This window comes from Acinonyx jubatus, chromosome B1 (assembly GCF_027475565.1).
Source record: "Acinonyx jubatus isolate Ajub_Pintada_27869175 chromosome B1, VMU_Ajub_asm_v1.0, whole genome shotgun sequence".
NCBI classification, from domain to species: domain Eukaryota; kingdom Metazoa; phylum Chordata; class Mammalia; order Carnivora; family Felidae; genus Acinonyx; species Acinonyx jubatus.
In genome coordinates this window covers 103,576,202-103,720,380 of record NC_069382.1, presented here as the reverse complement: position 1 = coordinate 103,720,380, position 144,179 = coordinate 103,576,202, and the positions used below count along the sequence as shown (strand labels likewise).

At 35.0% G+C, this 144,179-nt stretch overlaps 1 pseudogene; it reads left to right on the top strand.

Moving 5' to 3' along the window:
- Window positions 1-2,745: 2,745 nt before the first annotated feature.
- On the top strand, window positions 2,746-3,087 carry LOC106978084 (60S ribosomal protein L34-like; annotated as a pseudogene).
- Window positions 3,088-144,179: the final 141,092 nt, after the last annotated feature.

Genomic DNA, 144,179 nt, shown 5'->3' with positions numbered 1-144,179 from the left:
TTCTCTTCCATTTAGATTGAAAGTGGAGAGGAGAGAATGGCAGAATCAGAATATCTGGGAAAGGAATTCCTGAGATAAGGATATCTTCCCCATTTTACTTTCCAGCTTTCTTTTTTTGTTTTTATTGTTTGTGTGTGTGTGTGTTTATTTTTTTTGGGGGGGGGGGTGGTGAGAGTGAGCTGGGGAGGGGCAGAGAGAAAGGGAGACAGAGGATCCAAAGCAGGCTCTGATCTGAGAGCAGAGAGCCCAGTGGGAGGTTTGAGGCTCAAAGCATGAGATCATGACCTGAGCCAAAGTTGGATGCTAATGACTGAGCCACTCAGGCACCCCTACTCTTCCCCTTTTCTTGAGAGAAGCTGCCAAAAGAGCACCATATCTAGGTCTACTTGCTTGGAGGAGAAGGTCTGTGGGAGGAAGCCCTGTCCAGTCTACAGGTGGGAAATAATGAGTTTCATTTTGGGCTTCAGCATAAAGACACAGACTCCCTGCAATTATATTCATACATACTTCAATATCAACATTTCCAGTAGTATTTGCTGGAGCTGTTGGTCTTGTTTATCAGATGGTTCAGGAAAAATTCACACTCAATGTAAACAATTTCCTCTCAAAAGCAAGTAGATTCTAAGATTGGCAGATAGTTCTAAAATTAAAAGCATATTCTCAATGTAATCTACAATACTGTGGCCATTGTTTTTTGGTCCTAAATTCTCACTCTTGCTTATTTCATACACATTACAATGAAACTTCCTATAAGAATTATTTCACCTGTGCAATTTTAATATACTCTTTTAGCCAATGAAACATATCTCTTGAGGATGTAAAAATTTTTATATACTTTGTCTTCAATTTTTAAGGTACTTTTTCCTTTCAATTTGTCAAAACAGATTATTAGTGTTAACCATGTTATATCATATTTAAATTAATTCAGACAGCTTAATACATGAATATATTCATATGCAAAGCACACAATAGTCAAATCAAATAATGAAGTTAATACACGAAGTTTTGTAGAAAGGAAATCACATCAAGTGCAACTTAACCTAATTGAGACCGATTTTAAATCACTTTTATTTTAAAGATATATTTAATCTTCCAATAATAGCTTTTTTTCTATATGAAATTCAGAGCCCTTTGAATATTTTCCCTTTTTCCTTTTTTTTTCATTTTCATCTTGTTATTTTAATCTACTAAGTGGATGAATTTCCATCTGGCAAGATTTCATTATCTTCTGCTTTGATTAGAAATCATTACAATTTGTACTGTTTTCTTTACCTCCTTTGAAAGGACTTCAATCTCTGTTGGTTTAATAAATATGCTAATGTATGTTACAGGAGTAAAACTCTAAGGAGATTAGAACATGTTCTATTATGGAGAAAGTATGTTATTTTACTTTTTTAAAGCATGTATTAGAAATTTCTAAAGAGAAAGGATGCCTAGCATTTTTTAAATAATTCTTAAGAGTCAATAGAAGACATTTTATTCCATTTAACAATATTTAACAATTTTTATCAAGTGACTACTCTGAAAAATTCTAAGAACACTACTGAGGGTATGCCAAACAAGGCACATATTCTCATGGTGCTAACACCTAAAAACTAAACAATTACAACTAAGGACTGTAACTATTCTGATAGTCGGTAGTATGGGGAAGCTTGAAGGGCATATGAGCTATGTATTTAAAGAATCAGTGAATGAACTTTGAGCAAATGATATATAGGGAAGTTCTTTAAGATAAATGTAATTAATTTAGGTAATTTTTGAATATTGGGCCCAAAGAATATAAATAATTATATCATAGTTTTCTCTACAGTGCTAATAATCCAATTTTATTAACCATTACTTTATCTTCTGTGATTTTCCTATTCATATATTCTACTCATTTTTCTTTTGCCTATTCCCTATTGATTTGCTGACATTGTTTATATGTGAAAGATCATGTGTATATTGATTAAGAGTAAGAATTTGGACTCCTGAAACACTACCTGCATTTAAATCTCATTATATGCAATCACTGTGACCTTGGGCATGATTTTAACATCTCAGTGCTTCAGTTTCCTCATCCATAAAATAGGATAAATAATAGTATCAATCACACAGGGGAGATATAATGATAAAATGAATTAATATGCAGAATGCAGGGCACCTGGTGGCTCAGTCAGTTGAGTGTTTGACTCTTGATTTTGTCTCAGGGTCATGATCTCACAGTCTCATGAGTTCCTCCCTGGGGTTCTGCACTGACAATGCAGTCTTCTTGAGATTTTCCCTCTCTCTCTGCCCCTTCCCCGCTCGCACTCTACGTCTCTCTCAAAGTAAATAAATGAACTTTAAGAAAAAAAAATGCAGGACTCAGGAAAAAAATGTACAAAGTAAGCTCTTTATAATTTTTTGCTGTTGTATCATTATGAATTAGATATTAATCTTAGTGCAAATCTCTCACTAACAACTATTTAAAAGCTATCAAGCATTCAATATGTGTTTCCATTGCCCCTTCATTGTATATCTCGTTTTCCCAAATTGAAACTCTATATTTCTAATCACCTCTTCCGCTAGCTTGTGGACATGTGACAGGCTCTGCCAGTTTGATACAGCTGCATGAGACTCTGATTCATAAGGAAGTCACATCAGGAAACAAGCCAGGAATAACGGGACACCAAAATTGTCGAAGCATACAGGAGCGAAGGCAGTGAGTTTATGGTAATAATGGTGGCCTTTGCTTTTCCAGGGATATGTCTAGAGACATTCTGAATGGTCCAGTGTTTCACATACTGTCATAAGCTATCCTACAATACAGCCTCTAGCAAAACTAGGCTATTGCAAACCCCTGCTAATAGAATTGTTTACTTTTATACCCAGAGGTTTGCGAAAGTACCAAAATCTGCATGTGACGTGTTTTCAGGCTGACTTCAAAGGGTCCATGCTATAAGAACTAAAGTTCTTATGAGGCTGTCTAAAATGAAAAAAACATGTCAGAGGGCCTATGGTGGTTCCATATGTGCTACATGTGTCCCTGACTGGATCAAGTGTGCTTTCTGTATTGAGGAGCAGAAAATCCTGAAACTGTTAAAGGCACAGAACACAGAAAACTAAGTAATAAAATGAAGCTTATTTTGAGTAATAAAATGATTTAAAAGCTAAAAATAAAATAATAAATAATTATGATAGCCCTTTCAAAATGACACTGAAGCATTAGGATCAGCAGTATTAGTTAACCACCAAGTTCTATGGTATGGTCTTAGAGTTGTTACTGCGAGCTTATTAATATTTCTTTATAAACACTTCCTACTTAAACCTGTGGAAATGTAGTCTATTTACTTAGAGTAAGGAGAAAGATCAATATAGTAATTTACTTCAGAGGTAATTAGTCATCTCACCTGATTGAGTTGAAATCAGCAAATAATAATAATTAATAGTAATAATAATTAACATGAGAGAAGGGATGTATTCTATAGCATATAATGATAGACATTAGCTTAGTTTATCATTGTGGTAACTTAGAATAACATGTGTTTTAAAGTAAGCTCTTCCTTGCACTGTGAAGAAAACCATAAACAAATCAAAAAGGCAACCTACTGAATGGGAGAAGATATTTTCAAATAACCTATCTGATAATAGGTTAATATCCAAAATATGTAAAGAACTTACATAGACCAATACCAAAAAAAAGCAAAACACAAAAAACAAACAAAAACATATAATCCAATAAAAAATGGGCAGAGGACCTGACTAAAGATCTTGCCAAAGAAGACTAAAGATGACAGACACATGAAAAGATGTTCAACATCACTAATCATCAGGGAAATATACATCAAAACCACAACAAGATATCACCCCACACCTGTTAGAATGGCTAAAATCAAAAAGACAAGGAATGAGTCTTGGCGAGGAATGGAGAAAAAAGAACCCTCATGTACTGTTGGTTGGAATGCAAAGTGAAAGTGGTGCAGCCAATGTGGAAAAAGTATGGAGGTTCCTCAAAAAATTGAAAATAGAACTACCATATGATCCAGTAATTCCACTGCTAGATATTTACCCACAAAAAAATGAAATTAGTAATTTGAAAAGATGTATGCTGCTAGTGTTAATTGCAGCACTATTTATAATAGCTAGGCTATGAAAGCAACCTAGGTGTCCATTGATAGATGAATGTATTAAGAAGTTTATATAGATATATGTCTTATATATTATTATACATTATATACAATGAAATATGTTATATTACTATATATATAATGAAATATTACTCAGCCATTAAAAGTAATGAAATCTTGGGGCGCCTGGGTGGCTCAGTCGGTTGAGTGTCTGACTTCGGCTCAGGTCATGATCTCGCAGTCCGTGGGTTCGAGCCATGCGTCGGGCTCTGTGCTGACAGCTCAGAGCCTGGAGCCTGCTTCAGGTTCTGTGTCTCCCTCTCTCTCTCTGACCCTCCCCTCTTCATGCTCTCTCTCTCTCTCTGTCTCAAAAATAAATAAATGTTAAAAAAAATTTAAAAAAAAGTAATGAAATCTTGCCATTTGCAACAACATGGATGGACCTGGAGGGTATGATGCTAAATTAAATCAGTCAGTCAAAAAAAGACAAATACCATATGATTTCATTCATATGTGGAATGTAAGACACAAAACAAAGAAAGACAAAAAAGGGGAACAAAAAAATACACAAATACAGGGAACAAACTGATGACAGAGAGGAGATGGGTGGAGGGATGGATGAAACAGATAAAGTGGATTAAGTGTACACTCATTGTGATGAGCACCAAGAAATGTATAGAATTGTTGAATCGTATCATACACCTGAAACTAACACCATATGTTAATTACAATTCAACTTAAAAAACTAAAGAAGTAATTTCTGGGTGATATTTAAAAAAAAAGGAAAGGCTGAAGGGGTTCAGTGATTACTATTTATACCATTTTAATGGGGACCAAAACTGCGAGGGCTCTTTTGTGTATAGGCTGCTTCTAGCAATGCTGAAGAGTTTAAAAAGTAATTTAATAACTAAAAGTTTGAAACTCTTCAATCATTATCAGATAGATAACCAAAAGATTCTTACAACATGCTTAAAATGTTCTCAGTTATTTACCGACAGGGGTGTTTAGCAACACAGAAACTAATGCTGTTATTACTAAATTTCACTATAGGCAGAATCCACACCTGTGTTAGGCTCTTTCTTCCTGCATTTATTCATTCAACAGATATTTGGATCCAACCACACAAAAGGCACTAGTACAGATGCTGCATTATAGGAACTAAAGAAATAAATTCTCCACCTTCAAGGATCTTACATTCTATTGAGGGAGAGAGAAAATAAACAGATACAAGATAATAGGTGTTAATTTAAAAAAAGAAGCTGACCATTTGCAGCAACGTGGATGGAACTGGAAGGTATTATGCTGAGTGTCCTTCAGTCAGAGAAGGACAGATATCATATGTATTCACTCATATGTGGATCTTGAGAAACTTAACAGAAGTCCATGGGGGAAGGGAGGGGAAAAAATAGTTCCAAACAGAGAGGGAGGGAGGCAACCACAAGAGACTCTTAAATACAGAGAACAAACTGAGAGTGGGTGGGAGAGGTGGGGGAGAGGGGAAAATGGGTGATGGGAATTGAGGAGGACACTTACTGGGATGAGTACTGGGTGCTGTATGTAAGCCAATTTGACAATAAATTATATTTTAAAAAGAAGAAGAAGAAGCTGGGCTAAATAAACTGGAAAATGATGGGGTAATATTTTACAGAAAATGACCAGGGGATGCTCTGTGATAGTTTGGGTTCTTCAAAAGCAGACACCAAGATGGGTCAGATGAGCAAAAGCTTTATTGAGGAAAATGTCCATGAAGGATGAAGGAGCAGAGCCAGAGATGGTAGCGTGAGATCTCAGACCACCTTATAACAGAGAGGAAGAAAACAGAGTATGTGGAATCTCAGACTTCACTGCAGTTTTAAACAAATTTCGACAAGACAGTTTTCAAGCTAGAGTCGCCTGTTTAGAGAGTTTCTCATATTCAAGGAATGGGCTATCATTAGTTACTCCCATTACAGTCAGTTATTGGCTCAGAGCAGCCCTTAGGAATCATAGCTTTGGTTCAACATGATAGTGGAACTGGTTGGGGGCATCAGTTATGCTTCAAGGTCACAAAAGCTCAGCAGCATATGTTCATGTCTACCACATCCCTCTAAGAAGATAGCATTAGAGCAGAGAGCCTGAAGAAAGTTAGTCATCAACTAACAGAAAGTGATCCCTGTGATAGTTTGGGTATTATTTTGGGTTTTATTTTATGCATTTATTAATTTAATTATCATTCATTTATTAATATACTATTTATAGAGCTAATTTGACAAGCAAATCAATAAAGGATTAGCCCAGTAAAATTAACACTCAAGATTATTGTTGCTATGTTTCTACTGTAATAAAATACAAAAGGACATTTTTTTTTCCCTACTGTTGTCCCACTTTCGCCTTCAACATACATATTGATTGCCCCTGAGTTCGAAATACTCCTACAAAACATTGAAAACGGAGGAAATTAAAACCCTTTTTCTCAAAAAGTATTTGTTTTAAATGAAAGTTAATACTTCCAATAATACAAATGCCATAGTTGCTTGTTTGTGACTATGTTTTTAGAGAAGTTAAATTTACAAAAAAGCAGTATGGATTTTCTTTACCCAATGACAAATGAAATACATGACCATATTTTTCAATGTAGAATAAAGTCTTTTGAATATTGTGGACCAATTGTTACTTTATTCATTATCTAATTAACATTACAAAATATCAGTTATATTCTATCAATATGATAGAAACACAAAGTTGCAATCTTGCTGTGTAAATACTGTGGTTTCTTTATACTCCTAAGAGAGATCACTAAAATGAGTGAACTCTGACTTTGCTCAGTGTTTTTGGAACCTAGCTAAAGATCCCCATCCTTTCTGTTAATTCTTACTTCTTAGTTCTTTGAAACTGAAATTCTAGCTGCATATGAAACACGTCATTAATGGAGTTATTCAATAAAACAGACCAAAAATTATTCTTTTCTCTTTTAGTACCCAATGTCCTTTAGGGACTTTATTCCTTTGTTTATAGATAAAATAAAATGGGACTATTAGGTTTCTCACCTCCTCCTAACTAGAGAACTGGCATGTGGTCAAAATAGGTCAATTACTGCATTAAAGGAAATGTTTTTCTCAAAAAATAAAATAAAATTTTAATTAATAATAAGAATAATATACAAAATAAAACTATTTAGTTATCAAAGCAAGCTTTCTAAAACCCATACATGAATATCCCTTAGGCATATTAATGGTTCTACACACATTTTTTTTCTCTGATAACCTCAGAACTGCCACTGATAACAGAATATCTGTGCTCTAAGAAAATTATAGTTGATACTTAGTGTTCTCCATCAACAATAAATGAACTAGAAAGATGAATCCAAACAGGCATAAAACACTTTGCTTTCAACACAAAGAAAATCAATACAAATCTAATCAGACCAAGAAATAAAAGCACATGCTATATTTATCATTCAACCCTCTTTTCAAACATACCCTTCCCAAACCTAAGGTTTTTAACATTGTCATTTGAGGATTATGTTCAGTTAGAAAAAAGAAGAATGACACATTGGATAAGTTCATTCCTAAACTAGCAATTTTTAAAACTGGCTATATTTTAAAGAAAATTCAATTTAATAAAAAGTCTCCTAGAATATCCACCATGTGCATTGTCAGTAATGGTTCTCCCATCGAGATTTTTGATTCATTGATATAAATATTGATTAAACAACTACCGATACTAGCATGATTATAGGCGACAGTGAATTAAACAGACAATTCCTTGTACCCACAGAACTCATATCTTAATGCTCTTTAGTCCTGAGCATTTAAGTGACAAGATTGCCCCCATCCCTGAATCCCTCTTTCCTTCCGCTAATAATGCCACATTAGTGTTCTGAGCTTCTTATTCTGGAATTGTGAACACTCTTGGAACACACCAATCAGTTGCAGCACAAAGCTCTAGATTTCAAATTACGTTTATTTCTCAATATATTTATTTCTCACTGAAGCTTTTTTCTTATTTTTAGTTGACTTTGTGTTGCGTTCCAACAAATTGTTTTTGTAAACATTTTCAGGCTTCTCTAATTGCCATCTTTACACAATCACATCTTTATCAACAGATGATATATCCTGCTCAGAATAAAGACTGATGGATTGGGAAGACAGATGGATTCTGATAATAGAAATTTGAGATGCTTAAGGAAGAATATAGAGGCTGCAAAGAGGAGAATAAAACCCTATTAAACATGGAGTTTCAGAGCATAAAAGGATAAAACATCAAAAGCAATTTAAAAGAAGGATTAGAAAAAGATTGATTTGAATCCAGAATCCAGAAGGCTAACGGAATGCAGTTTCAAAAAGTAGGGAGTTATAATGTCAAATATTGCAGAATTTGATATTCATGATCACATTTTAATCCAGTTTGGTTAGGTCATTCTTTATTCTTTTTAAAAATTTAATTTGACACGTTATATTTTGTAAATTTAAGGTGCACAGCATGTTACTTTGATGCATATATGTATTGTAATATCACCACTGAAGCAATATTTATCATATTACATAATTATAGTACAATATTATTGTCTCTATTCATTATATTGTGCATTAGGATCTCTATGGCCTGTTTACTACTCACCTTAAATACCATCAATCTTATCCCCCCATTCTCCATATCCTGGTAACCAGCATTTTACTCTGTTTTGTTATGTTTTTACAGGTTTGACTGTTTTAGATTCTACAAATAAATGATATTACATAGCACTTGTATTTCTCTTTTTGACTTATTTCACTTAACATAATGTTCTAAAAGTCCATCAATTTGTCACAAATGGCAGGATATCATCCTTTCTCATGGCAGAATAATATTCCAGTGTGTGTGTGTGTGTGTGTGTGTGTGTGTGTGTGTGTGTGTGTATCACATCTTTTCATATTTTCATTTATTAATTGGAATTTTGACTATTTCCTTTTCTTGGCTATTGTGAAGAATGCTGCAATAGACATAAGTGTGTTTCTTGTAGAAATCCTATTTTATTTCCTTTGGATATATGCCCAGAAGTAGAATTGTTGGATCATATGATAGATCTACTTTTAAACTTTTGAGGAACTTCCATATTGTTTTCCATGAGGGTTGGATTAATTTACATTTCCACCAATAATGTGTAAGCATTCCCTTTTTACCATATCTTGACCAACACTTGTCTCTTGCCTTCTTGGACATTCTAACAGGTATGAGGAGATATTTCATTCTGCTTTTTTCTTGCAACTCCCTAATGATTAGTGATGTTGAACATCTTTTCATGAGTCTGTTGGCCATTTTGATGTCCTCTGGGAAAATGTCTATTTAGTTCTTCTGTTCATTTTTTAAGAGAATTTGGGGTTTTTTGTTGTTGTGTTCTTTATATATTTTGAATATTAACCTCTTATCCGATAAATGACTTGCAAATATTTGCTACCAATCTGTATGCTGCTGTTTCATTTAGTTGTTTTGTTTTGCTGTGCAGAAGCTTCTGCATTTTATGTAGTCATATTTGTTGATATTTATTTTTGCTTTTGTGCTTCTAGCACCATGTCCAAAATATCATTGTCAAGACCAATATTGATGGGATTCTTCCTTATGTTTTCTTCTAGGGGCTTTACGGTATCAGGTCTTATGTTTAAATCTTTGATTTACTCCAAGTTAATTTTGTGAGTGGTGTGAGATAGGAGTCCAATTTCATTGCCTATATATGTTTCTCTAGCTTTTTCAGCTCCATTTTTTAAAGAGATTATCTTCCCCCCATTGGGTCTTCTTGGCTCCCCATCAGGTATTAGTTGACCATATATACTGGCATTTAATTCTGGGATATTTTGTACCATTGGTCTGTGTATCTATTTTTGTGCCAGTACTATATTATTTTTATTACTATGGTTTTGTAATATAATTTGAAATCAGGAAGTATGTCATCTCTGGCTTTGTTCTTTTTTTCTCAGAAATGTTTTAGCTATTTGGGGTCTTTAGTGATTCCATACAAATTTGAGGACTATTTATTCTATTTCTATGAAGAATGCCTTTGGTATTTAGATGGAAATTGCACTGAATCTATAAATGGCTTTAAGTAGTATGAACATTTTAGCAATACTTATTCTTCCAATCCATGAACACAAGATGTCTTTTCATTTGTTTGTGTCTTGATTTCTTTCAGTAAAATCTTAGTTTTCATTTGCACAGATCTTTTACTTCCTTAAATTTATTCCTAAATATTTTATTGTTTTTGATGCTATTGTGATTGGGACAGTTTCTTTATTACTCCTTCTGATGCTTCATCATTAATGTAAAGGAATGCCACTGATTTCTGTAGGTTGATTTTGTAGTCTGCCACATTGATTCCAATAGTTTTTTGATTGACTCTGGGATTTTTCTATATATAAGATTACGTTGTCAGCAAATATCAATAATTTTACATTTTCCTTCCCATTTGGGATGCCTTTTATTTATTTGCCTTGCCTAATTCCTCTAGCTAGGACTTCCAATAGTATATTGAATAGAAGTGGCAAGACTGACCAACATTGTCTTGTTCATGATCTCAGAGGAAACCTTTTCAATTTTTTTCCATTTAAGTATGATGTTAGCTGTGGGTTTGTCATATATCCTCTTTATTATTTTGAGATATGTTCATTTTATACCCACTCTGTTAAGAGGGTTTATCATGCAAAGATGTTGCATGCTGTTGTCGTGTTTTTTCTGCATCTATTGAGATGACTGTGATTTTTACTTTTTGTTTGATTGATGTGATGAATTACATTTATTGATTTGTGTGTGTTGAATCATCCTTGCATCTCAGAGATAAATCCCACTTCGTCATGGTGTTTAATCCTTTCAATGTGTTCTTAAATCTGGTTTACTACTATTTTGTTGAGAATTTTGTTGTATTAATTAGGCATATTGGTGTATAATTTTCTTTTATTGTGGTATCCCTATCTGTTTTAATATCAAGGTAATGCTGGCTTTGTAGGATAAGTTTGGAAGTTGTCCCTCGTCCTTAATGCTATTTTAAAGACTTTGAGGGGGATTGAAATTAATTCTCCTTCAAATGTTTCATAGAATTCACTAGTAAAACCATTTGGCCGTATAGTTTTCTGTGTTGAGAGCTTTTTGATTACTGACTGAATCTCTTGACTCATTACTGGTTTGTTTATATTTTTTATTTCTTCCTGATTCAGTCTTGGTAAGTTGTGTGTTACTAGAAATGTATCAATTTCTTCTAGATTACATAATTTGTTGGCATATAACCGTTCATAGTAGTCTCATAATTCTCTGTATTTCTGTATTATCTGTTGTAATGTCTCCTCTTTTATCTCTAATTTTAAGCATATGAGTCTTTTTTTAGTCTAATTAAAGATTGATCAATTTTGTCTATCTTTTCAAAGAACCAGCTTTTAGTTTTATTTATCCTGTTTACTGTTTTTCTGACTTATATTTATTTTTGCTCTATTTTTTATTATTTCTTTCCTTCTGCTAACTTTCAGCTTAATTTGTTCTTTTTCTAGTTCTTTGAGGTGTAAAGTTAGGTTGTTTATTTGAGTCCTTTTTCATTTCCTAATATATATGTTTATTTCTATAAACTTTCTTCTCAGCACTGCTCTTGCTCCATCCCACAAAATTTGGTATGTTGTATTTTCATTTTCATTTGTTTCAAGATACTTTATGATTTACCTTTTGACTTCTTTGATCCATTTGATTTCTTCTTTGATCCATTAAGCAAGTGTGTTGTTCACGTTCCACATATTTGCTGATCTACTCACCTTCCTCTTGCTGATTTTTAATTCCATGCCATTGTGGTCAGAGAAGATAGTTGGTATGATTTCAGTCTTCTTAAATTTGCTAAGATTAGTTTTGTGGCTTGTTATACGATCTATCCTGGAGAATGTTGCATGTGCATTTGAGAAGAATATGTACTCATTCAGTTGCTGGTAGTTGGAATATATATATGGAGTCCACTTTTCTAAAGCATGGTTCAATTCCAACATTTCTTTGTTTCCTTGTTGATATTCTGTCTGGACAATCCATCCATTGTTTATAGTGAAGTGCTGAAATCCCCTAATATTATGGTATTATTGCCTAGTTATTGTCTATTTCTCCCTTAAAATCTATTAGTACTTGCTCAATATATTTTGATTCTCAGATGTTGGGAACATATATGTTTATGACTGTCGTATCTTCTTGATGTATGGACCCTTTTTATCATTATATAATGATCTTCTTTGTTTCTTGCTGCCATTTTTGACTTGAAGTCTAGTTTTTCCAAGTATGGCTATACCTGCTTTCCTTTGATTACCAATTGGCTGGAGTATCATAGTCCATTCCCATACTTTGAGTCTGTTTTTCTTTGGAGTTGAGATGAGTCTACTGAAGACAGCATGTAATTAGACTTTTTAATCTATACAGCCACTGAATACCTTTGGATTAATGAGTTCAAATCGTTTATGTTTAGGATGATAATTGATATACGAGGACTTACTACTGACATTCTATATTTTGTTTTCTGGCTGTCTTGTACTTCTCCATTGTTTCTTTTTCCTTTTGTCTCTGACTTTTTAGATTGGTGGTTTTGTATAATGATTTGTTCAGTTTCCCCTTTCTTGTGTTTTGTGTCTTTGTTCTAGATGTTTGTTTTGTTGTTATGATGAGGTTAGCATAAAATATTTCATAGATAAAATAACCCTTTTTCTGCTGATAGCAGCTATCTTTATTTGCCTATATAGGTCCCATCATTTTCCTCCTCCCGTTTTATATTTTTTTTTGTCACAAATTATCCTTTTTTATGCTTAAGTTATCAAATCATAGTAGCTATAGTTATTTTTAATGCTTTTTTTCCTTTAAACTTTATTATATAATTGTTTAACACCCTGTTCTAAAAGAGTTACAATTATCTGGTTCAGTTTGTCTACAACATTACTAGAAGTTTTGTGTCATTTTGGGGTTGTTTCAGATAGAAGAGCTCCTTTAAACATTTTTTTTTTGTAAGACAGGTCTAGTGATGGTGAACTCCCTCAGCTTTTGTTTTTCCAAGAAAGCTTCAATTTCTCATTCATATCTGAAGAATAACTTTGCTAGATAGAGTACTCTTTGCCAGCATTTCTTATCTTTCAATATTTTGAATATATCATTCTACTCTCTTCTTCTGGCCTATGGAGCTTCAGCTTAGAAATCTGCCAATAGTCTAATGGGAATTTCTTGGTAGGTTACTTTCTTTTATTTTACCCTGGCTGCTTTAAGGATTCTTTCTTTATCATTGACTTTTGACAGCTTTATTATACTGTGTCTTGGAAAGAGTCTTTTTGCATTGAGATAGTAAATGATCTATTAGCTTCACAGACTTATATGTCTAGTTCTTTCCCCAGGTTTTGGAAATTCTCAGCTATTATTTCCAAATAACCTCTCTAACCCCTTCTCCTTCTGGCATACCTATTATTTTTATATAGGCTCTCATAATGGAGTCTGATAGCTCTTATAGGATTTCTTCACTGTTTAAAATATTAGTTCTTTCTTCTTTTCCACCCGATCATTTCTAGATTCCTTTCCTCCAGTTCAATTATTTTTGTCTCTTCCATCAATCTGCTCTATTTCCTATGTTTTCTAATGTGTTATTCACCTCACTGAGTTCTTCACCTCCAGAATTTCTGTTTGGTTCTTTTTTTTATAATTTCAATATCTTTGATAAATTACTCCTTCTTTACATTTATTAAATTCCTGAATTTTCTTGCAGCACTTTCTTTATAAATGCTATTTTGGATTCTCAGTTAGATCCCAATTTTCCCTGACTTTGAGTTTGGTTGCTGGAGACTTGTTACTTTCTTTTTGTGATAGATATTACATGATCTTTCAAGGTGTTTGATGATGTACCTTTGCCAGTGCATTTGAAGTAGTAAACACCTTTCTTATTGAGGTAAAGTTTTGTTTACTTTGTTTTTAACAGTTCAACAGGGTGGGAATTAGAGGACTTTCTTTTGTTTTCCAGCAGGTGATGCTATAGCACAAGTTTTTGGTTTCTTTTACTTGAGTTGACTTGTGGCTATATTTGGGAGTGGGCACTTTCTAACCTCTACCCTCTCTGCCAGAGGGGTTACTGGTTGCTATTGCTTGTGCTTTTGGGGTTACAGATACCACTGCCACTTCTCCTCTGGCTCCTCTCCTGTTCCTTCAGTTTCAGCACCTCCACAAAATGTAATCCACTCACCTTCAGATATCAGATGTATGGATGTCCCTGGTGTCCTAGTATGTCATACAGAGGAAATTTTGTTGGGTTATGAATGTTTTATTGGTTATGAGTTGACAAGGAAAGACAAGGGGAAGGACTCATGCTGTCACGAGGCTGATTCCTCATTCTTTCTTCTTAATCAGTTTATTTGGTTTTCCAATAAAACATTGCTAGGAAAGTGATCAATTAAAAGTGGAAACTATCTTGAACTGGATGAAGACCGTGGTTCAAGTTCTTTGTAAAGTTGTTGAACATCTATGATTTGTTTTTCAATATACACAATACCTATTCTAACAAAATCTTTTTGTGAAGATCAAATTGGTACACATACACACACATGCGCGCGCGCGAGAACACATTCTGTAAAAGATCATAGGACATCAGAGAGGTACTTATGTTTTAGGAAATGAGATTTTTTAACTACAGGCTTGCTTTTGTTTTACATTCACATCTGCTAAAATCTAAATTATTTTGGGGTGCCTGGGTGGCTCAGTCAGTTGAGCTCAGGTCATGATCTCACAGCTTGTGAGTTTGAGCCCCGCACCAGGCTTTGTGCTGACAGCTCAAAGCTTGGAGCCTGCTTCAGATTCTGTGTCTCCCTCTCTCTCTGTCCCTCCCCTACTCATACTCTCTTTCTCTCAAAAATAAATAAACAAAAAAAATTAAAAAAATAAAATCTAAATTATTTTGTCTTTTATTTAATCAAATTGAATGCATTATTCACACTTGAGAAGGAATCTGATAAAATCTTTAAGGCTCTCCTCAGGAAATTATAATTAAGAAAAGGGTAATTTTCAACTACAGAAGTATGATTAAAATTCACATAAGGAAATTATCCTGAAATAATCTTCTGGGAGCAAAGGCGGCAAGACAATATTAACAAAGGAGTTAATTTAGCAAGTCTATGATAAGCATGTCAACCAAAAACTCGAGAAAATATTTGCAGATAAACTTCAATAATCTGCCTTTGAATAGTCAACTGTTTAGTGTATTTTTCTATGTAAAATAGGAAGACTAAAAATAAATAAACTTGAATCAATAATTTTGCCTAAATGGATGTAGAAGAATTTTAGTCATTACAACTTTTAGCTAAATAAACTAGTATTGTTTATTTTCAAAGGTACAGTCTAGAAGAACAATCTAAAGGATTAATTGCCCTCACTAAACCACCAAATGGGAAAGCAACCCTGATTAGTTTGAAGGGACATCATTGTTGAAATGCTTCATATCAGCTTTTTTCCACTTTGAGTGTGTACCCATAACCTAAGACTCTAGATTGGTGGTTGGTGAAATAATTTTGTAAAGCACATGTATAATTGAATATATCTGTGTGTATGTACACACACATCATTTGTAACATAATATTTGTGTATGGAATACTATTTTTCCAGCCCCTCTTCCTTTCTGCCTCAGCCTGTGCAGCTGCTGTTTACTCAAATGATACTTATTCCCCCCAGATCTTTATTCTGCTCAATCCATCACCTCCTTTCCATCTCTGATAAAATGTCACTCACTCCGATTTCCTTTCTTGGCAGCCTTATCTAAATAGAAACCAGGACCTAAAGAACAAGTCTAATCTAGTTTTTATGGATAATTTTTCACATAGTTAAAGACAACTGAGCTTTCTCTTTTATAGGATAAATATCTTCTGGTTTGTGCACTGTCATCATTCCTACAACTGCCTTCTAAAAGTTTTCCAGTTTATCATTATACCTTTTATTTGCCTGTATAAAACTAAAACAAAACAAAACAAACAAACAAAAAAAACCACTACTTCTTTCATTCTAAAGGTTATGCTTTTATTACAGGACTTTGAAATTTTATCAGTGTGTTTGGCAGCTGTCGCTTATTGTTGACTCACCCTAAGCTTACTAGAAATTAAATTTCTAAATTGTATGAGGTGCTATTTGAACCACTGTCTCCTCTTACATTTTGTGGTTATTTCTTGAACCCAAGTATTAGACTCTACATGAATACATATTAAACATATATATTTGGCTCATCATTTCCAAATTATTGATACAGTTCTGGTGTTGAATTCTTTTAACTGATGTACTTATTTGTTGATCTTTTCTCAGAAATTTGTTCCAAAATCTCCCCAGTTAATAATAATGATTTCATTAATGTTTGATTTTTTTGTGTCCTAGAGACATGGTTAAACTGTTGTTGGAACACTCAGTCCTCTGAGAACAATGACACTTTAAAAATCTACAGAGCAACAAAAGCATAATTCATAGTTCATCTAAATAGGTTAAGAATCGAGTATTTGCCAAGGAAACTCTGAAACTACTTTAACCAGTCAAATCAAACTATGTTTCTGGCTGATGTGCCTCAGTTTTGTTTCCCTGATGAAAAATTTTAAAAATTGTTCTGGCCCCTCTCCTCATTCACATTTACTCCATACTTTGTCACTAGGGCTCTCATCCATTCTTATGTCTTCAAATATAAATCATGTGGCAAAAAAGTTCGAATGTAAGACCCTAGGTATCACTGTTCTGGTATCCTCTTAAATTTTAATTTTCATAATAGAGGACATCTTCATAAACACAGAATTCTCTTTGGGAAACTACCTTCTTTGATATTTATATGTGTACCTAGTGGAAACTAACTTTTTCATGCATAGCAGTGATTCATCCCCTACCAATTAGAATGTCCAATTAGAATTAGCTACATATTTACTAACACAAACTTGGGCTAATCATCTGTTTAACAAGGGTATATATCAGTAGACTGTAGGGACTGCAATGTTAGAAATTATGTCTGTTGCTCACCATTGAAGCACTAAGCTTAACGCAGTGTCTACCCCAAAGTAGGTCTACTTTTTCTTTTACAGTGTCTCCATTTTTTTCAGGATGCTATAATCAAATACCAGAGACTAAGTGGCTTATAAACAACAGGACTATATTTCCCACAGTTCTGGAGGCTGGGGAGCCCAAGATAAGGGTCTGCTTTCTGGCTCATCAATGGCAATCTTCCTGCTATAACCTCAAATGGAGAAAGGTAGTGAGTGAACTCTTTGTGGCCTCTTTTATAAGGGTACTACTTCTGCCCTCATAACTTAATCACTTACTAAAGCCTCATCTCCAAATACCATCACATTGGAAATTATATTTCAACATATGAACTTGGGAAGAGCATAAATATTCAGTGTATATCTAGGAAGAACATAGTGTGAGACCCTAAAATTTTTGAACTCCAACAAAATGGAAATCTTATGAGAGTCAATGATTTGACTCTCGCTACCATCATGACACCCAGGAAAAAGGGACTGCTGGTTTAGATCCATCACTTTTAAGGGACTTAGAAATCATCGGCATACACAGGGGTGTCTGGGCAGCTCAGTGCATTCAGTGTCCGACTCTTGGTTTTGGCTCAGGTCACGATTTGCGGTTTGTGAGTTTGAGCCCCACATCGGGCTCTGCACTGAGAATGTGGAGCCCACTTGGGATTCTATCTCTCCCTGTCTCTCTACCGCTTCCCTGCTCATGCTCTCTCTTGTGGTAGAGTCCCCTCCCTAAGGAAAGAAAAAAAAAAACACCTCAAGGAAACCTGGCTATATGTGTATGTGACAACATCCCTCAGGACCTTGTAACATGAGACCACTTAATCAAACTGCATGTTTGTGTGTTACCATATATGGGAGACAAAGAAGCAAAAAATATATTAAGAACTATGCCACGTGGCGTTCGGGGCTTAGTTCTTTGGGTACGAACCCAACTGAGCGGTGCCAGCAGGAATAAAGTTGCTTCCTGGAAAGAAAAGCCTCGGTGTCATGACTCTGTGAGAATCCAGCTACACTCTCTCTCAAAATAAACAATAAACATTAATTTTAAAAAAAGGAAATTGTGGGCATACACATAAAAACACACATATATACATACCCACAATTATGTCCACTTAGGATTCATCAGCCAGCATTCACAGGTACTCTACACATTTGCTGTTGTGACTTATGCTTTTCCAGTCCTAAGGACTACTTCATATTTCTTGTTCTAGGTCCTCATAACAAAACACAACTACATCTGAGTGCCCTGGAGATTGGCAGATGGTGTCACTGTTATTGTTGAAGACAAGCACTATTTTGCATTGCAGAGAGGAATTGTGTGATAGAAGTGCTTAGATAAGATAAAAGACTAATTAACTTGTCACATCCTTCCTCTCAGACATTAAGAATGTAATAAATTCTTGCATAATGAAGTACAGTGTCAAGCATCTGTTTTCTTGCTTTCCTTGGTGCCTCAAATTGTGATACCAGGGTATGAACAAGTTAGCACAGTAGCCGTAACAATGGCTTACAATGACCAAAGAGATTTTTCCAATATTAAATAATCTGTTTATGTTTAAATGTATGTGTATATGTGAGTGTGTGTGCATTATAATTTAGACATACAGAGTGTGTTAGGGTTCTATAGAAAAACAGAACCAATCAAAATAGATATAGATAATAGAGATGGGTGTGGAAATAAGAGAGAAAGCACAGGGATTTATTGGAATTGTCTTGGGGCACCTGGGTGGCTCAGTCAGTTAAGCGTCCAACTTCGGCTCAGGTCATGAATTGTGGGTTTGAGCCCCATATTGGGCTCTGTGCTGACAGGTCTGTGTCTCCATCTCTATCTGCTCCTCCCCCACTTACACTCTGTCTCTCAAAAATAAATGTTAAAAATTTTTTTTTAAAAAAGAAGGAATTGTCTCATGTTATTACAGAGACTGACTAGTTCCAATATTTACGAGATGAATGGCAAGCTGGAGACTCAGGAGAGCTGATGTTATACAATTAGTCCTAACGCTGGCTCAGGTCCCAGGAAGAGCCAATGTTTCAGTTAAAGTCTCAGCTAGAAGACAATTAGGCAGAAGGAAGGAATTCTCACTTATTTGGGAGAAGATCAGCCTTTTTCTTTTATTCAGGCCTTCAACTAATTGGATGAGTCCTACGCACAATAAAGAGTGCAATCTGTTCTATACAGCCAACCATTATTAAGTGTTTATCTCATCCAGAAACGCCCTTACAGAAACACCCAGAATAATGGACCAAATGTCTAAGGACCCTGTGGCCCAGTCAAGTACACCCATAAAATGAACAATCACAAAGTGCAATTAATACCATTTTCACTTTGGTAACATGTTCACTGAACTGTAAAGGGTTTTATTGATCTGAAAATATTCAGATTTAATAAAAATGCCAAAGATTAAATAAAATGTTTGTTTTCTTTTTAAATTTTTTATTTCATTTAATTATTTAATTATAACTTATATAATTCATTTTAACTTTAATATAGGATTTTGAATATTTTAGTAAAATATTCTTTGAAACTATAAATAAAACAATTTCAATTTTATTAACTTTTATATTTAGTTTAATTTTTAGTTAGATTACAATCACAATTTGGACATATTAAAATACAATTACATTTATTTTTCAATTCTTTAGAGAACTGAGAATAAGGAAAATTAAGATTTGGGGAAAATAGAAACTATGAAAATAAATGCCAGAAAAGAAAAATTCTAAAAGCAAAAGAGAAATTTAAAAATCTTTAAATAAGCCATCCTATAAAAAAAAAAAAAAAAACCTAAAAGTAATTAAAGTAAGCACACATAAAGTTTGACCCATATGAAATTTGTGAGGAGAATACAAGGTCTTTATTATGAATATTAAAAATTGCTGTCAAAAAACCATAAGAATATAAGTGTACCTTTATACGCACTCAACTCCCAAGCCCTGTGGAAGAAATTTTTCACAAGCGCTGTCTGCAGATCTAATTAAGTTGTCAGACATGCCACTGCAGAGATTTTAACATCAAACTCAGAATGCCTAAGAGGAATGGAGTGGAAGATAAGGTGAATGAAAGCGTTTGGGGGCCCTAACAAAGAGACTTCTAGGCCTAAGTGCTATAATTATAACTCAAAATACCAGGTAGAGGAAATTGTACAAGAAGACTCTCATGCCTAACCCTAAAATTTATGAAGTTTTGTTTAAGTCACTCAACAGGGAAAATAGCCAAAAATGTGTTGCTATGCCAAATTAACTGACTGAATTTGAGAGCAGAACTTAGGATATTCTTGCTTGAAATACTGTGGTAGGCACATTCTTTTAAAGGCATAGGACCTGGAAGGATAGCAGTAATAAGAACACGTTCATACTTTCTTACAAAGAAGTAAATGGTCAGTGAGCACCTGGGTGGCTCAGTTTGTTGAGCAACAAACTTAATTTCTGTTCAGGTCATGGTATCATGGTTTATGGGATTGAGACCTTCATCAAGGTCTGTGCTGAAAGCCTGCTTTGGTTCCTCTCTCTTTCTCTCTCTCTTTCTCTGTCTCTCTGCCCCTTCCCCACCTGCACATGCTCTCTCTCTCTCTCTCTCTCTCTCTCTCTCTCTCTCTCTCTCAAAATAAGTAAACTTTAAAAAAAAAAAAGAGAAGTAAATGATCAGATTTGTATTCTAGGAACTTAATTCTAGCAACACACTTGAGGACACATTACCATAGGGAGTTTCTGGATAAAGCTAAATATTAAAACTATTATAAAAACACCACAAAAACCTGCATGAGTGCTGTGACAACCAGGAAAAAGCATTTTGCAGATCTCCAAATAGGGGAAAATAATTGACTCAGGTCACCATTGAGGCATTTATGCCATCCTGTGCTTCTCAAAGACTGCCCTCAGGAATACTGTAGATGTCAGCAGAATAATTAAGGTAGGCCCATTCTTAGACACTCTCACCCAAACTTTATTCCTTTACTCCAGGGAAATCTTGTATCATGATCTACTGGCTCTCCCAGACTTTCCAGAATTCTCACCATTTTCTCTCACATATTTCCTCTAACATGTTGACATCTGCTTCTCACCATTTTCTCTCACATATTTCCTCTAACATGTTGACATCTGCTTCTCACCATTTTCTCTCACATATTTCCTCTAACATGTTGACATCTGCTTCTCAAAGGACCTAGACCAGTATACGGGCAGAGACAGGTATATGGACAAGAGTATATGCAAGCAATTTTGGAAATAACAGGAAGGATTAGCAGATTTTATGAAGCAGAAGAAAAAAGAGTCAAACACTTCTTAGTGTAAGATGGTGACCATATTAACTGAGGTTTTGATTCAAAGAGGGGAAAAAGTACTTGAAAAAAATTATGAACTCAATTTCAGAGCATGTTCAGTATGGGATGTTATGGGCCTTTTCAGGCATAATGCCCAGGAGACTGTTATAAGTGTTAGTCATGAACTCGTAACCTAGATAAAGGCCAAACAGAGATGCATGTTTGACAGTCATATATATTAAGAAGATTCTGAAAAATAGATTTTGTACCACTTACAAGCTAACAAATTAGCCTGACACAGTTTTATGGATGCTGCTAGAAGATAAGAGACACCTGGGTCAGAGACAGACAGTTTATTACTCATGGTAAATGCAGTAGTCAGGGTATCTCCAGTGCACTGTGCTACAAGTCCCAGTTATCACAGAACCACATAAAGAGGATCAGATGACACCTGTACACATAGAGGGTAGTGCTATTGAAGAGAAACCTGAGCTTAAGAATCCCAATCTTTGATAATAAGTAGTAACATGCCTGTCCATTCCTACAAGGGGGAATAAATCATTTTCCAAGGTTGTTTTCTATGAAAAGATAGTCATAAAAAAAAGAACAGTCTATGGCTTACTCAGAAAATATGAGGAAAATTAGAAACCCAAGGGAAATTGTCTCCAAAAATGAACACTAGCAAACATATCATAAAGTAACCAAACACTCTTGAAAAACTGGAATGCCGATTAAAACTATTAGGTGCCATTTTATACCTCAAATTAGAAAAAGCAGACAGGTGAGGCACCTGGGTGGTTCAGTCATTTGAGTGACCGACTCCTGATTTCGGCTCAGGTCATGATCTCATGATGGTTTGTGAGTCCTAGCCCTATGCTGGGTTCCACACTGACAGTACGGAGCCTGCTTGGGATTCTCCCTCTTTCCCTCCCTCTGCCTCTCTAAATAAATAAGCCTAATGGACCCACAAACATTTGACCAACTAATCTCTGACAAAGCAGGAAAGAATATCCAATGGGAAAAAGACAGTCTCTTTAGCAAATGGTTTGAGAAAACTGGACAGTGACATGCAGAAGAATGAACTTGGACCACTTTCTTACAGCATACACAAAAATAAATTCAAAATGGATGAAAGACCTAATTGTAAGGCAGGAAGCCATTAAAGTCCTACAGGAGAAAACAGGCAACAATTTCTTTGACCTCGGCCACAGCAACTTCTTACTAGACATGTCTCTGGAGCCAAGGGAAACAAAAGCAAAAATGAATTATTGGGACCTCATCAAGAAAAAACCTTCTGCACAATGAAGAAAACAATCAACAAAAATAAAAGGAAATTGACATAATGGGAGAAGATATTTGCAAACTACATATCAGATAAAAGGTTAGTATTCAAAATCTGTAAATAACTTATCAAACTCAACACCCAAAAAACAAAAAATCCAGTGAAGAAATGGGCAAAAGACATGAATAGACACTTTTCCAAAAAAGACATCCGATGGCTAACAGACACATGAAAACATCATGTGTTTCAACATCATTCATCATCAGGGAAATACAAATCTATACCACAATGAGATACCACCTCACACCTGTCAGAATAGTTATAATTAACAACTCAGGAAATAATCGTTGTTGGAGAGCATGTCGAGAAAGGGGAACACTTTTGCACTGTTGGTGGGAATGCAAACTGGTGCAGCCACTCTGGAAAATAGCCTCAAGAAATTAAAAATAGAATTATCCTATGACCCAGCAATTGCACACTAGGTGTTTATCCAAAGGAGACAAAAATGCTGATTTGAAGGGGCACATGCATCCCAATGTTTATAGCAGCACTATCAACAATAGCCAAATTATGGAAAGAGCCCAAATGTCCATTGACTGATGAATGGATAAAGATAATGTGGTATATACAATGAAATATTACTCAGAAATCAAAAAGAAATCTTGCCATTAGCAACAACATGGATGGAACTAGAGTATGTTACGCTAAGTGAAATAAGTCAGTCAAAGACAAATATATGATTTAACCATATGTGGGGTTTAAGAAACAAAACAGATAAACATAGAAGGGAAGCAAAAATAAGATAAAAACAGAGAAGGAAACAAATCATAAGAGACTTAAGTACAGAGAATAAACTGAAGGTTGCTGGAGGGGTGTTGAGTGGGGAAATGGGGTAAAGAGGTGATGGGCATGAAGGAGGGCACCTGTTGGGATGAACACTGGGTGTTTTCTGTAAGTGATGAATCACTAAATTCTACTCCTGAAATCTTTATTACACTATATGTTAACTATCTTGGATTTAAACTAAAAAATAATTTTAAAAGTGGACACATATATTTGTATGTATGTATGTATGTATGTATGTATGTATGTATAGTATGTGTCTGTGTGTATGCTTATGTATATGCTTTGTTTTGTTTTCTGAGTTCTTCTGGCCTAGGAAGGCTTATTAGTCTCCTATGGTTGCTGTAACAAATTAACAGATATTAGGTGACATAAAAATAACAGAAGTTTATTCCTTTTTAGTTCTGGAGGTCAGAAGTATAAAACCAAGATGTCAGTAGGACTATACTCCCTCTGAGGGCTCTAGAGGAGAATCCTTCCTTGCCGTTCACAGCTTTTGGTGACTCCATGATTCCCTTGGCTTTTGGTTTGTGTAACTTAAATCTCTACCTCCATTCTCACATTACTTTCTCCTTTGTGTGTCCTTCCCCCCTTCTCTCCTCTTAATAGTATTTGTCACTGGATTTAGAGCCCACTCCAATGCAGAATGATTTCATTTCAAAACCCTTACCGTCATTATATCTGCAAGGACATTTTTCCAAATAAGGACACATTTACAGATTTAAGGTGGGCATATTGCTGCATGAGGTGGGGGAGAATTATTCAATATATTACAGAAAGGGACAGCAAAATAGGCTTTCAATAATGTCGCAGATATGTTTTCCACGAACCATGTCAAAAGTGAGCACTCAGGAAACATCCTGCTTCTAGTCATTGTAAGTATTTTTTTCTGATTTTCTATTTATCTTCTATACTTACTTATGTTCTGGTTTTCAATATCTTCCTTTAAACTACTAAAGTTTCATTCACTTATTTGTTGTAAACATTCAGTTTTTTAAAGTTTTGGTTATATTCTTTATATATATGCAGAAGTAATCACATCAACAAATATTTTCCTGCATTACAGTTTCTGTTGTCTTAAAATGTCTTAAATGTTTTTTTTATTTGCTACTACTACAATCTGTGAATTTTAAATTTATTTTTATGAGCGATCAACAACAACAAATTTTGATTACACTGAACTAAATCTGAAATATCTTTCTATTCTCTCTATAGAAAATTATATTGCAATATGGTTATCATAAAAAGAAGCAATTATAGAACTGAAACTAAAAGTTTTGAATAAAAAACATTTAAGGGTGAGTCAAAGAGTTAATATCATGTTATTGTTTTTCTGTATTTTTGTTATTTTTGAAACTGTCTATAAGTTGCAATTAGTTGATAATTTTTCCAATTTTTACTAAAATATTTACCTATATTTAGAATATTTATCCAAGATTTATTTTTATCTCTAATTTTATATTTGTATTCCTTATTCTTTATCGTAAAAAAAAAGCCTCTAAAATGTGTAAGTTTCAGGTACAAAGTCTGGATCTGCTCTAGGAAGGAGTTTAAGAGGAGTTCTGGATGAGAAAGTAGATAGGGTTCAATGGACCACTCTGTGTGATAGAAGATTGTTGGAATCAGGACACTACGGAGAGAGTAATAATCAGTCAAAATTTAATATCATTGTTGATAATTTTAGTCACTGATTTTCAAGTCAATACAAACCAAAATGTGCTTTTGTTTTTTGCATTAACGAACAGATACTTTTTCAAGCTTTAAATTGGTACCTTAATAGTAGCAAAGTGAAGTAGGAGGGCATATAACCATGAAATGATCATTTTTTCCAATTCCACATGAACACCAATGGAAATGAACATTATTCTTTATAGTAACATGGGCACAACATTTTCTTCTTGTGTGCTTTTTCTTTAAATCCAGATAAGACATAGCATCATAATAAAGGCACAAATAATTTTTTAGGAGAAATTTTTTTTGATTGGGAGCTAAAAGGCAGAATGAAAAGAAAAAATCCAGTTCTTGTGCATTTCCCCCAGGTATAATGAAGGCATTCAGTTGTCTTAACTATTTCATATAAAATGAACCTCAAATTCTCATAATAGTTCAATTCAAGGAAAAAAAAAAAGAGCTTGTGGGACCACAGCGAGATGCCTGACTTTTAATAGGATGCCCAAATACAATGTTTTCCCTGATGTGCTATTACAGAAGTGTTCATATAGGAAAAAAGGTATAAAATATGTAAACAAACTAATAGAGAAGATTGCAAAGTAAGGGGATCCTGGGTTCACCTTGTCCCCACAGACACCAAAGTAACAACTACATCTATGTAACTAATTCTAAAAATGATATCAAGACTAGCAGAAGAGATTTTCCATAGCTAATTATAGAGAGAAGGCCACATCAAAAAAGGTAAAAGGGGTAGAGACATGGTCAGGAACCAAACCCCCTGTGTGACCAACCAGAAACAGGAGGGACATTACAAGCACAGAGGAGTGATGGGATCAAACCCTACACTGGGCACACCTAGCCCTGGGGAACTGCACTGGAAAGATAAGTCCCCATGATGTCTGGCTTTGAAAATAAGTGAGGCTTAATTCTAGGAGATCCAGAGGTGATAGGAAACTGAGTCCCCACCCTTAAAGAGACAGCACACTAAATAACTCAGGGGAAGGGCGCCTGGATGGCTCAGTCAGTTACACATCTGACTCTTGATTTCAGCTCAGGTCACAAACTCATGATTCGTGGGATTGAGCACCATGTTGGGCTCTGCACTGATGGTGTAGAGCCTGCTTGGGATTCTCTCTCTCCAGCTCTCTGCCCCTCCCCTGCTTGCTCGCTCTCTCTCTCACTCTCAAAATAAATAAACTTAAAATAATAATAATAATAATAATAATAATAATAATAATAATAATAGTAACTGAGGTGAGACACAGCACAGAGCAGCAGTTTGAAAAGTGCTTGGGGTATATGTGAAGGAGATTTATTGACCAATCTTATAATGTGTGCTAGAGATCTGCAGGAGACTTTTCTAGAAACAAAAATGCTGGACAGTACCATTTTCTTGGTCCTCTGCTGTCCTAGATGACTGGATTCTCTCCATTACCTTGTTACCACAGTGTGCCCTGCCCCAGTGTGCCCTGCAGACCCACCTCAACCAAACTGCCTGCCTCGGCAAGCATTCCTCCAAAGTAGCTCCTGCCTCACCACACTTTGCCGGTAGCTTCAGCCAGGACTGACACCACTCCAAAGTGACTTCTGCCCTGTAAAGGTGAGGAGACAAGTCCACACACCAGTGCGTCTGTAGTTTCTGCAGCTGGGCCTTTTAGCTGGCAACACAGAGAACAAGCTCTGCCCTCCCACATCACGCAGAGTGGGTCATTGCAGCCAAGTGAGACGAGAGCCAGCCCCAACAACCAGTATGCCCACAGTAACTGTGGTTCAGCCACAACAGGAGAGCACATGCAGTACACATAGGAGACTCTCCTGAAGCACTGGTTCTGGTGACCAGAGGGGACTGCACTTTGGTGCACCACAGATGTCTTCTAATCAGTGCCACTACTTTCAAGACCAGGAGACATAGCTGTCACACCTAAACATAGTAACAAACAGAGAGTACAACAAAATGACACAGAAGGATGTGATCCAAATTAAAGAACAAAATGAAGCCATAGAAAAAGAGACAAAAGGAAACAAATAGAAGCAAACTACCTGATAAAGACTTCAAAGTAATAGCCACAAAGATGCTCACCAGACTTGAGAACAGAGTAGATGAACGCAGTAAGAACTTCAAAAAGAAATTGTATGTGTATATATATATATATATATATATATATATATATATATATATATGTAATAGAAGCATTCAGAGCTAAAGAATACAATAAGGATAATGAAAACTACACTAGAGGATATCAACAGTAGGTTAAAGGATAAAAAAGAGAGAAACAATCTGGAACATAGGTTACTGGAAATCAGTTGAGCCAAACAGCAAAAAGAAAAATGAATAAAAAATGAGAATAGGTTCAGGGAACTCTGACATCAAGTGTAATGACATTTGAAGTAGAAAAATAAGAGAGAAAGAAAGAGGCATAAATTTTATTTGAAAAAGTAACAGCCAAAAACTTCTGTAATCTAGGGAGGGAAATAGACATTTAAGTCCAGGAAACACAGAGTTCCTAACAAGATGAACCCAAGAAGGTCTACACCAAGACCCCTAATTAAAATGGAAAAATTGGTGACAAAGAGAAAATCTTAAAAGCATTACGAGAAAAGAAGTGCACATACAAGGGTAACTTCACAAGGCCTTCAGCTGATGTCTCATCAGAAATTATGCAGGCCACCAGGGAGTGGCATCAGATATTCAAAGTGCTGAAAGGAAAAACGCAACCGATAATACTATGCCTGGCAAGATTATCAATGAAAATTGAAGGAAAGATAAATACCTTCCAAGAAAAAAAAAGTTAAAGGCGTTTAACACCCCTAAACAATCTTACAATAGATGTTAAAAATAATTATTTAAGTGGAAACAAAAAGCCATAATTAAAAATAAGAAAATATTGAAAGGAAAAAAATTCACAGATAAAAGTAAACATATCGTAATAGATTGATCTTATAAATCCAGTAAGGTGGTTAAAACAAAAGTAGTAAAATCAATTTTATCAATAAAAAATAGTCAAGGGACACACAAAATAAAAGGATGTAAAGCATGACGTGAAATATAAAAAATGTGGAGGAAGAATAAAAACTTCGTGCTTCTAGAATATGTTTGAATTTAAGTAATCATCAACATAATATAGACTGCTTTACATATAGAATGTTATATATAAACCCAATGGTAACCACAAATCAAAACCTATAATAGATACACACACACAAAAAAGAGAAAGGAATCCAAGCATAACACTAAAAAAGCAGTCAAACAGCAAGAGAAAAGAGCAAGAGAAGAAGGAAGAGATGAAAAACTACAAAAAAGAATCAGAAAACAATTAAAATGACAATAAGTACATGCCTATAAATAACTAGTTCAAATGTAAATAGAGTAACATCTGGGTAGCTCAGTGGGTTAAGCTTCCAACTTCAGCTCAGGTCATGATTTCATGGCTTCTGGGTTCGAGCCAGGCATTGGACTCTATGCTGACAACTCAGAACCCGGAGCCTGCTTCGGATTCTGTGTCTCTGTCTCTTTCTGCCCCTCTCCTTCTCGCACTCTGTCTCTCTAGCTCTCAAAAATGAATAAATGTTTAAAAAAAATTTTTTAAATGTAAGTAGACTAAATGCTTCAATCAAATAGTATAGACTGACAGAATGTATTTTAAAAATTCAATCTAGGGGTGCCTGAGTGGCTCAGTCAGTTAAGCGTCTGACTTCAGCTCAGGACGTGATCTCACGCTGAGTTCAAGCCCATGTCGGGCTCTGTGCTGACAGCTCAGAGCCTGGAGCTGCTTCAGATTCTGTGTCTCCTTCTCTCTGTGCCCCTCCCCAACTCATGCTCTGTCTCTGTCTCTGTCTCTGAAAACTGAATAAACCTTAACAACAACAAAACAAAATTAAAAATTCCATCTATGTGTTGCTTACAAGAGACTGACAATAAATTATATTTAAAAAAAAGACACAGACTGAAAGTGAAGGTATTTGTAAAAGATATTCTATGCAAGTAGAAGTGAAAAAAAAAAACACAGGGTAGTAATACTAATATCAGATAAAATAGACTTTAAAACAAAGACTGTAGCAAGAAACAAAGAAGGGCATTACATAATGATAAAGGCATCAATTCAACAAGAGAATATGACAATTGTAAATATTATGCACCTAACATAAAACACCTAAATACAAAAATCAAATATTAGCCGACATAAAGGAAGAAATTGACAGTAATACAAAAATAGCAGAGGACTTTAACATCCCACATCAATGGATAGATCATTCAGACAGAAAATGAATAGGGAGCCAGTGGCTCTGAATGACACATTAGACAAGATGGACTTAAACACCAGAATAAACATTCTCTTCAAGTGCATATGGAATATTCCCCAGAAAAGATCACATGTTAGGCCAGAAAACAAGTCTCAAAAAATTTAATAACACTGAAATCACATCATATATATATTTCTTATCACAATAATATGAAGCTAGAAATCAATCATAAGAAAGAACAACCAATGGGCCAACTAAACAACCAATGGGCTACTAAACAACCAATGGGCCAACTGAGAAATCAAACAGAAAATCAGAAAAATACACAGAGACAAATGAAAATGAAAACACAATGATCCAAAATCTTTGGGATACTTCCTTGTAAGAGGGAAGTTTATAACAATACAGACCTACCTCAAGAGACAAGAAAAATCTCAAATAAACAATCTAACTATACACCTAAAGGAACTAGAAAAAGAAGAACAAACAAAGTATAAAGGTAGTAAAAGGAAGGAAATAATACAGACTAGGGTGAATATTAATGAGAGACCAGAAAAATAAAATGCTAGAAAAGATCAATAAAACCAAGAGCTGGTTCTTAGAAAGGACAAACAATATTGATAAATCTCTAGCCAGATTCATCAGGAATAAAACAAGGGAAAACTCAAATAAATAAAATTAGAAATTAAAGAGAAGTAACAACAGATACCACAGAAACACAGAGAATTATAAGAGAATATTACGAAAAATTGTATGCCAATAGTATGGACAAATTAGAAGAAATGGATACATTCCTAGAAACACTCTTCCAAAACTGAATCAAGAAGAAAAAGAAAATTTGGACAATTATTGAAATTGAATTGGAAGAAAGAAAAGAAAAGAAAAGAAAAGAAAAGAAAAGAAAAGAAAAGAAAAGAAAAGAAAAGAAAGCAAGCAGGAACAAAAGGAACAGAAGGAAGGAAAGGAAAGGAAAGGAAAGGAAAGGAAAGGAAAGGAAAGGAAAGGAAAGGAAAGGAAAGGAAAGGAAAGGAAAGGAAAAGAAAGGAAAGGAAAAAAGGGAGGAAGGGAGGGAGAGAAAAGAAAGAAAGGAAGAAAGAAAGAAAGAAAGAAAGAAAGAAAGAAAGAAAGAAAGAAAGAAAGAAAGAAAGAAAGAAAAGGAAAGAAAGAAGGATGGAGGATTGAATGGAGAGATGGAGGGAGGGAGGGAGAGAGGGAGGGAGGAAAGGAAGGAAGGAAGGAAGAAGAGTAAATACCTATTCTCTTCAAACTATTCCATAAATTAGAAGAGGAAGGGAAACTTCCAAATTTTTCTATAGGTCAGCATTACCCTGATAACAATCAGACAAAGACACTACAGAAAAAGGAAAAAAAAAGGGCACTATAGGGAAATAATGCTCATGAACATAGATGCAAAATCCTCAACAAAATATTAGCAAACAGGAGTGCCTGGGTGGCTCAGTTGGTTAAGCGTCTGACTTCAGATCAGGTCATGACCTCATGGTTTGTGAGTTTGAGCCTCGTGTCAGGCTCTGTGTTGACAGCTCAAGACCTGAAGCCTGCTTCGGATTCTGTGTCTCCCCCTCTCTCTACCCCTCCCATGCTCATGCTCTGTCTGTCTCTCAATAATAAATAAACATTAAAAAATTAAAAAAAATATATTAGCAAACAGAATTCAACAATACATTAAAAGGCTCATTCACCACATTCAAGTGAGATTTACTCCAGTGATACAGGGATGGTTTGATATTTGCAAATGAATCTACATGATACATCACATTTAACAAGAGAAAAATGAAAGCGATTTTGGAAAGAGATGAAGAGAAAGCATTTGACAAAATTCAATATCCATTCATAATAAAAACTCTCAATAAAGCAGGTAGAGAGAGAACATTCCTCAACATAACACAGGCCATATATGAACATCCCACAGCTTATATCATACTCAATGAAATAAACTGAAATTTTTCCTCTAAGATCAGGAACAAGAATGTCTACTCTCACCACTTTTATTCAACATAGTACTGGACGTTCTAGCCCCAGTAATCGGACAAGAAAAATAAAGTCATAAAAAGTAAGTCAAAATGATAATGGAGAAGTAAAACTGTTCTATTTGCAGATAACATGATATTACATATAGAAAATCCTAAAAATGTCACCAGAAGCCTATTCTAATAAATGGATTTAGTAAAGTTACAAGATACAAAAATCAATATACAAAAATCTGATGTGCTTCTATACATTAATAATGAACTATCAGAAAGAGAAGTTAAGAAAACAATTCCATTTATAAGTGCATCAAAAAGAATAAAATGCCTAGAAATAAATTTAATGAAGAAGGTGAAAAACTTGTATGCTTAAAACTATAAAATACTGATGAAAGAAATTGAAGATGACATAAATAAATGGAAAGATATTCTGTGCTCATTGATTGGAAGAATTAATATTGATAAAATGTCCATACTACCCAAAGCAATCTACAGATTCAATGCAATTCCTATCAAAGTACCAATAACATTTTTCACAGAACTGGAATAACTCTAAAGTTTGTAAGGAACCACAAAAGACCTCGAATAGCCAAGGCAATTTTGAGAAAGAAAAATAAAACCAGAGGTATCACAATTTCAGATTTTAAAATATCCTACAAAACTGTATTAATCAAAAAAAATACACCGGCACAAAAATAGACACATAGATCAATAGAACAGAATAGAGAGCCCCAAAATAAACCTATGTTTAAATGGTTGGGGTGCCTGGGTGGCACAGTCGGTTAAGCGTCTGACTTCAGCTCAGGTCACGATCTCGCGGTCCGTGAGTTCGAGCCCCGCGTCAGGCTCTGGGCTGATGGCTCAGAGCCTGCAGCCTGTTTCCGATTCTGTGTCTCCCTCTCTCTCTGCCCCTCCCCGTTCATGCACTGTCTCTCTCTGTCCCAAAAATAAATAAATGTTGAAAAAAAATTTTTAAATGGTCAATTAATCTATGGCAAAGGAGGCAAGACTATACAAGGGGGAAAGGAGAGTCTTTTCAATATATGGTGCTGGGAAGACTAGACAGCTACATGCAAAAGAATGAAACTGGACCACTTTTTTACACAATACCAAAAATAAACTCAAAATGTATTAAGGACCTGAAGATGAGACCTGAAACCATAAATCTTCTAAAAGAAAACATGGAGAGTAATCTCTTAGACATCAGTCTTAGCACCATTTTTCTAAATATGACTCCTCAGGCATATATATATCTGATTTAAAAATGGGCAGAGGACCTGGATAGAAATTTTTCTGAAGAAAACATACAGATGGCCAACAGACAGATAAGAAAGGCTGAACATCACTAATAATCTGGAAAATAAAAACCAAAACCACAATGAGTAAGATATCATCTCACACCAGTGAGAAAGGCTAAAATCAAAAAGACAAGAAATAACAAGTGTTGGTGAGCATGTGGAGAAAAGGAAACCATCATGCACTATTGGTAGGAATGTAAATTAGTGGAACTACTATGGAAAACAGTATGGTGTTTCCACAAAAAAATTAAAATGGATATACCACATGATTCAGTAATTCCACTACTAAATATTTACCCAAAGAAAATGTAAAGACTAATTTGAAAAGATATATGCACCAGTATGTTTATTGAAGCATTATTTGCAATAGCCAAGATATGGAACCAACCCAGGTGTGCATTGAGAGATGCATAAAGAAAAAGTGGTATATACGTACAATGGCATATTACTCAGCCCTAGAAAGAATGAGATCTTTCCATTTGTAACTACAGAAATGATTCCTAAAAGTCTAGCCTTTGAGATCCTCCCAATTGTGACAACACAGATGGACCTAGAAGGTATTATGCTAATTAAAATAATTCAGACAGAATAGCATGTAATCTCACTCATATGTGAAATCTAAAAATCAAAACAAATGAACAAACACAAAAACTGAAACAGATTCATAAATAAAAGAATAAACTGGTGGTTGCCAGAGGAGAGGTGGTGGGGGATGGTCGAAATAGGTAAAGCAGACTCAGAGGTACAAACTTTCCGTTATAAAATAAATGATGGAGATTAAAGTACAGCACAGGGAATATAGTCAAGAATATTATATGAACAATAGGTGGTAACTATATAACAGCACCCCAATGGGTCTTAAAGATTAACTTGTTTCAAGTTAACACACTCCTTACTTGCTGACCTAAATCCTTTGATGTGTAACAGAACTCATTTACTCTTCCAGATTTACAGACCACTAGCCTTAAAGAGTGAAGTAGCAGAACTTTCCCAGTTCAAGAGGCCAGAAAGTCTGTTTGAAGCCTCCTTGGCTTTCTGATTAGCCCAGCAATATTTTAGCAAAATGTTTTTCTTTTGGGGGTCAAGTAAATGATTTTACCAACTTCCTTTGTGTAGCTGTAGACCTCGCCCTCCTTTGCAGAAAGAACAGTTTCCTGCATATCATGAAATAAGAACAGGGCCCCCTCACACAACCAATGAGCATGAGATAACTTCCAGCTGGCACCACTGAGTCTGCATGTAATCAAGAAATGTTGCATACCACTGCGTTCCCTGTACTGATTAACTACCCTAAACCCCTTTTAAAAACCTTAGGACAGGCAGAAACCTCAGAGTTGGCTTTTGGACCAGAGTCTGACTTCTCTCAAATTCTTTCCAGGCAAAACTCCCAATCAACTTGGCCTTTCGAGCAATGAACAGCTAAACTTGGTTTCAGGAACAACTACATTTGTGGTGATCATTGAGTATTGCAGAAAATTCTCTAATCACTATGTTGCATAAATGAAACAAATGTAGCATTCTATGTCAATTGTACTTCAATGACCATTTCTTTTAAATATTAAAGAAATTTCTCTCAACCCAGAAAACCTCTCGTCAAAGGTAGTGAAGACTGAAAACAATCATATCATTGAATAAACATAAACCAGAATGGGATGCATACCACAGGTAATGTGCTAAAATATTGAAAAGATGGAAAGAAATTTCACAGTTTAACGCAAACAGACACAATCCATTACATACTTTTCTTAAGGTCAACAATAATTAGTCCTCAAATAAGAGATTCTGACTGCAACTTTTGTTACAAATAGTTCATGCTAACTTTGTTTGGGAATTAAGGGTGCCATCTATGTTAGATTATTGGCTTTATCCTGAGGGATAATAAACTCATATCTTTAAGACAGGAGGATGTTTTGCAGCTTGAAGCAAGGTGCCCACCAATATTGGGCTCCTACTCTCCCACAGAAACTGGAGATGGGGACACTATCTTTCTTGATAATTGCATTTTTAATGGGGTGGTTCCCAAGTCCTTGAGAAAAAACATTCCTGAGAGACAAAGCTGGCAAAAGATCTATCCAGTTTTCAAAGAAAGAAGAAATTATTTATAATGACAGGTTGTCTAAAGTAAATGCTTGTTAAGAAAAAAGAGAGAATGAAAATCCCTCCCCTTTTTTCCAATGGGGAGAAGACTTCTATGTTTAATTTAATTTTATATTTGTCCTTACAAAAGCAGCAGTTAGGGAAGAGTAGCCTAGACAAATTGTAGTTTAAGAAAACCCTGAAATAATTTGTTTGTTTTTAACCTTTTGCTCCCTATTAATGAATAATTATCCAGCTACTCAATGTATCTTGTTGCTACTGAATACCTTACAGGAACATATTATTTGTTCCTCAACGTTATTTGTCACTGCAGCCAGAAACACCTAGTTTAGATCAAAAAGGGTAGATGATAAAAGACATTTGTTTATAATTTGCCAAGAAAAGAGGAAAATATTTAGGGTTTCACCAAGAATAATAATTATACTTAGGGAAAGAGGAAAGGAAGAATGAAAACACCATTAGATTTTTTACATTTAAGATTGGCACAGTGTATCATTGTTTGACCATGGATGTTTGCATTATTATCTCTTAGAAATATTAACCTACTTCCAAACAATGTAGTGTATTATTGTGTTTCTGGACAAAAAAAAAAGTGCATATTAAAAGTGGGTGTGACATGTGTTTCATCCTGATTGCCTACTCTTGAAAGCCATTAATGCTTAACTTAGTCCATTTAGAATTAATTACCTCAGGAATCAATGTTCCAATGACAATATTCTTAACCTCCAGTGAGCACCACAGATGGCTAAACACAAATCTCTCTTTTCTTTCTTTTTTTTAAACATAATGAGTCTTTTTTTCTCTTTGGAGAAGAAATATGCATCATATGTTATAGTTGTATCAGTCAACAATAAAATATGCATAGATCCTGTAACAATATTTGAGAGATTGTGTGGAAAGATAATATTTTTTTAAATGCCACTTTCACCACATACTTTGTTCTGTTAAAAGATATTCTGCAGAACAAAGCTCAGAACCCCATGGAAATCAATTCCCAAATGGGTCTGTACACCCTCAAGGCTACTTCCCTACTCTTTTGTCACTAGTTGTATTGACAGCTGGTAGTTCCGACTTTGAGACAATTTCTCTCCACACTGAATATTTATTGAAATATACCTTGTTGTAGTATTGACCTTACACCATAAAGAAGCAGTGAATAATAGCAAACTCTCCTGGGGCCTGACAGATGGTTTTGGTATTCAGCTTTGCTGTCAGCATAGGACCTCACAACATATGCAAAACAAAAGAATATTATTAGCCTCTGAAGGAAAAATGAAATGTTATCTGAATTAAAGGGGCAATGTGTAATTCACATACAATGTTTGTGCTTATGCCTGAATATCAAGGATAAAGTATATTCAGCTGCAAAAGAATATCTCGAATCTAAAGACAGAGAACACAAATGGGCCAAATACATGTACAACTAACTTATGGACCAAAGTGAATCATGCATGACCAAAAGATTCCCATAATTCAAATCTGTTTTTATTAAGTAAAATATTGTTAAAATGTCCATAATATTTTACTTTGATATAAAATAAAAATAGCAAAGTAAAATACTGAATATATAAGTTTTATGGTATTTAGGCAATACATCATTAATATGCCATGTTGAAAATTCTATAAAATCAAGTACTTTTTAATGGACTCTCAATGTCAAGTGACTAGACATTGTACACATTTTTAAATGATATTTTAAAATTTAATTCATAAGAGAAGAACATATTTAAAATAAGTATTTATCTTATTGATATCTTACTCCAGGCACAGATTTGAATTACATTTACATTCAAAATCCTGAATCTTCTGTGACTAATCTCCCACTCCCATTCCCACTCCTGGTTCCTCATATCCTGCATGGACTCCTGCCTTTTACTTTATTTTCCTGCCCCCCTTTCACTCTCTACTCCCATACATTCTTTTTTTTCTCACCAATGTTGTCTTTCTCAAAGAAAGATCTGATTATGCCACTTACCAACTTAAAATTTCTTAATGATACTATAATTTCCTAGAAAATAATATTCAAATATCTTAACAAAAAATTAAAAACATTTCATAATGTGGCTCCTATTTATTTTTTTCTACTCTCATAACTAATTCTTATCTTAATATATATTAAATTGCCTTGTGGTAAACATATCTTATTAAGATCCCCAGTGATCCATGTCTTTATAATTGCCTCTCATTGAGTATGACTTGCTTCTCACCAATATAATATGGTATATATAATGGGGTATTATTATGCCCCACAGTCTTAGATGTGTTACATGGCAAAAGTGATGAGAAGTTACTTCCATCATTATATTACATTATAGAAGACTCCACCTTAGCTGACTACAGACAGAGGGAGAGAGAAAAAGAGAGAGGGAGAGAGGCTTTATTATATTAACTCTGAAGAAGGAAGCTGTCATGTTGTGACATTTACATGAAAATGAATATTAATAGTCACTTTTTAAATATAATGAATATAATAATATTTCTGTTATTAATAAGCACTGTGTCCCAGGCACTATGCTAAATATTTTATATACATTTACACTAATCTTCATGAGGTAAGCATGATTAATAGCATTTTAAATTTGAAAAAGCTAGAACTGGGAACATGTAGCTGGACTCGTGCTTTTTTTAAATTCCCATTATCTCTTCCATGCCTTGCCCTTTTTTCAATCATTTTTCCTTTGGTGATCTCCCCTCTCTCATTCCAGAGTCTTGACAAGGCAGTCTGTCATGAATGTCAGTCCTCTCTTGCCCAATGGAAAGTCTTGTCAACCAAGCTAGTCTAACCAAACTATTCCCTCAGGTTTGAAATGAGGCTAATAGGAGACAGCACAACATTCTTTATCTTGCATACATATGCAGTATATGTGTGGAACTGTCTCTGCCATTTTTCTGGGCATTAAGGATGAAGCTGCATGCTGAAAGCTGGCTTGAGGAAGCCAGAACCAAAATATGTAGAAAGAAACAGATCTTTGCCTAACTTGTGTGAGCTCCTGGATTGAGAAGTTACAAAAATGAATCTTATCCCTTACAGGTACATGAATTAATAATTCCCTTTATGCTTGAGCTCATTTGCATTGGATTTCTCCTGAAAAGTATAAAGCACAGTGTCTCACTGATAGCAAATGATAAAACCAGGATCTTCTGAACTCAGCTGTGCCTAAGTCCAAAGTGGATGATTTTATAACAATTTTTTGCTTTCTCCCCAAAGAGAATGCAAACTCTAATAAGAATCCTGAATTAAATGCCCTGATATACAATTATACTATCAATAAAATGTCATAGCTATAATAATGATAATGTTAATTTATCATGTACATATAATAAATTGCTTACAGTACTAATTTCTTTATATGTTACCATATATATGAACTTTTAGGTATATTATTATATATTGATGATACATATGTGTGAAACAGGAGTAGCAACCTATACATCACATGTTTACCCCTTCATAAAAAATCAAAAAAAAAAAAAAACTTTGGAGTTTCATGCAGTTTTGTTTATAGAGGAATAGAGGACATAGATAAATGCAAGAATCTACTTAATCCAGGAATTCATATTTGATGTTTTCTTTAGAGAAGAGGAGAACAAAGAGTGACATGTGACATAACAGTCATAGGATACACAGGAACCATGTTATACTCTGCGTTTTTCCCCACGTGTATGTATTTTCACAGTATTTTAAAAATTAAAACAAAGGGATAATTCTGATTTTGAAAGGGCTAATCATCATATTTATTTATTTTGATTCCATCTGTTAGTGCATTTTGTCTTTAAGAATACTATAGGGCCTAAAGAATAAAACGAATAATTTCTATACCATGGAAAATGCTGATATCACTGGAATGTATGGACAGAAAAGGTATTCACTACTGTATTTTTAACTTCCTGCTACCTTTCAATAAACAACATTTCTATAATAATTTAGAACATGTTATATACAATGTAGCCAACCAAATAGCATCATTGTCCTTCGAATAATAGATTCATCAAAAAAAGATATATGCATTTTTTCCTGAGATGAAAGGCAATATGTTAATCCAAAAGCTTTTTTTAAAAAACCTGCAGAATGAAGATATTCAGCAAGCCAGATAATTTAAAATTAAAAACAGAACTAGAAGCAAGATACAGTCTTTGAAAAATAAGTATCACCGCAGTAGCTGATGAGCTTTCTGAACTGCAATATGTTTTCTTTTCTGTTTAATCTTGAACTCAAAAAATTTACAATAAATTATTTTTGTATATGATACTTGAGTAACTTTCCTAATAAACCACAATTTACATTTATCAATGAACTGCAAGATGTTTACTGTATCATATACAGATAAATGTAATAGTCTCAGTCTTATGGTAAGTTTAAGGGCCAACAGTCAACATGCAAATCCAAATTCAACCACTAGCTCTCTTTCTGCTCAGGTTTTCTTTAGTCAATGTGGCATATCAGTTTTCTGATTAATAGCAGCAAACATAAGTAAGCAAACTAAATATTTCAGAATCTTATGATCCCGGTGTTAACTTTCTTTGAGATCTCCCTAAAATAGTCAAAGTCTACATGTCCACTTTACCTTTGTACTGTAGAAATAGATCAAGAGTAAATTTAAAAGGTTTCATATTACCTGAAAGTGATAGGAAAGATGTACCCCCTTAGACTAAAATAAAGTTTGAATTAAGAATATATATGAATACACCATAGAATGTTAAGATCATCAAGATTATCAAGACCAACTCTCTCATCTTATAAGTAGGAAATGCAGTTCTAAAAACATACCTGACTTTCCTGGAATTACAAGAAATCAGTTAACATTATATCTAGCCCTGAGTCATACTTCCCTGGCAAAAACATCAATCCAGATGTTATGGGTTGAATTATGTTTCCCTGGTGAAAAAAACATGATGAGGTCCTAAAACCCAGGACCTCAGAATATGGCCTTATTTGGAAATAGGTTCATTGCAGATATAATTAGTTAAATTAGAGATCATACTAGGATAAAATATGTCCCCAATTCCAATATAAGTGGTGCCTTTATAAGAAGACAGCCATGAAAAGATAGAGAAATGCAGAGAAAATGCCAAGGAACTACAAAGACAGAGACTGGAGTTATGTAGACACAAGGCAAGGAATGCCAAAGATTGTCAATAAGCCACCAGAAGCTAGGAAAAAGCAAGAAAGTGTTCCCCTATAGGTCTCAGAGGTATTAGCCCTGCTAACCCCTTGATCACCAGCCTCCAGAACCAAGAGACAATACATCAATATTGTTATAAGCCACCAAGTGTGTGATACTTTGTTATAGCAGCCCTAGAAAACTACTACACCAGGTAAACCCACCTATCTGCCTTTTTCTGTGTGCAAAGGAGCACCTAAAATGATGGAGAAAACCACACCACTGTGTGGACATGTCTTATTTTAATTCATGACCACAAAACTCAAAAGAACACTTTGTAGCCATCTTCTTACACTTTCCTAGTGAGTGCCCTTCCCCATACACTATAAGGGTGATTTCACAGTCTGCTCTTTAACCACCCCAACATCCTCATCCTTTTGTCAGCTGATGACTTTGTCTTTGTACCTCACTGCGATAATAGAAGCAATTTAAACAGACTCCCTCATCCTCTACCACCAAATCTACAAATACAGCTAAAGCTGTATACATATTCTTTGTCTTCCCTTCTCTTGCAGAGCAGAAATGCCTCTACAGTTTCCAAAATCACCTCTTGCCTATATGCTCCTTATGCATTCACTCTCACTCTAAGAATATTGATCCCTGTTTTACTATGTGGTATTTTTAATGTTCTAATATTATTCTGTAAAAAAAAAAAAAAAGAAGGATAATTCCAGCATTTTTCTAAAAAATAAAAGACAAACAAAACTTCCTTTTTACCATAGATATCCTTCAAGGTATTCCCCATTCTCTACTCTTCAGAATTAAACGTTTTAAAGACATGCAAATACACATCCATATGCTCATTTCCTTCCCACTTTGCAATCCACACTGTTCAGAATTATGTTCTCTGAATTTACTGTAACTTATTTTATCAAGGTTACCAAAGACCTCCATATTGCCAAATTCATTGGTTCCTATTTGTTGTCACTATGGAAGATTTCTTGGAACCCTCCCTGAAGTTGGCCCCTCCCTCCTCTTGAAATCTCTTCTTCTCTAGGACTTTTTTTGACTCTGCATTTTATTGGTTTTCTACCTATCCCTTGGCTATTTCTTCCCAGTATCCTTTGCAAAATATACCTCTATATTTTCTCTCAAACCTGGCATTCTCAGTCCATGATGTCAACTGTATCTCTGCGAAAGATCTCATCTGGTCTCATGGCTTGAAAATTATTTCCAGGGGCGCCTGGGTGGCTCAGTCGGTTGACCGGCCGACTTCCACTCAGGTCATGATCTTGCGGTCCGTGAGCTTGAGCCCCGCGTCGGGCCCTGTGCTAACAGCTCAGAGCCTGGAGCCTGTTTCAGATTCTGTGTCTCCCTCTCTCTGACCCTCCCCCGTTCATGCTCTGTCTCTCTCTGTCTCAAAAATAAATAAACGTTAAAAAAAATAAAAAAAGAAAATTATTTCCAGACTGATGATTCTCAAAATTATACTCTAGCACTATAATCTCTAATCATTTCTATACTTTTTATACCTATGTATCCAACTGCCTGAAGCTTCCTTTCTGGGATTTGATAGGTATCTCATATGCAGCACATCCAAAATGAAATGATCCCCAAAGCTTGTGTTTTGTCTGTTATTTCCAACACCAGAATATGGCATCAAAAATGATATGCACAGTCCAAAAGCCTAAGAATTACACATAATTTCTACATTTTCCTCTCCTTCTACATTCAGTTTAAGTTTTTTGGGGGGTTCTATCTTCAAAATATATTTAAAACACACCTACTTCTCACTATTTTTATTGCCACCAATCCTCCAAGATTGCATCATCTTTTACCTCTATTATTGAAGTAGCTTCCCACACAAAACCACTGCATCTCTAATTCACCTTCCCCACACTTCACTTAATTCATTTTCCAAACATCATCTGGACAAGTGTCACAACCTAGATGCTTGAAGGCATATCTGGGCTAGAAATATTTCATTTTAATTAAGTTTGAGTGCCTTCAGAAAGAAAATGTGCCCTCCACTTTATCACGGCCTCTTCTTTTTTGTGTACATCAAGCCTACATCACCTGTAGTGCTAACTGCCTACCTCCTATAGTCAGGTGATTTGGGATTCTAATCATATATCATCTTTTAAAAAAAATGTATGTACATAGACTAGTAAAACAGATTGCTTTCCCCAATGTAGGTTTGCTCCATCCAATCTGTTGAAGGCCTGAATGGAACAAATGGCTGAATAAGAAAGAATTTCTTCTCTATCTTCATAATAAATCTCTCTCATTCTCTAGCTCTCTCTGTCTTATATATATGTATATGTCTCCAATATAAAGCCAATATATATAAATATATATATCCAATATAAAACCAATATAAACCAAGAGTTTATGCAATATAAATATACATATATGTGTGTGTATATATATATGTATATATATATAAAACCAATATATTTATATTAGTTTATACTAGGTTTATACTATATATAAATATATATAGATATATTACAGATATATATTACAGATATATACAATAAAAATATAATTGTAAATATACAGTTAATAATATAAATATATATAGTGTATATATACACTATAAAACAAATATAAACTCTTGGTTCTATTTATCCCATACACATATGCATATTATACACATACATATTATATATGTTATATATAATACATATCTATATTATACATATATAATATACATATTATACACATACACATATTATTAGATATGTTTTGTCCAAGGTCAAATAGATACTCACAGGAAGTTGAAAGTGGCTTATCATTTATCCTAAGGATTTAGGGTGCCCAATATAGTTAATGTATATGGGATGGTTAATAAATATGGAGTGGCCAGAGCAGTTGGAAAAGCTATGCTAAAAAAACTACCACTTTGTCCAGAGTCATCAACCTGTCCCAGGGATCTGGGTAAAAGTGGCTGGGGAACATTGGCCTCCATCCTATTTTGCGTTCAGCCCAACTGCCTACACCACATCATTGAGGTGATTGGAGAAATAGTACAAATAATCATATGAATAAGCAATTTTTATTTCTATTCTACCATCTTCTTAAGGTAAGGGTTATATGCCCAAATCTGCCATTTTGTTTGAAAACCATTGCTGACGAGAAAGCTTACCATCTAATAACTAACAGTCTATTTAAACCCTATGATAGATAAGCATGATAGAAATAAATGCTTCTAAAATTATGATAAATAATGAGAGATTTTCCTATCAAAGTGAAACAATTTTAAAATAAAACAACCTACTTTAAGACAAAAACAAACAACAACAACAAAACCCCACTATTCACCAGGTTCTGTAGTCTCAGATCTTAATGTTCTATTATTTAATAGAATCCTCACAATGCCACAAAAGTGAGGTTATTTCCATAGAATAGGAAACGTGATTTCTAAGGCTGATGAGCTTGCCCAAGGTTATAAAGTCACTATTGTGATTCACATTTAGATATGGGACACTCCAGTTCCCCCATTCCATGCTACTTTACTAGTCACTACAATGAATATGCACAAAACAAAGTTACCAATATTGATTTTGATTTTGCCAATTTTTATTTATTCATATGTGAATTGACACTAATAACCTCTTTTAAGAGCTAATCCTTAGGCATAGCTTCACATTAAAAATGTATGATCAGACATCCTAGAACTTTGAAATAGTACATTCAGTTTTCCTTATTTATCTAAACATATTAAGTATGCTTATTTAAGAAACTTGCCTATTTTTCAAAAGCTTATGTGTTAACATAGCTTACCAGTTACAAAGAATTGACTTATAAAGTTAATAATTGAATAAATGAATTATCCAAGACTATTTAAAGCAGTCAAATCCTAAGTGACTTTGTAATTTAGTGTACTAGCTCAACTGAATTCTGGTTTTCTTAATGACAACTATTTAGTAGCCACAATCAATTATCATGACTGCTAAATATTAACATAAATATAAATAAACTTTAATAAGATGTATTTTGGTCAAGTCAAAGCAACTTGGGTATGATTTTTATTAATTGGTTTTCTTTTAATATATCTTTCCTTTTTAAATGTTATTGAACTCTAAACTTCTTTTTAAATTTCTAAAAAAATAAAAAATAACCCTTTGAATTCTTCAATGCATAGACATATGATTCTCTTATTGTGATAGATTTATTAAAAGATAAGCTAAATCCAGAGAATTGTCCTAACTTTAATTATTTAACAAAGTCAAAACTAGAGCTTCTTTAAAGTAATTATACTTTAAAAATAATATATGTAAAAGATCACTTTTTAGTGTTTATAACCTACTTATATAAATAATAATGTAAATTTAAAAATTATTGACTTCAAACTGTCACATCAAATAGCTAATGGAAAGCAATATACACTAGTATTGATTTGAGAGATAGTATCTAAATTATTTGGGCCATCTATCGATTCCTTTTCAGAATATCAAATGTTTCTTATAACAAAATCAATATGGCACTTTACAAGACATTTAGTGAAAAGCAAGCCATTCTCTGGGCAACACTTTCAGAAATACATCCATTCCTTCCCATTTGGGTACCACTATAAATTTGTTAATGGAAATATTAATATGGACCGTACAAGGGACAACATATATTTGCTACATTTGTATAGGCCATCCAGATACAATGTACAACTAGTTGGCAATAAAAAGATGACAAAAAGATGAATAAAATATAAAAGGAGAGCTTCATACCCTTTATGGTAGATGTTATTATATGAATAGTTTACAATAAAATGATTGTTTTCAGAAATTTCTCCCTTAAAATATATTAATAATATAAGTAAATGAACTCATGATATTGTAATCCAAGTTTCTGAACGGAAACTAAATTCTGCCATTTCCATGTACAGCATAAAGTTTTCTAGCATGAATAGAGGACTGTGATAAAAAACGGAATCCATCTATCTCATCCATACTGTGGATACTAATTTTTTAAAAAATAAAATCCAATTAAGTGTTATATAGTAAATATGATTTAGTTGTAAAATATGAATAAATGTTATACACTAAATAAGGCCAAAAGATGAGGATTATACATTCTGGCTTAAACCTGGAAGGTATATTTGGTTTGGAAAAAAAGGTAAATATTTTGACCAAAAAATAATTTTAAAACAAGTTTACTAATTTTAAAACTAATTTAAACCTTTTATGACATGTTTTCCAATAATATTTTTTCATATTTTATATATGCATGTTTATATTTATAACATTATTATTCATAATATCAAAACATTTTTTTCTTTGGGGCTGATATTGGTTTTCTTTGTATTAAGTGAAATTAAAGGCATACCTTATTTTATTGCACTTTGATTTATTGTGCTTCTGAGATACTGATTTTACAAATGGAAGGTTTGTGGAAACCCTGCATTCAGCAACTCTGTCAGTGCCATTTTTCCAACAACATTTGTTAACTCTGTTGGTAATTCTTGTAACATTTCAAATGTTTTTCATTCTTATATTTGTTATGGTGATGTGTCATATTTGATGTTACTATTTTAATTTTTTTGGTGTGCCACAAACTGCACTCATGTAAGACAGCAAACCCAGTCAGTGTGTGTGTTCTGACTGCTCCACCAACCAGCCATTCACCCATCTCTCTCCCTCTCCTTGAGTTTCCTTATTCCCTGAGATACAACCATATTGAAATTAGACCAGTCAATAACCCTACAATGGTCTCTAATTGCCCAAGCAAAAGAAAGTCACCTATCTCTTACTTTAAATCAAAAGCTAGAAATTATTAAGCTTAGTGAGGAAGGCATATTAAAAGCTGAGATAGACTGAAAGCTAGACTTTTTGTGCCAGTCAACCAAATTATAAATGCAAAAGAGAAGTTCTTGAAGGAAATTAAAAGTGCTACTCCAGTGAATATATGAATGAGATAGCCAGACAGCCTTATTGATAATATGGAGGAAGTTTTAGTGGTCTGGATAGAAGATGAAATGAGCATAACATTCCCTTAAACCAAAACTAATCCAGAGCAAGGCCCTAATTCTCTTTAATTCTTTGAAGGCTGAGAGAGGTGAGGAAGCTGTTGAACCAAAGTATGAAGCTAGCAGAGGTCAGTTCAGGAGGTTTAAGGAAAGAAGCCATCGCCATAACATAAAAATGCAAGGTGAAGTAGTAAGGACTGATGTAGAAGCTGCAGTAAGTTCTCCAGAAGATCTAGTTAAGATAATTCATGAAGGTGTCTACACCACACAACAGATTTTTAATGTAGACAAAACAGCCTTCTAATGGAAGAAGATGTCACCTAGGAACGTCACAGCAAGAGAGGAGAAGTCAGTGCCTACCTTCAAACCACAGCTGATTCACCTGCTAGGAGCTAATGCAGCTGGTGACTTTAAGTTAAGGGTAATATTCATGTACCTTTCCCAAAATCCTAGGGCCATTAAGAATTATGTTAAATCTCCTCTGCCTGTGCTGTATAAATGAAACAACAAAGCCTAGGTGACAGCATATTTGTTAACAACATGGTTTACTGAATATTTTAATCTTACTATTGAGATCTTCTCAGAAAAAAAAAGATTCCTTTCAAAAGATTAATGCTCATTGACAATGCACATGGTCACCCAACAGCTGATGGAGACGTACAATGAGATGACTATTATTTGCATGACTACTAATTCAACATACATTCTTAAGCCCATGGATTTAGGAGTCATTTTGATTTTCAGGTTTCATTATTTAAGAAATATGTTTCATAGACCTACCATTGCCATACATAGTGATCTTTCTGATGGATCTGGGAAAAATAAGTGGAAAACATTCTGGAAGGGATGCATTAAGATGCCAGTAAGAACATTTGTGATTAAAGAGCACCTGGATGCCTTAGTCAGTTAAACATCCAACTCTTGATTTCGGCTCAGGTCATGATCTCATGGTGTTGAGATCAAGTCCCATGTTCAGCTCTATGCTAGGCACTGAGCCACCTTAAGATTCTCTCTCTCCTTCTCCCTCTGCCCCTCCCCCATATTCTCTCTCTGCCTCTCAAAAAAAAATTTAAAAAGAACATTTGTAATTCATAGGGAGAAGTCAAAATATCAATACTAACAGGAGTTTGGAAGATGTTAATTCCAACCCTCATGGATGACTTTGAGGGGCCCAAAGCATCTGTGGAGGAAGTAACTACAGGTGTGGTAGAAATAGCAAGAGAACTAGAATGAAAAGTGAGGTCTAAACATGTGACTGAATTGCTGGAATCTCATGGTAAAACTTGAACAGATGAGGAGTGGCTTCTTATGTAAAAGCAAAGAAAGCAATTTCTTGAGCAGAATCTACTTTTGGTGAAGATGCTGTGAAGATTGTTAAAGTGACAATGAAAAATTTAGATTATTATGTAAACTTTGTTTATAAAGCAGTAACATGTCTTGAGAAGAAGTTCTACTCTGGTAAAATGCTATCAAACAGTTTATCATGCTACAGAGAAATCATTCATGAAAGGAGTTAATAGATGTAGTAAACTCCATTGTCATCTTATTTTAAGAAATTGCCAGTCACCCAATCTTCAGCAACTACCATCCTGATGAGTCAGAGTCATCAACACTAAGTAGCTACTCCATCCACAAAAAGATTATGACTTGCCAAAAGCTTAGATAATAGTTAGCACTTTTTAGTAATAAAATATTTTTTAATTAAGGCATGTACATTTTTTGACATGGTGCACTGCACACTAAAAAGACTATAGAAAAAAAGACTACAGAGCACTATAAACATAATTTTTGTATGTGTTCGGAAATCAAAAATTCATTTGACTTGCTTTATTGCAATATTTACCTTATTTCCATGGTCTGGAATTGAACCCATGATATTTCCAAGGTATGTCCATATTTATCACATAAATACATAGGTAATAATAATAGAGTCTATGAGTACATTATAATCTAGTAAAAATTATTTCCAACAGGAGAAAACATAGACAACTCACCATTTACATAGGACATATAGTCTGACTCCACTATTGAGTTCTACATAGAAGGAATGTTGGGATTTTAAAGATTCAGGGATCTACATAGTGAGAAACTCAATCTTCAGATGGCAATTTTAAAGGAAGACAGCTTAGGACCCTGGGTATAGTTAATTTCATTAAACTTGCTTGAGGTTCTTGACTTCAGCAATAGAGTTTAGGTTCTTTTTTACGTAATGGAGTCAACTTAAAAAGTGAGATAAGTGCAAAGGTAAGAATGTACATTTGGCAGGATACAAAATCAATGTACAGAAATCTGTTACCTTTCTATACACTAATAATTAAGAAGAAAGAGAAATTAAGAAAACAATCCCATTTACAATTGCACCCAAAATAATAATGTACATAGGAGTAAATGTAACCAAAGAGGTTAAAGACCTATACTCTGTAAACTATAAAATACTAATGAGACAAATTGAAGATGACACAAAGAATTGGAAAGACATTCCATGTTCATAGATAGGGAGAAAAAATATTGTTAAAGGATCCATATTACCCAAAGCAACCTACAGATTTAATGCAATCCCTATCAAAACACCAACAGCACTTTTCACAGAACTAGAACAAACACTCCTAAAATTGGTATGAAACAACAAAAGACTCTGAATAGCCAAAGCAATCTTGAAAAGAAATAGCAAAACTGGAGGTATCACAATTCCAGACTTCAAATTGTATTACAATGCTGTAATAATCAAAGCAGTTTGGGACTGGTATAAAAATAGACATGTAGATCGATGGAACACAATAGGAAGCCCAGATATAAACCCACAATATACAGTCAATTAATCTTCAACAAAGGAAGCAAGAATGTGCAATGGAAAAAAGACAGTCTCTTGAAAAAATGATGTTGAAACAACTGGACAGCTATATGCAAAAGAATAAAACTGGACCACTTTCTTATACCATACACAAAAATAAACTCAAAATGGATTAAGGACCTACATGTGAGACCTGAAACCATAAAAATCCTAGGAGAAAGCACAGTCAGTAATTTCTCTGACATTGGTTGTAGCAACATCCTTCTATATATGTCTCCTGAGGCAAGGGAAACAAAAGCATAAATAAACTATTGGGACTACATAAAAATAAAAGCATCTGCACAGTGAAGGAAATAACCCACAAAACTAAAAGAAAGCCTACTGAATGGGAGAAGATACTTGCAAATGACATATCCAATAAAGGGTTAGTATCCAAAATGTATACAGAACTGATATAACTCAACACCAAAAAACAAAAACAAACAAACAAAAACAAAACAAAATAAAAACAAAAAACAAAAAATAATCCAATTTAAAACATAGCCAGAAGACATGAACAGACATTTCTCCAGAGAAGACATCCAGATGGCCAAGAGACTTATGAAAATATGCTCAACATCATTAATCATCAGGGAAATGCAAATCTAAACCTCAATGAGATATATCACCTCACACCTGTCAGAATGTCAAAAATCAAAAACTCAAGAAACAACAAGTGTTGGCAAAAATGTGGAGAATAAGGAACCCTCATGTACTATTGGTGGGAATGCAAATTGGTGTAGTCACTGTAGAGGACAGTATATAGGTTCCTCAAAAATTAAAAATAGAACTACCCTAAGTACCAGGAGTGACACTACTGGATATTTACCCACAATGATTTGGGTACTTATCAGTTTGACACAGGAGAATTTCACAGCATAGAGAGTACCACTGTTCTAAATAAGTCCTTAAACAGAACTCATGATTAAAAGATACTAAAGAACTCTGAAGATTACTATATGTTCATATATAGATTTTATATATAGAAAAAATATTTCAACCCTATAAAATTGGGCTAAAATACCAATTTCTCAAACATCCTATTTACTATTAAAACATCCTATTTCCCAAATATCCTATTTACTACTAAATCAAAATTATCCTACTTTTATATTCACATATAAATAAAACATTTTGTGTTATTTTGGTTCTAATATGACATATTAGAAACTTGATTGGTTTTAGTTACAGGAATATCACAAATGTAATTAGTAATGGATAGTTTTAAATTACCTACATATTTACTTTGTGTTAAGAACTATGCTAAGGTTTATGAAGGATTCACTACAGTGCATGGTAGTTTTTATCCTCATTTGATTTTAAACTCTAAATGAAAAGGCAACACATAAACCTTTGGAAAGATAACTAATAATAAAAGACAAGAAGCAATAAATGCTAAGTGTGAAAGATGCTCAATAATTTCCATGGACCATGTGAGTAAGGAAACATAACTCTGGGCTGAAGTTTTTCACAGAAGGTGAAAAAAAGAATGGTATTTTCATAAAAGAGCCATCATTTTTAAAGGCTATGGGCTGCAGAAATGAAATGCACTTTAAGCCAGAGCTCTGTTTAAACAAATATCAATTGGTTTGTTAGATTGAACAGTCTCAGATATGGTGAGGAGTGCACATTTGGAGAATTAATATGGATGGTACTTGGCTTCAAGTAATAGGATTGTAGGAGTGAAATAAACAATTTATGGCCAGACAGCAGAAGGCCTTAAATGCTAGCTTAAGACATAATAGCTTCATTCTTCGTATCTGGCAAGTCATTGAAATGATTTTCTCTTGAGGTATTTTTCTATGGTTTGGTTTTTTCTTTCAATGCTAGGAGACATTTGTTCAAATTATTTCCACCCATAATTTACTTAGGGCTCAGAAGAATCAGGTCCCAGCAGAATATTTTGTGCAAGTAGAAAAATCTAATGTTGAGATAGAAACCTCCAAATGCTATTTTCAGTGTCCTCATGAACCATCTTCTGAATGGCTGAAATCCTGACAAAAGTACCTAACTCACAGCCTTTGATTTGAAAACACCCTTCACAAAAAGGAAAATTCCCTGATGCCACTGCTTTTGGAGAACACTGTGGGTATATTTGTTACTTCATCGACCCTGTACTGCAAAAGTTGACTAAAATGCTGTAAAAAGAAGAAAGGAAGTGATCTGAGACCAGATCTCCAGGCAGTAGAGGCCCACCGACCATCCAGTGCAGCCATATTTAAAATGGCTGCATTACTTCCTGCAGTTTGGTACACTACATATCAATTATAGAACCTTTCCCAGATTTCTTGCAGGTGAGTGAAATTGGTATTTTATGAAGGCTGATGTCTCTACATTGTGCAGGATGAAACGTAGGAGGTAGGGGATGGAAATTAAAACAAATTATGTTAGAGGAAGAATGAAGTGATCTGGATGAACTTAATGACCATAGCAATGGGGAAGTTTGAACAAGCAGTACTGTATGAAATAGAGAAAAATAAATTTAACTTTATAGTTTTTAAATGAGTAATATGGGTCATTTTCAATTTTAATCATAAAAGTGAACTACTGGCTAGAAATGAGATGACAATGCTAACCATCAACTTGGATGGATTGATAAGATGTGACTTATAAAAGGCTATAACTATATGGCTCCTGTCATGTTTCTAAGACTTTTTTTTCTATTTTGATAATACCAAAGGAATATGTGGAAATTGACAAGGTTCAAAAGTAAAATTAATGTCAAGCTTGGTAAAGCCAGTCATTTCTAAGTTACTGTGATTGAATGAAAGGTGGCTTGGAAATGTTCAACCTTCTGTTTCAATTATTTCATGAGGATGTTTTTAAAAATTCAGGGTCTGGATCTCATCCCTAAACATGACATATTTCTCTTCAATCTTTCAATCCTTCCAAATTTTCTGTCAGTTCTTTGTGTAAACATTTACCTATGCAAATGTCAATGAGCATATTAAATCTAGGTTTAGAAAAACTTCCAAATTGCACATAAATATACTTTATACTATTATTCTCTTTCAAGTTCAAATGTATCTGCTAACACAGGCTAAATATTTAGTACTCTCTGAGCTAACTCTATAGAAATATCTCGTTCATTCTTTATTAGATTAGTTGAAACATTGTATTACCTCAAATTTGCAAAGTTTTGTTTTAAAATAGAAAGTGTTAAAAGTGTTAGACTGCTTGAAAGAATTTTAAACACAGATCCTCATAGAGACACTGTGCAATTTTAATCTAGTATATTCGGGTTTTAAGTGCTCAAGCATAGTACAAGTTTTGAATCTGCAGAATATAGAACCATATTATAAAATCAAATACAACATTGTTCTTATTTCAGTGGGAGAAAGAAACATAAAATGGCTTCTATATGGATTATGGGAGATTGTCTATGGTTTCTAAAATTCAAGCACTCATGGGGACGCCTGGGTGGCTCAGTCGGTTAAGCATCCAACTTCAGCTCAGGTCATGATCTCATGGTCCGTGAGTTCGAGCCCCACGTCAGGCTCTGTGCTGACAGCTCAGAGCCTGGAGCCTGTTTCAGATTCTGTGTCTCCCTCTCTCTGACCCTCCCCCGTTCATGCTCTGTCTCTCCCTGTCTCAAAAATAAATAAAAATGTTAAAAAAATTTAAAATTCAAGCACTCATAATGACACACCAGAGAAAATTAGATTTTAAAAAAGAAATTAAATGAAATTTGACACACAAACACAAAACTAGATTCAGTAAACCATAAATCAACAAAGATAAATGTACTATAATCAAGCAAAACAAGATGTATTTTCAAGGACATATTCACAAGGTCCGGTTTGTAAATTGAAGGTACTGTGGTACCAGGGAATCAGCCCCACTTGGGAATAAGAAAGATGAGTCAGAATCCCTACGCTTACATTTTGTGATTTATGCCAACTCACTGTCCTTTAAGAGCAGTTTAAGGAACAGTGTAAGTTTCTTTATTTTTTTTTCTAATAGAAATGCTAACCCACACTGTCAGGTTATTGTAAATAAAGAACAAAATAATGTAACTATAGTTTCTGCCATAAAGAAGATGCTGAATAGTTAACCAATTCCTGTTGTACAAACATGCAACTGTATATTTAACTGGTACAAAAAAATATATATATAATATGACAAATCTTCCTCTATTAAACATTCATGGACTGACAAAGTCATATTACCAACTAAGTAGAGACTCATTATGAATGAAATTTAGTGAAATATAGACGGTAAGGTTGATGAAATTTCTCTTTAAATTTTATGCTAAAGTCTTCTCTAGCAATTGTTAACAAATCTGCTCTCTCTATATCTTAAACATTGTTTCTCACGTTCCTACTAACATAACTATACATCGGCACAAAAGGTATATAAAACAGTTAAGAAGGAGAGTTGAGGAAATCTGACACAGTTTTAAATATGAAGCACATCAAGTCAAAGGTCCTTATAATCCTAAAAGAATATGTAATCCCTAAAGTTATATACAAATTTTTAAGAGGACAAACATCATGATTTTCACAATACTCTTCTCCAGGGAAAGAATAGTGAGGTTGACTAGATCTCAGGACCCCATTCAAAACCTCAAGATAGCATGTGCTCAAACAAATAGCTCCACCTCATGACCAGAACTCAGTCCTCTACTGCCAACCTTCACCCACATATGCAACACTTGCTTACTAGAATACTGGATACTCTCCACTAAGTTTATTAATTACATCTGACGCTGGGGTTTTCTTCCAGTGACTTATTTTCTGTGATACTCTAATAACAAAGAGATAATTCACTTTTGAACTTACATGCTTCATTTTCCTGAGGAACATAAAGTTTAACTAATACCAGGAATTACAAGTTATTTTTTAACCAACTTATATGACCAATATAAATTGATGATTGTAACACTAGTTATTTTAGCCAAAACTTTTTTCAATTCCCACTTTCCCTATTCAAAGTCTAGATCAACATCCTTAGGAATTTGTCTACATGTTGCCTGATAACCTAATTTCTTTCCCATATCTGAAGATGATGGTAAACAAATATATTTACCTTTTTGAAATGTAAAATGTGTGAATTGGGATCAGGTATACTTCAGTAGGATATTATCTATTCCTGCAAAAATTCATTCTAAAACTTATCTTAAAACAATAACCATTATCTCTTACTGTTTCTGTGTGTCAGAAAATTAGGAGTGGCCTCACCGATGTGTTTAAACTTGACATTTCTCATGAGACAGCAGTAAGTTGCCATCTGTGCTGCCGTGCTCTGAATAACTGGGATTTGAAAATCGTCTTCCAAGGTGGATCATACATATCACATTGGTAGTAGCTGATAGTTGGGATCCTGAGTTTCTCTCCAGATAGACCTCTCCCTAGGGCACAATGAGTGTCTTCATGGCGTGATAGGTGGCTTTCCCATGATCAAACAGTCCAAAGTCCAAAGCAGATATTAACGTGTCTTTTATAACTACCTATACAAGTAACGCAAAATCCCTTGTGCTATATTCTGTGGGGCACATAGGGCCAGCCCTGATCTCATGTGGAAGGGTACTAAACAAGGATTTGAATACCAGCAGGAGAGCATCCCTGGGGACCATCTCAGAGGGTGACCACCACAGTTTATCCACTGATCCCTAATAATTCTGGATTCTCTGTGTTAAAAAATCGCTTCATCTTCTAAAGACTCTAACTAGTATCATAACAGTACAAATTCAGCTTGCAAATATAGAAAAAGCACTTCGGGTATGATTACTGGAATACAATTACTTGGAAAGGAAACAGTTCCTTTCAACTGAAGATCTATTAACTAAAGAGACAAGTTATCTCTCTCCCTACTCCCCCTCTTCATACACCCACAGTACAGTGAGACAGATAACCTCTCTAGACCTTCGTTTTCAAAAAAGAGAAAAAGGGAGCACACGGCTATCATTGTTCTATAACAATTCTGATACTTGGCCAGACACATGTTGCCAATTCTTTAGAAATGATCCCTATTCCCCGGCAGTAATTCTTGTTTCCTTGTTCAGTCCCTTGGATTCTAGATCCTATCCTATTTATTATCCTTTTTTTTCCCCCATATAAAAAGGACAGGTGTTTGTAGCTGGGAAGTCTTTTCATCTCGTTCTTGTCCATAGTAGTAAGGGAGTCCACGTGCCTGTTTTCATTTTGTGTTGTCTCTGTCCTTTTGCATTGAAACTGAAAGTATTTATCATAGTATAAGTATCTTCAAAACTTTGTGAGTCTCATATGAATTTTATTAGTGTTCATTTCATTATTTAAATGCCGCACACACAAATCTCTTTAAGATAAGTTCTTCTCTTCCTTTGGAATATACTGAGATGGTTAAGGGACAACTCCATTAAGGTTCTTAACAAAATGTATAGTTTAAAGGAAGAGGATCTGTGAGCCATATTCTTAAGATCCTTCGTGCGTTTTTATATGACAAAATGTTCTTAGAGCAACAGTGCTAGACTTTTCTGAAAATGTAAAAAAAAAAAAATTGTATCACTACAACCTTGGCTTTATCTGTAGATCATATTTTCCTGAAAGTGCCATGGATTTGATCTCTGCCTGGCAGCTATTTACCATTTCTTTCTGTCATTTGGAAAAGCTGTGAATGAGGGGAAAAAAATTAGTATCGAACTCTGCAAATCCTGTATCCATTATATTTAACAAATCTTCCTTTGACTTATATCTCTTCTTTGACATTTTACTTTGATCAGCCAGAAGAAGCCAGGTGACACCTTCAACATTCTGGCTAGAAATTTCCTTAGATCAGTTCATGAAATAAGCTTTCCGAGTTGTACGTTTCTTCAGGCTAAAATGTTGTGAAACTTTCTATCACATCTCTACAATTACCCTGTTTCCTCAAGTTTCCAATAATGTTTTCTTACTTTCCGTTAAGTACACTCCCACAGATTCCTCAAGGACCTTCAGGCTTTCTTTCACAGTTTCTTTGAGGCCATTTCAACCTGTACCTACTATTTGATTCCAAAATTACTGTCACACATTTAGATTTCTGTTAGAGAGCATTCTTCATCATGGTGCTAAAAATTGTATTAGATATCTATTTTATTAGATATCTATTGTATTAGATATCTATTTAAACCACTATGTCTCACAGTGATAGCAAATCACTGTAAAGCATAGTGGCTTAAAACACCAACAATCATTCATTATCTCTGGTTTCTGTAGGATAGGCTTTCAGGAGTGGCTCTGCTGTGAGGTCTCTCCTGAGGTTGGGCCACTGTCATCATTGGTCTTGACTTGGGTTAGAGAAACCTTTTACAAGGTGGTTTGTAAACATGACTGGCAAGTTGGTGCTTGTTTTTGGCCAAGGGTCTCAACTCCTCTTGATATAGATTTCTCTGCAGGGTAGCTTAAGTATTCTCAAGTGTGATGTTTTGCTTCCTTCATAGTAACCTGTCCAGAAGACCAAGGTAAAACCTGCAATGTCTTTTTTAACTTAGACGTCAAATACTGTCACTTTTATGGAATGTCATTTATCATGTATAACTTGTCTTGATTCAATGTGAAGGGAGCTACATAATTGGCTAATAAATGGCTAACAATTGAGGAAACTGAGGTCATCCTGGGGATCAGGTATCAAAGATGCTCTCTTCATCGTATACTCTTTCTGAAATACTTTATAACCATCCATAGAAAACTAAGACAAATTTTTAGAATTTTATTCAAGCCTCATATAGCCTCTTTTCTTTCTTCCATCTTTATTGAGATAAAATTCACATATAATATTGTGGAAGTTCAGGGTGTATAACATGTTGACTTGATATACTTATATATTGCAATATAGTTACCACTGTAGCTTTAGCTAACACCTTTATCACATCACATAATTAACATTTCTTTTTGTGTTGTGAGAACATTTACGTTCTACTCTCTTAGCAACTTTTAATTATATAATACAGTATTATTAACTGCAAACACAATACTGAACATTATATATCCCCAGAACTTACTGTAATATCCCATACCAGTTAGGATGGCTATATAAAAAAGACAAGAGATAAGTATTGGCAAGAATGTAGAGACAAGAGAACACTGGTACACCATCGGTGGGAAGGTATAATTGGTATAATCATTAGGGAAAGCAGTATGGAGTTTCCTTTAAAAATTAAAATTAGAACTACCATATGATCCTGCTGTCCCAATGCTGAGTATATATTCAAAGGAAATGAAATCAGTATCTCAGAGAGACATCTGCACACCCATATTTATTGCAGCATTATTCACAATAACCAATATATGGAAACAATTTAAGTGTCTTTCAAAGGATGGATGGGTAAAGAAAATGTGGTATGTATGTACAATGGTATATTAATCATGAGAAAGAAGGAAATCCTGCCATTTGGAACAACATGGATGAAACTTGAGGGTATTATTCTAAGTGAAAGAAGTCAAAGACAAGCACTCTATAATCTTACTTACATGTGGCATCTAATAAGGCCTAACAGAGTAGAATAGTTGTCCCCAGGGGCTGGGAGATGAAGGAAATGGGGAGATGTTGGTCAGAGGACAAATTTCCAGACAGATACTTTTCTTTATTGACCATTCTGTATGTGCAAGGCACTAAGTTAGGCAATATATATCCATCATGTCAGTTAATCCTCAAAATTAACTAAATCCTAAAAATTATCAATTGAGGGAAGATATTAGCATCATATTATAAAGAATGATACCAGAACTCTGAACAGTTGATTAAAGTACCCAAACTAATGGGACAGGGGGATGTATGCAAAATGGATGGCAGGAGTTGAATTAATGTTCTGTGTGATTCTAGAGCCCCAAAATTTTTCATTAATAACATAGAATGATAAGTATCAGTAAGAATTATGAATTTAGTAGAAAGGAGCAAACTGCTTTAAGAGAAGGTAACAAAAACTAGTGTTGTATAATGGGGTTTTAATCCTATTAAGTACAATATATATACATGTGTATGAGTGTGTATATGAGTAAGAGTGTGTGTGTATATGTGTGTGTATGTGTGTGATTTTAAATAATGGAGTGTAATATACAGTAATAAGTAATAGCTTGTTCTTGTGGCTGTTTCTGATTTAATATTTATTTCTCTTCAGTTATATAATCTCACACAGGGTAGGATAAATAAAATGGAAATTAATGAGAACATATTGTCAATCAGGACAGAAAAAGAATATCATTGATTTGTCTTCACTTTGTTGAAAAAAATAGCATCTATGTTTTGTAAACTTAAAGTTTTTTTTTACTAGCAACATTCAAATTGTCAGAACTTTAAACATAAAATTGCCAGAACTCAAGATATACACAAAATGATAAGATTTAATCCTTTGAATGAAAGCATTTCCTGTTAAATGTTGAGTCTTTTATATTTTATTTCATAGTTTAAGCTTGTCTGACCTCATTGTCACAAGAGCTTTAAAAATGTGCTGTTTTAAGTTCTCAGTAACCTGAGTGTTCTTTTATTTTTTTTCTATTTTACTCATCAGAGTATTTTGTTCAACTAAAGAAATTATGTCACTGACATCTAGGCATAAAGTTGATAATACATAGAAGTTATCTAAAAACACAAATATGTGAAAGTGCTGACTACAGTTATAATTGTGCAAAAAAGGTCACTTGTGAAAATGCTTTGTGAAGTACTCAATTATTGAGTAATTGAGTACAATTAAGTACAATAATTGAAATCAACTATTTTTATTTATTTACCTGAGTTGTGATGAAGACAATAGGAGGTATTAAATATTGGTGAAACTGAATTTTTAGTATAATTATCTGTCAGAATTTTTCCAGTAACTTTCTATGGAAAAGCTGAGACTCAACAAAAAATTGTTTCCATAGTCATGAATAGTGATGAAAAATTACATGCTTCTCTCCTTTAACTATTTGCTTTTACTTGCATCATGCATAAGCTTTAATTTAATATAGGTATTAAAATCTGCAAAGAAATTTAAATATGGGGATTTCAGCCCCAGAGCCTTTTTTCCATAGATGACCCCTTCGATCCTAAACTCTATCTGTAAATGCCACTGATTTTCTCCATTCAGAAACCAAGAGATCAATCCTAAAAATGCTTTCTTCCAGCACCTCAGAAATTCAATCCTTCAACAAGTCTTATCTGTTCAATCTCTGCAATATATGTGGCCCTTATTCACGTCTACCTACTGTCACACTGTAGTTGGACTCACCCTCATTTCTCATCTATTTTATTCTCAGCCCATCCCTCTAATTTAATTCTCCTTTCATTCCTCTACCAATTTCTATTCTCTGCAGAACAATCAGAGGGATTCTGTTGAAGTACAAATCAGATTATTTAATCCACATGCTCAAAGCAATCTCAGTGCTGTCACTGAAGAGTAAGTTACAAAAATTTTAGCATGCTTAAGCATTGCACTGCCTCCTCTCAAGCCCTCTTTTGTGTCTGACTCATAATAAGCACATAATAAACATTATTTAATAAATACATCATGGATAAACCCGTCAATTCCAAATATACTACACAATATACTTTTCTGTGTTATATTATTTTTGGTCACTTCCATAACAACAACAACAAAAAACTTAAGAGAAAAGAAAAATTGGGCAAACTTGGTTCTTTAATATATCCCTAACACCTGAAATTGCCCCTAGACTAAATCTCTAAATATCACTTGTCAGTTGACCAATGATAACTGCAGTGTTTTTTCTATAAAATGAGAAGGTCAGGAAGACTGGTGACTTTAAAGAGTGGGAGGTGCTGCCTGAAATAGTTGTTTTGGAAACTTTGCAAATCCTGTGTGCCTATGTGTGGGCGTGTGTTACAAGGGGTATACTGTTATTCATAGCATGGGTACAAGGGATTTACATTGTCCTCCAATATGTTGCACAATTGTACACAATGAAAAATTATTACATGTTCCACATAAATTTGGCTGTCTCATCAGCATTTATGTAGGTGAAAAATCACTTTTTGATTACGTCAAGCTAAAACGTCATTCCATTTTACATATAAACACAGGGCATTTTAGATGGTTTTAGCATACACTAAATTTCCAGAAATGGAAGCTCTATAACTATTAAGTTATAATTGTACCCATTTTTTCCCAAAGAGTTGTTTATTGTTTTGGAAATTACACTACTGATAGAAAAGACTTTTATGGTATTTAAGTTCCTAATATATCACCCTCTGTTAAATCTGTATTTCTTGCTTTCCTATTCATAACTATGCTGACCTCCCACACAGTTGAAAATCCATATAATTTTTATTCTCCCCAAACTTAATTCCTAATACCCTACTGTTGACTGTGAGCCTTACAAATAACAGTTGATTAACATATTTTGTATATGTATTATACATTGTATTCTCACAATAAAGAAAAACTATCAAGAAAACCATAAGGAAGAGAAAATACATTTGCAGTACCATACTATATTTATTGATATCATAAGTTTACATCATCTATTTACAAGATGAATCATCTGTCACTACCTGCATCAATATTGTCTTATATGTGCAAAACAGTAAAGACGTTATACATATTACTAATACTAGACATCAAAAGTGAAAAGATAATGTGAAAAGGAAGTCATTTTTATTTACAGGTGTAACAATTCATGCATTGGTAACAAAGCAGCAGCAATGTGATTGCTTTATGGTAGACCAATGTAATTTATAGAATTGCTTCACGGTAGCCTAGCCTATATACTAATGAATGAATTACTATAAATGTTTTATGGAATATATATTTACAGTCATATTCATTACACAGTATAGAAAACATTAACATTCAATACTTCTTGGTTATCCAGTTCATCTGCAAGATTTTTCAAATTATTTTTTGTCCAAAATATTATTTTCTCAACAAATATTACTATTTTTCTCCAAAAATTTCCTATTTATTGAAAAAATTTATGTATAAATGGACTTATGAAGTTCAAACCCATATTGTTCAAGGGTCAAGTCTATATGTATGTCTGTATATATGTATATATATGAATAATTTTATGTAACATTTACTTTCAAATGTCAGGTATAAAAATAGTGATAATACTTATATGCTGCTTGCTTTATGTTCAAACTTTTTTATTACAAAAAGAACATAAGCATTTGACTATTTAATTTTTGAGCATTTCTTGCTCAATCATTTACATATTGAAATATAAATTATTTTTAAAAGTTACTTTTTTTATAACTTCTTTATATCAAAGCCAAGGTATATTATTTTCTTTCAAAAATGTGTATAGGTAGAATTATATTATTTTGTATTTAATTTATAAATATTTAATATTCTAAAAATTAATCTCTAAAATTAATTTCTAAATAGTTAAATATTAATTTCTAAATATTTAAATACTTAATTTAAATATTTAGTTTCTAAAATTTTCTAAAAATTTCTAAATATTTCTAAATATTTCTAAATTCTAATAATTTTGTATTTAATTTCTTTAATATTTTTGTATTTAATTTCTAAATATTTAAATTAGTACAAAGAATAGTAACTCCTCCCCTGAAGATATCTATGTCCTAATTCCTTGAACATGTGATTATGTGATCTTATATACCAAAATGGACTTTGCAGATGTGATTGAGTGAGGAATATTCACATGGGAGATTATCCTAGATTATCCGGGTGGGAATGTTATTTAAAGATGAATATAAGTGAGAGAAGAAGGTAGGAGAGGCAGAATCACAGAATGCGTGATGACAGAAGCATAGGTTATAGTGATCCAGTTACTGCTTTTGAAGAGGAGTGGTGCCCATAACTGAGGAATGCAACCAGCGTCTAGAAGATGAAAAAGGCAACAAAAAAGGCTGTACCTAGAGCCTCTAAAAGAAATGAAGCTTTGCCAGCACCTTGACTTTAGCCCAGGGAGATCCCTCTTGGACATCTGAAATCCAGAACTGTGGGATAATAAATGTGTGTTGCTTTACGTCAGGAAGTTTGTGGCCATTTGTCCTAACAGCAATGTGAAAATACAGGTTCTCAAGGATAAAGGCAAGGAATACTTCATTCGAGACTATTGCAATATGGAAGAGAGATTAAATTCAACCCTGTTTTAGATTCAACCCTGTTTTTTGTTTTGTTTTGTTTTTTGTTTTTTTGTTTTTGTTTTTTTTTTGAGAGAGAGAGCACACATGTAGAGAGCACACTTGAAGGGGGAAGAGAAAAAGAGAAAAATCTCAAAAAGGCTCCAACCTGTCTTGGGGCTCAATCTCACAACCGTGAGCTAAAATCTAGAGCCAGACACTTAACTACGGAGCCACTCAGGCGCCCTAAATTCAAACCTGTTTTAAGCACTGGTGAGTCAGTGGAAAAGAACTGGAGGACATTAGGAGACAGGTTGATTAATGTGATTAGGGGATGTGTGTTTGCTAATTGTTATTTATTGAAGTTGGGCTCCTCCTCTCCCACAGACCTGAGAAATAAGGGTATTGTCTCTCTTGGTGATTATCTTTCAGAGGAATGGCTCCTAGGTACCTGGGATACACATTCCTGAATTGAAAAACTGGCAAGAGACTTTTGAGAACATTTGTTTCATTTCAAAGGATCAGAGAAATAATTTGCAATTGCAAGTTTTCTAAAGAGGGAAGGTGAATTGGGGAGGGGGTTAGGCAAATAGGTGATGGGGATTAAGGAGTGCACTTGCTGTGATGAGTACTGGGTGATATACAGAAGTGTTAAATCACTGTATTGCACACCTGAAATTAGTATTACACTATGTTAACTAACTGTAATTTAAGTAAAAACTTAAAAAAAAAATGCGTTATGAAAAGGGAGGTCTGGGGCCCAGAGTCAGGAAAAAAAAAGCTGTCCAAAGTTTAGTCAAGCTCAGGAGAATGCTAAGGCCATCTTGATCTGGAGGCATTAAAATACATTTGTTTAAAAATACCTATTAGTGGGGTGCCTGGGTGGCTCAGTCAGTAGAACCTCTGACTTCAGCTCAGCTCATGATCTCACAGCTCATGAGTTCAAGCCCCATGTCGGGCTCTGTGCTGACAGCTTGGAGCCTGGAGCCTGCTTCAGATTCTGTGTCTCCCTCTCTCTCTGCCCCTTCTCTGCTTGTGCTCTCTCTCAAAAATAAATAAACATTTAAAACATTTAAAAATAGGTATTCATTCTGATAGAATGATTATCCAACTAGATAGATTCTAAATGTTTCTTTCAGTTTGTTAACTAGATATTTCAAAACATTAGTTACTATGTTGTTTTGATAATTTTGCCATATATTGTTTTTATTTTCTTACATTATCAGGACCTATCTAAAATCCCACCTTTTCCACACAGCTTTTCCTGATTTTCATGCCAAATTATTTCTCTCATCAAAAGCCCTATAATCAAATATTTGCCTATAACTTTCTGCATATGTGTTATGTCTATCATTAGATTATATGCTGTTTGAGGCCAAGCACTTTGTTCTGCCCTATGTTTTATTTTCTTTCAACCACAATTCATAGGACATACTTTTAACAGTATACACTCCAAAAGTATATTCATTGCTTGACAAATCTCTTCTAAATTTTATTAGTCTGGGTAGAATAAAATGTTCAAAAATTATTATTTTTTTTAAATTAGGTTAACAGAAAAGTATAAATAAATCGATACTGGTCAGAACTGGAACATTTATAGTGAATCCTAATTTTTTTGGTATCTTATTAAAATGGCCATATTGTAGAGATAAGGACTACAATCAACAGAATATATACAAGTTAAAATATGGAATAACATAAATACTCTGATTTACCATAATATTTAACAAAGTCGTGCACAATTGTTATAAATTAAGTTCATGGTCCCATAGAACCCTCTGCCATGATATTCTGCATCTGCACTGATAAGTGACTAAATACATTAGTCACTAATAATAATATATTAGCACCTAGCTGTATGGGACTATTTGGTACTTGACATATATTACTGCGCTTGAGGAAGTGAATGTTTTATTTTATTTTATCCTGATTAATTTGGCTTGTGGCTTCCACATTGAGAAGCTCAGCACCTGAATCACCGAGTTCCCATAATTATTTTTAACCATAGGAACAGAGAACTTTTAGAGGAATCCCACAATATCTATTGCATGAAATAATAAGCAAATAAATATAAAAAATATTGAAATATTGTTATATACATTTTATGTTGTTTCAAAAAATAGCCACTAAAACAACTGAAATCAAGCATGATTCCAAAAAAATTAGTATTTTTATTTTGTATTTAAAGAATATGTAAAAGATATGAAATCCAAGGGAATAATATAAAATTCAATATTTTTGCTTTGGAAGTCCTATTAAACTAATATTAAAACCAAAAATAAACACACTTGCCAATTGTGGAGTTATACTATTATTGCTTGTTTTACTTTATGTACTCCCTTAAATGATTACAATAACTGAGCATCATGTTGTCTATGTCTGTGAAAATGATTTCTGAATGTTATATTGGAGAATACAAATAGAACCAAAAAGTAGATATCAACTTCACTGTATAAACTCTTAACAACTCTCATCTTTGACAATGTCCAATATTTTTGGTATCCTGTAGACTGCATTCAACTAGTCTGAAATTTTCCCACTCATTGCCACCCTGATTTTTGTACCTCAAATTATAATTCATCATTGATTTTAATTAACCTCAAATAACACATACAATCTAGCTGACAGGGCCAAGAACTGAGTGACAGCTGGGGAAACAAAAGAAAAGACAATATAGCATAGCCTTAAAAGAAATGGAATGACATATGAGAAGCACTTCTTTAAATCAAGACAGCTTTTTGTGATCAAATCTCATATGTAATCGTTTGGCTGCTCTGAAAATAAAGGAAGAACTGTCTGCTGATCACAGCATGTCATTAAGTGCTGTAAAAAATAATTACACAAAATGGCTGAATCTTTTTTCAGCTCATCGTCTGCAGAGATACAATGAAAATGAAACAATTAGGAATTCTAAATATTATACTCTATGCTCTATCCTTTGAATCGTTTTCAACTTCTGTAATCCTATATCACAGACTTCACACGTTAACTCTATCACTAATTGTTGTGATTTTAAGGAATACAAAAACGCTAAGTAATTGCTTCAAGTTCAAAGAGATATTTGATAACAAACCTAGAATTTAAATTTAGAAAGCCATTACAATTTACAGAGGAGCTAACTTTTGAAGTTTAAAAGTTTTAAAAAGATTGTATCCACAACCAGATGAACAAAACATGAAATGTGATTTTTATCTTCAAAGTTCAGAAAATTTCATTTTGGTCCACACAGTTCACTGTAGACTTTGATCTTCTTTCCATGAATCAATAATTAGTTCTCCTCACCCTTCCTGAATGCACAATACTATCTCATTGAGGAACATTTTTGCCAAGAGGGAAACTATTTTCATCTATGCTTTGCTACTATTGCAGCAAAAGATTTCCATATATGATCAGCTTTCAGTGAGAGGTATCTTTGCATAAGATATACAGCACAATATGAATATTATAAGCTCAGACTCTGAGGATTCAAAGCATGGCTGTGCCATTTACTACCCATGTGACTTTAGACAAGTTACTGAACCTCTCTGTGCTTCCATTTCCTCATTGCAATAAAGCAAGAAGACAATACTACTACTTATCTCAAAGGTGCTAGGAAGATTTAGCCAGCTTATATATTTACAGTGCTTAGACTAGCACTATAATACACACACATACACAATTATTATCACTACTATAAAGAAGAACAGAGTTCTAATCTACTTTATCTTAATTATCAATGAAAATACCTTTGAAAAATAACAAAGAGCATTAAAAGCATTTTCTCAGATGTTACATTTTTTCCTGTCTTCCACCTCCCCCTGACATAAGTGTATACAATATAGAAATCCTCTAAGCATTTTACATGCATAATATCATTAGGAAACATACTAATAGTTCTGCCCTGAACATAAGAAGCCACTAGATAGTCAGCATGTGTTTGCTCTCTTATAAAGAATAGAGGTGACAATTATAGTCTTACTGTTGAAGGGTTTTTTTTCTCCTAGTCTTTAAACCTGAAATGAAATGTAGGGATATAAAATGTATGCCTTAATCAGTTCTTTGCAGTTGTGCATATTTGTTTTTCATACTTGCCAACACTCTCAACTAGTGTTGCAACATATGTGCATTTTCCTGAGGAGAGTATTCTTAGCATAAATCAGATTATCTCTGATGCCCCTAAAATGATCAAGAATGATTCTGTATTTTTATCTAAATAAAGATATGATCCCAGAAGTAGGTTAACTCACTGTCCTAATTATATACATGAGGCCAAAAAAGTGAGATGAGAGAATGTTCCTCCCATCCATTGATTTCCTGTTTCCTAGTGTTCTTTTCTCAATCCTGGACATAATCTATGGCCATGCATTTGGAACAAGATCAATGCACAAAAGGGTAAAATGTAGATGCACCTTGATCAACTCCTGCCCACTGTGCCTCAAGTATGCCCAATGGTGCACGTTGTTTATTTGGAAAAACTACAGCCTCCCACACTCTATATGAAGTCATGCCAGGCTTCTCATATAGCATGTTTTTATGCCAATCTGCTGTCCCTTCTCTGGAGGAGAAATAAAATTAGGCTTGCTATGTTAAAATCTCAGATAAATACCAGATTTCATGTATGTGAATAATAGAATAAAAAGTTCTTCCTCAGAAGGTTTTATCTTGGCAGTTTTCTCCCAAGTACTCCACAGAGTTCTTCCTTAAATATAATCTAGGTAAACATTAGTGTCTCATCTTTTGCCAACTGAAATTCAGAGGAATTGCGATGGGAACTGAAGGACCAAATGCTCAGTGTGTCTTCAACACCCCACTGAGAGGATCCAAGCACAGAATGACTTTTGAAGTGAAGGTGGACTCTACTCTCTGATCAGTACCATGGGAGGCACTAAATGAGATGAGAATGGGCCCCGAGGAAGCTTTCAACCAGTGTGATTATGATGCACAGGAGAAATCATTGGATATATACCCCTGAAGTTGAACAATGAAATAGAATGCTGGCTAGGAAGCATCAAAAAATCAGAGCATATTTAATTCATATGAGATCAGAAATGGAAACATTTTATCATTCAATAAAATTTAAAACACCTCTCAAACTCAAATACTTTGCAAGGTTCAGGAACCATGTCCACCCCATGTTTTATATCAAATCAGGTTCAATCACTGGCAGCTCAATAAATAACAATAAAAAAATTCCCCTCGGGGAGAATATTGCAAAAACATTACTTTTTCATTTTTTTTCTTGAGCACATACATCCTATATTATACAGTTATTTTTTTTAATCCTGGGCCAGCACTGAAAGGAATGTGACAAGAAAGAGTTCACACAACAATATTTTAGAGAACTGTTTTCACAAGACATACTCTTTGAACTTTTAAAAGATCAAGTAATCTAAATATTTATTTCTGTCCTGAATTTAGCTTTGGAGGTCCTATTTAGAAAGGATGTTTGAAAATAATTGAATTTAGGTAGAGTAATGTTATTTATGGCTATGTTTTATCTGTGGCCATTCAGTAAAGACATAAAATGTATATTTAGTGATATCTTCCTATTTTTACAATGAATCTGACCTCCCTTACTAAGTGATTTTTCTAGAGTAATAAAAAGTCATGTTTCTAAAAATAGCTGACTCCCACTAGGACATATTTGAAAGCATTTACAAGAAATGAAGGAGCTAAAACACAAGAAGCAGTATGAAGGAGCTGAGAAGGTTTTGAAGGTTCCATTAGGTCTTTGAAAATTTCAACAACACCTGTAATAGTAAACCCAAAGATTTGCTCAAACTCTGGATTCATGTGTGAAGTCAGCCTCTCCCAAATCTTAATGGAAATAGGGATCTGCTAGGCAGAGGAAGAGAACAATGAATGCTAGGACAGCAAGCGAAGGTGGCAGGTGTGCTTCACCTCCTTGACTGTACGACCACATCCTGCCTCCCAAACATACACTCCCAAAGAATAAGCACTTGCTTGAACTATACTGGCTACCCCCCCCCCAGACTTAAATGTATTACAACCATCTCTGAGTCCAGTATTTCTGGATGCTGGCAGTCCTATCAGTTCTGCATTGAGCTCTTGAAACCTAGTAAGCTAGGGATAAATGGTATTATTCAATTTTAATATACTCTAATACTGTCCAATAAAAATTTTCATTTGATTATGAAGAAAATGGAAAACAACACACAGCAATCACCAACCTGCATCATATAACATCTCCTCCCAGACAGAAGTCCTAGGCAATTATTGCTCTGGAAACAGAATAGAATCATCAAATGACCAATTTGGCAGTATTGGTTCTAACTTTGGTGAAAGCCCCCTTTATCCATTTTCTCCATGAACAATGATTCTGCCAATATAACATCTGTCAACTTTATTCCATGTGAATATCTGCAATTGGCATCGGAGAAGCTATTTTACCGAGGCTATTTTTTTGAGCATCCCACTGTTCAACTTTGGATGCTTAGGAAGCCCACAACTAAGAAAACATAGGTTGCAAGTATCTAGGCTTGGATATCTTTATAAATATATCTCCTTTCAAATTTTATCTACCTCTTGGTCTACTTATATGTGGCCAATTCCATGTTCCAGCGATCAAAACTAGAGATCATATTTAATCGCCTAGCACTAGAATTGGAATGTGCTCTTTCCTAGTAGGTGGTATTGATCTTTGGTACTATGATCATTCACCTGGATCCTTTTAAAGAGAGAGGTCTGCCTCTCAGAGCAATTTGAAGTCATGATTGGGTTGGTAAATTATGCATATTACTATCTTGGTCCTAAGCCTACATTTTGATTTCATGTCCACAATGTGAGCAGTTAGCTACTTTATCATGAAGGAAATTCTTAAGAATTCTTAAGAATTAGGGTGAGGCCAGTGAAGCCATGTATTTCTTAGTTCCCTATATTTTCTCCTACTAATTGTCCCATTTCCCTGTTAACCCTACCTTCTCCTCACTGTAAGGAATTAAGCTTGTGTGGCCATTCAAATACCTGAATTATCAGACTTTCATTAAATTTGGATTGTAGACCAAAAGTAGAAGAGCCACTTTTAGCAAAATTTTCTTTCCTTTGCGTTCTGCCTGCAGAGAAGAGTTGCAAAGCAAGCTTGGCTTTTCTTTGGTAGTGATTTCAGTATTAGAACTCTTTCTGACTCACTTCTTCTAATGTTGGAACCTTGGTAGCCATAAGATCTGGGGTCCGCAGTAAAAGAAAAATCCTTTTAAGTATATGTTGAGCAATTAAATAGCAAACATCCTCAATTTCTCAACTACCATATCTTAACAGAATTCAGGCAACCCAATATTTTAGAGCCTGTTACTTTTGAAATCCCATTCTTGGTAGCAAATAAGATATAAGTTATATACTTTTGATTAACACAAAATATATATAAATTTAAACTAGACAATAATACTGAGAAGTTACTATCTCACATGACTGAACAATGTCAAGAATAGGTCAGGTTTAGCATTCAGTTTGTATGGACTCCATATCTGTGTGTGGATTTCTATGTTATTCCTTAGATATGTCTTCTTCATAAATCAGATTCATCCTTAGATCATAAGAGTAACATAAACAAAGCACTTCTTGTCCTCACAGGTATACAAAACACTGTCCAGAGAAAGGACTGGTATCCTGTAATTCCCACCAAAAGTCCTGTAATATTATTCATATTGGACTTATTAAAGAGTGTACTGTGTTGATTTATTTAAGCTATATTATGCACTTCATCTGGGGATGGAGGAACAGTGCCATATTTCCTGTAAACAATGTATTTGCAACATACAACCTGAGGTATTGAGAGGTGAAAGAGAGAGAAAGGTACTGGATACATTTTTACTTTTTGTTGCAGTTCAATAAATATGGATAGAAAAAAATATACTGGTTTATATTGAATAACCAACACAACATTGAAATGAAATTCGGGTTATGTCACCCAAATGTTAAGTCCTTTCTCAAAATACTATAGTCTCAAAAAATCATTTTAAAGTAAAACTTAGTAGAATTTAGTATTAGGCTCCATCACAGTATACTACATAAACTTATTTTTTGTAAATAATCTTATAAAAGAAAAAATTTTGCTCACTAGCTGTCCAAGGCACTTCTCCTTAGCAAGTATTATTAGTTAATCCACGTAAGTACATATAGATGATCAAGCACATAAAATTAGAAAAGATATTAGATGACACATCTTACCACTTGAATTTTAAATCATTTAAACTCTTGTTCTGACTTATGGCTTCCAAAATTTGCAAAATTTCATTCTTTAAATAAATATGCAAGCTCCATGTTAAAGTGCTAAACATACTGTGGCCCGTGTTTTTGAGTCATCTCTTGTGATTTTACCTACAAACTCTCTCAGACAGCATTCTTATAAATAAATGCTTAGAGGAGCTGAAGCCAGACTGAAACACAGATATTCCCCCTTCCTCTTATCCTCCTCTCAGAGCACTTATTATAACAGTAACATTATGTCTCATGTTGCATGTCTGAATTCTTTTGAATATTTATCTAGATATATTACTTCTGTTTCAAAGGGACTGCAAATCCTCAAACTTAGTAGATAAAACTAAACTATTTTCCAAGTGGTTATACCATTTTACACACCCATCAGTAAAGTGTGAGAGCTTTAGTTGTTTGACATTGCCAATATGGTACAATTAGGGCAACCATACTGCTACAGCTCTGAAACATTAGGAAGGGATTTTGCCTAAGCTCCCACTTGCTCCCTTTTTACAATAAACATATGAAAAGGGTGTTATGTGAAACTTCTCTGCAATATCTGGCACCAAAAATAATTATTCAACAGGTATTAGCTGCAGTTACAACAGAATTCTAAATAAAAATAGACAAGACAGCATCCTCAAACTGTATTCCCTAATCAGTGATGGCCTTTTATGGTGTTTAGCTGTTAATAAATTTGCATTCTCTTCAGTGTAACAAAGAAGAAATGGGTTTTTTAATTGGAAAAAGAGGTATTTTCAGTCACACTGAAAATTATTCACATAAAACGCAGCTCTCCCATAGCAAAAACGTCATTATCCCTAATATCTCACACTGGAAATACCACAGTACCCACATGCATGTGGAGTGAGCCTTGAAAGTCTGGAAATATTTTATAGTGGTGTGTCAGAGAAGGCTTTTCTGTTGGAAAAACAGAGGACTGAAAATGTGGAAATAGACAATGTTGCCAAACAGATAGAATTATGGATAAATTGGAAAACAGGCCTAAGTTACATCAAGTTTACAAATACCCCTCAACAAAACATCATTTACCCCATGTAGATTTTCTTCTGGAAAGGGAAGAAACATTTTTCAAACATTTCACTGCAAACCCTCAAGCAGACAACCTATGAGGAGCATATCCACAAGGGAGTCCCTACTTTTTTTAACCAATTGAAGTTTTAAAAATTACAAACCCATTTTATAAAAAACTATAATTTTCCAAATTATCAAATTGAGATCTTCTTCTGTATCATTTCACTCTGTAGGTTTTACCATTTAATTCCTATACGCAAGTATTTTTAGGGTTTTTTTCAGCCCCTACCAGTTAGAGTACTCAAATAACAGGGAATAACATAAGAAATACACTTCTGAGGTGATTGATTCACTTGCTACTTCCGTCTTTTCTACCAGGTGACATTGTTTGCTCTTAGTCTGTTGGATAGTGCTATTTTCAGTTAATATTTCCTCTGTGTAGTTTGTTAAATCCACTGGAGTATCTGCTGCTAATTTAAGGGCATACTTGCTTAATTGAGATGAGAATGTAATATGTGGTTAAATGTTCATTTGAAACTAAGGATGAAGAGAGTTAGACTAAGTGCAGAATGATGATCCTTACATTTTTCTTCAAAGCCTAGAAGTGCTGAGGGTCCATGTTAAAGAATGCTCTGTGATTCAGGTACAAAATCTTTTTTTTTCTTTTCAGATAAAAAAAAAACATTTTTTATATTGTTTCAATTTTTTATTTAAATTCCAGTTAGTTAACATATAGTGTAATACCAGCTTCAGGAGAATTTCGAGGTTCATCACTTACCTATAATACCCAGTGATTATTACGAGTGTCCTCCTTAACACCCATCACCCATTTAGCCCATCCCCTGCCCACCTCCCTCCATCAACCCTCAGTTTGTTCAGTATAGTCAAGAGCTTCTATTATGGTTTGCCTCTCTCTTTTTTCCTCTTCCCTTACGTTCATCTGCTTTATTTCTTAAATTCCACATATTAGTGAAATCATATGGCATTTTTCTATGACAAATACTTCATTTAGTATAATACATTCTAGCTCCATCTGTCATTGCAAATGGCAAGATTTCATTCCTTTTGATGGCTGAGGAATATTCCATTGGGTGTGTGTGTGTGTGTGTGTGTGTGTGTGTGTGTGTACATACACACATATCACCTTTTCTTTTTCCATTTATCAGTTGATGGATATTCGGGCTCTTCCCATAAACTGCCTATTGTTGATAATGCTGCTATAAATACCAGGATGCTTGTGTCTCTTCAAATCAGTATTTTTGTATTCTTTGGGTAAATACCTAGTAGTGCAATTGCTGGATCACAGAGTAGTTCTATTTTTAACCTTTTGAGGAATCCATACTGTTTTCCAGAGTGGCTGCACCAGTTTGCATTACCACCAACAGTGTAAGGGGGTTTGCTTTTCTCGGCATCCTCACCAACATTTGTTTCCTGTGATGTTAATTTTAGACATTCTAACAGGTGTGAGGTGATGTTTTACTGTGGTTGTGATTTGTATTTCTCTAATAATGAGTGATATTGAGCATCTTTTCATGTGTCTGTTGCCCCTCTGTACGTCTCCTTTGGAAAAATTATCTATTCATGTCTTCTTCCCATTTCTTAGCCGGATTATTTGTTTTTTTGGGTGTTGAGTTTTATAAGTTCTGTTTTAAGCCAATGACAACTACATTCCTTAAACTAAAATTTAAAACATACCATTTCAACACTACCATCACCATAGTAGTGCACAGAATCTCATGGCTTGAAAGAAATAAGAAAGCACAGAGCATTTTTTCCTAGGGCTCAATTGGGGTTTCATCTGAATCATTACATATGGCAAAATATTTATATCCCAAGGTAGATGTGTTAGTTTCTTCTTTTGCTTAATTAAAAACAAACAGCTGTTCAACTTCCTCAATCACCGAATACAATGAATCAACAAACACAAGGTTGTCAACTTCTGAACACAATTACAAAAACACAATTTAGATATGTTCTAGCCTTCTACAGGCATATTTCTTCATTATGAGTTATAAATTCAGCGTAAGAACCTAATATTATGAATTTGAATGAATATGAATTTGAATATGAAAAACTGAATGTAACATATTTTCACAAACCACAGAGCTCAAACACAGTTCTAAATAGGCATGGACACTATTCGGTCTCCTTGTGGGCACCGATGGTCACCCTTTGCATCTTTAGGTCTCCTAGAGCCTTGTGTATATCAAAGCACTCATGTTTGTTGCAATGAATTGATGCAAACTTAATTCCTAACAGAAGACAAACTTAATTGGCACCCCCCTAAAAAGCCTTTGTATCTCATTTGTAAATATTAATTCACTGTTCTTGCTTGTCATCTGTCACACTTGCCAGATCAAGGACAGGAACCATGCTTCTTTTATTCAACAACAAAATATTAGCAGCTAGTACAATGAAAACTTGTTATTGGTGAATAAGTGAATTTACAGTTTACTTTTAATTGGCTGACACATACCACACAACATTGAACTCCACTCTCTGGAACTAAAAATCTGTCAACTTTAATCAGTGTTTCTCAAGGGGAGAGAAAAACTGGCTTCAAGCATTAGACTCTTCTTTAGGAATTCAGTGTGTGGCATCCTAATGTTATTTTTGATTCACTAAGCTCTTTGAAACTTGAGTGCTTTTATAAGTAAAAATTGAATTTGATTTCTAATGTGAAGCTACAACTAGAATTTTTCATAAATAAAAAAGGCTGTCATTTTATATATTACCAATGAATATAAAATACATTAATAGCAAAACTTTCCTTAGGAACAAAAGGAAATATTCTATTTTACTCCAGTTGAAAAAAACCTTTACAGAAACAATCTAAAGACACTTAAAAAGGAAGAGGTCAGTGGGTAACCACCCATATGCTTTCTTTCTAAAGAAAGTTACTGTTAGCATTAGTGGAAAAAAATGGGATCTGTTTTAAAATAAAGAGGTGGAAAATGTTTCTGGAAAATTAGAGAGATATAAAAGGAATTTAAATTAAATAAAACAGAGCTGTGGAATAACATTTCTGCCTGGTTCTTATTATTCAGGGAAAATGCAGTTCTTATGTGGTGATGGTGCTGATGATCAAGCTTCTAGACCTATGTCTGGCCAAGCGAACATTTGAAGTCTTTCTCTTTCCCAGTGGATCATATCTCACCTGCTCTTCTTGTCCTTCAATTTTCCCAATACTGTGGCCAAACCCTGTCACTCCAACCTCCCTAGAAGGAAGCTTTTACAATCCCAACTCCTCACCCACCATGTGCCAATCTAATTCCTAGAGTCACATGCCCTTTTTCCAGCTGCCGTAATGGTCTTACTTCACAGCGATTATGTTTTAGGGTCTGGAGGTATTCTACAAGGATATAAACAAAAGTAGAGTCAGTCCAAATAAATGCAAATGGCATATATGATTCTTGATATCTAGATAGAATTCTTCAAGCTGTGAGCCTGGTCTCAGTCAGTTTTATATATTAGTAGATTACACATCTCACATTGACAGATGCTGTTAATTATTTTTGTATGTATATATATATGGATACATATGTGCATTTCTATGTTAAATATTAATATAGTAGTATAAAATATTGATTTTTGTTGCCATGTATAATATTCATTCACTCAAAAATAGTACATGCTTATTATGTTCCAGCCCTATTTTGGACACTAGAGTTTCAAGAGGAAATGTTAAGGTTTCAGACCTTATATAGATGGTAAAGACAAAATTAAGTATTTAAATCAAAATTGTAAACCTATTATAGACATTTATGTAGATTTATTTTATTTTATTTTTTTTCAACGTTTATTTATTTTTGGGACAGAGAGAGACAGAGCATGAACGGGGGAGGGGCAGAGAGAGAGGGAGACACAGAATCGGAAACAGGCTCCAGGCTCTGAGCCATCAGCCCAGAGCCCGACGCGGGGCTCGAACTCACGGACCACGAGATCGTGACCTGGCTGAAGTCGGAAGTTTAACCGACTGCGCCACCCAGGCGCCCCTATGTAGATTTATTTTAAGTAAATATGCTGAAAACTCCACAAACATCTCAGGGCAAATATGCCTCAGAATGAGGTTGGTTTTTGTGAATGTGCACATATATATGTATGTATCTATGCATATATATACATAAAATCTTCATAATATTGAATATTTTACCAGCTTCTTCATAGTTCTGGCTACATTGTTGTCATTTTTATCTCATATCCTGGTTATTGAGGAATTTTAAATAAAAATGACAGCTCTCTCATTGAACTTGTTCACTTACAGTTTTATTTTTTCAATGTACAGTTTATTTTCCGGAATATTTAATCCACGTGTCCATTTTGTGATAGATAGGCAACAAAGAAAATGGAACTGAAAGATCCACTAAATTTGGCATAAACTACAACATGTCAAAATCCTCTGAGGATAAATGAAAGAGGTAAGCCATATACAAAAACAGCATTTTTTCCACTGTTGGGTCACAGGTGTCAAAAGCCACCACAGATATGTGACCATTTGACAAAAGTCTGTGTAGGAGCACATTCTTATCTATGAATAGATTTTTTATAGATCTTGTGTCTTTTCAAGGAAATGAATGCTTTCGCTAACCTGGTCATGTTTTTGCTGTTGTTTTAACACCTGGTAGGGGTTTGGCCTCAAATACTTCTCCAGTCTGCTATTCCAATGAACTTATAGCTGGACAACTTATAAACCATGCAGATAGGTATTCCCTGCCCAGTTTACCTCCTAACTCCTCCCTTATTCTTTTTTTTTTTTTTAATGTTAATTTGTTTTTTGAGAGACAGAACATGAATAGGGGACGGGCAAAGAGAGAGGGAGACACGGAATCTGAAACAGGCTCCAGGCTCTGAGCTGTCAGCACAGAGGCCACCCAGGGGCCTCCAACTCCTCCCTTACTCTTATTGGAAAATTAAGTATGGACACAAGTTTGTCCTTTTTTGTGTTCCATTGAGGCATTAATCCACATTAGAGACCACTGTCCTAGAGTAGGCAGTTATTTATGGTTTTATTGTTATTAATAGGTTTTTGTTCTCTTGACATGATTTCTGTATTTGTTGTGCCTGTTATGGAGATGGCCGCCAGTGGAAGATGTGGTATATTGCTAGATCATGCAGCCTCTTTGTACTGCTGATATCTAAAATCTTCAGGATGTAAATAATAAATTTTTTCCAGCAAAACCAAAATCTACCCTTAAATATATAGTATACATGTAAGCATATTTTTAAATATAAATATATATTTTATATATTTAAATATAAATCTATATTATATATAAATATATAAATATAAATGTACTATATAAACATATAGTATAAATAGAAAGTAAATAAAGTGTTATTAGTTTAAAATACAGTTAAAAACTGATCTACTATCTAGTTTCAGATCTGCCACTAGTAATTTGAACCCAGATCTTTTAACCATTCTGACTAAAAATGGTCCTCTATTACTGAATTTAAATAACTTCTAACTTCTCTTCATGATTCCATAATTTAAAAACAAATAAACAAAAATAATTTCATAATATACACTTTGACTTTATCTATCTACTAAAATGTATCAACTCTAGGAAATTACTCTAGAAAAAGAAATATATCTATGAATATTATTTATACTATTACTTATTTTCAATATATAAATCACATTCAAAAACAAAACATACCAATGTCTCAAATTACTCAAATTTGAATTATTCAAGTCAATTGAATAAACAGCTGTTTTATATATGTAATAATTTACTCATGCACAATTATTTACAATTTTCCTCTTGGGTTTTAATATTCATTTAAAATAAGACATCTGGAGCTCCTGGCTGGCTCAGCGGGTTAAGTGACCAACTCTTGATTTTAGCTCAGGTCATGATCTCACAGTTCCTGAAATCCAGCCCTGTGTCAGGCTCTGTGTTGACAACACCAAGCCTGCTTAGGAGTCTCTCTCTCCCTCTCTCTCTGCTTTTTCCTCAGTTTCTCTCAAAATAAATAAACTTTAAAAAAAAGATGTTTTCCCATTTATTTCATTTTTCAGTAAAGAGAGATATAGACATACACTTGTATCTATGTATAGATACAATAAATAATAGATGCATACATAGACACATATATACATAAAGGCTGTATAAAAGATGTGAAAAATATGACATGATTTTCACATTGGTTACTTTTTTTTAATATTCATTTATGTTTGAGAAAGAGGCAAAGCATGAGCAAGGGGAGGGGCAGAGAGAGAGGGAGACAGAGAATTCAAGGCAGGCTCCAGGCTCTGAACTATCAGCACAGAGCCCTATGTGGGGCTCGAACTCATAAGCTATGAGATCATTACCTGAGCAGAAGTCAGGCACTTAACTGACTGAGCCACCCAGGTGCCCCACATTGGTTACTTATATATGATGTGTTTAAAAGTGAATTTTGCTGTTTCTCCACTCTTTTCTGCATTTTGAAAATTCACTAAATGAATATGCATTACTCATAACATGAAAGCAAAGGGTGGAAAAAGATAAATTAACCAATATGGCTATATATTAGAGACAAAATTCCTATAACAAAGCTTTATGTAAGCAAATATATAGGACATCTTCCTACTTAATTCCAACACAATTTTAACCATTTTTAATTTTTTTTTAATTTTTATGTTAGAAAGAGTGTGTGAAGAGGGAGAGGGGCAGAAAGAGAGGAAGGCAGAATTCTAAGTAGTCTCCATGTTCAGTGCAGAACCAAATACAGCATTCGATCCCATAACCTGGGAATATGACCTGAGCTAAAATCAAGAGTCAGACATTTCAAGTGACTGAGCCAACCAGCCGTCCCTTAACTCTATTAAAACTTTTTTTAATGTTTATTCATTTTTGAAAGATGGAGAGAGACAGAGCACGAGCAGGGGAGGGGCAGAGAGAGAGGGAGACACAAAATCCAACCAGGCTTCAGGCTCTGAGCTGTCAGCACAGAGCCCGATGCAGGGCTTGAACCCATGAACTGCAAGATCATGACCTGAATTCCAATGCTTAGCCAGCTGAGCCGCCCAGGCACCCTTATCTTTTAAAATGCAATTTGTCAGATGCTCAGTTTGGCGCTGTGTAAAATTGATTTTCAGACGCAAATACATGAAAAATCATTTTCCTTTCCAGTGCATACCTTCCTCTCCATACCACTCCATGCATATAAAGCAAAGGTTTAAAACTTAAATGCCTCTGGGGTAAGGAAGACTGTGTAAAGATAGGCAGTAGCTGGGCTAACACAAAAGGGAGTTGTGGGGGGCTCTGGAAAATTTGAGAACACATGACCTGACTAAAGATTTTTTTCTTAATTGTCAAAACTACTAGCTGAAGAAAACATTTCCATAGGCATAATTCAGATCATAGGATAGAATTTATAATCTGTGATTATAAACTCAACTTTTCTTCCTAAACAGAAGATAATGGAAATAAAAATGCAAAATGCAGGTAAAATTTACATTATTACAAAATTACCAAAGCAGAGAAAAGTAAATAGAAGAGTATAAACAAATATACTAAGAGTGAAAAGCAGAGATGCCACATATCCCTACATTCATGGCAAAAGTAGACACTATAAAGCTTACTTGTAGGAATGTGAGTTAAGAATATAAGAGTGATCATTTGCTCAATCTTGGTAAAGACGCTTTCTAGAGTTTATGTACCTTGAAACAAAACTAGATTTTTTTTTACCCCCACTAATCTACTGGCATTGTGTTCCTTCAGTGTGTCCTCAGTCTCATTTGTTTAATACAACCAACACTGAACAGGATACAATATCTATCCAGAGGTTACAGTCTACAAGTTCCTAAGGCATTTTTGTGACATTCATACACCCTTCCCTCAATCTCTGCCAGGTTGATGCAGATTCCATTTAGAACTGCAATTATCCACTGAGTCTGGATAGTTGAATGTTGGACTACTTGGCTATATCCTTGGCTTTCCACTCAGTTTATCCCAGCCTTGACTTTGAAGAATGGATTCTTTTTTCTGTACATCTAAGTACTAGCTATCATTCTTCCCCTAGAGACCTGGACCCATGCTGTGCTTGCCTTGACTGATTTTAACATTGCCTCCTTTATATTTTTATACAGTTGAATTCCATCCATTGCCTTGGATATGTTTCTTCAACATTGGCTCAAATCAGACTTGAATATATCAAATCTATCAGGACACTGAGTATTTTACTCTTAGCTATACTCTTAAGATTCCAGTCTTTAGGGGGGTAGTTTTTAGACACAGTTCCAGATAATTTTGGCTTCCAATACTCTTCCTTTTATTCCACATTTACATACCACCAACAACCCAGAATTCCTTAGTAATGAGACATTCTGAACAGTGCCATGAAATCAATTTTCGTACAAGAAAAATTAAGTTTTTTCTAACACTAATTATTGTCTCCATATCACAGTTTCATTCAAAATTCAGTAGATTTGGATTAATGATGAGATTGCTTTAAACTATATAAGATGCCCAAACATCCAACAAGAAGAGTGAAAATAAAGTTATTCTTATTTTCTGACAGAGTCAGTCAAAAAGCTGCAGAATAGAACTGACTTACGTTTTTCCTCTGATCCCTAGAGTGAAGAGGAAGAGAAATTATCTGTGGTGAAAAATGTTGTATTCTTACCATTGTAAAGTGGGAAGGAGAGAACGCAGGCAAAGGGTAGTGAAAATGTGTTTTTAGGTCTCTAGAGTCACAGTTAAAATAGTCTCAATAGGTACAACATACAAATCATGGACATTGCTATGGTTATGCACATAATACAATTGTTTTGAAAGCAAAAATTTAAAATATTCATAGGATATATGACCTAAATGTGAGACTTGAGACCATAAAACTTCTAGAAAACATAGGTAGCAATCTCTTTGACATTGGCCATAAAAACATTTTTCTAGATAACTCTCCTCAGGCAAGGAAAACAAAAGCACAATTAAATTATTGAGACTACACCAAATTATTGAGACTACGCCAAAAAGATTTTGCATACTATAGGAAACAATAAAACAAAAAGGCAACATACTGAATGGGAGAAGATATTTGTGCAGTATAGGAAAAAGATTTTGTACAGTATAGGGAATAATACAACAAAAAGGCAATATACTGAATGGGAGAAGATATTTGCACATGGTATATCCAATAAGGGGATAATATCCAAAATTATAAACAACTTATACAACTGAACAAAAACAACAAAATAATCCAATTAAAAGGGGGCAGTATGTGAATAGACATTTTTCCATAAAGACATATAGAAGGCAAACAAATACATGAAAAGATGCTCAACATCACTCATCATAAGAGAAATCCAAACTAAAACTACAATGAGATAATACCTTCACCTGTGAGAATGGCTACAAGAAAAAACATAAGATATGACACATGTTGGCAAGGATGTGAAGAAAAAAGGAATCCTCATGCACTGTTGGTGGGAATGCAAACTGGTGCACCACTGTGGAAGATTGTATTAAGGCTTCTTAAAAATTTAAAAATAGAATTACCATATTATCCAGTAATTCCATTTTTGTATATTTACCCAAAGAAAACAAATACACCAATTCAAAAAGATATATGCACCTGTATGTTTATTGCATCAGTATTATTTACAACAGTCAAGATATGGAAGCAACCCAAGTGTCCATCCATAGAATATATATATATCCAACAGGAAAAAATACATTTATATACATTCTGCTATATTCTATTAGATATTTTCTATATATATACACATATATATTATATATCTTTATATATTTCTATATATAATATATATAAAAATTAATATATTAATATATTAATATAATGTATAACATATATTCTATATGTTCTATTATATATATAATAGAACATATATTTCTATTATATATATAATAGAATATTATTCAGCCATAAAAAAGAATGAAATCTTGCCATTTGAAACAACATGGAGGGATCTAGAAAGTATAATGCTAAGTGAAATAAGTCAGTCAGAGAAAGATAAACACTATATTATTTCAATAATATGTGGAACTTACAAAACAAAAAAAGAAAAAATAAAAAAGGAGACAAACAGAAAAACCAGACTCTTAAATACAGAGAAAAAACCGGTAGTTGCCAAAGAGGAGGTGGGTGAGTGAATGGGGGACATAAAGGGGATTAAGAGTGTATTTATTGTGACGAACACTGAAATGAAAAAAAATAAAAATAAAAAACTCACAGGAAATAATAAATCTAGGGAATAGAAACACATAATTCCCACAAAAAAATTTATAACTTTGTAATACTTCACTATTTAGTGAAATGAACTTGAGTATGTGTCAAAATGTATCATTAAGTGAAACAGAAATTGAAAATCATGTGTAAAGAAATGTTAACATGTAAAGCATTTATTCACTAAAATATTGTTTTAATATCTGCCTACTATGCGTCTGAGGATAGATCCTACCAGAGATCAGACATACTAACCAGTCTCTGCTTTCACAGAATTTACATTTCAGTTTCTAAAAAGAACCTGACTTGTTTGAACACAGAGAAATCCAGGCAGCTAGCAGCATACTGAATAAGAAGGAGTGAATTCCAATATAAGTCCAGAGAAATAAGCAAGTTCCTAATCAGTTGGGCCTTGAAGATAATGACAAAAAGCACAGATTTCATTGTCAATGAAATGAAATGAAATAAAAAGTCATGAAAAGCATTTAATTTTGGGACAAATACTCTGTAAAAGATAATTCTGTCCAATCAATGAGGAATAGATGGTAAAACAACACTGTCAATGTTGAATTTTACCTGAGCCCTGTGCTCCTGGAAAACAGTGATGGTAAAGAAACCCCCTACCTTTTTGAGTTCTTGGAAATGGCTTACTGCAAAGAAGCATCATTCCCCAAAAGACTTAAATAAGACCCACAGCTAGGCCCACTCTGTTTGCCTGGGCCAGATGCAAACCCTCCAAATCCCCTTTCTTTGCCATATAAATGATTGGCTAAACAGAACAAAATGCTTGCTAATGAAACTTTGGTCAGTTTTTTCTCCTTCCCCCAGACACCTGAACTTTGACACACCTTCCTGCTTGAGTCAGTGTATACTCTCCCCTGAAAATCAGCTGGCTTCATGATAAAATAATCTCTGATCCATTGTCCCAGTAAGCCACCTTTCCCTGCCTCTTCCCCATATTCCATTCTTCCTAGCCTTGTTTACTCCTCCCTACAAGAGGAAAACTTCTTTAACCAAACTGTTCAAATGCTCGCAGAGCTCATGATCAGAGAGCACTCCCTATTTGCAATAGTCTCCCTACCCCCATCACCTTTTACCGTGTCTTGCAATAATCTCTTTGAATAAATTCCCTCCTTATATAAGTCCAGATTTAGTTTTTGATGATTCATGTAGATGGAAACAGATAATTTAGGTTCTTGATGTCAAAAAGGGAGATAAAATAACAGATTGTACCTACATAATTTCAAAAAGCAAGGATAATGACAATGTGTACAAAGAAAGGGAACACTGGAGGAGAACAAATTTGTTGGTCAGAATAAGCATCAAGAGTATGTTTTGGTCACTTAATTTTGAGAGGTCTCTTAAGTATCCTACTCAGTAGTTGGAGTTTCAAAGGAATGGTAAGAGCTGAGGCAGTAATTTGGGAGCTGTCAGCATAAAGAACATATTTAATCAAAGGCACTATATGAGGTAATCTATGAAGACAGTATACGTAGAGGAGGGAGGGTGGCTTAGGACTGACATCAAGCATTTGGACATGAACCTTAGGAGTAAGAAATGACAAAGGAAACTGACTGATGGCTGGTGCTGGAGAAGGAAAACAAAGCATTCAAGCTATTACAGAAACCGAAAGAAAAATGAATCAATAGGATGAAGAATAGTGTACCAAAACTATTCAACAGTATTGAGAGTTCAAGCAAGATGAGAAAAAAAAAAAAAAAAGCGACTACCAGATTTGTCAATACAGAGGAAGCTGAGGATATTAGCAAGGTCAGTTTTAGCAAAGCTGTGGGGATGATGAGTTTCTATTGGACTTGATTTTCTCAAATAGAGAAACAGGAAATCATTGCATTAAACAATAGTCAAAAGAGAAGTTATGTTGAGTGAGGACTGCATGCTTATTCTTAAAATGGGCGCTATTATAGCATAATCGTATAATGATGTTAAATCTCAAAAAATAAAAAAATATGATGACACAGTGGAGATAGAAGACAATTTCAGAAGCAAGGCCAAATTGGTTGAGTCCAGGGGAGAAGATGAAACACAACACTGGTTTCTGATTTTAAATAAAAGCAAATTTAAATTTTCTGAAATAAACCCTTAGGTGTCGCTTTTTTCTGACAAGATATTTAATATTTGAGTATCACAAAATTTAATAGATAAAACAGTAGGGAGGTTTAGCAAAAAGTTAAAAATAGAACTACCCTATGATCCAGTAATCACACTACTGGGTATTTATCCAAAAACTGTAAAAGCACTAATTTGAAGGGATACATGCACCCTTATTTTTATTGTAGCATTATCTACAATAGCCAATATATGGATTCAGCCCAAGTGTCCATCATGGATAGTGGATAATGGATGAATGGATAAAGAAGATATATATATATATATATATATATATATATATATATATGAATATATATTTATGGAATACTATTCAGCCATAAAAAATAGTGAAATCTTGCCATTTTCAACAACATGGGTGAATCTGGAGTGAATAATGAATGCTAAGTGAAATAAGTCAGAGACAAATACCATGTGATTTCATTAATATGTAAAATTTGTGAAAGAAAATAAATGATCAAAGGAAAGAAAAAAGAGAGATACAAACCAAGATATAGAGAACAAACTGATGGCTACCAGGGGGTGGTGGGTGGGAGGATGGGTAAAGTAGGTGGTGGAGATTAGAGTACTTCTACCATGATAAGCACTGAGTTATGTATAGAATTGTTGAATCACTATATAGTACACCTGAAACTAATATAACACTGTATGTTAACTATACTGGAGTTAAAATTTAAACATAACTGATTAAATAACATAACTGATTGTAATTAATTTTAAGTGCAAAAAATATGTAAATTATGTGTCAAATTATTGTTGGAAGACATGCTAATAAAGCATTGTAAAAAAGCATAAAGAAACAATTTGCTGAAATGGACAGTGTGGATCATGAAGATAGAGATCTTTGAAGAAAATAAATTTGAAAATTAGAAGAAATATATACTAAAGAGCTAATGAAATAGAAGGCAAGTAATCAACAAATTATAATAAACTGGACAGAGACCAGTAACTACACTGTATACTCTTACAACATTACTCTCTCATTTAATTTAGGAAATGACTATCAGATCACAGGGACATTTAAGTATAGGTACAATATATTTATAATGTCTGAAACCCATATTTAGTATTTGTACATTTCCCGAAGTTTGATTATTACACTAAGTGGTTTATATGGCAAGAAGTTTTAATTGTTTTTTAATTAATTATACCTATATAAATAAAATGGTATCTAAATATTCAAAGCTTATAGTTCCACATACAATGTCCTATAAATATGATATACATATGTATATTAGTACCCCTATTGAAATATATCAACATTCATGGTCACTTTAATATTTTAATACTATGAGTATAAATAGGATTATCACTTGTAATTTATTTAAATGGAAAAAATGATAAATCATTTTTGAATTGCCAACTCACAATAATATTTAGAAATGCAGGCTTTTGTAAAATATAGCTCAATGAGAATTTTAAAATACCGCTATCAAATTTCACAACTTACTTGGACGTTTTAGCGTTATCACTGATGTCTATACAGCATTGGTACAGGTTTTTTACTTCCTGGCATAGGTTTGAAATAAAGCATTTTTCAAAATCACAAGTTGTTTTCAGTGCCAGCAGTGGTAATAATTAGTGTGGAAAAGGAAAAACTTGTCTTAAAACTGAGATCTAAATGTACCTGAGAATCTATATAACACCTGGCACAGTTGAAATCCATAAGATTATCAGACTTTATTGAAAGTAGGAAAAGAATGAAAGTATCAGCTCAAGAGGCACAATAAAATAACAAAAGACAAGCTTGTGTTATTAGCTAGAGTTCTGATGATTATTTTCCAATTTCTCAAATATATGATATAGATGTGACAATTTGTAGCATTTACTGAAACTCAGTATCCTGGCAGTATTATAGATGTGTCTGTGTGATTTTTCTTTATCTTGTAAAAAATGAACTGTTACAAAATCTATTTATCATTTACTCATTTATCTCTTTTTTAGTGAGTTTAAAGACATGAGAAGCCAAACAGAAATTAATCTATCTCGTAAATGTACTTCTTATACTATAATGAAGATTTTAACTTGCTTTATAAAGGGATATAAAATTGAAGAGATTAAATTACACAGAGATAGGTATATCAAGCTTCTCAATTTGGTATGTGCTGACAGTGTAAATAGCACCAGAAAATTTTTGTGTTTGAAGACTCTGATTGGGTTTTGTATTTTCTTTTTCTTGAAATGAAGCCACTTTCTGTTGGAGTCTTTAAAAGAAATCCAGCAATTACTCTTTATATTTGCTTTGAATATACATCCAACTGCACACAAAGCCAGGTTATATGGATCAACCTATGTAATCAACCTATGCAATACATTTAACAAACAAAACTTACAGAAATTATATGACATATATTTACAATAATCATAATTATTGTGCTGCATGATCAGTAAGATTTTTAAGGTGAGGCAGAGAGTCAAGATGGCAGAGAAGTAGGGGGACCAGAATTTCCTTCCTCCCTCAAACACAGCAGTATTGAGGTCAGAACACTTGGAATTCCAGGAATCCAGGCTACAAAGTGACAGAAAAATCTCCACAGGTGTACAGAAACAGATTGGACAGAGGGTTACTTCAATGAACAAATCAAAGCACACCTGGTGGAAGGTCCAAACCACCACTGTGAGTAGTGAAATAAATAGAGACACAACAACAGAGTGCACAGAACATACTCTTTTTCACAGTAGCTGCACCAGTTTGCATTCTCACCAACAGTTTACAGGGGTTCCTTTTTCTCCACATCCTTGCCAGCACTGATGTTTCTTGTGGTTTTGATTTTAGCCATTCTGAAAGGTGTGAGGTGATATCAGATTGTAGTCTTGATTTTCATTTCCCTGATGATGAGCGATGTTGAGCATCTTTTCATGTGTCTGTTGCCATCTGGATGTCTTCTTTGTAAAAATGCCTATTCATGTCCTATACCCATTTTTAAATTGGGTTATTTGTTTTATAAAATGTTGAGTTGTATCGATTCTTTACATATTTTGGATACTAACCCTTTATCAGATATGTCATTTGCAAATATCTTCTCTCATTCATTAGGTTGCCTTTTAGTTTTTTAATTGTATCTTTCACTGTGCAGAAACTTTGTACTTTGACACAGTCTTAACAGTTTAGTTTTGCTTTTGTATCCCTTCCCTCCCGGGACCTATCTAGAAAAATGTTGCTATGGCCAATATCAGAGAGATTACTTCCTGTGCTCTCTTCTAGGATTTTTATGGTTCATGTCTCACATTTAGGTTCTTAATCCATTTTGAGTTTCTTTTTGTGTATAGTGTAAGAAGTGGTCCAATTTCATTCTTTTGCATGTAGACTTCCAGTTTTCCCAACACCAATTGTTAGAGACTATCTTTTTCTTATTGCATATTCTTTCCTCCTTTGTCAAAGATTAATTGACTATATTTAAATGTTTATTTCTGGGTTTTCTATTTTGTTCTATCGATCTATGTGTTTATTTTTGTGCCAGTAGCATATTGCTTTGATTACACAGCTTTGTAATATAAGTTAAAGTCTGGAATTGTGATACTTCCAGTTTTGTTTTTCTCTTCAAGATTGTTTTTGCTATTTGTGGTCTTTGTGCTTCCATACAAATTTCAGGATTGTTTGTTCTAAATCTGTGCAAAACCCTGTTGGTATTTTGATAGAGATTACATTCAATCTGTAGATTCCTTTGGATAGTATAGACATTTTGAAAATATTTTTTCTTCCAATCCATGAGCATGGAATGTCTTTCCATTTCTTTGTGTCATTTTCAAGTTCTTCCATCAGTATTTTATAGTTTTCAGTCTTTCACCTCTTTGGTTAAGTTTATTCCTAAGTATCTTATTTTTTTTTTTGGTACAGTTGTAAATGGGATTGACTTCTCATTTTTTCTGCTGCTTCAATATTAGTGCATAGATTTCTGTACATTGATTTTATATCTTGAGATTTTACTGAATTCATTTAATAGTTCTAGTAGTTTTTTGGTGAGGTCTTTCAGGCTTTCTATATATGGTATCATGTCATTGACAAATAATGAAAGTTTTACTTTTTCCTGATTTGAATCCCTTGTATTTATTTTTGTTGTCTGATTGCTGTGGCTCAGACTGTCAGTGCTGTGTTGAATATAAGTGGTGAGAGTAAACATCCTTGTCTTGTTCCTGACCTTAGGGAAGAAACTCCCAGTTTTTCCCCATTGAGTATGATGTTAGCTATGGGTTTTATATAAAAGGCCTTTATTAGGTTCAGGTATGGGCATACTTTGTTGAGGATTCTTATCCTGAATGGATATTGTACTTTGTCAATGCTTTCTCTGTATCTATTAATATGATTATATGGTTTTTATCCTTTCTCTTCTTGACGTGAAGTATCACATTGATTTGCAAATATTAAACCACCTTGCATCTTGTGAATGAATAAATCTCACCTGAATGTGGTGTACTTTGTAAATATATTACTGGATTTGGTTTGCTAGTATTTTCTGGAGAAATTTTCCATCTGTATTTATCAGACATATTGGTTTGATATGGTCTTTTTGTGGTGTTTTTATTTGGTTTTGGTGTCAGAATGATACTGGCTTCATAGAATAAGTTTGGAAGTGTTCCTTCTTCTATTTTTGGAATATTTGAAATTAGGTATTAACTTTTAAATATTTGGTGAATTTGCCTGTGAAGTTATCTTGTCCTGCACTTTTTTGTGTTTAAAGTTTTTTGATTACTGATTCAGTTTCATTGCTGGTAATCTGCATATTCAAATTTTCTATTTATTTCTGCTTCAGTTTTGGTAGGTTATATGTTTCTAGGAATGTATCCATTGATTCTAATCATGGATTCCAATCATTTGTTCACCTATAATTTTTCATATTATAATCTTACAACTTTGGTTTTTGTGTGGTGCTGTTTTTTAGTTCTCCACTTTCATTTGTGATTTTATTTGGGTTCTCTCTCTCTCTCTGATGAGAATGGTTAGAGGTTTATCAGTTTTGTTAATCTTATCAAAGAACCCATTCTTTATTTCATTGATCTGCTTTTTTGTTTGTTTGTTTTTTCATTTTTTTGTTTTGTTTTTTAAGTTTCTATATCATTTATTTCTGTTTTAGTCCTTAGTATTGCCTTCTTTATACTGGTTTGGAGGGTTGTTTGCTCTTTTTCTAACTCAATTAGGTAAAAGGTTGGGTTGTTTGAGATTTTTCTTACTTCTTGAGGTAGACCTGTATTGCTATCAACTTCCCTCTTAGACCTACTTTTGCTGCATCCCAAAGATTTGCACCATTGTGTTTTCATTTTCATTAGCTTCCATGTAATTTTTTATTTCTTCTTTGATTTTTTGACCCATTCATTGTCTAGTAGCATGTTATTTAAACTCTATGTATTTGTGCTCTTTCCAGATTTCTTCTTGCAGTTGATTTTTCGTTTCATAACATTGTGGTCAGAGAAGATACATGGTATGACTTTGATATTTTTTAATTTGTTGAGACTTGTTTTGTGACCTAATATGTGATTTATTCTAGAGAATGTTCCATATACAGTTGAATGTGTATTCTGGGTTTTTTTTTTTTTCCATTTATTTTAGAGAGAAAGAGAGTGAGCAGGGGAGAGGGGCAGAGGGAAAGAGAGAGAATTAAGCAGGGTCCATATGTATCACAGAGCCTGAGGTGTAGCTTGATTCCATGACCCTGGGATCATGACCTGAACCAAAATCAAGAATGTGATGCTCAATTGACTGAGCCAACTACGTGTCCCTGTGTTATGCTGTTTTAGGATAGAATATCCTGAATATAACTCTTAAATCCATCTGGTACAGTGTGTCATCCAAAGCTACTATTTCTTTGTTGATTTTCTCCTTGGATGATCTGTCCACTGATGTAAATGGGGTGATTAGTTCCTTCATGTTTGTTATGAACTTTTATTTGGGTGCTCTCACATTGGGTACATAAATATTTACAATTGTTATCTCTTCTTATTGGATTGTCCTCTTTATTATTAGTGTCCTTCTTTGTTATAGTCTGTCTTTAAAGTTTATTTTGTCTGATATAGGTATTGCTACCCCAGGTCTGCTGTGAAACCCATTTTTATGATAAATGTTTCTTCATTTCCTCATTTTCAATCTGCAGGTGCTTTAGGTCTAAAATGATTCCCTTGTAGGCAGCATATAGATAGGTCTTATTTTTTTATCCACTCTGTCACCCTATGTCTCTTGATCGGAACATCTAGTCCATTTACAATAAAGTAATTATTGGTAGACACAAATGTATACCATGTTGTTACCTGTTATACAGGCTCTTTTTGTAGTTTTTCTCTGATTTTTCTTCTCTTGCTCTCTTTCATGGATTTTTGGCTCTCTTTGGTGATATATTTGATTCCTTTCTCTTTATTCTTTGTATATTTATTATTGGATTTTGATTCATTTTTATCATTAGGTTTGTATATAACATCTTCTGCATCTAGCCACTCATATTAAGCTGATGGTCACTTAAGTTTGAATCTATAGTTTACTCCTCTCCCCTATACATTTAGGTATATGATGTAATATTTTGTTATTTTATTTTTACAGAAATACTTATTTTTACTGCTTTTGTGTTTTTAACTTTTCATACTCTCACTCATGGTCTTTCTTTCCCAAAGTATGCCCTTTAATATTTCCTGTAGGACTGGTTTTGTGGTCATTAACTCCTTTAGTATTTGTTTGTCTGAGAAACTCTTTATCTCTCAATTATGTTCTGAATGATAGCCTTCCTGGATAGAGTATTCTTGGCTGCAGATTTTTCCCTTTTAGCACTTTGAATATATCATGCCCCTTCCTCCTGGCCTTCAAAGTTTTTGCTAAAAAAAATCCCCCGATAGCCTAATGGGATTTCCCCTTATTTGTAACTGTATTCTTCCTTCTTACCACTTTTAATTTTTTTTTTATCACTACTTTTTGCCATTTTAATTACTATGTGTCCTGGTATGGGCCTCCTTGTGTTGATTTTTGGGGGAAATCTCTGTGCCTTCCGGATATAGCTATCTGTTTCCTTCCCCAAATTAGGTAAGTTTTCAGCTATTATCTCTTCAAGTACATTTTCTGCCCCCTTTTCTTGCTCTTCTTACAGGATCCCTATAATGTGAATGTGATTATGTTTGATGGAGCCACTGAGTTCTCCACCTGCATAATTTTTTCCTCTCATTTGTTCAACTTGGTTACTTTATATTACTCTGTCTTCCAGGTCATTAATTCATAACCTCTGCTTCATCTAGCTTGCTATTTATTCCATTAAGCATATTCTAAATTTCATATTGTGTTCTTCATCTCTGATTGTTTCTTTTTTATCTGTTAAGGGTCCCACTGATGTCCTCCACTCTTTTCTGAAGTCTAGGAAGTATCTTTATAATCATTATTTTAAGTTCTCTATCAGGCATATTATTTTTATCTGTTTTGCTTAGGTAGCTTGCTATTCTTTCATTTGGGACATATTTCTGTCTCCTCATTTTGTCTCACTCTCTGTGTCTGTTTCTCTGTGTTAAGAAAGTCAGCCATGTTTCTTGCTCTTGACAGCATTGGTCTTATGTAGAAGATGTCCTGTAGTGCCAGATAGTGCAGTGTCTCCTGTTCCCCCGGACCTGACACTTCAGGGAGTATCTCTTATGTGTGTTGCACTTGCTCTACTATTGGGTCCTGGCCTCATTTTCCTTCAGTCAGTTGTCCACAGAAGTTCTCTCTGCTTTTTGTGAGCAGTTTGGTCCAAAGGTGGGGTACATTTTAACAAGCTATATGGTGGTCTGATTATGAAAGGAGACCTTCTGCCACTGCTGCAGCCGACATAGCTGAGGTTCTGTAAAGCATGCAGGCTGGGCATCACAGGGCTGGCAAGACTTCAGGCAGTCTTCTGGAGGAAGGGCCTACAATTCCAAGACTGACATACCAAGGCAACATTAACTGAGAAGGGCAGATGCCCAGAAGCATGGAGGGCATGACCTGGTATAATCAAGCCACCAAGCTTTTTACCTGCACGTGGCAACGTATTTATGCTGAAGGGGTAGAGAAATGGTATGTGTCCGCCCCTTGTTCCTGGAGGGGTCAACACCCTGCTCCACCCCGTGATCCATGCCTCTATGGGCCATGCTCCGAGATGAGTAAATCATTGTCCCATTCGTCTGCCCCTGGTGTTTTTCAAATTGCTGCTTCCAAGCCTGTATCTGCTGGTTGTTTGCTGCTTTGGCTCTTTAAGAGTGAGGACTCATGTGTGCTGTTTCAAAGGGACACATGCACCCCCCATGTTTATAGCAGCACTATCAACAATAGCCAAAGTATGGAAAGAGCCCAAATGTCCATCGATGGATGAATGGATAAAGAAGATGTGATTTATCCACACCCACCCACACACACACACACACATATATGTATATATACATACACACACACACATACACACGCACATACATACAATGGAGTATCACTCAGCAATCACAAAGAATGAAATCTTGCCATTTGCAACTACATGGATGGAACTGGAGGGTATTATGCTAAGTTAAATTAGTCAGAGAAAGACAAAAATCATATGACTTCACTCATATGAGGACTTTAAGAGACAAAACAGATGAACATAAAGGAAGGGAAACAAAAATAATATAAAAACCGAGTGGGACAAAACAGAAGAGACTCATAAATATGGAGAACAAATTGAGGGTCACTGGAGGGGTTGTGGGAGGGGGGGATGGGCTAAATGGGTAAGGGGGGCACTAAGGAATCTACTCCTGAAATCATTGTTGCACTATATGCTAACTAATTTGGATGTACATTTAAAAAAATAAAAAATTAAATTAAAAAAAAAAAAAGTGAGGACTCTACTTGTTAACACTCTCCAGGCTCCCCCAGGGTGGAGCCTGCTGATTTTTAAAATTCTAGGCTAAAGTCCTGCTGGTTATAAGAACTCACAAAATTCAGCCCCTTTATCTTTCAAAGCCAAATGTTATAGGGATTCAACGTCCCCATGTGGGTTTCCAGTATGAAAGTCTATTTTTTGTCCTTCTCTGTACCACCAGCTCCCTCCCCACTGCAGACAGCCACAATCAGTTTCTCTCCCAAACTGTGTTGGGCCTTCCTACTTTCTTTGATGTGGTATCTTGTCTACCTTTAGTTATGGTGTTTGTTGTGCTAATCATTGGATCATTTTGGGTGTCATCTAGCTGTATCCATGGGTTAAGGTGAGCTTAGGGTTCTCTGACTCCACCACCTTCCCAACCTCCCTAATAAAGATAGGTGTTTAAAAACCTTACATGTACTCAGCATTTTTTTTAATTATTGTCAACGTTTATTAATTTTTCTAAGAGAGAAAGAGAGAGGCAGAGCTCAAGCAAGGGAGGGGCAGAGAGAAGGAGACACAGAACTTGAAGCAGGCTCTGGGATCTGAGCGGTCAGCACAGAACCCGATGCGGGGCTCAAACCCACAGACTGTGAGATCATGACCTGAGCCCAAATCAGACACTCAACCAACTGAGCCACCCAGGTGCCCCTGTACTCAGTAATTTTTTATCCACTAGTGTCCAACATTATAAATTAGCATGTGTAGTTTTCGTATAATCAGTGTTTACTTTCATGGTATTATACTAAATGGATATTTTTAAAGTTATGCCCAGCTGAAATTTTGACAGATACTCACTACTAGAGACAGGTCTTTACTACAGAGAGAAAAATTAATAGCCATACAAATGTGGCATTTATTGTGATCCTGCATAGTTATTTTGAGGAAAAAGCAACTAAACTAGTGTTTAAGAGATCAGTTAGAATATACATGAATAGTAACAATGCTTTCCTTCCATATTCAAGTGATATACTGTATCTGGAGCTGAAAAATCATAAATAGAAAAAAAAAACTTTGGTCAAAGATGAAATTACAACAGAAAGGTATATAGAAACAGAAAGGTCCTTTTCAATATTGAGGACAGATATACCTACAATAGAAACAATTTTATTCATATTTTTCTTAGCCAGGCAGAATTATAAATGTAACAAAAGTCCTCCTGATATTTTCACATGCTATGTAAAATTTCTGAGCCCTGTTCAGTCCCATAGTTGCTTGTATTTGCTAATCTTAAAGGCATGTGGAAACTCCAGGTAAAATAACACAACATATATCTGTAATAGGGGTTAAGATACATATGGCATACCTGCTAAACTACATGGGTTTGGGGAAGGAAGGATTCAAAGGTCCAAATTAAGGCAAACAAATAGTAAATGAGGGCTTTGAACATCAAAGGGGAGATGTCTTGGAAAATCAGTTTCAGCAATAGCACAGGAGGTTTCAGAGTGATGGTTCCAATTATAATGTCACAACTGTTAACTTGAATCTGCTCCAAACCATTCACCCTGTTGGCAAGTGTACATTCTGCCTAGAGATAAAAGCTCTAGGTAAACTTAAAAAAAAAATTTTTAGCACCTAAGCCCTCTATTATGTTGTTCACACAAAAGAAACTTGAAATGTACAGTAATTTCTCCAGCTTCAGATGAAAGATTAACTTCAGTGGCATAAATGATAAATTTTATGCTAAATACTAAATAAACAAAGAGCCAAGTAGAGTTTAGTAATCACATGACAATAATAGCAAAGAATCTGAGTTAGCATGAAATCTAGAAGCCATCCAGAAATGTATAGTCAGGTCAGAACTAAAAAGGAAACAGTGTAATCAGTATTTGAATTTGCAGGGTGACCTACTCTCATCTATGTAACATCTAATGGAGGCTTCAGACAAGGTTTGACTAGGTGAGAAGTAATAGGCAGGGACACCTGGGTGGCTCAGTAGGTTGAGCCTCCGACTTCGGCTCAGGTCATGATTTCACAGTCAGTGGGTTCGAGCCCTGACTCAGGCTCTGTGTTGACAGCTCAGAGCTTGCAGCCTGCTTCAGATTCTCTACCCCTCCCCCACTTGTTGATGATGCTCTTTCTCTCAAAAATAAATAAACATTGCAAAAATTTTTTTTAAAAAGTAATAGGCAGACATGTTTGGGCATTGCCCCCAAATGAGTTTCAAGCAGAAGCTGGCCAGATTGAGGACAAAGGAATAGATATAGAGCTCACCATCCTTCCAGAGACAACAGCAGAGGAGGAAAGGAAGTGGTAGGAAAGGCTCAAGCCAAGGCCCTGGAGAACCAGCATGTGGTGACATCAAGCAAAGGGATGGCAGCTAAAAGAATTCCACCAAAGTCGTTAATGTGCGTGACTTGGTCCTTAAAAGGAGAATTCGTATACTATGGCCTACAGGCCTAGACCAGCTTATGGTCAGCTTCTGAATGGCCAACAACTATAAATGGTTTGTATGTTTTTAAAGGGTTGTACAGAAGGAGTAGGAGGAGACAGCAAGGGAAGAGGAGTTAGAGGGGGTTGGGAAGAGGGTGGCAAAGGGAGAGGAGGAAGAGGAGAAAAGGGAGCAGCAGCTCAGCAACAGAGACCTTGCATGCATGACCTGGAAAGCTAAATATTTCCCATCTGGCCCTTTACAGAAAAAGTTTGCCAATCCCTGCTCTAGACAGAGGAAGAAAAATCCAAAGAATCACCAGGTTTCTGAAGTCAATCTACTGGGGAGGTAAACTGCTAATGAAATACCTGAAGGTATAATTTACCTTCTGAGTAATGAGGCCTGGAGAAATTTCCTTTACAAAAGATAATTGAACCCACAAATAAAAACAAAACACCCACTAAAAAGATATCATGTGGAAACAATTCTGAAGATTAAAAAAAGTGTTTAGCTCTTTTAAGAGTGTTTAACTCAAACAAGCATTTAATGCAAAAGAGTGTGGATATAGGTAAAACTAGATTTCTAAAAAGAATAAAATGCACATATTTAAAGGGTACAATTTAATAAATTGTTGAAATCTTCACCACAATCAAGATTATATATACATATATAGCTATATAGAATAATATATATTGCTACCTAATATAAATAGGCCAATGAGGGGGCCCCTGGGTGGCTCAGTCAGTTAAGCATCTGACTTCGGCTCAGGTCATGATCTCACTGTTTGTGGGTTCGAGCCCCGCATCAGGCTCTGCACTGACAGCTCAGAGCCTGGAGCCTGCTCCAGCTTCTGTGTCTCCTTCTCTCCTGAGCCTCCCCCATTCTCTCTCTGTCTCAAAAATAAATAAACATTAAATAAATAGGCCAATGATATGTATAAACACTCCAAAGTTTTTATATAAATGCATACATGTATGTATATATATGCATATATATTCATTACTTTCCAGTTTTCCCCAACTCCTTTGTAAACCAGTCTTTCTCCTTCTTTCCTTGCACTTTTATCCAGTTTCACCCCCTTTCCCAGGCAACTACTGATTTGCTTTCTATATTCGTTTTCATTTTCCACAATTTTACATATATGGAATCATAAAATTATTCTTTGTGTGTGTGCAGCTCTTTTCCTTTGGCATAATTATATTATTACCCATACAAGTTGCATATATCAATAGTTCATTCCTTTATATTAAACTGTATGTATGTACCAAAGAATGACTATCCATTTACTTGTTTTTGACTATTACAAATGAAGCTGTTATGAATATTCATGTAGAAGTCTTCATGTACATATGCATTCACTTCACTTAGGTAAATACCTAAGAATGGAATGGCTGGGCCATATAGTATGTGTCCACATAAAGTTTTTTAAAAACTGCCAAAATATTTTCCCAAGTAGGTGTAGCATTTTGCATTTTTACCAGCAGTGTTTGGGAGTTACATTTTACACATCTTTGCCATCACTTGTTATGGTCAGTCTGTAATTTCAGACATTCTAGTAAATGTTCAGTAATGTCTCATTTTTCAAAATTTGTGTTTCTTTGATGATTAATGATATTGAGCATCTTCTTGTGTGTTTATGTGATACTTGCTTTTGTGATGAAGTGTCTTTACACATAATTCACTCATTTTTATATTAGTTTGTTTTCTTATCAAATTTTGAAAGCTTTTTATATTTTCTGGATACAAGTCCTTTATTAGATATGCAACTTGCAATTTTTTTCTAGTTTATGGTTGATGCAACTTGCAAATATTTTTTTTCTTGTTTGTGGTTTATATTTTTATTATTTTAAGGTAGAATTATATTTTAAAATAAGCTTGTCTGGAAATAACTGTCAGCCTGGGAATGTTTGAAATATAGAAATCACATATTTTTAGATATCTATCCTATGTCTGGAACTGCCTATAATCTATTGTACTTAATTGTAGGATTCCTTGAGGGGGCTATGACATCATATTACTTATTATCTTCATACCCTATGATTTTTATATGAATACCTAAACTCTGTAATAGCTCCCTCATCTGAGTCATTCCTTAAAATATGACATTATTGGGGGTATTTGTGCAGTTCAATCAGTTAAGTGTCAAACTCTTGATTTCAGCTCAGGTCATGATCTCACAGTTCGAGGGATAAAGCCCCATGTCGGGCTCTGCACTGATAGTGTGGAGTCTGCTTGGAATTCTCTCTCTCCCTCTCTCTCTCTCTGCCCTTCCCCCACTCATGTGTTCTCTCTCTCAAAATAAAAATAAAAATAAAAAATGTGACATTATTAAAGAGGTACAGCTGAACCCAAGTTGTAGTCTTCGGAGAGGGGAAATAATACTGGATCAAGGAAAAGTATAAAACAGTAATAGGTTGTGGCAGGAAAACCTATACCAACGTGTCAACTAGGTCTCCGCTGGTGTATTGCTTTTGAGATGACCTCCCATTCATTCATCATCATTTATATGTATAGTGCTGCTGGCCAGCAACATGCATTTTGTAAAGTTCCATAGATTAATTTTATTTTCAGGGAAAATATCATTTATTCAAAACTGTTGTTGAGGTAGTCAAGAAGGAAAACACTTGCCTTCCTAAAACCTATGTGAGCACAGAGAATAACATCACCCATGAATTTTTCCTAAATATGACATTACTGTCTCTCTGAAGTCATTCTGTTTTCTTACTAATTGTTCCTCCAAAGAAAGTTAGTTGGCAAATAGTTGAGAATTGTTTCAATCAAGATAACAGTTTAACTATTGATTCAAAAACAAGTTAAACTAATTGTTCTAAGTTTGAGAATGTAAGAAAGAAACTACCTTTGCTGTGTCAAGATTTCATGTATATATATATATATATATATATATATATATATATATATATATATATACATATCCTTACAATATTGGAGGACCTATAAGAAAAGTATCTTGCAACAATTATGATTTTGTAAATTATGGATTTTTTTTTCAGAGAACCTCCTCTGTATAATTATTTAAATAGGCTTAAACTACTAAAGCTACTAAAGTGTCACCATCATTCAACTCCTAGTTAATTTCTACCCAATGGCATAAAATGATTAAAGTAAAAGCCAATCTGAAATATAAGGCTTTGCTATATGTTAATCCACACAGTAAAGGATCCTGAGATCTAATTATCTACCAATGCAACTGAGATTTACCATTAACCTGCATCACCTCTACAACTTTTAAAATATCTATATTTTACTGAGGTGTTTTGTAATGTTACAAGTTTGTCTGCTTCTAAATATCAGGAAAAAATGTAGACAAGTTACTCATAGTAACATGCCAACTCATTTTGATACTCATTTTTTATTTTCTTAATTTATTTACTATCCAGTTGCTAAATATATTTTGCCATTCGTTTTCCCAAGTATACCCCAGATTCATAGATATTTAAACTAGCTCAGTCCCTGCTAATAGACCTACAAATGAGATCACTCCAATTACCATAATATATTGTCATTATCTAATTCTTCGTCTTATTGCCTTCCAATAGATATAACTGCCTAATATGAAGCTGCTCTAATTTTATTCAAAAGCAAGGGCTATACATCTTTAACACTTTTTCTGGAAATATATAAATGGCTTATTGTTCATCATACTTCATGAGTTTATATCTAGCATGGCCAATTGCACAATAAATTGAGAGTAGCAATCTTATTCTTCATTAAATAATCAATACTCTTGCTTCTACAGCACTCCGTGTCATGTCTTTCAAACGGGGCTCTTATTTTTTTATTGACTTTGTAAAAAAAAAATAATTCAACACAGCAAAAAGTAATTTAATGTCTACCTTTTACCCAACACTATGCTCAGCCCTGAAAACACCAGAGTGAAAAAGAAGTCTTAAAATTTACTGACTTTACAAACTAGAGAAGGAAAGAAAATCAACAGACAATTATACTATGTTACGATAAAAACCATGAAAGGACAAGTTCCAAATCCATGGCAGCAACCAAATGTCTTATGCTGTTTAAGTAAATATTTCTCAAATATTTGATGTTTAAGCTTGAACTAAAGAACACAGACAGAGTTTTCCATATGAAAAGGTGCAGAATAGAAAGGGGTGCCCCTGAAGTACTAAAAATATAGTTGCAACATGGACAGGAAGTGTGGGAGACAAGAGAAAACCTGTATGTTATACTAAGTCATTTGTACTGTGTCTGAAATAGGGAAAATTGAAAGATTTTAAGCAAAAGAGGGACATAATCAAATTTTTCATTTGAAAAAGATCGTTGACTGTATTACAGAAAATTGGAAAGAATGAAACAAATATAAGTTAAATAGGGAATAATTTTATACAAATTTAGAAAGAATGCATATAAATGAAATGAACTAAAGGAACAGTGATTAATAATGGGGAAAGAAGAGCAATACAAGTGAAATAAAAAAGATCATCATCTTTTTAACAAATAGTGTTGGGACAACCGACATCAACAAACAATGAAGTTGCACCTAAATAGAAGAGCTAACTATAAAACTCTTAGAAGAATATAGAAGTATCAGTATTAGAATAGTATAAGTATTAGTATAAGCTTTAGTGACCCCAGATTGGGCAGTGCTTTCTTAGATATGATACAAAACACAAGAAACAACAACATAAACTGAACATCATCAGAATTTAGAACTTCTGTGTTTCAAAGGACACCATCAAGAAAGTAAAAAGACAACCAACAGAATAGGAAAAAAGTTTTTGCAAGTCCTTTATCTGATAAGGTACAACAGGGGTTTGGAAGCATTTAGGAACTGATCAAGAAACATGGTATGATCAAGGAGTGGCAGTGGCACATATGAACTTCATTGGGTTATGCCGGCTACAGTGTGGGGGTTGCTACTCAGAAAGGGAGGAGGGGAAGGAAACTCCCAGTTGCTCAGAGGGGAATCTCTGCATTGCAGAGCTCCTAATGGTAACAGCAACTGATGTTTTTATAGACCTGAATTTATCTTATCTATTGCTAGCAGATGTGGGTGAGGTCTTGTGAGCTATGCAAAGCAAGTAGGCTCTCAATGGCTAAAAACTGGTCTGTTTGGCTATTAAAAAAAAAATTAACGTACATGTCAATTAGAGTTGGGCACCAGTGGGCTTTTGAAGTAACAAGTCTCAAACTGCAGTGAAGAAATAAACAACCCAGGGGCTAATACATAGAGGCTATTTTTGGTTGATATATATGACATGTACTTGCATCTGGAACATATTAAGAACGATTACAACTCAAAAATAAAAGAGAAATAAATCAATTTTAAAATGAGCAAAGGAGCTAAATAGACATTTCTCCAAAGAAAATACACAAAAAGCAAATAGGCACATAAAAAAGATTCTCAGAATCATTAGCCTTCATGCAAATGCAAATCAAAACCATAATGAAATGAATGTAACATTGTATGTCAACTATACTTCAGGCAAAGAAAAAACACAATGAGATACCACTTCATGCTCAGGAGGGTGACTATAACCTAAAAGACAAGTATTAAAAACTCAGGATGATTTTAATAAATTGGAACATTCATGCATTGCTGGTGGAAATGAAAAATGCTACAGCTGTTTCGAAAACCATCTGGCAGTTGTTGAAATGGTTAGACACAGAGCTCCATGTGAATCTACAACTCTATGTATACACTCAAGGAAAGGAAAATGTATCTCCACACGAAAACTTGTACATGAGTAATTATAACAGTGCTATTCATAAATGCCAAAAAGTGGAAACAACGCAAATGCCATGAGTAAATGAATGGAAAATAAAATATGGTATATCTATACACAAATTATCCAAACATAAAAAGGAATGAAATGCTGATACATACTACAACATGGATAAACAATATGTGAAATGAAAGAAGCCAATCACAAAGTGTCATATATTGTATGATTGTATTTATATAAAACATCCTGAGAAGATGAATCTGTAGAGAAGAAAAGTAGACCCATGGTTGCCTAGGGCTGTGACAAATAGGTTTGGTGGCTGACCACATTGTGGCATAAATTTCCTTGGGGGACAATAAAAGCATTCTAAATTGACTGTGGTGATGGATACACAACTCTCGACCATGCTAAAAGCCATTGGATTGTATACTCTACGTGGATGGATTGTATGGTATGTGAATTATAGTTCCGTGAAGCTTTTAAAAATAAAGTTATTCTTTGAAAAGGTCATGTGCTTCTTAATATGGATAGATAAATAAAACATAGTTAAACTAAATTACACTCCAGGTGCCTAGGTGGCTGTCAGTAAAGCATCAGACTTTGGCTCAGATCATGACCTCACATTTCGTGGGTTTGAGCCCCACATTGGACTCTGACAGCTCAGAGCCTGGAACCTGCTTCGGATTCTGTGTCTCCCTCTCTCTCTTCCCCTCCCCCACTCACACTCTGTCTCTGTCTCTCTCTCTCTCTCTCAAAAATAAACATTTAAAAAATTTTTAATAGAAAAAAGATCTATTACACTCAAATTTCATAGTAGCTAGTAATGCCACTCACCAAAATAAAGAATAGAGAAAAATAAATACCTAGTAGTACAATTCCTGGATCATAGGGTAGTTCTACTTTTACCTTTTTGGGGAACCTCCACACTGTTTTTCAAAGAGTCTGCACCAAAAAAAAAATTTAAAAAAAAAAGGGGGCGCCTGGGTAGCTCAGTCGGTTAAGCGTCCGACTTCAGCTCAGGTCACGATCTCACGGTCCGTGAGTTCGAGCCCCGCGTCGGGCTCTGTGCTGACAGCTCAGAGCCTGGAGCCTGCTTCCGATTCTGTGTCTCCCTCTCTCTCTGCCCCTCCCCCGTTCATGCTCTGTCTCTGTCTCAAAAATAAATAAATGTTAAAAAAAAAAATCAAAGAGTCTGCACCACTTTGCACTTTCACCCAACAGTGCAAGAGGGTTCCCTTTTCTCTGCATTCTTGCCAACACCTGTTATTTCCTGTGTTGTTAATTTTAGCCATTCTAACTAGTGTGAGGTGATATTTCATTTTAGTTTCATTTTTATTTCCCTGATGATAAGTGATACTGAGTATCTTTTCATGGCTGGAGGTCATCTGGAGACGTTCTTTGGAAAAACGTCTATTCATGTCTTCTGATCATTTCTTAACTGGATTATTTGTTTTGGGGGGTGTTCAGTTTTATAAGTCCTTTATATATTTTGGATACTAACACTGTATCAGATGTGTCATTTACAAATACCTTCTCCCATTCCAAAGGTTGCCTTTTAGTTTTGTTGATTGTTTCCTTCACTATGCAGCAAATTTTTACTTTCACATAGTCCCAATAGTTAAGTTTTGCTTTTGTTTCTCTTGTTTCAGGAGACCTATCTAGTAAGAAGCTGCTACTGCCAGTGTCGAAGAGGTCACTGCCTATTTCTCCTCAAAGATTTTGATGGTTTCCTGTCTCAAATTTAGGCCTTTCATCCATTTTGAATTTATTTTTGCGTATGGTATAAGAAAGTGGTCCAGTTTGATTCTTTCACATTTTACTACCCGGTTTTCCCAACATTATTTCTTGAAGAGCCTGTCTTTTTTCCATTGGATATTCAAAGGGATACATCCACCCTGATGTTTATAGCAGCATTCTCAACAATAGCCAATTTATGAAAAGAGCCCAAATGTCAATCAGCAGATGGATGGCTTAAAGAAGATGTGGTATATATAGATATAGTAGAATATTACTCAGCCATCAAAAAGAATGAAACCTTGCCATTTGCAACAATGTGGATGGAGCTAGAGAGCATTATGCTAAGCAAAAAAAGATAGTCAGAAAAAGGCACATACCATATGATTTCACCCATGTGGAATTTAAGAAACAAAACAAATGAATATGGGGGGAAAAAGACAAACCAGAAAACAGACTCTTAACTACAGAGATCAAGGGGCGCCTGGGTGGCTCGGTCAGTTGAGCGTCGGACTTCGGCTCAGGTCACAATCTCACGGTCTGTGAGTTTGAGCCCCATGCCGGGCTCTGTGCTGACAGCTCAGAGCCTGGAGCCTGCTTCATATTCCGTGTCTCCCTCTCTCTCTGCCCCTCCCCTGCTCATGCTCTGTCTCCCTCTCTGTCAAAAGTAAATAGACATTAAAAAAAAATAACTATAGAGAACAAATGGAGGGTTGCTTGAGTGGAGATAGAAGAAATGAATAACAAGTATTAAGGAAGGCACACGTTGTGATGAGCACTGGGTGTTGTATGTAAGTGATAAATCTCTAAATTCTATACCTGAATCTAACATTACATTGTATATTAACTAACTGGAGTTTAAATAAAACTTGAAAAAATAAAAAAAAAGAAACAGAGGAGGAGAAGGGGGATTTGGGGAATAAAATAAATTGGACTGTGTAAACCTAAGACAATCTTGAGGTATCAAAATAGAGATGATCAATAAATAGTTTCATATATGGGTCTCCAGAAGGGGGGCGGTGAATCTTGAGTAGACATAAATTGAGTAGACATAGATATCACAGAATCATCACCGTACAGATGTTACTGTGAAATATGAAACCTCTAAGGATGAATATATAGGAAAAAGATTAAAAAGCCAGCCAAAGAAGCCTAAAGAATCCTAGTAGCATGCCCAGGGATGTAGAGTAAGGTCTTTGCCAAGGCAAAAGTTTAAATAAAGCAATAAGAACAATAAGTTTGGGACAGGGATCCTCTCTTGCTTATGATTCTATGAAATGCATATTCCCAGGTAAGAAAAAGAGACATTCCCTTGGTTAAATAATGTTGACCTGCAAGAACACCTTTCATCTCATGTCTCTGAAGATTCTGTAAGTCATTGCCACAAGATATAAAGCATATAATAAAAATTTAAAATAAGATATAATTGTAGTTAATATTTTTAAGATAAAACTTTTCCCCAAGTACAATTATTTTAAAGTGTTTAGCAGGATTTTAATTAGCACTAACTCCATCAAAGATGAGAAAAACAATAGCAGACAAATCTTTGCACAGCATTGCAAATCCTGACACAGATTCTATACAGCTTCTAAGTCACATTAGAGCTAAATTTGATTGAAAGATATAAACCAAGTTTCAAAAAGAGTATGTATTTCTATCCAAAGGAGAAAAATCATTCCTAGAACTTAATTTCCAAAATAGTTTTTAATTGTGTTGCCTGCATGTTAAATGTATGTTTTACCTATAAGAACATTTACTTGGTGGGATAACATTTTCCATACTTTAAGATTAGACCCAATTATATAGAAATAGTCATTAGAATATAAGCCATATTGCTCCATGGTCACATGGTTAAATCATCTGCCATCGTGAAGCAATTTTCAGTCATACAACAGAAAAGGAGATGGCCTCATGTGTGTAGGTAGGATATGTATCGTGAAGCAATTTTCAGTAATACAACAAAAAAGGAGATGGCCCATGTGTTTAGGTAGGATATGTATCAGTGTTTGCAGCACTTCCTTGGACGACAGCAATGCTGTATTTAGTGTACCTCTTCATTGAAAATGAACAGTTTTATTTTTTCTTCTTTTTTTTTAAGCTTATTTATTTATTTTGAGAAAGAGAGAGAGTGTGTGTGGGCAGGTGCAAAGGAGAGGCACAGAGAAGGAGAGAGAGAATCCCAAGCAGGCTCCCTGATGTCAGTCTGGAGCCCCACACAGGGCTCAGTCTCACAACCATGAGATCAAGGCCTGGGATGAAATCAAGAGTCGGATGCTTACCCAACTGAGCTACCCCAGCACCCCTCTATTGTTTTCTTCTATAGATAAGGACTTTGGTGTGCTATTCTTGAAAAGATTGATGAAATGCAAATACTACCTGGCATAAGCCCAGTCAGCTTCCTTAAATATCTGTGAACACAGTAGACTTCTTCCCACACCAGGACTGTTAAACCTGTGAATCCCTCTTTCTTCTCAAGTAATATGAAGGCTCACTCCCTTCCCTCTTCCATGTACTCAAATATCGCCCTCTTGTTGAGGCTTTCTCTGAATACAGTTTTTACATTGCAACTGTGCCCATGACACTCTCTGCCCTCTTTCCTGCTTTTTTTTCTTCATAATTCTTATTAAGTCCTCTGGATTTTGCCTTATTGTATATGCATGGTTTGTCTTTGCTCAGTAGAATGCAAGTGGACACTAAAGCAGGTAATTTTTTTTAGTTGTTTTTGCTCAGACACATATTCTTGGTGCCTAAAGGAGTATTAATTGGTAAACAATAAAAACATAATGGTTGAATGAATGAAATGGGCTAAAGGCAACATTTAAGGAAATAATTGCAGTATATAGTCAACAATATTATAATAGTGTTGCATGGTGACAAATGGTAGCTATACTTGTGGTGACATAACATAATGTAGAGAGTTGTTGAATCACTATGTTGTACACCTGAAACTAATGTAACACTGTGCGTCAACTATACATAAATATATCAATTAATTGCTGAGAAGACTAATGTCACCGATCTTCAGACGCAGCAAGCCCAATAAACCCCAAACAGAATAAATAAAAAGAAATCCATAACTAAACACATCATAGTGAAACTAGAAAGTCAAAGTCAAATGGAAAGGCTAAATGTTGTCAGGCAAGAAGACCAGATTACCTTCAAATGAGTGGCATTAGGCTGAGAGCTGACTTCTGGACAGCAGTGATAGATTCCTGAACTGACAAACAGAAGAAAGTCAATAGTATGAAGACATCTTCCAAGAACGAACACAAAATAAATAGGCCCCCCTTAGACTAGGTCAATTGGGAGCCTTGCTATGGGCCCTGTGATTTCTAAGACCCTTCTCTGGTCCTGCTTCACTCTTCTATGCACACTGGGGTGTGCACACATAAGAAATCTCATGCTGAGGGACAAAGCTGGGGATGGGAAGAGAATATGGGTTATGCTACAAGCCAGAGTTTTCCATTCCATGTCTTGCTTTGATCCCTATAAATGTTTTAAATGGAATAAACAAAATACTTTTGGTTAGATATCATGGGCTGCCTTCAGAGACCTTTTTTCAAACAAAAACTGACAGTTTGCCATTAACAGATCCTTACCAAATAAATCCTCTATCTATACATGACTCAGAAGCAAAGTAGTCTCAGATAAAAATACGTTGGGAGGGAAGGAAAAGCACAAAAAGGGATAAAAGTATGAGTGAATAATTACTGACTTCATGAAATAACTGTATATTACAGGATAAAAATATATAATCAGTTACACAGCATTTGCATAGAATGATGAATGGGTCTAAATCCTTGTGTGTGTGTTTTTTTCTTTTTTCTGAGGAGGAGGATAAAGGCATTCTTTCACTTTAGAGTTTGAGAAGTTTGATATTTGTAATGTAATTTCTAGAGTAATCTAATGCAGATATATACATTCCAAAATAGGAGAAGGGAAAATAATGAGAAGATTAAAAGTAATCAACCCCAAAGGAGGCAGAGAGTGAGAGAAAGTAAAACAAATACAAAATTCAAATTAGATAAGTAAAAATGCAAATCTATTAGCAATTACATGATAAGTAAATGGACCAAATGCTCCAAAAAAGTCAAATATTATCAGACTAGATTTTTAAAAATCCAATTTTACACATAAGGATACAGAAAGATTGAAAGTATGGGGACGGAAAAAGATAAACTAATATTATTAGTTTCTAACTAAAAGAAACTTTTACTAGTTTCTAACCAAAAGAAACCTGGGGCAGCCATGTTAATAGAACAAAAGACTCTAAGACAAAATAGGACCCCAATAATGCCCCTGGGCACTGCAGCTGCTACCTCAAAATGCCTTCAACACGGATGCTGGGTACTGCCTCAGGGAATGAATCCCCCTTTTCACCTTTATGTCACTCATTTCAGTTTCAAACTCTGCTTTTCCCTTAGCTGTCCTAATAGTTGAAGCCATGTCTACGCTCTTTTGGGTTACTGACTGGGGGAAATGCCAATAATGTTGCCTCTCTTTTTCTTTTGGTTTGTTTACTTTGGGGGAAGTAGATGGCTTTAATTATCCGGATGGTTGTTCCTGATTTTTAGTTTATTAGAGGATCACACAAACTCACACAATACCATCACCACAGGGAATGAGTTGTTCTAAATAACTGAGACAAGGTCCAGTTCTCCAGCTCTGTGTAACTGGCCAGCAATTACATTCTGGCTTGAAATTTCCCAAATGTAAAAAGTATTAGTATAAAATATGGCCATTCCAAATAGAATAAAAACCTTCCATTCCAACTACACTGGACACTAAGATTCACAGGACTTATGAGTCAGAAAGGTTTCAACTGTCCTTCTCATGCCTAATTCTGAATAGGATTTCTGATTTATTAAGTACATTTATAAGAAAAGCACCTAAAATAACCTCAAATAATTAAAAGTATAAAATTCAATCTCCTAAAGACAAATAGGTTGTCACATTTCCCCCCTCCAGTCACATAATATTGAGCCATTTGTGATACGAAGTTCTGCCCAACAGTGATCCTTTAGCCTAAACTAATCACTATGAGGCAGCTGGCAATTTGACAGGAAGAGACAAGCTGACAAGCTTTTCCTCAAACATCAAGCATGCACTATGTTTCCAGTGCCAAGCTGGATTTGACATTTAATTTAGAAAAGTAACTTAACATAGGTCTACACACACACACACACACACACACACACACACACACACACACGCAGGCTACTGCAACAAAATCAATTTTGTCTTATTTAAAGCTGAAAAACATTGATGCCCAAAAGGCACAATTTTCATAGAAAAAAATATCACTACTTTACCACTGAGAATACTGAGAATATTAAAAATAATGCATTTTGACTAGTCCAGGGTATTGGACTTGGCTCAAGAGTACAGATAATAACAGTGTTTATGAAAGGAGTTTAACTGTTGTAAATAAAAAATATTACTATAATTAGCTAGTAATTTAGACAGAAGTATCATCAGCTTGAAGAATATATTTATATACACATGCACACACATCTACATACCTAGATATATGTATAGAAACACACAGAGACACACACATGTATGCTCAGGAAAAAGCTTCTGGAAACAGAAATAGCACTTTCACTGGATTTTATAGGTAGAAAAATGCACACATACCTTCTTACCATAATAAGTTTAGTGACAAGCAGAATCAATATGGTGTCATCATATTATCAACTTAACCAAATAAAAAGTTGATATATTTAAATGTGCCAAGGTAATATTTTTAAAAAATTTTTGGGGGCGCCTGGGTGGCGCAGTCGGTTAAGCGTCCGACTTCAGCCAGGTCACGATCTCGCGGTCCGTGAGTTCGAGCCCCGCGTCAGGCTCTGGGCTGATGGCTCAGAGCCTGGAGCCTGTTTCCAATTCTGTGTCTCCCTCTCTCTCTGCCCCTCCCCCGTTCATGCTCTGTCTCTCTCTGTCCCAAAAATAAATAAACGTTGAAAAAAAAATTAAAAAACATTTTTGTTAGATAAATAATATTTTTCAGTATAATGCTATTCAGTATACTAGCTTATTTGTGTTTGGTTTCTTACAAGATGAAGAAAACCTGTAACATTCTTTATAAGGCATTCAATTTCAAACTATGAAATATGATGAAAAATTATGCAAAATTTAAAATACAGTTAAACTTTTCACTTTCTTGTCAGAAAATAAATTTCAGTGTTTTATTATTGATTAGCAAATATCAGGCCTTGCTCACAACACATTACTCACACTTGTTGGATCACTAGTTGTTCATTTTGCACTGCTAGCACCCGTTCCTAAGGACTCTTGCTGAGAAGTCAGGAACTATTTCCCAGAATACCATTCTATGCATGTTTCCAGATTTGAGTTTAACCATAAATGAAACTCACAGATTTGGAAGAAGTTCTAATTCTCTCAGAAGGTCATGATGACCACTCACTGTGGTTTCCCAGACTGCTTCCTGATCACCTGCTTCTCTGTTGAAGACTGATAAAGTTCACAGGATCTTTTCCAGGAATTGCATAAGCTTCCCAACTGACTTTGGAATCCTCTTATTAGCTTCAGGCTAATGTCATCAGTGGCTAGTTTTTGAACCCCCTGACCTTTATCACCATCCCTCCATCTACCAACTCCACCACCCCACCCATTCTTCCCACATTCATGGAAGTCCCAAATTTTCTATTGAGTCACATTATTCTCCCAATCCCTAGAGCAGTTCTGGTTTCCTAACCAAACCCAGAATAATATACCTTTACTCAAAAATATAGAAGATGCTATTTTTTTGGGTTCCTGGATCCAATTTCAATGTTTCTGTGATGGAGGCAGGGGGTGGCTTCCCCATACATACCAAGCAATTTTCAGACACCAGCTAGATGACTGAGAATTCAACTCAATTCTAACTACAGGGAGATAGTATCAAACTTCATAGGTTAAGGAATCAGTGCTACAAGATTGCCTTGTCCCCCACCCAACTTCAGATGTCAGTAGCAAGCCCAGGTTGTTACCTGTACTTCTAACTAACTGGATATAAATCAGAGGTTCATAAGATCTTCTCTTGGGGTGCTGTTAGTTTACGAGAGCAGCTAACAGAACTCAGAGAAACATTTTGCTTACTAGATCACTAGCTTATTATGAAAGGATAATGGATAAAGGATAATGGATACAGCCAGCCAGATGAAAGAGGTGCATTAGGCAAAGTAGGGAGGAAAGGCACAGAGAACTTCCACATTGTCTAGAAATGAGTATGCTCCCCAATCCCGATGTTTTTACCTACCAGAATCTCTCTAAACACTGTCCTCTTGGATTTTTATGGAATCTTTGTCACAGAGCCGTGACTGATTAAATCATTGGCCATTGGTAACTGATTCCACCTTTAGCCCCATTCCTCTCCCTAGAGGTCCAGGGTGGAACTGAAAGCTTCAACCTTCTTCTAATCATATGGCTGGCTTTACTGGCAACTAGCCCCCATCCATAAGTGTATTTCATAAGTCACCTCATAAACAAAAGATACCTTTATGTTTCTTATCACAGAAAATTCCAAGTGTCTTAGGAGTTCTGTGCCAGAAACGGAATGAAAACAAAAATTAAAAAAAAAACTTTCTTATTATAAATCGCCATATCACAATGTTATACATTAGACCCTATAGTGGTAGGTTTTCAAGGAAGGTTATCATGCCAAATAACCAAAAAGGAATAACAAAAATCTAAAATTTTCTCTTTTAGAGGTTAATGACTTCCATAAAAGATCTTGATAGCCTTTGAAAGTAAGAGTTTCATTTACTTTGCATATAAATGTGTGAAATGATACTGCTCTAAGCTGCTATCAATCATGTACATGTGAGTGCGAATAAAGAATCTTGAGCAAGACCCTCTACCATGACCATACCAGTATCATGGGTGTTAAGGCCTCTCACTTATACCTCGGCTGCAATATTCTCCAAGGCAGGGAAAGAGAACTCCATCCCTTTGGCTACTCTGTCAATATAGGATTCAAAAGGGGGTTTTATAGTAACAACAATGCTGCAATTTTAGAAAACTTGGGCTGTGTTGTATTTCACATTCAGTTATTATTCTGTCCTTTCCTTTCTACTGTAAACCATTTTAAATGCTAAGATAAAACATTCATTTAGATAATCATCTTCATTGTCATTCATAATTTTATCATAGTACTTTTTCTTAAGAGTGTACTCTATGAGGGGCACCTGGGTGGCTTAGTTGGTTAAGCATCTGACTTTGGCTCAGGTCATGATCTCATGGTTTGTGGGTTCAAGCCCTGCATTGGGCTCTGTGCTGACAGCTCAGAGCCTGGAGCCTGCTTCTGATCCTGTGTCTCCCTCTCTCTCTGCCCCTCTCCTGCTTGTGCTCTCTCTCTCTCTCAAAAATAAAAATAAAAAAAATTTTAATAAAAGAGTGTACACTATGAAAACTTAAATAAAAGACTAAAAAAAAGTGACAACACAGAAAGCTTGAAATTGTTCCTTAGTGTACAGACTAGAAAAAATTAGGTCAAATTGTATAATATTTATATAATTGATAGCATCCACCCATAGCATAGTTAGATAAAGAAGAGAAAAACAAAAACTGTTTCTTCATTTTAACAGGAAGTAAGTAATGATTTCTCTCTTCATCTCTCCCACCCTCCTCCCACACAAACTCACACACTCACACAAATATAGAGAACCATGTTCACACACACTGTTGACTATAAAACCATACATCTAAGGTTTGAAATGTTACAAACTGACTCCATATGTTTATAACCTTTAATTATTAAAAGTCTTATCATATATGTGGGATAAATATTTAATGATCAAATCATATCAGTAATCAAATACAGACTTCTGAAAGTTTAGTTCTTTTATGAAGCCTTTGATTTCCATCCCCAACAGAATTGTATTCTTTCTTCCCTGTAAGCCCTCTGTATTCTACATAGATTGTCACCATAGCAATGTTAACATTTTTATTTACTTCTTGGCTAAAGTTTCCTCTATTACCTGGAAGCTTCTTGGACAGAAATGTATATCTTATATCCATAGCCACAGTACTTAGTACAGTCTAGTGTACTTCACACCCTGCATGAATGCTTGTTGAAGGATGAAGTGAACTGAAGAACTAGTTTTTTTCTCTGTGAAGTTAGAAGAAACAGTAGCAACTTATAGTAAGGAGAGTGATGAATGAACATCAAAGAAGGATAAGTAGGCTTAGAATAGAATGTTCTGTATTTGGAAAATAAGCCCAGAGAAGACACAAGAAAGATGAATTCAGACAATGGTAGCAAACATTATTTTGTTTTCTACTTCTGTTTTGGTGCAACCACTGTTTCTTCCTTCCATCTCCTTCTACATGTCTCTGTAAAATGAAGATCTTCTGTTTTATACCTGTCAAGTAGTTATGAAATTTTGGCTAATAAAGATTGGAAAGAATAATAAAGAACAATCTAGGGAAATTGATAGAGGCCTGCTTCATTTGTGGCAGAATGATTGAATGAGAGCACCTATGATTAAGTACCTATGAGGCTCAGAAACTTCCAAAATTCTAGTAGAGACACTAGATATTATGCTTTGGACCTCAGGTGATGACGTGTACCATTCCTCTTGCCTCGATACAAACTCAGAATTATTCTAATATTCCAAAGAGGAGAAGTCCTCAAAATATCTAGAAACAATTTCCATGACAGGAATGTTGGCACTTTAGGAAGGAATAATGGTAAGACTTCTTACAAACAGCTGTACAGAAGCAGATGTGAGCAAAGAGCTCAATCAGGGACAATTTGACATGGAAACAGAAGCTTATAAACTCCCATATAGTAACTTGCAAAGAATCACTGTTAGACTCCCCCAAGTCACTTCTAGACACTGTAAGGGAGAAAGCTATGTTCATGCTAGTACATAGGTCAGGGCTATAAAACCAAGATTCACTTGAGTGACAAGTAAAAGGATTGTCGTGTAATGTTGAGGGCCTAGTTGAAATTGGAAACCATAAATCTGCTCCATATGACAGAGTGGAGATGAAATCCATTAGAAGGTTATTCCAGTGATCCAGGCCAAAACAGATGAATTTTGAATTAGTGCAATGGCAGGTGAAAGTTAGAAAAGAAAGTGAATGCAAGAGATATTAAGAACATGTAATCTATATTAATTTATGGCTAATTGAACATAGAATTCATTGAGAGAAAGCAGTCCAGGAATTGTGAGGCTTAATCAGTGGTGGTTTAACTCACTGAGACAGAAAAGGAATAAAAGAAAATTTCATAAGAAAGATGATTTGAGGGTCAACTGGAAGGCTCAATCAGTTAAATGTCTGACCTGATTTAAGCTCAGGTCATGATCACATTTTGTGAGATCAAGGGCTGATCTGGCTCCGTGCTGACAGCATGGAGCCTACTTGAGATTCTCTCTTGCCCTCTCTCTGTCCCCTGGTTACGCTCGCGCTCTCTCTCTCTCTCTCTCTCTCTCTCAGAATAAATAAAGTGAACTTTGAAAAAAAGAAAGAAAGAAAGATGATTTGAGCGTTTACATTGGTGCTTAAGAAACTGCCAAGAAATAAAATTTTAATAAGACCAGTAGTAGGTCAATGACAAGTTGTGGGAAAAACAAAACATAAAGGGCAAGTGTAAGAAGAGACAGAGTATATGAACATAGAATTAAAATCACAAGGTGGTGGTAACACCAAAGCTAAGGGAAGAGAGATTTTCAAGAAGGGAGTATTCCACAAGTTCAATTTTGTTGACACTTCAATGAAGTACAAAGGCAGGCATGTGCTAGATTAACTTTCCAAGACAGGACAGTAAAACCATCATGATTATGATACAAAGTGCAGAGGTGAGATATAGAGTAATGAGTGATTAATTTTGACTGTTCTTTTTCTGTACCCCCACTGTGAAATAGTATATCAATATGGCAATAATTTAATCAGTAGCCTCCAATTTTTTTGATAACAAATCTGTGTGAGTCAAGAAAGAGTTGAATGTGATTCTCATTTAAACATAAAACATGTTTATTTTATGAACATATAAATATGAATATGGGTATATCATGAATAAAATAGTTGATGGAAATATACATCTAGTCCTGTTTATTTGAAATAAATAGATACAGTAGAAAGAGATATAGAAGAGAATATATTAAGAATATTCACAGTTAAGATGAAATCTTGGAAACAGAGTGAAATCTAAGGAAGAGTATTCTGGTTCTAAGTGAGGGCAATCTTACTCTGTCATCTGTCACCACATTACTTACCATAGTTAATTCAATGTTTAAGAAAGATTAAAGGAGAAGCAGAGCATCATTATTGTAAAAATATACATTAAAAATCAGCTATCAGGAATGCTCAACAATATACTACATCACTAACATTTCCTAATATGGATTACAGAACTGATTCGGAGGCAAGTTATTCTAGTTACCATGAGACATGTTCTCCAGACATCTACTGAAAATTCCCATTTTGTTTAAAATTTTATTTTCCCAAGTGCTGGAAATATGTACAAGCAGACATTACAACTGGAGGTTTTTAAAAATAGTTATGGAGGTCCTTAGCTTCCTTTTAGTATTTTTAAATGCTTTAAAGTAATTGAATATTTAAGAATCATAACACATAGCCTATTTATTTTAGTTTGGAAATAAAGCACTGAAAACCATGCATTCCAATAATGCACTGGAAACTCTACAATAATGCATGGGCAAATAATGAAAAAGGGTCTTTTGTGGTAAAAAGGAGGAAGTTACTAAATTATTTACTAGTTCATTTCTCACAACTTTATACCAATGAAACAGAAGGAATGTATTTGGTGAAGAAGACATGATGGCAGCCTAGGGAGTAAGTAATTTCGTCATCATAGAATTTTGATAGCCATGAAATTGAAGACTGAGCATAATAATTAATGTACCCTACTTTTGGAGGACAGACAGACTGAAAAGTTCAGGTGTAAGGAAAGCACTAATTCATGTCTCAGAAGTGGACAATGATTCAAGCAGTCTGAAGTGCTCTCACAGAAATTATTTCTGGCAATGCAATTATATGTGAGGAAAAGATAGAAGGTACATGTATAATTGTTTTAGTTGCACCAGAACTTTGTGGAAAGTAAATGCTGGGAAAATATATTAAGATGGAAACACAATAGCATTTAATAAGATGGAAATAAGACACAAAACCAATGTGAAGAAGATTAGAGAATATCACAGGAATGTAAGAATAATATCAGCTGAGGCTTATCATCATTTTCCAAAGCTCAAATATTGCTTCTTCTAGAAGCTTGCTGGGACAAAATTAACAATGAATAGCTAGACTCATTGCCTGGAGTTGATGGTGTAAAGTTGATAGATAACATTGCAAAAATGGATGCCATCTCATTGTTTATCTGTTCTCCATAAATGAAAATGGTCAAACTAAAATATATACAACAAGCATTTAGAAGAGGAACCTGAAAACTAAGACCAAAAAAGGTGTACTCACTACTCTGTATGAGGTCTCCTGCCTCAGAGAAATGTCATCCCAGGAGAGAAAAACTAAGTGTAAGTAGGATTGATTGACAATCACAAGAAATTTCTGAGTAATGATGAGGAAATGAAGAAATACCAAAACAGAGAGAGTGGGAAAATTTGATTATATTTTTTTCTGAAAGGTAAAAAGACTCCCAATAGGACATAAAAAATTAAATAATATTTTGAAGGAAAAAAAAAACAGCTGATGACTAAAAGTCAAATGGATTCATTAGGAACACATTCATAGTATTTTCTATTCCATATTTTCAACCTTGTCCTGTTAACAATTTATAGTAACAATCTGGAGAGAGAGATCGAAAGCAAGATTCCAGGTTTTTGAGCACCAGAAGCTGAGGTATTATAGAAGCATTAAAAGATGAAATCCATATTTCAAAATATAGCAGTGGAAAGGGGGAAAATAGGGGCAAATCTGTTAAGAAAATATCACATGGCACAACCTCACAACTCTGTGAAATCGATATTATATACCCTTAAAGTTGAGAAAACAGTGTTGGTGGGAATTATTAAACTGTTCTGAGTCATTCAGCTGGTAATGCAAAAACAGATTCAAATCTATATCCTGCTGACTTCAAAGTCTGGATTAGCTTAAACTAGTCTAACTTAAACTTTCAAAGATGTGGCTAAATGGGTTCAATGAAAAGGCTGTACTTTAAGACATACATTTAAAAGAAACCAACTGAATAAAAAGAAGGAAAGTATTGCCTAATAGCACATTTTATGTGAAAATACATAGAAATTCATTCATTCAATAAAGAAATACCTATTGAACATTATCCTTCAAGTTCTATTCTAAACATTCAGGATAAAATGGTGAAAAAATAGACAAAAATTCTTGGCATTTGATGTCTACCTCCTGAGAAGAGAAACAGTTAATGAGCACTGTCATTACTAACATATATCCTAAGAGTTGATTTTTATATTAAGTACAAAAATTGAAACAGGTGATAGAAAGTTTGGAGAAGAGGCTTACAGTTTCAGATAGAGCACTAAAAAAAACCTTCTTGGAGAAGATGACCTTTAGGTTAAGAGATGAAGGAGTTGAGAAAAAGAATCAAACAGATATCTGTGGAATAGAACTTCAAAAAGAAAGAAAAGCTGTTGCAAAATCCCTGATGCAGAAGTGTCTAAAGAATGCTAGGAAGCAAGTGTGGTAGAAACCGAATTGGGTGGGAAGTAAGAGGGAGAGTGGTAGGAAACCAGGCAGAACATTAGTCCAGATTGTCTACAGAATTCCATGAGGGAGAGAGACATTACAGCTGGGAGAGCCCTCCTTCTATTTTTTTTTAAACTTTTTTAAGGTTTATTTTTGAGAGCAATACAGAGAGACAGAGAGTGAGGGGAGGGGAGGGCAGAGAGAGAGGGAGACACAGAATCCAAAGCAGGCTCCAGGCTCTGAGCTGTCAGCACAGAGCCTGACACAGGGCTGGAACTCACGGACCGCAAGATCATGACCTTAGCCGAAGTCAGATGCTCAACCAACTGAGCCACCCAGGCGCCCCAAGCCTTCCTTCTATTCTAACAAGATCATGAGTATTCTCACTTAAGTGTGTGGAGAGTTTTAAACTCAGAAAACAAGCCAAGAAAAAAATATATGAAGAAAATTGAACTCCAAAGATCAGCAAGGATACAGAAAAGAACTTGACACAAAGTCACTGTTCCATAGCTATTTGTTGATGGAATCAAGTAATGGTTACATAGCTTTCTATAACTTTCATATATGTTGTTATTAAACAACATTGGGAGAAGCTCACAGTAAACATTGCACAGTTGGGGATTAACTTTACCCAGAGATACTGCTGGCCTTGTAGGCAGCTTCTAGGAGGATCTCTGCCTTTGGAACATATTGCTTAATAATAATTTTTGGATTACCTGGGGCCTCAAGTCACCTCAGATAGTCTATGTTAACAATGGTAGGGGCTTTGCCCACTCAGTATCAGCTCAGCCTCCAGAGCTACTGAAGCCTAAGGCTAGCTACCTGCACCATCAATCATGCTATGTGACCAAGGCGGATAAAACTCTGGACACCAAGGCTCAGGCAACCTTCCTTTGTGGTCAATACTCTATGAATATTTTCACACATTATTGCCAGAGAACTTAGCACTTTCTACAGCTCTGTTGGGAGAGTACAATTGCAAAATCATGTTTGGATCCTGCCTACTGAATCTCTTCCCATTGCTGATTTTAATCTGTATCCTTTCCTTGTAATAAATTATGACCATAAGGATAATAGTTATCAGTGAGTTCCATGAGTATTTCTAATGGTTTGTCAAAACTGTGGTAACCTTGGGGACCTCAACACTTGCAATTGGTTTCAGAAGTGAGGGTGATCTTGTGGAATGCTGAACCTCACAAATATCAAGGTAATAATGGCCAGTAATCCTGGCCAAAAAGTTAGGGAAATACGTGAGAATGATATTAGGAGAAGTGTCAAGAAAAAAATAGCACAATTTTTTAGTGTTTGGGGCTTGAATTAATGGGCCAGTGAAGGTATGTTTAATGACTTGGCTAGGCAATCAAATATAAGCATCCCTTTCTTCAGGAAGGCCTCCCCTAGCAGGGTAATGTATAGTGGGGTCCTTCTGCTTAACAGAAGTAGGGTTTACGATATTCTAAGTGGAGAGCTAATGAATGATATTTTGTTTCATTTACTTTGAATGAAGAAACTTGAGGTGATTTGTGGGTTTGTGCCAAAGACAGTTGGGTGGCGGGGGCGGGGCAGGGGTGGAATCAGTTGGTATCTACCACTCAGATGTTCAAATACCAGAAATAATTGGCACATGATCTTTACTGCTCCATAGAATTCCAGAGAGTATGCATCAGATTATTTTTGAGAGGACTATAACTTCATAGAGAATCACAGTTGCCACATCTGGGATGTGGTAATTATGTACTATAAAAACAGGTCTTCCTCAGTTGTTTGGTCCAGAAGATGGGGCTATTTTAATTTTATGGGGATAGGTGAGACACCAGCTCATGATTTAGGAAGTGGACAATAGACTTATTCACGGTACAAAGATTTAAGTGGTACTTTGAAAGGAGGTCAGGATTTTATAAAGTTCTTCAGGAAAACATTTCAGCTAAACAATTTTCTTACTTGCAATCAGAGCTCTACACTGGGTAAGCATGTTACCTGAGTTTTTCCCCATTATTAAAGCTCTTTAAGCATGAGCTAAAAATATTTTTACATGATAAGTTTAGAACAAATTTAAGTTGTATTAGTTTGGTTGGCTTAACTGCTATATCAAATAAACCAAAAAATACATAAAGGAGCACAAAATGTTTATTTCTTCCTCACATAACCTTTTTAAAGAAAGTGTTCCTGAAGAGCTGGGTACTTTTAATTAGTCTCAATTCAGAAAACAGTATCCATTGATCTTAAAGCTCTGTCAATCCCTAAAACATTATAATTCTCTACAATCAAAATCAAAAGAAAGGGAGAGGGCATGAAAGTACCATAACTGCTTCTTAAAAGTCTTGGTCCTTGAAGAGTAGATATCACGTCCACTCAAATTTCATTGTTCAAAACTCAACCATTTGGCTCCATCTATCTGCAAGTAGCTCAGAAAGAAAGAAAGTTCTTTCCTGAGTAGCGAGCAGCTTCTTCTGATTATCCATTAATGTTTTATTCCTTGGAACGCCATCAATGTTACCTTTTGTTCAAGGGGCCCATTCCATATTTAACCAAGTGATTATGAGCACATTGAAAGCAGAAGATATCATTTGGTAGTACATACAGATTTACTAAGAATTAGTCATGTAATACTAATACCATTTCTTTTAGGTTCTCTTAATTAGAAATCACATTTGGCAGGAACTTTTGGAAGGCATCTCAAGATATTCTACTGGTCCAAGAGAGATAAATGAGAAGTAGATGGCAGAGGAGTTTGATAAATTATTATTTCAACAACCTTAACCCAAAAGTTTAAACATAGGAGTATCAGTTTGGGGGGAGTGTCTATGATGGTGTTCTCAAGGACTTAACTTGATCCTGAACTCACGCAAATGTTTTAAAAGCCTTAGATTAAGGCATAGAAGTTTTACTTATCAAACTGTGGCTGCTACCAAGTGGAATAAAGTTTAATAAGGTAATATACTCAGAATTGGTAAAACATGGACATTCAGCAAAAGTTAATAAATGGCTTATTTAATAAGTAATAAATATGGTAGAGCTTTGTATGAATAAAGAAAAACTCCAGCTTTTGGTTGGAACACATCAAGGGCACAGCAACTACTGATAGTAGTGAGTGGAACTCCACTCACACTCATAAGCGTGAGTGGAAATCGACATAATAGTGAATTATGTGGTAAGACGTAGGAGTTATGCATCAAAGCAAGCTTATGATGCATAAATAGAAGTCAGAGTTTTCTCAAGGAAAGAAACAGTTATGCAGAAGTGCACTCTGGTCAGGGCATATTTGGAATAACTTTAATTTCATTTCAAGGACATTGGCAAATGTAGTATACTCTAAAGAATGACTAGAATCATAAAGATTTGGAAAGTACTGTATGACTAATAGTTGAAAGAAGTGAAAACATTTAGACTTGAAGAGGAAATGATCATCAGAAGGTTTTCCGTGAAAGAGAGATTAGCTGTAATCCTGCTCCAATCCCACTACCAGGTGAATATCATTTTTCATCAACATAATGTTCTATTATTATTTTTGGATTATTGCTACATTAATATTAGCATTACAATAACAACAGTGAACGTAGATTGTTATATATGCAAGATGGTAGCAATTTACTGGGAGCATCTCAGGTATTTCTAACAACCCTATTTCCTGGAGGTAGGCATGGTTACTATTCCCATGTTACACATAATATTACTGGACACACAAAGATTATACAACACACACATGTTCACACTACTACTAAGTGCTAGAACTTGGATTAGAGCCAAGAAATACTACTTACAGAGTTCTGCCCTAACCAGTATGCCATGCCATTCTGAGTAGAGAATGTTCTAATAATTATATACAAACCTCACAGTATCCACCCTATAAGAGAATTAGATGTCCAAGGCACAGACAATCAAGAGGAAAATAGGTCTCCAAATTATAGGTGGAAAATTTAGAAACGCTACCCTAAGTGAAGTGTTGGAACAAATGATTACTGATGTGTTTGCAACTTTTAAGGTTTTATGATTCTTTATGTATATAATTTTGCCTTTTCTTTCTCCACTCAACTGGACAGCCCACCTTGAACAGGGGTGGAATTGAATTGTAAGCATTAGCCTAAAGGAATTTCACTATGTGATTGGAAATGTCAGTGGTTGCCAGATTTTTGTCCTTGCCATTTCTTTTACATGAAATTCCTGCCCATAATCTTCTACTCCCATATTTAAATCATTCTTTTAAGAGCCCTCTAAATTTCTATCTTACCTATAAAATTTTCCTTGACTCTCCAGGGGTAATAAATAGTTAATTTTATATGGCAACTTGACTATAGACACTAGTTGTTGGGTCAAACACTAATCCAGATGTTGATGCAAAGTTAATTTTATACATGATTCACATTTGCAATCACTGACTTTAAATAAGGCAGATTGGCTTTTATAATGTGAGTGGGCTTCACCCAATCAATTGAAGTCTTAAAACCTGAGGGTTCCCAAAGAAGAAGGAATTCCACTTTCATACTGCAACATACAATTATTGCCTGAGATTCCAGGCTTCAGACTCAAGAGTACAACTCTTACCTGAATTTCTAGGTTGCCAGCTTGCCCTACAGATTTTAGGCTCGACAGCCCCCACAATATATATTATTGTAAGAGGATAAGGAGACAATTCTCTCTCCCTCCTTAGTACTCTATTGTCCCTAGTCTTTCACTTTTATTAACCATTCCTTTATCAAGAAGAATTTTGTCTATTTTCTTGATAACCCTCATTTGATTACTTCAGGCCTTGTATACTGATTCACTCTTCTCATGCCAAATCTAGACTTTTTCAGGTCTCTCCCAAAAGATCTCACACACCACATTTTCAAAAAAGTGGAAGTTGCAGAGGCTGTCATTAAATCCATGGTTCCTATTTTTTTCAATTTTTTAATGTTTACTTGTGAGAGAGAGAGAGACACAGAGCGCAAGCAGGGGAGGGGCAGAGAGAGAGGGAGACACAGAATCCGACACAGGCTCCAGGCTCTGAGCTGTCAGCACAGAGCCCGACACGGGGCTAGAACTCACTGGCAAGATCATGACTTGAGCTGAAGTCAGACGCTTAATCTACTGAGCCATCCAGGAGCCACAAATCCATGGTTCCTATTTAACTCAACTTTACTTTTATAAGGAATCTCAAAGTTTACTTACCCACCCAAACTGCTACATAGAGGAAAGAGTTTGCAGGCTGATAAAGGGATAGAACAATGTAATACTATGCTTCAATATACTTAGTCATTTTATACACAATGTGAATATAACTAAAATTGATGACAAACCTCCACACACAAAAAATATATATGACATGTAGTCAAGAGAAAGGACAGTGTTTTAAAGCATATCTAAAGAAAACCCAATTATTAGAATTAGCAGACAAGGGAAGCACCTGGGTGGCTCAGTTGGTTAAACATCTGATTTCGGCTCAGGACATGATCTCATGGCTCAGATCATGACCTCACGGCTCAGATCATGATCTCACGGCTCAGATCATGATCTCACAGCTCGTGGATTTGAGCCCTGTATCGGGCTCTACTGACAGCTCAGAGCCTGGAGCCTGCTTCGGACTCTATATCTCCTGTCTCTCTGCTTGTGCTGTCTCTCAAAAATAAATAAATAAACTTAAAAAAAAAAAGAATTAGCAGACAAGGACTTATCAACAATTATTACAAATATACATGTTTAATTGTAAGAAAAGAAAAAGACCTAATAGTTAACAGAAGATAGATTTCAGAAGAGAAATGAAGTGAATGGAAATTCTAAAATCAAAAAAGTTATTCTCTAAAAAAGTTTACACACACACACACAAACACACACACAGATACACATGGGCTTTAAAGTAGATCAGACATTGGAAAATATTTGTAAACTTGAAGACAACTCATTAGGCATTTCCAGATTAAAACCAAGAGAAGAAATATACAAAAATAAGGATAAAGTGTTAGTAACCTGTGGGATATTCTCAAGGGGCTAAATTTACATGTAAATAGAGGTTCAAAGGAAGAGAAGTAGCAGAGAATATATTTGAAGTAGGGCCTAATTTTTCTAAATTTTACAAAACACTAATGCACAGTTCTAGGAAGCTCAACCATCCTGAAGTGGCATAAATACAAAGGAAACCAAACTGTAATATATCAGTCACATTGCTAAAATACAAAGTCAACTATCTTCAAACCAGAAAAAGAAAAGGACGTTGAATTTAAATACAACACAGTAAAACAAAACAAATAAGCAAGCAATGAGGGCTGACTTACATAAAGACTACAAAATAACAAAAAAGTATTCCAAGTGTATTGACATTAATATATAAGAGCTGACGATGTAAAGATGATGACTTTTTCAGTAAAAAATATTCCTATAAGAAATTTAAAGAAGAATATTAGGGATTTCCTTTAAAAAAAAAAAAAGGATTCTATCTAACAGTAAAGCTTTAGGATCTCCTTTGGAATTTCACATATGTAGGCTGTCGGCAGGGTGATGTTACTCAACAGGGTGAGGATGGAAAAACAACAAATCTAAATTCTTCATCAACATCATCAGACCTTTCTCTACTCCGGGCAAGGTGTTACTGAAGTTTCTTGCGGTGGAAGTCCACCGAGGGCAGCACACAGGCAAAGCCCTTCTTCTGCCGGTGCCCCTCTGGTGCCCTCTACTGACGAGGTTTAACATGTGCCAGCGGGCAAAGAAACCGTATCTACAGGGCAGAGTTTCACTGGTACCCAGCAAGCAATTAAGATTCTATTTGAAGCCGGCAGGCAATGAATTGACAATTGGCAAAATTGGCAACGGGCTAAAAATACTCTAGGGAATCTGATGCTAAAGTTATTAAAACACTAGCATCACCATCTTTCATTATTTTGGAAGGATGAGGCTATAACAAAATAAACTATACTAAATTTAGGATTTCTCAGGTGGTTTCCAGAATTATTCTTTCTCTGATATGAACATCAATCCAATGGAAGGAAGACTTTGAGGAAAAGTAATAAAGAAGAAGGAAATGAGATCCTTGTGAAAACTTTTGATATTTATTAATATTGATTTTGTACAAGATACATTGTAAGTTAGTGGGGATACATAATAAACCTCTCTCATATCTTTTAAATACAATTGAGAAAGAAGTCATGCAAATAAAAAAAACTGTTTCTAGAATTTATTAGATGTTTATTGCCAAAGTAGTGTGCAAGCAAGAAGTACTATAGAAAAATCAAAGAAGGGACAGCCTATCTAGGCCTTGGGTGATCAACAAAAGTTTCCTGAAGGAAAAATGGCATAAGCTTCAGGGATAGGAATGTGCAGAAAATGGTTAGGGAAAGTAAGGGTTCTGGTTTCCATACAGGAATACTGCAGAAAAGTGTAAAGATGGGATAAGATTTTGGTTGATCAGGAGTGAGAAAATGTAAATAAAAGTTTCAAATTCATCTCTCAGAAAATAGCCATTTAAAATTTTTAAGCAGGGGAATGATATAATAAAAGTGATGTCAGAAGCAAAATAAGCTAGTGATGGTATTCACCACAGATTGAAATTAAGGGAGAAATAAGGGCGCCTGGGTGGCTCAGTCGGTTAAGTGTCCGACTTCAGCTCAGGTCATGATCTCGCGGTTTGTGAGTTCGAGCGCTGCATGGGGCTCTGTGCTGACAGCTCAGAGCCTGGAGCCCCTAGGGATTCTGTCTCCCTCTCTCTCTACACCTTTCCCATTCACTGTCTCTCTCTCCTTCAAAAATAAATAAATATTAAAAAATGTAAATAAAAGAAATTAAGGGAGAAATAGATGGAGAAATCCAATGGAAATCACTGCTATAAATACTGAAGACATTGATACTTGGGTTTGGATCACAGTATTGACTGTAAAATGAATGGAGTCCAATTATTAAGAAACTCTTACAGAAAGATAACTAATACATGCATACCATCTTGGGGTAAAAACTAGTGTAGTTAAATTCATACATGTAAGTCACATACAGAGTAGAAATAAGCTTTCCATGTGAACATATTCGCTAAGAAAACATGGCGCGTGTTTGATGTAAGGCAGAGATACTTCCAGAAGGACACTCTTCTAGCTGCTATCACACAGATAACATATCATCTTCACAGCTGAAGTCGTAAGAATTTTTTATTTATTTTATTTATTTTTTTTAGGAAAACCATGAGAAGCAATGATGTCTTCCCTGATAACTCTGTTCGGCTGCCATAGGACAAGCCATCATTTTTATTACCTTTCAGCCGATCAGAATGGCCATGGACAGATAAGATTCTCCAGGACTTTCCCTTTATGTAGAGAGACAATATGCACATGCTTGATCTCCTGAAATATCAGTAAACAGAAACTATGTGCCAACTTAATGTTTCTGTTATTATCACTGCTAATGAAAATATAGCCAGCACTCACACCAGAATGATTTTCTCAGCATTATTTTCCACCAGAATACTACCTAGCAATATTTTTCTCCTAAACCATAGTGAGTCTTTTGAAATACCACTTGAAATCACATCCCTATATATAATTCACATATAAGTTGGCAGATGAAGGTAGAGTTGTGTTAGAAGTATTATTTTCACTATGAGAATAAATTTCATGTATTGTAATCCTTATGCCTCATAACAAATATACCAAGATAAGAACAAAAGATCCAGTTACAAATGATTTATTTTGTTCATTACTTTTCCAGTGTTACTACTGCTATGCAACTATATAATGAAAATACTATAGCTCACATATGATTTCCTTTTACTTCTTAACAGCAAGGATTTTTTTTTTTTAATAAACTTAAAGTGATCACAGTGTGGCAACTTCTTTGCTAAAAGCTGTGGACACATAATGACAAAGTCCCTGCCCTCATATTTCAAAGTCCAGGTAGAAGTCTCAAGCAAAAGAATTACAGAAATCTAGAAGAACAGAAAGAAATAAAACAAAGCAAGAACGCTGGACTGCCTAGAGCAACCAAGTAAAGTTTCCAGAAAAGTTGATTTTGAAAGTCATAAAAGATGAGGCATCACAAAAGAAGAAAGGATTATAGGTAGAAAAAAGGCTCACAAGTGTATAAAGGAAAAGAAAGCTTTATCATGTATTTTTATACTTAAAATGTAGAGTGTTAATCCAAAATAATCAGAAAATGTTGCACATGAGTGTAGCTTAAGAAACTAATTTAAGGCAATATAGTTATTTTTGTTGCCAAAAAATATTTGATGCTTTCTCGTGGTTGGAAATTAACAGGCACATTATTAGTTGGAGGGTTTCTACATAGAATGACAAATTTCAGAAATATAGTTGGGCGGCGCCTGGGTGGCTCAGTAGGTTAGGCATCCGATTTCAGCTCAGGTCATGATCTCACAGTCTGTGAGTTCAAGCCCCGCGTCAGGCTCTATGCTGACAGCTCAGAGCCTGGAGCCTGCTTCAGATTCTGTGTCTCCCTCTCTCTCTGCCCCTCCCCTGCTCATGCTCTGTCTCTCTCTGTCTCAAAAATAAGTGAAAACATTAAAAAAATTTTTTTAAAGAAAAAAAAAAGAAATGTAGTTGGAAAAGGGGAAGAAATAGTTTACTAAGATTAAGTTTGCAGAGACAAATAGGATGCAGATGTATTTCAAAGAATCATTTCTTAAGACATATTTTATGATATAAAATTAAAGGGAATATAATAAATGTTTCCATATAGATCAATTATTCTTGATAAAGTGAGTATAGGTGGATTATGTTTAATGAGTTGCTTGATCAAATGACTGCTATTTTAATAAGGATATTCATACAGTTGACCCTTCAATTATGCAGATACTGGGGCTCCAACACTCCTCCCCCCCAGTCAAATATCCACTCGTAACTTTTGACTCCCCCAAAACTTAACTACAAATAGCCTACTGTTGACCAGAAGCCCTACCAATAATATGAAATCAAGTAACACATATTTTGTTTAATATACATTGTGTTCTTACCATATAGTAATGTAGAGAAAACAAGATGTTAAGAAAATCATGAGGAAAATACATTTACAGTACTGTGCTATATTTATCAAAAAAAAATCCACATAAGTGGACCCTTTGTTGAAGGGTCAATTGTATTGTCTTTTATTTAAGTTCTTCTTAAAACAACTTCTATGTGACAGCTTACTTCAACCCTAGTGTACCTCTATTTCATTAAAAACCTGGACATTAAAGGAATGCAGAGAAAAATGGAGATTCAAGAGAACATTCAGATTCTTGAGATGTTGTGAATTACCCCTATTTTCATCCCTTTAAGAATTAAGAGTTATTCAAAATTAGGAGTTTGCCAGAAGGTGGCAGGTGGCAGTAATAGATCCTTTAAACCAAAATTCATTTTTAGAGTATTTAAATTTATGAAAATATCTTATCTACCTAAGTTTGCATTTTTATATAGTATAAATTGATGAGTGGAAAATGCAGTTGATCATTCCCATTGTTTTTATGATTTAAACACCTACTCAAGTATTTTTTTCCACACTGAGTCAATTGATTTGACCGATTGTTCTGTCATTGCACTAAGGTTTAAGAAAGCACAGATATTCTATTGATGGCATATCCTGACCAAACAGGTCTTAATCCCTTAAGAAGTGCCTCTGCAAAAGTCCAACTAATACGAGGTAAATAATGTTGCTAACTTCTGATAGGTTAAAAAACAACCCCCAAAATGATTCACCAAAGTACTTATTGGCTCACAGTATTCAGCAAGACATCTTACTTCAACTTTCCAAAGATTGTTTACCAAAAATTATCTTTTTGGTCAATTCCCCAATTCAAAGTAACAGAAATTTTGTTACTACTTTACAGAAATAAACTCTTTTTTATTATACCCTCATAATTTCCAAAGTTTTATACCAACATAGTTTTTTTGTAGCATGTAAACCTATAGTAATAATTATGCATGTCTAAACTATTTAATTTATTAAAAGCAAATAATGACACATAAATTGTTTTATGAAGATGATATTGTTAATCTTTCATAGTTCAATATCCTCTTTTATGTCAACCTTGTTAACTAATTGTACCCTTTTATATTTTTATGCCTTAATATTTTATGCCTATTTTACATACACAATAATCTAAATTTGCAATTTTTACATGAAATGCATTTATAATTTATAATACATAGTAATGTATAATTATATATGATTTATAGGTAACATATAATATTTTATGTCTATTAAGGCCTTCTTACAAATAACAAGAAAGCCATTGTAAATCCCTTTGTTCTTTATATCACTGACATAACTCATAGGAGCAATACTGCATTTTTATATAAAATCATAATTTTATTTCCCTAACTAGTGTGTACCTATTTTATATGTATGTATATGTGCATCTATATATGTACCCATGTATATATACTAAGCCACACCCACAATTGTTTTGTAAATAAAAGATCCAGATTTGAGTCTAGTGTTTCTTTACATTTGACTTAACCTTCAGGGAGTACAAGAGATAGGGAGATGTCCAGGTGACTATTATTTTAGAAAGTAAACTGGATTATATAGCAAAGCAATATATATTCTGTTGCTATCAAAATAAAGGTAAATGATAGCTGAGTGGATTATTGCAATTTGTTGTCAACAAGAAGTTACTTCAGTGCTTATTACATTGTGAGGACACAAAAAATAATGCCACTCATCAATGATTTACTCTATCTTTGAGGTCATAAGCATGGAAAAAGGGACCAGAATTTGCAAAAATAGCTCTTATAAACTTTCAGTTCACACTTACTGCCCATCTATTTTGTGAGAGACCCTATGAAGTCATTAGGAGAGTATATCTGAATCTTGATTATTTGTAGCTTCCATGCAGTGCATCAAGTTCCATTCTAATAGAACAACAATGAATTCTTAATAGTCAAAAACATAGTTATTATGTAAGCCAGATTTCTGTATATTTTAAACATATCTGTATATCAAATCTCTGCACTGTCCTGCTGCTTTATAGATCTACTTCATTTACACAACAGTCACTGCTGAGTATCTACAAAAAGAATCCTGGAGGGAGTAATAAAATTAACAGTGAGGATAAAAGTGCATAGAAGCTTCCAAAGCAGAATAAGTCCATGGTCCATCTACCTGGGTATGTGATCTGTCAATATTACTGGAAAAACTTAAGATCAGCTGGTTTCAATACAGTCATAAAGATCGCATTAAAGGTTAGTTGATTTTCAATATTCTACTGCAAAGCAAAATCATTTTCTATTCAACTAACGATGTGAGTCAAAATAAAAAGTTATCTAAATACTAAATATAAAAATTATCTTGGGGCACCTGGGTGACTTAGTCTCTTAAGCAACTGGCTCTTGTTTTAGCCTCAGGGCATGATATCATGGCTCATGGGATCAAGTCCCATGTCAGGCTCTATGCTAATAGAGCTCTCTCTCCCTGGCTCTCTGACCATTATATTCTGTCTCTCTCTCTCTCCCTCTCTCTCTAAAATAAATAAATAAACATTTAAAATGAATAAAAATAAAATTTATTTAAAAGGTCAACTCTTCCTTTAATGCAGCTTCAGAAAAATAAATTATGAACTTTTAATCACTATTTTTTATTACATACACACACACACACACACACACACACACACAAGTTTTGATGCATTTTAAAATTGTGAAAACTAGGGAGGTTGTTTAATTAAAACCTGAAAATTTTTGTTAAATAGGTAAAACTTCCTTTGAAGATTCTCCCTTTTCAGGTTATGATCTAGGAGTTGAACATAAATTTCCTGAATTTCATTATTTTTTTTATTTTTAAAGATACACATAATATTTACATATGCTTCCTATGTAACTGGTCCATAATCTATAAAAAAAATCAAAGCTGATGTACAAAAAAGTAGCATTATACCACAGTCATATTTAAATATAATTATCATATTATATAAAATAGGGTGATGAACTATCTTTTTATTTCTTCCATAGTTATATAAATAAACCAGCCAAAAGTAGATTTCTAAAACCATATGTTTAAAAACTAATATGTTGTTAATCATGGAAATTATAATTTTCAAAAGCAACAGACACTTGACAATAATTACAGTATAATATTCAGCAGTTTTGGTCAAGGTGTTCTATTGATATATCTATTAAATGCATTCACACTGGTAAGATATTATACGAGAAAATAAACAAATAAAATTTCAATATCAGAAGAACAGTAGCATTAAGAGTCTATTTTTAATGTCACCCACTGAAAAGCAAAACATTAGAGCAGTATGAGAAAAACCTCAGTCATTTGTGCCTGTAATTAACTTTATTATTGTCTTAGATCCATAAGAAATTCCAGATTTTAGCAATTAGGAAGGTAGGGAAGCAACAATTCTTGGCTCCAGGAACACCCCACCTCACCCATAATTCGGAGACCAGGGAGATGAAGCCAGAACTGTTGGCCCCAGAATCACACTAGCCAGGCTCTATCCCCTAAGGCCCACACGTGACCACTTCTCTCTTTCCATAACTAGTTTCCAAACTCAAGTGTTGTGTAAGTGCATATGACTGATGAAATACAAATCACACATGTGGAACCTCACTCACAAAATATCTGCTGTTACCTTTCCAAGCTTTGTGGTGCAAGATTGCATAGCAGAAGTAGATCGGGACAGGTGAGAGCCTACAAAACCTTGGTGCCATAGTTCACAGCCTGGCTATTCAGCAGGACCCACAGGCTGCTTCCCACATTTAACCTCTACAACAATAGTTCTAACATGTTCCAGCTTAAAATATCACAACTGTATGTCACAAATAATATTCTCCCACTCTTTCTAAAAGATCCAATTTCCCTCAGTCACTGCATTCATCTCTGAATAATATTTATTCCCCTTTACTTCAGTTACAATCTCATCTGAATATCCTCTAACCCATGGATCTAATTATAAAAGTTACAAAGCACGAAACATATATATCTCGATAGGTAGAAGCTCTATTATTCCTCCCCTCTCCCCTCCTCTCCCTTTCCCTTCTCTCTCTCTCTTCATCATGACCTAGTACCTAGTAGAGTTCGTTAAGAACATGCTCTCTGGTGGTATACCTAATACTGTCAATCATGCTAAAACCATTTCCTGAATACACACACACGCACGCACACGCACACATGCATGCCTGAGGTGGGGGGGGTGGGAGGGGGAAGAAACACTCCTATACACCTTGTTCCTTCATCCTGTCACAAGGTCATAGCCAGTATTTATAACTTCCCTTTTCCATTACAAGTACATGTTTCTCCTTTACTCAAATATAAGCTGGGTGGAGTTCTTTACTTAGTGAGGTAAATACAACATTGAGTTCTGAAAAATGTGGGTCTTAGAGGCCCTGCCTGCATTATTTTGCCAAAATCTTTATTAACTTTATTGCCGGGATGTGACAGTTCTAGGAAACGCTCCAGGGTTCATGGGACATATTTCTGTCCCATTTTGGATCAGTGGCGTTCTTTCCCTTGGATAATCAGGGCTGACTATTAGCCAGTACAATGACACCCTCTCCAGTTTTGCATGACTTGTGGGGTCATTAGATAAATAGTAACAAGAGCTGTCACCTCCACTTCTACTGTATGTTCTAGGACTCATGATTATGGGAGACACAATACTGATCTTGTCACTGTGGCTTCAAGAGGACATATGTCAGCTACTTCCTAAACATCAGGTACTTCTAGGTGATAAAGTTAATGGTAAGATTGGGTCAAACATTCCTGGAATAAATCCATTGCCTCATCTCTTTCAATAAAGAGTGCGTATATTGTCATATCCAATGGCATTTAATAAAGCTGACAGTAAATGCCGGGGTAACAGAAAATGCTAACAGAACCACACAGGCACGGAAAGCAAATCTACTTAAAGAAGCACCTATCCCTGTGGCAGAAAATAATTTTCTCCATGGTGGAAAGTGCCCAATAGAATCGATGTGCCCACCAGATAACTGGCTGTTCTATAAAAGCCTATAGTATTAGGGACTCCAGTTCCTCTGGTAGATTCATTGTTAAGCACAGATATCAGTCAGATCAGCCTTGCTAAGGTACAGTCTGTGGTTTCAAACTTATGATGGTAGAGATGGAAGTTATATAGAACTATTTTGATTTCAAGTCCATTGAAGGAGGCTAACTGATCCTCATCATGGATCATTTATTTATCTTATTATTGACAGCCATGTCTATATGTGAACCTTTCAGTGATCACTCACATGAAAAATATGTTACACTCTAACCAAAGTTATCCTTGTAGCTCTTCTCCTTAATTCTTCAATCATGTTCTTTCTAATTCCCTAGCCATCTGGTCAGCCCATCAGGCTAATAAGGTAGAATTTCATCTCATGTCATATTTCCTTGCAGGCAGAGTTGATAAATACATGTACCACTCAAGTCTGTCCAATTGAAGTGCTTCTCTCCAGAATGTCTTTTGGAGATAACCCTGAAAGTCATTATATTGCTTTAGTAAATATAAGCAGCTTGCAATATATGAGAAAACATATGCAAAAGGATTAACTTGCCAAAGTGAACATCCTGTGTCACAGGTGTGGGGTAGGAGAAAGTTAGCATCACAGCAGAATACTTGTTCTGATTGTGTTTCCAGGACCAACTTGAGTTCAGTATTGCATCACCATGTTCTCTGATGATAGAGTATTTACTAACACAATTTACTCACTTGATAGATCAGTTTCCACATCGTTCATTTGAACATCTCAGAACACATGGTCACTAGAAGTGCCAATTCCAAGGTTTTGGTCTCTAATAAACTGCTATTTGCCAAAGAAAAATATAATACTATAGTTTTACTAAAAAATTCTAAGGTGTGATTCTCTTCAGGATTGCCTTGTGTTTTATATTCTATTACAATATGTCATAAACGCAATGGCATCATTATGCAACGTATCAGGTTCTATGTGCCAAGAGTTGGTGAGCTTGCTTTCCAGCGTAAATCAACTGGAGAATCTTCTTTTATTCCCCAGTCTACACCAACTGTACAACCTTCTCTTGCTGTCCACCTTAGAGCAACTGTAGGTATTGTGCTTAGTCTGAATTCCATTTGAAAATGTCAGTAAATGCATGAGAGCAGTATAGGCAAATATGGCTCCAAAACAAAAAAGGAAAGACAGAACAAAAAAGGAATGATGAAACAAAAAAAAAAAAAAGGAGGAGGAGGAGGAAGAGGGGTGCTAATGATATGTACTAAGTTTTTGTCTTGTGCATAATGAGGAGAGGTAGGACAATGACTTTTACACATTTCAGAGGATATTTCCAGACATACTCAGGCCACTGAAACTCAGAAAATTCACTGAAGTGATGGATCCTTACATTTTCATGGGGTTTATACCCAATACTCTGGCATAGGTCTTTCTAAATCTGCTACTTCCTGTCACCAGTTTCTGTCATCATAATGCCATTAGTGATGAGAGACACAAGCAGAAAAATGTTCACCTTTAGACCAGAAGGCTGGCCTATAGCCTGCATAGTTCCAATAAGGATCAAATACATTGGTTGCTATATTCTTAAAGGGTTTCATGACTGCCTGTATGTCTTAGTTATTATCGATAGTTATTATAGTTATTATTGAATACTTATTAGTTATTGAACTAAATGATAAGCACAAGAGAAATCTTATAAAAGTAATAGTTTTACACATAAAAATTTGAAGAAAACATTTATGATAATACTCCCTGTATCTCCCCTCCCCCTTGAGCATTAAGCATATAACTACCAGCCTTATACAACAAAAGTTCAGCTCTTTCTGCCTGTGGGTCCTATCCCTATGCTACCTGAATAAACTAAGTTGCACCATAAAACATCTCAAAAATTCTTTCTTGACCATCACACTCAAGGATCCTTTAACATTTTTGGTGGCCCTCTATGGGGATTATGGAGTAAATCCAAGAACCTCAATGTGGCTTAGTAAGTCTTCTTTACCCCCAGTCTTTGTTTCTTTATTCTTTTTCAAAGAGGTCTTGAATAGCATGACCCTTCAGAATATGCCTTGTCCAAGGACCCAGGCGAGAACTTCTTGCCCGTGGCTACTCTATGGGGAGGAACAAACTCCTGCTGCCCAGGTCAACACCAGTATTTTGGCTATAATGGTGTTGGGCTCAGAAATCAGGCTTTCCCTGTTCTACATGTTCTTTTAATACTTGTGTTCTTCTCAGGTATGGAACGTCAACACATGTCAGCCACTGATTTATTTTTCTTTCTTTCATTTTGTTTTTGTTTTTATTTTTGTTTTTGTTTTTGTTTTTAGGATGGCCACTGATCTTATGACCCCTGTGTAAGGTTTCCTCCTAAATAACCTGGTGTGATCCCTCAATGAGCATAAAATCTAAGATACATATAAACAGTGTGCTTCCCCAGAGGGATCAGTTGGAACTATTACCCAGTTTGAGCCCTCACCCAATGGGGAGCCACTCTCTTAGAATTGAATTATGGATAAAGCTCACAAGAAAGTTGTCCAGATTAGATAGGAGTTCCATACTTCCCATTTTTTCAGGTCTCTCATTTGTCCTTACCCATGGGCTGTTTGGTGTTCTTTGTCCTGCTCTCAGACTGAAAGTACTTCTAGCTTAGATACATGAAGCTTAATGTAATATAAAATAGCTGTCCCTTCTTGACAAAAGCCAGGACCTCTACTCCATCCACACATATTAGAACTAGAGACTTACAGAGGGTATTCCTACTGGTTGCCAAATATATTGACTTCCTCAAAATGGAAAGAGGCAGCCCCAGTCTGCAGCATTTCAGTTCATTCCCAGCACCCACTGTAGTCTAGAATGCAATGAGGAAATGAAAGGAAGTTAACATCCCTTCTTAGATATTACAATGTTGGACAGTGGAGAATGAGGGACATCTCCCACCACTCTCAACGCCAGGAACTTTTGGCAATATTCCTTATGGGACACCATTTGGAAGTTGAGGGAGACTTGGGTGATGAATTCTTACATAGTGCCCTCATTTTGTAGGAATTGACTATGGGATTGGCTTCCTGAGTCCCAAAGGATTTCCCTTGGGCTGTCTTCTAACAAATTAGAGTCAATTTGGACATAAGGAAAAAGCGCCAAACCCAACCCCCAGGAGGTGCAACTCTCTTGAGCTTGCCAGCTCTCAGATCATGAGTGTACTTTCACCTTAATAAACTTTTCCACTGTGCTCCATGTGTGTCTTTAAATTCCTTCTCATGACAAGACCAAGAACCTTCAGTGACTCTTTTAGGTCTGATTGGGTCATGGCCCCAGGGTCTCTCCAGTTCACCCACCAACATCTTTTTGGCAACCACAAAAGGACAAGGTTTAACAATAGGTTGAGTAACTCTTATTGGTGAGTCTCCAATTCTTGCTTTCCTTGTATCAACGAGTTGCTTAGTCACTGTTCTTCTTTGGTCTATTCTCTTTCTGATCTACCCAGGAAAAGACCTAAACAAGACACCTCATATGCCTCCTTCCCAAGTCTGCTTTTTTAATACACTGTTGGCCTCAATATAAGCGAGAGGATAAGAAAGCCTGACCGGAAAAATGGACCCAAATCCCATATTGTCAGGCCTTTATGGCCTTGTACCAAACCCCCAATCTGTCCATATCCCCTCAGAGGGCTTTAAGACACCCATCTCCTTGCCCTCTACCCATTAATCCACCATCAGTTCAGCTGCCTCAGGCCCTCTACTTCTATTAATCTGCCACGTCACCTGTGTTCTGTCATATTCTCTATGTGTCTCCCACTTTGTCTGTCTTGTAAACAGATTGCTGCCAAGATCCTGTACATCCTCCCTCTTTTTCATAAGTTATCAGTCTCTTTGCTTCTTCTTTTGTGTGTGTGAGATCTGAAATTTATCTTGAGAGGATTGGATCAATGTTGCCTGACTCTTGTTGTATATGGGGGCTTCTTGCTCATTCATTTCTGGGTTAATGGGTATCATAATTGGAGCCAATTGTCTGGTTAGTCTACCCTGGGACAGTCACTTTAAGGAATATTCCCAAGCAGCCGCTGAAACTCATTTTGTTCCTGGGAGGCTCCCTGTCTTCTCTGGCCTGACACAAACTGCCTATTTTCACTTTTTGTTGATGAAAAGGAAAACTTGTGTCTGTTCATCTATCCAAGCTGACAAAGTTCAGGAGCATGAGCCCTCTTTCTTCTGTCTGGGCTTTGATCTGCCTCCAGCCTTGCTGGTAGTGCGTCACCTCTTCTGCCTCCACCTTGCCCTCCTCCTATTTCTGTACCACCTTGGGCATGGCTTGCATAACTGGCTCCTATACCCCCCGCACCTCCTCTCCATCGGGCACTGATCCTCCTACCTTTGCTCTCAAGAAGCGAAAAGCACCCCTTCCCAGATTTAAACCACCCATTTCAGATTTCCCCACAGGTGCCTCAACTAAAACTGACAATAGGGGACAAATTGACTAAGTGGACCCAGATACCACATATTTGATATTTAAACTAATTTAAGTTTGTTACTTTGATTAAAGTATACATGTCTTTAGAGCTATCATAATTAAATATAAAACTTCTATTCTACCAAGATTTACTAAAAGGTCAAATAAGCTTGGGTTATCTCTGCTGCAATTTGTCAGCAAAAAGAGGACTTAAAATGATGGTTAATGTTGTCTGTCTCACAAGAGCTTTCAGGGTAAGTATAAAAAAAAAAACAAAACCAAGTAGGTTAAAGAAATAAAAACGGTTATAGGTAACTTTTAAATAGCTTTTTAAAATCTTTGGTAATCTGAAACTTTGAGGTTTTGCTAAGTTAAATGATAAATTAGATTGAATTCATTGAATATCTAAGCCTTTTTCAAATGACATAAAATACTAAAGCATTGATTATTGAACATAGGTTTATGCTTTGGACTTATTCCAGAGAAACTGAGGATACTAGGGTCTGTTGGTAAACATGCATTACACTTTATTGAAAGATTATACTATGGAAAAATACATGTTTTTAGTAATTTTGAAATGTATTCATGAATTTCAAATATAAAGAATTCAGATGTAACAGACAGTTCATAATCAGTTAGTACTTAATTTTCCCTGGAGACTAGGTTTTCTAAGAGTTAAAATTCTGCTAAATGTAATTAAGACTGATGGACATCAGGGAATCCACCCTGAAGGAAAGTAGGAGATATATGAGAAAGATATAAGGAATGGGAATATATTTTATTGAGGGAAGAAAAAGTAATTTTTGTCCTAAAATGAGGCTGGTTATTTAGAGAAAAAATGCTAAGGACAACATCTGAATAAGGAAGAAAGTTGCAGAATGTTTGTGAAGGGAATATTTGGAAAAAACTTTTATGTGTGGTCAGGACTAAGATTTAAATGGATGGATTTTAAAAGTACACTGGTATTTTAAAAAGTTCAACTGGTATAAATTTGAAATTCTGCTTTAATCTGTTAAAAAGTCAAAGTTTTCTTGGATTGTTGGTCTGCTCTTGATAAGAAAATATAATTTTTTTTCTTTTCCTTTCTTTATCTGCCCAGAAAACCATAGCTTCTATATTTTGTTTTTATCAGGTCTTTGATTACTTAAAAATGTTAAAACTTCTCAACCTTAAAGGAGCTAAGTTTTGCTAACAACTATGTAACTTCCTGTAGAATCTCTTATTGCCACTGTGGTTAAATGTAAATATTAAATGTGTAATGATCTCTAATCATATTAGGTATGTGCTTTAAGTTTTTTTTAAGGTTTTTAACAAACTGAGATTTAAATGGTAAATGAAGTCTTTTTGACTAATTAGGCTTGTTTATTTGGTATGTTAAGTTACTTGGAAAGCACTGTCAAATCAATAATGATAAGCCTTAGGCTGTATTTTATAGGTAAATACTATAACTGTTCTACAAGTATATGACATCCCTAAAGTTTTAATATGTTTTGATATAAAGCCATCATTTGATATTCTAATTATTAAAATGCTATGTGTCAAAAATTGCTATGTATCACAGGAATAACTACATTTCCCAGCCAGCTACATTATAATGAACCTTAGATCTTTAACCATGTCTGTTTCTGATGGGTTTTTTTTGTCATTTATGGTTATTGTTTTTATCTTCTTGCAAAAGAGGTTTCATCTTCAAGGAGATTCATAAAAAGGACTAGAGAAATACAGGTTTTTGGTATCTTTAAAAGCATAAAACTGAACTGGGTAAGAATTTCCATAACTAAAAAGTTGCATTCAAACTGAATGAAAATTAGTAACATGGGACTAAATGAAATAAAGAAGATGATTATAATTTTTATGACTCTTACTTGAAACATTGCTGGTTCTCTAATGTTTCCTCTTCCAGATTAAGGAAATTTTCTCTTAAATCATCTATGACATACAGAAATATGATGAAATATTCCTTTGTAAACACACTGAAGTATTTAACTTTTCTCCCTACTTCAACCCTCTGGAATTCAGAAACTCTCAGTGAATATTCTTTCTTCCATGGCAATTATAATTATTTACATAAGTTCAATGAAAATCTGTTCTCCTTAAAAACAACACCATTGAAAACATTGGTCATATCAAAGCTTTGACTGGAATGTCATATTTGAGGGAGACATACGTAGACCCACATATGACCAGACAGTTTTAAGGAATTAAGGTTGACTTTATAGAGCCAATGGAATGCCTTGGAAATGTTGGTCTGATACCTTGCTTATAGAGTTCCCAGCAGCCTTACCAGGTAAGTAAAGAATGTTACTTCCTAAAAGATACACCTCAGGATATTTGGGAGACATTGAGAAGAGGAATACACCCAAATATACAGGTATTGCAGGCAAGTCTGATGACAAGTATGTGGCTTGGCTCTGGCCTTGAGAAACTATTAAAAGTTCAATATAGAGATTCCTTATAAAAAGTTTCAGCAAAGCAGATTTTAAAGGATGCATATAATAATCAATCACTATTCCTGCTGAGCTTATGTAAATAATTAAGTCAAGTCTGTTAAAACTGGACTTGTTTTGGGGTGCCTGGGTGGCTCAGTCAGTTAAGTGTCAGACTTCAGCTCAGGTCACGATCTCGTAGTTTGTGAGTTCAAGCCCTGCGTCGGTCTCCCTGCTGACGGACAGCTCAGAGCCTGGAGTTTGCTTCATATTCTCTCTCTCTCTATGCCCCTTCCCTGCTCACACTCTCTCTCAAAAATAAACAAACATTAAAAAAAAACTGGACTTGTTTTACAAGTGAATTAGTCTTGATTTGGCTAGCTCTGGAAATAAGGGCGAATTTGGAAGGAAAAAACAGGTTTCAATAATGCATATTTATATGGATGTTAGATTCTAGATTTGATTGTCTTTAAATGCTTGCTGTTTGCCTAAGCTAGACAACCTGAGGTAAACTTCAGACAGATTGGCCTTATAGCTCATATATAATCTTCCTGCTTGTTACCTTATAGAAATAATAAAAAGGGACCCCATGGGCATATTATTATTTAAACAGCTGGACAATGGAATGGACTCCCCAACAGTTGTGTAACTCAGCTGTCACTTTGATTAATTCTATGTGGCTGGATAACAAAATTGCTCCTTAACAGCTAGAGCACACCCTACTCTGTGGGCAAACTATCAACTTGTGGAGAAAATGGATGGTCCCACCTTCCTTTTAATTGGAGTTGAGAATACACTTGGGCATGCACTTATCTTCCAGAACAGGTCATCTAGTACTTACCATTGATTCCTCATAATTGGGATATTGTTAAGGCTAGTTATCAGGGACAGAAGTCTCCTTAATGGTTTCATACCTTAGCCATATTTGTCCTGGAAGCCACCTCTATTGATGTAAAATTATAAATAGAGGCTGTAGCCAAGCATAAAGCAGCCATCTTTAATCACACCCAACATCAAGTCACCCACAAATTCGAAAAGTGTCCCTCCAAAATCTAATGGCCCTTGATACCCTGACTACAAGTCAAAGAAAAAGTTATGATGCTAATATTGAGATTAAATGTTGCATATCTATCCCAGATGACTCTGCTAATGTATCCAAAGTTTTAGCAGACATACGTACCCAAATTAAGGCTTTAAATGACTCTCAAAATAGCATTATATTATTAAACACTGAAATAACTCAAGTGCATAAAGCAGTTCTACAGAGTAGAAGGGCATTAGAGGTCTTGACAGCGGCACAAAGAGAAACAAGTGCCATTATTGAAGCAGAATGCTCTGTCTACATTCCAAAATAGGACCAAAATATAACAGGGCTACTTACTGATACAAATAATCAAATTGGTACTCTTAAAGACACTACATTGTCACTTGATGACTGGTTAAATTCCTAGTCGGAAGGTAGTCTACCTTAAAGGGTCATCTTATCACATATTTATTATATTAATCCTAATGGGTTTTTGTTTTGTTCTCTCCTATTGTGGAGATACAGGCAAGCAGTTCCTTACTCCTTCACCCAGCAGACAGATGATCCTTACTACATGGAACAGTCTTTCCTCAATGTCCACTTTGCACTCTATAGTGATGGCCTTCCATAATAGTTACCTGTAGGGACAAATAATACCAACTTGGGTACATATGCAGAGACATCTCCAGAACCTCTGTCAGCTTGAAGAAGTTATGGAAAATGAGCCCTTCGCCCTTCAACAACTTTACAGATTTAAGGACTGAAAATTGGTCAGGGGAGAAATGATAAGGGATAGAAGCAGAAAGATGTTCACCTTTAGACCAGAAGGCTTACCAGTGTAGCCTGCATAGTTCCAGTAAGGATTAAATACATAATGATTGATAAATTCTTAAAGGGTTTCATGACTGCCTGTAGGTATCACTGATAGTTAATATCAAACTGAATGATAAGCACCAGAGAAAACTTATGAAAGTAGTTTTACAAGCAGAAATTCAAAGGAAACAGTTATGATCTAATATTCCCTGCATGCCCCTTCCCCCTTAAGCACTAAGCTGATAACCACCAGCTTCATACAGCAAAAGTATGCAGCTCTTTCTGCCCACAGGTCCTGTCCCCATGCTACTTGAGTACATTTACTAAGTTGCACCATAAAACATTTCAAGAATTCTTTCTTGACCATTGCACTCAATGATCCTGCAAAATTAGTGCTGAAGACCAGTGGTGAAATCCTGTGAGATAGAGGGATAATCCAGATTCATGAAGACCAAAACAGGGGAATCAGGCCAAACATTTGATGCAAGATAATGAAGATGTATTTCTGCCCCTGTCAGTTGAAGTAAATAGCTTCTAATATTTTGGGGAGAGTTTGGTATAGAAAAGAAAAACATTTTTAAGTCTTATTGCCACATAACGGAAGTTATATTGATTTGCTTCAATACAAAGACCATACATGCAACTGTACAAAGCAATGAAATCTTCACCTGATTATATTTACAATAGATTATTGTCAATCTTCATGTTCTATTTTGGACAAACATGCAAGTAAAATGTGGATGCAGTAGGAATCATCAAATTTTAATTTTCCAAGTTTCTGTGGGTGACTATAATACATAACCTTCCCCCAAGAGATGTATTGCTGACTTTGGTTTAAATTTTTTTCTAAGTATTTATTCTGGGGCTTTACCTTCCCTACTTTAATAGCTCTATCCTCAGACATCTGGAAGCCAAATAATGAGCCTACCAATTTCAGAGAAAATATACCACATTCAGGAGATAGAGAAATTAAAAAAAAAACCAGCTTCATGGAAATAACATACTAATTTGAAAATCATTTTTAGCCTGAATTTATCTAGCACCCAAAGCCCCAAAACAATGCATAATATACTGATCTTAATCACCAAGAACTCATGTTAACTAAAGTCAGTTTCCTACATATTTTTCTTTCCCAAGTGCACAGTAATTTTCTTAATAAGACATGGTGCCTTCAGTGATGAATAAGAGGAAGATTTATGGTGTATACTCAGGGTCCTCTCTCAAAAGTATTCAGCCTCCCAAAGGACTTGGGATTCGTAACTTGATTAAAGTCTGAGATTTAGTGAACGGCAAAAACTTCACCACTGTGACCTAGATTCACAAGACTTAGAGTTCATGTTGCTATATAAATCAAAAATGACCTCAGAAGATGGCCTTAACTATTTAATTCCCAGGGGATACCCTGTGATGTGTTCACCATTCCTATTACTACTTCAGTCCTACTGTACTGAATGGCAACCACTTTCACTTTCCCTCTGGTAATGAAACACTATTGCCTGGTTTCTTCCTTATCAATATCTTAACATCTACATTAAGTTTAGGTGCCCCATTTCAATAGTGGTATAAACAACCTTCACTACCACCATGACAGCCATCTTTTGGGATGTAAATGCTTCCCTTCACCATTCATTCTCAATGCCTTGGCGAAAGAGGTCTTCTCTTAGAATGCTCTTGGAAGATGAATTTAGGAAGGGGTTGTACAAGCAACTCTTGATGAATCCATTGCACCACCCCTTTCTACCTAATTTATTGAGTTCTGTATATCCATTTTGTCTAATAATACCTTGTTTTCTCATCTCATTCTTTTTAAGCCACACAAATGACATCACTCCCAGATGCTCAATTTTGCAAACTGAACCCAGAGTCATTGGTAAGCAAATTTGACTAAAACAATCAGTCCCACCTAAATTATGCTCTTCTTTACTTGTTTAGCACCTCAAGACAGAATTCCCACACAAATTCCCCAGAATTGTTATAAACTAGTAAGTCTTGAAATTCCACTAGCATTGTAACCTTTCCCTCCTAGGTAAGACTTTGTATTAATGCTGTGGGGCATTGAGGGATCTATAGCTAGTAATAGGTCAAGAAAGAAGGACTGTTGGGAAAAGGTAGAGTATCGCAACATTTCCTTGCAAGTGACCACTGTGTAATTGTAATAAGATCTCCATAGAAAACATGGCTATTTGCACAAGATGGGAAGAGAGTCTGTTTCTGCTAGAATTAGAGATGCACAGGGATATTCTGGAACTTGAAGTCCTTACATTTAACAAATATTTCCAATTTGAAGCATCTATGGTTTCCTAACAAATGTTTCTTAGCTATATGTAACAGACCAGACAATGCTATGAATTCAATTTACCTGGCGCTTTACGAATCAACAAAACTATGCAGCTGTTTTAGATACATGAGCAATAGGGCTTCAAAAACATACTTTAAAGGAAATCATAGGAATTGCTTCATATTCTGGCATGCCCTGAATCAAGTTAGCTCTAAGTCTGTTGTTTTCTCTCTCAAATACTGCAGTTCATTGAGAAGCATACACCTCACCCAGAATTATTTAGTGTTCTATAACAGCTGCCACATGATCTACCAAAGTTATGCATTAGTCACTTTGTTTCAAATGACCACAATGATTATTTCAGTAATGCTTGCCACAACATACACCAAACTACCAATGCCCCCCCTTCCAACAGTAACTAAATCATTACTTCAGTGGAACACAACGATATCAGATAATAAGTCTTGATTTTCCAGATGCAAAACTTGAAGATCCATAACTTATAACCAATCTGCCTCCAAAAACTGTCAAGCAGATCTCAATTATAGATGACAAAAAGGTCTCAAATTATTTTAAGGAGAATGAGCTACTTATAAAGTCATTGGAAAAAACTGGAAGAGCATATCCTAACCTCTGCCTCTAGCAAGGACTCTACAGAAACATAACTGAACTGTGCTTACAAAAAAAAAAAAAAAAAAAACCAAAAAAAAAACACTGATTTTTTATTAAAACAAGGATTTGGTTACCATCAAGACACCATCAAAGGACTGAGCACCACGAACAGGGCAGCTGTGCTGACAAGATCAGAAAGTTACTGTCAGAAGCATGAACTCTAGTTTACTGAAAGATCTGAACTAGCAAAATGAATCTCGTGAATTACTGGCTGTTTCCCCACTTAGCACCAAAACCAAGCACATAAGTAAATCTTATTAAGAGAACCTAAATTTTAACTGGAATCTTTATTGCCTCCCCTCTCTGACCCATTGTTTTACTTTTGTATATAATGTTAATAATTTAAAGAAGGGAATTTTAAAAGTTTCTAACATTTGTTTTAACATATTCTAGCATTTGGGGAACATCTGCTAAAAAGAAAAAATACTGGGATTGAGAGGTTTTCTATTCTTTACAACAGATTTGTTTTAGTTTGTGGAGGAAGATTAGAGAGTATATATGTGTATTAGTGAGAGAATGTTAAATTTATTAAAATTCAGTAAGAGTAGAATAAACATTAGGCTATAAATTTATAAAAAGCTACAAGGAAGAAAATAGGAATAAGAAAGTATTATTGTGCCTCAGAAAATGAAGCAGCTGCCTGGAGCTAAGGGGAAAAAATATATCCAGACACAAGGGACACACTTTTATGAAATACCTTAACTTGAAATACAAACATCTTGTGCCAAAATACATATTTAGGAGCATGGTAATGAAAATATTGTAGGAAATGCTGTGAAAGGCTTTAGGTGTTGGGACAACCTATATCCCCATTTCTTTTTATTTTCCAATCTCTATCTCAGTGCTCTGCCTGTGAAAAATTTTATAGCAATGATCATGTAACATTTCATTTCTAAAAGGGGAAAAAAAGGAAAAACAGGAACAAAGCATGCTGTCAGAATCATATGCTCTCAATTCACAGAAAATACCAGAGCCAACATGTCATTAATCAAATGGCTCTAACCTTAGAGTATTTTTATTCTTCTTTGAAATAAAGAAAGAAGGTGCTGGAGGAGGATAAAGAAAGGAGGAATGATGGAAATGGGAAGAATAGGAGGGGAAAGGGAGGAGGGAGGGAGGGAGGACTATGAGCAGATGGCAACCAGAAACAGAATGATAAAGGGCAGAAGGAAAAGGAAAAGGGAAAAGCAAGGGGAGGAAGGAAAGGAAAGAGAAAGAGAGGAATGAAAAGTGAAGGAGAAGAGAAGGAGGGGAAAATGGAGGGAGACAGTAAGGAGGAAGAAGAGTACAATTAGAGTAGAGAATGAAAAGAAACAATAATGGCAACAATGCCACCATCCATTGGTACTCCAAACTGAAGTCAATTTTTATAATCAGCTGTATTCCCTCTCCTTCCGGTAGCTAATTTCCCCCAGATATAAAGAAAGGACTGCCTCTGCTTCCTAAACTCAATTGCCCTCTGGTATGTTTTACTGCACAATTAAAGTATGCATTTTAGGAAGACTCTGAAAATACGGGGTGTGTGTGTATGTGTGTGTGTGTGTGTGTGTGTGTGTGTGTGTGTGTGAGAGAGAGAGAGAGAGAGAGAGAGACAGAGACAGAGACAGAGAGAGAGAAAGACTGCAATTAATACCAAACTACAACAAATAAATCTTGAACTTTGAAGCAATCATTTGTTATTTGCAACCAGGTGCTATCATTTTAAAGCTGAAAGGCATGAACTGCTCTATAACTTAGAGAATTGTTTATCAGTATTTGTCAAGACACTAGGCATCATTTCAAAGGGTCAAAATTTACCATTTGATTCCAAGAGACATAATATGTTGGTTAAAGTCAGAATAAACTAATCTCTACTCACTATAACTACTATAACCAGACCTTCCAGAAATTTCAATGCCTGTGGTCATAAGAGGTGGGAAAAAAATCCTAAAACTGAACACATTGATTTAGCTATACCAAACTTAGAGGAAGTGTTACAAATATCAGGATTAAAAGGAATTAAATCTAGTTACTCTATTGGAATCTTTCAATTTCTTTTTAGTTCTCCCTTTAACAAAATGTCCCATCTTGTCAGGAGACTGCCCTGCCTTACACAAACCCCATTCTTTCATTCCACTTGTGCAAATAAAAACATACCACCTTGTGACTGAGATGAGAATGCTTTTAATATATATGTTTATATATAATCATCCCAACAGGCTATTCTTCTAAGGCATTTGCTAGTTGTTTTTTTTTTCTGTT